Here is a 134434-nt window from a genome sequence, read left to right as displayed (position 1 = left end):
TGGTTAAAAAGAGAAAGTGAGGTTATGTCTCAAAATAGAAGTGACACTCTTATGAGACGAACGGAAATGGAAAATGTTATATATTCTTACGGGAATGGAGAGGGTATTAAATTTCCCGGATACTTCAATTGGTGGTATTACTAAATTTATAGTTAAAATAATAATTTCAAATTAATTAATAATTTCTAAGTCGGACATGCAAATATAAAACTTTTCTAATGCAATTTATTCTTAACGTAGTTTCGAATTACAGATGCGATTTAAAAATTTCTCTAAATACGCCCCCAAAATAAATAATACTACAATCTAAAGATAACTGGAACATGTTTCCTTCTTCTTTGCTACTCCAATTTATGTAATTAACTAATACGTCCACTTGAGCGATGCACGGCAAAAATTGAAATTAAATGACATATTTAAATAAGTAAATATAAATATTAAATAGAATTAAAATTTAAGTAAATCCAGAATATATACTCTCTCCGTCCCTGAATTGGCTTCCTCTTTGGGGACGACACGGGTTTTAATGAAAAGTTGTAAAGTGTATTGATAGTGGAGAAAAAATGATATAATTATTATTGAAAGTTGTGAAAAGTGTTATAATTAGTATTGAGAGTTGTGAAAAGTGAAAAGTAAGAATAAATAAAGTATTATTAGTGGTGGGGTAGGTGTCCAAAAATGGAAATAAAGAAAGAGGAAGTTATTTGGGGGACGTCCCAAAATGGAAAAAGATGAAGTTATTTTAGGGACGAATGGAGTATGTTTTAAAAATAAAATAAATTTGGTAGAAAAAAGAGAGATGATGGTAATATAATAAGAACAACCGTGATAAATAAGGAGAGAGAGAAAAAAATATAGAAGAGAGAAATCTTATAAAAGAATAAAAGTGCGAAGTGTATGTGATATAACAAGGAGATAGAAAATATGAAATGTATTTCATTTCATCTGTCCATAACAAATGTCTACTTTTAAAAAAAGAAATTCATTTTGTTTCTTTTTTTTTTCTTTTCAGTTTTTTATTCCAGGCCAATTTCTTTCTTTTTTTTTTATTTGATTATTTTTATATTTGTATTTTTTCCCTAAAAAAAAGAAAAAAGAAAGTGAGTTCCACTACTTTTTTATGTTTTTACCTTTTAATAATTTTTATCTATTTTTTTTTTATAAAATAAAAGTGAGATCCATTATTTTTTATCTTTTTATTCTTTATTTATATCCATTTAAATTTTCATGTCGAAAAAAATAGACACTTATTATGGGAGAAAGAAAATAATATATAATAAAAGGAAACAGAAATTTTGACGGGAGGAGATAATAATAATAAAAAAAAAATTAAACATAATAAATAGCGACAAGTGATAGTGCTAGCTAAAATATAAGAACTCAATCATTAGGTGTTCCAAAAGGGAAATGCTGAATGCACATAATATGTACGCACATAATTGGATATTTTTGTCATTTTATAAATCTCCATAAATTATGGAGTTAATACAATTTCAATTGAATTTCTAATTTACGTAATCATCCTTTGAGATAATTAAGGAATGTACAATTCAAATTTCAATCTTATATCTTTCCTTAATAATAAATTATTTATTTCCTTAAATTAAATTATGAATCAATTTTCATTATACAACTTTATTTATCAATGATTTACATCCTATAAATTAGCTCAAACTCAACTAGAAGAATCAAGTAATTAAAATTGCAGTCAAATTATTGTTTCATATTCTTATTTAATTAGTTAGTTATTTTTCTTCAATAACGTTACATGACTAATTAATGATTTAATATGTATTGATGAAAAATTTGATGAACTCATCAACTTAACATTCTAAATTCATATATTATATAGATTTAAATTCAAATTTATTATTATAATTATTATTTTGAAATATAAGAATAATTATGTTGAATGTTATGCTACGGATACCGCTATTGGGTAATGTAGCAAAGGATTAGAGTGATGTTTGAGAGGTAAAATGTTTGAATCCGTTAGTGATAAGTTCCAGTTTATAGCTCATTATTAGTGTCTTTCTTTTATTTTATTTTTCTTTTGTTGCTATTTTAATTTGTGTTTTATTTTTTTGTTGAAATTAGAATTAAAAAATATATAAATATAATTAATAGATGACTATAATAAATCCCTAAGCAAACTCAAATCGGACTCGCTACATCGAGCTGGACCGACGGGTTTGGTCCGGACCAGACCGATACGTGGTTCGGGTATGATTTTCCGGATCGAAAAATATTTGGGTCGGTCTAGGTCTTAACCCACTCCAACTCGCCAAACCCGGACCGACTCGTATCTTTAATAAAATAATTATTTAATTTATATATTTATAATAATATTAAGAAATAAATTAAATTTTATCTAATATAATAACTCATCTAATATCTGTAAGTAAATTAAGTAATCTGTGTAGTTTTGTACCGACCCGTACCTTTAACATTTCTTTTTATGAACTTGATGTGCTTGAATTATTATGTAATGGATTGATTTTAATTTATGTATTTTTGTTGTAATTATGGATTGAGAATATTTGAGACTAAGATATGTGTTTGTATGGAATTTTTTTAAGTTTTAAATCTGAAAATTGAGTGTAAAATAGGAAAAATAAAAATTTGAAATTGTTTGTAAAGAAACACAAATTAAAATTTAAATGCATATAAAGATAAATGTTGTCATATTTATTTAAATTACTTGGCACATATAAACTTACAACTCATCAATAACACCATTATTGAAATAATAATCTATATATAATACTCCCTCCGTCCCAACGAAAGCGGTGCTCTTCTTTTCGCCACGGAATTTAAGTAGAATAAGATTGTAGTGTAAAAATGTGTAAAGGTGTGTGAGGCCACATTGTTTGTAGTGTAAAATTATTACGAAAAAAGAAAATGCACCACTTTCGTTGGGACGATTTAAAAGGGAATACGCACCGCTTTCATTGGGACGGAGGGAGTATAAAAGATGAGTTTGTTTACCTCCAATTTTTCTCTCTCCTCATAAACTTTCCCTTCAAATTTTATATCTTTTTTTTAATTCTTTTTAAAAAATCATTAATTTCTATTATAAAAATAATGCTAATGGATGTTAAATTAAAGATTGTAAAAAGATCTTTAATTTGATATAAAAATTATAAAAAATAAAATTGAGATTATTAAGTTATGATTGATTAAAATATTAAAATTAATTTTTGTTCGCTCTCATTTATCTATAATGTTGAATATCGTACTCTATTTTCATTGTATTTTCGTTTATTGGTGACAAACATAAGCATATTTCATTTTTTTCCTTTTAAAAAAGTTTACATGATTTTTAGATATAATTATTTAAACTACAATAGTTTTTAATGCAATTAAGGAGGAGGAAATTTGTATTAATTTTGATATGAATTTGTAAATAAAATATTAGTTATATATTTTAAAATTAGAATTTAAAATATTATATATATTAATTTAATTATGTGTACAAATTATTTATTTATTTATATAACAATTTAATAATATACGATTTGGACTTTTACGAGCCAAAATTATTACTATATTAAATGACGGCTATTAATTTAGTTATATTGATGCTTTAGTGTAATCGTAACCCGTGCATCGCACGGGAGAGCGTACTAGTATTATAATAAACTAGAGAACTCAAAATAAAAAATAAAAATTATTATAATTGTGAAAATAGTCTAATATCATCATTTCATAAAATTATATTATAAGATAATAGATTAAATAAATATATAAAAAAAGATAAGTATCGAAAAGAAAAAACAAAATACAAATGAAAAAGGAAGGGAAAGAAAAAGAAAAACATAGTATTAAAGTGCATTGTATAACTATAAGATATAGAGGAAAGTTACAAAGTTGTCACATTACAATGGAATATTTACAAATATTTTTAAGATAATAATATGTGGATCCATTTTTATTGAATTGAATAATTATTTGCTTAAATTAATAAATATTAAAATAATTATAAGTTAATAAGTTAAAAAATTAAGAGCAACTAAATAAAAAATATAAAATATGAAGGAATAGCAAAAATGGTTAGAATAATTTCATACGTTAGTTACATTCTCTGATTATTTTATAAAAGTACAAGTTAATGAAAAAATCATAACAATTGTGAAATTAATGTAAACATAAAAAAAATACAAATAAATGACTATAATATAATCATACGTTGAGCACATCGATTGATAACTACTAAAAATACACTACAGGAAAATATATCATAGTAACAAATTGGTGAACTTAAAAAATAAAAAATAAAAACATAAAAAATCACTATAATAGCAAAAATAATGTCATACGCTAACACACCGATCAATTAGTAAATAAAATTATCCTATAGAACATTATATCACAATAAATTAGTGGACTTGAAATAAAAAGAATTTATATAAAATAGGAAAGAATAGCTAAAATGTTAGAATAATGTCATACGCTAACTACATTCTTTCATTATTTTATAAATGTAGTATATGTTAATGAATAAATCATAACAAATTAGTGAAATTAGAATAAAACTTATAAATATAAATGTATGGTTATAATTGTAGGAATAATGTCATACCTTGAGCACATCAATCCATATCTCAATAAAAATATGCTATAGGACAATATATTATAAATAAATTAGTAAATTCAAAATAATAAATTAAAAAATATATATGATTATGAAAATACATTGAGCACATCGATCAGTTACTCAATAAAATTATATCATAATAAATTTAATGAACTCAAAATTTAAAATATAAAATATGAAGGAATTATTATAATTGCAAAAATAAATTAATAAAAAAACAAAAAGAAAAAACAAAACAAAAATGAAAAAGGACATGGAAAGGAAAAACGAAACAAAAAGTATTATCCTATATTATAGTATAATGTATATTAAATTTTAGAGGAATATCGTGACATTTGTTAAAGTATATTTAAAAAAATAAATCGTAGTATTATTTTACCTATGAATTTTTATTCTTAAAAATAATATCAGTAAATATGATCATGATAAATCAAAATAATTGTATTGTAAATAAAAAAATCTAACAAAATCGTGTTTATATCTTTTCCTAAAATGAAGTGCCAATTTCTATGTATAGGATCTTGATTAGTGGCCACATCAATATTTTGTTTCCAAAATTGTTGCAATAAATAAAGGGAAAAATTTCTTTAGAAAATTTCCAATATTAATTAAGGGTAATTTAGTGATAATAATAATTCAAATTAGGAAATAAATTTTCAAGGGCATTATGTGCGCACATATTATGTGTGTTTAGCAGTACTCGTTCCAAAATACTTTCTCACACGTGATTTTATCGTTATTTGTGTACATTAATTTTGCTAGTCTTATTCACATGCATAATGTAAATTAATTAATACAAGAACATTATAAAAATAAATTATGATAAAGAACAGAGATTCTGGCTGCTAGTAGGGCTCCATGCATAAATGGAATAATTCCAAAATCTATCAGTAAACATTAATTATTTGGTAAAAAAAAATAACATGTTGGTGCATTAGATAACAAGGTATAATTTATCGCTTTTTATCCAAATAAAAATGCGGATTCTAATTAAATATCGGCCGTCCTTTAGATGTTTATAACTGTAGTTTATTCTTCAATTAATTTATTCTGGCCTATTAAATTGTTACAAAAATGTAAGATTGTCCAAATAAAAGTAAACTAAAATAAAATAAATCAAATATAGTGTATCGTATAACTTTTAATTTGGGCTTTAAAGATGGAACCTTGTGACATGTTAGTCACTTGGTAGGCAGGCAGTACTATTCCTCGAGAATATATGTGAGCTTTATACCCACTTTTGCAATTAATTAATAAGAAATCTGATTTATCTGTAAATAATAATAAAAAAGTTTGACTATGCATTGATATTTTAGTGACGGTCGAGACTCGAGCCCAATTATTGTAAATTGTGTACTGTGCAAAATTTGATGTTTCAATTTGCAATAATATTTATACAATCATTGTATATATACGCTGCGCTAAAATAAAAATAGATTTTTTTTTGTATAAAATAAGAACGAATCTCACCCCTTTATTTTCTAGATCTTATAGCTTGATTATATCCTAAAGATAAGCTTCAAAATAAACGCCCATAAGCTTAGAGGAGTTTTTTCTCATTTAAATTCATCAAATTCGGTTACCATATATTCATTAAATTCTTCCCATATCAAAACATATCTTTACATTCTCAAAAAAATTAAAACATATCTTTACACATTAAATCATTACCTACACGCAAAATACCTAGTAATTATTCATGTCTACATATTTATTTTCCAGATGTATGCCAAACAACACATACTTATTACTGGAATACAAATTCTTGCTTTTATAATAATTGTTGGAATTCGTTCAAACAATTAGTTCAATATTCTCTTATTTGTGGATAAAGAACTTTCAATTAGTAATATGTAATATGGGATAGGTATATATAATAATGTTCCTGAACAAAAACACTTTTTTTACGACATTATTTTATGAAATTATTAGTCCTAGACAAATTGTATGAATTACGTGTTGATACAGAACAAATTGAAAATTAAATTACATGAATCACACGTTGGTACAGCACAAATCGAAAATTGAAAATTATTAGTAACCCGATTCAGTTTTATATAAATTAATTCATGCAATGAACTATGTGATTCATGCCTGCGCGCTGTACACATTAATTGTATCCAAGGTCTGAATTTTCCTTCAGAACAACACGAACTGAAAATTAAATTGCATGAATCATCCATTGGTACAGCACGAATCGAAAATTATTAGTGACCCGATTCAGTTTTATATAAATTAATTCATGCAATGAACTATGTGATTCATGCTTGCTATACACATTAATTGTATCCAAGGTCTGGATTTTCCTTCAGAACAACAAGAACGGGAAATTGTATCCAAAATTCATGGTACTTTAAACTGCATACCACACACAAATTTTAAAAAAACACTCATTCGTTTTTAACTCACCCAACGGATTAGATGTCGTCCGAGCCATACCCAAAGTTCTCGAGTTTGGAATTTATAGTCGCTCTGAATTGCAGGCCGAATATCGACGACAAAGTTATCGATTTAGGGGGTTTTATCTCCCTTGAGTAATCAACCATATTAAACCAATATCTTTCTGTTCAGACGGCCTACAAGCCCTACACACACCTGGTCTCGAATGGAAGTATCAAATCGTTGTTGATAGCAACCATAAATCTCACAAACGAGAAGAGTGGTTTAGTTCAAAATGGCGATGAGAGAGAGAGAGATAGATAGAGTTTTTTGGTGGGGGACGAATGTGAATGAAAAATCAAAGTAATTGCATAGATATGTAATCATTCATGAGATATGAAAAATCTTATTTTCCATATTTAATTGGCTCCAATTCCGGAACCGTTTGGTGGGGGAAGTTACAATTTAAATGTCCATTTTATCCTTTACTAGTGGAAATGTCCGAATTGCATGCAAAATATTTATGAATTCCGAATGCACAATAAAAACAGATCTGGGTCATTAATTCATCAAGATCAATGGTCATATATTGCTCCTATTTTATACACTAAGGAGTGTTTTCACCCTAGCCTCCCCTATATATATATGCTAAAATAAAAACACCCCATAAAATATAAAAATATAAAATAAGAACGGTGTTTGGGCACGTTAAAAAGAAATGTACAAAAATCAGAGAGCAGCTCGCGACTCTGCAAAGCCCCAACCGTGATCCTTGGACTAAGGAGGAGCAACACCAACTGGAAAATAAATTGGATGAACTCCAGAAACAAGAAGAGTTAATGTGGAAACAGCGATCACGCGCCGATTGGATGGCGAACGGAGACAGAAATACCGGCTATTTCCACAAAGTGGCTGAAGGGAGGAAAAAACGCAATCACATAAAAGAGATTCAGCGGGAGGATGGGACTAAGACCAGCAAGAACAGTGAGATGGATGAGATTTTTCGGAATTACTTTCAAGATCTCTTTACTTCGGGATCTCATCATAACCCCGAGGAGGTCCTTCGTTCTATCGAGCCGGTTGTCACGGAGGATATGAACAGAGAGCTTACCTCCACCTTCTCTCAGATGGAGATTGTTCAAGCTCTAAAGCAAATGCCCCCTTTGAAGGCTCCCGGGCCTGATGGTATGCCTGCTCTCTTCTATACTTCCTTTTGGTCAGTTGCTAAAAATGATATTGTGCCCATGATTCTTGATATTCTTAACAATGGTGTCTCCCCTGGTCCTATTAACTCCACTTTCCTTTGTCTTATTCCCAAAAAGAAAAAGTGTATCCACCCTTCTGAGTTTCGCCCCATTAGTCTTTGTAATGTGGTTTACAAAATTATCTCTAAGGTCCTAACCAATCGTCTCAAGTCGTGTCTTCCTGCTATTATTAATGAGTGTCAATCTGCGTTTGTTCCGGGTCGTCAGATTACTGATAATGCTCTTCTTGCTTTTGAAATCTTTCACATGATGAAATTGAATAAGGCGAAAGCCCAAGGTGTGTTTGCGTTCAAATTAGATATGGCGAAAGCCTATGATCGTGTGGAATGGGACTTTTTGGACGCAATTATGAGACATTTGGGTTTTTCTCATATTTTTGTGGATTTGATTATGCGGTGTGTTCGCTCTGTGTCTTTCAGTGTTCTTGTCAATGGCTTTCCAGGTGATTCGTTCGAACCTAGTCGGGGATTGAGACAAGGAGATCCTTTATCTCCGTTTCTCTTTCTTTTCTGTGCTGAGGCCTTATCGGGGCTGCTTCGCAGAGCTGAATCTCAAAATTTATTGCATGGCGCTCGCCTTTGTAGAACGGCTCCGAGGGTTAGTCATCTTCTGTTCGCGGATGACTGTATCATCTTCGGCCGTGGGAATGCTGAGGAGGTTGGTGTTGTCAGCGATATTTTGCGTGATTACGAGAGAGTGTCTGGGCAGAAGGTTAATCTGGAAAAGTCGACTATTACTTTTAGTGGAGGTGTTCCTGAGAACGTTCAAGTTGTGTTGGCAGATCAGTTGGGAGTGAATAGAGGTGGGCAGCGATCTACATACCTCGGCATCCCAAGCACCATTGGACGCTCTAAGAGTGAGATATTTCAGATGTTGGTTGACAGGACTAGGAAGAAATCCAAAGATTGGAAACGACGTTTTCTGTCTGGAGCGGGAAAGATGGTTTTAATAAAAACGGTTCTCCAATCAATCCCTTCTTACTTGATGAGTTGTTTCATCATTCCTGAACAGATTTGTCAGAAACTTAACAGTGTGGCGGCGAGTTTTTTCTGGGGTCAAAAGCATGAAGAGAGACGTATTCACTGGAGGAGTTGGAAGAAACTCTGCATGGCTAAGAGTACTGGTGGTCTGGGCTTTAGAGATATTAGTCTCTTCAATCAGGCTATGTTAGCAAAACAAGCTTGGCGTCTCCTGCAAAATGATGATACAATTCTTGCTCGGTCTCTCAAGGCTCGATACTATCCGCGGAATGATCTGCTATTGGCTAGAAACTCTCATAACCCATCCTTTGTATGGAAAAGTATTCTAGTCGGCAGAGACTTATTAGCGGCTGGTATAGCTTGGACTTTGGGTAATGGGAACCGAATTCGAATCGGAGTGGATCCTTGGCTGCCGGGAAGGGGGGGTCAGTTTGTGGCTGCTAAAGTTGTGGAGGGAAAGGAAATTTTACTTGCAAAGGAGTTGCTTAATGAGGATGGCTGTACTTGGAACGAGACAAAGATGATGGAGGTTATGGAAAATGGCGACATCTGGAAAGTATTGACTCAACTTAGTGGAAGATCTAATGAGCCCGATAAACCATTCTGGCCAGGGGGCAAGTTTAACATGTATTCGGTTAAGAGTGGTTATCAGCTGGCGGTGAACTTAAGGTTGAGATCTGAGGCGACTTCGTCTGCTCCGTACGCTGGTTTATGGAGTTGGATTTGGGGGTTAGATGTTATACCTAAGGTTAGGCTTTTCATGTGGAAGTGTCTAGCCAATGCTCTCCCTACGAATCAAGCGCTCAGATATCGCTGCATTGATGTAGAAGCAATCTGTAGAAGATGTGGTGAACATGAGGAGACTATGGAACATGCGCTTCGTGATTGTGCTTGGGTGGAGGCCCTGTGGTCTGTCTCACCCCTTCGACTTCAGCCTTTATCAGGGATTTGCTCGATTCCAGCTTGGTTTGAGATGATCCGTAATTGTCCCCACCGTGAGATCTATTCTCAATTTGCGACGCTTGTCTGGACCATCTGGTATGCCAGAAATTTATTGGTTTTCCAATAGAAGGATCTGGATCACGTGGATTGCCTTGCAACTGCTACTCGAGCACAATGGGTGGTACCAGCGGTGGAGTCTTCACATCAGAAACAGGAACTTAAAGTGAGCTGCACTCGGGTGGGGCAGATGAAGCTCTCGACTGATGCATCGTTGGATGAAGGAGTCGGAATTGGTTTGGGTGTTGTGATGAAGGACGGGGATAACGGCGTCGTAAGCTGCCGTCTTGGGTTCAGAGCTGGTACTTACTCAGTCGTCGAAGCTGAAGCCTTAGCTATGCTTGAAAGCTTCCATCTGTGCAGGGAAAAAGGAATTACTGATGCTATCTTCGAAACGGACTGCCTAGCCTTATACTGGATGTTGACGAAGCGTGAAAATGATCTTTCATATATGGGAGTTACTTTACGTACGATTTACGATTTGATGAGCTCTTTCCGGCATGTGGTCTTCAGCTGGACTCCTCGCGAAGGTAATGAAACTGCAGATAGGCTTGCTTCTTATGCTCTCTGTAATGCTCTCCCTCTTGTCTCTTTTGGAGAGTTACCCCCTGCTGTAAACCATTCCTGATTTGGTTCAATGAAGTCCCTTTTGTTCTCAAAAAAAAAAAAAAAAAAAAAATATATATACGCTGCGCTAAAATAAAAATAGATTTTTTTTTGTATAAAATAAGAACGAATCTCACCCCTTTATTTTCTAGATCTTATAGCTTGATTATATCCTAAAGATAAGCTTCAAAATAAACGCCCATAAGCTTAGAGGAGTTTTTTCTCATTTAAATTCATCAAATTCGGTTACCATATATTCATTAAATTCTTCCCATATCAAAACATATCTTTACATTCTCAAAAAAATTAAAACATATCTTTACACATTAAATCATTACCTACACGCAAAATACCTAGTAATTATTCATGTCTACATATTTATTTTCCAGATGTATGCCAAACAACACATACTTATTACTGGAATACAAATTCTTGCTTTTATAATAATTGTTGGAATTCGTTCAAACAATTAGTTCAATATTCTCTTATTTGTGGATAAAGAACTTTCAATTAGTAATATGTAATATGGGATAGGTATATATAATAATGTTCCTGAACAAAAACACTTTTTTTACGACATTATTTTATGAAATTATTAGTCCTAGACAAATTGTATGAATTACGTGTTGATACAGAACAAATTGAAAATTAAATTACATGAATCACACGTTGGTACAGCACAAATCGAAAATTGAAAATTATTAGTAACCCGATTCAGTTTTATATAAATTAATTCATGCAATGAACTATGTGATTCATGCCTGCGCGCTGTACACATTAATTGTATCCAAGGTCTGAATTTTCCTTCAGAACAACACGAACTGAAAATTAAATTGCATGAATCATCCATTGGTACAGCACGAATCGAAAATTATTAGTGACCCGATTCAGTTTTATATAAATTAATTCATGCAATGAACTATGTGATTCATGCTTGCTATACACATTAATTGTATCCAAGGTCTGGATTTTCCTTCAGAACAACAAGAACGGGAAATTGTATCCAAAATTCATGGTACTTTAAACTGCATACCACACACAAATTTTAAAAAAACACTCATTCGTTTTTAACTCACCCAACGGATTAGATGTCGTCCGAGCCATACCCAAAGTTCTCGAGTTTGGAATTTATAGTCGCTCTGAATTGCAGGCCGAATATCGACGACAAAGTTATCGATTTAGGGGGTTTTATCTCCCTTGAGTAATCAACCATATTAAACCAATATCTTTCTGTTCAGACGGCCTACAAGCCCTACACACACCTGGTCTCGAATGGAAGTATCAAATCGTTGTTGATAGCAACCATAAATCTCACAAACGAGAAGAGTGGTTTAGTTCAAAATGGCGATGAGAGAGAGAGAGATAGATAGAGTTTTTTGGTGGGGGACGAATGTGAATGAAAAATCAAAGTAATTGCATAGATATGTAATCATTCATGAGATATGAAAAATCTTATTTTCCATATTTAATTGGCTCCAATTCCGGAACCGTTTGGTGGGGGAAGTTACAATTTAAATGTCCATTTTATCCTTTACTAGTGGAAATGTCCGAATTGCATGCAAAATATTTATGAATTCCGAATGCACAATAAAAACAGATCTGGGTCATTAATTCATCAAGATCAATGGTCATATATTGCTCCTATTTTATACACTAAGGAGTGTTTTCACCCTAGCCTCCCCTATATATATATGCTAAAATAAAAACACCCCATAAAATATAAAAATATAAAATAAGAACTATTTTTAGCACTTAGATTATTAAGATCTACGATTGATTCATCATCTTATTTGATGAATTTATGGTTTCTTTTCAAATCTCATAAGTAGCAAAAAAATTATTTTTTCGCAATTTCATACAGTTATACAGCAAATTCATACGTGTTCTATATAAAATTCATACATTTTAGCTAGTTCATATTTTACATATATATATATATATATATATATATATATATATATATATATAATGGCTATATTCTGGCTAGCCATAATATGGCAAAAAATTAAAAAATTCATGTATTTAATTTTTTGTATTTAAAATAAAAATAGGATCTAGTTAATTTTATTTTTTTATACATCGTACTTTTTTTAATATATTTTTTTATTTAAAAAATTATAATGTGTACAAAATAATAAAACTAGCAACATTCTATATTTATTTTGAACAAAATATTTAAATCCATTGAATTTAAAGATATTATGGTCACCCATATTATGGCCAAATAACATCACTCTCATCGTTAATCGTCGTTAATTAAGGCCAAGTATTTGACCAAGTTTATTGAGGCTTTGATTCTAGTTCATATGTCTATGTGTGGCTAGAATCTCTTTTCCCAGGGTTTAGGGAGTAAACATGATTTGAATTTCTAACTGTTTGATTCAATCAAGTGAGATTATTATTCCTTTTTATGTTCTTGTTTATATTGTTTGCTTTATTGCTTGATCACCAATTTAGCATAATCATAGGTTTTAATTTGATATCGAGAGATGATAATTATTACCTGAATTAAGAACATAGAACACATTTATTTTAATTCTAAAGGAAATTGATATTTGTGAGGGCGTTAATCCTAGGAGCTTTTAGGAGTTGTATGTTAGACGTGTGATCCGGAGACGGTAGCCTTGCATGTAATCAACGGTTTGTATGCCACAATAGTGGTATAGACTAGCTTTGAGATTGCCTTATGAATCATCTTGATGATTGACTTGAACTTGTTAGTTTTGAGAATCTGTTGAAACTTTTGCCTTGGAAAATTCTTCTCATATCTGTTGCTCTATTTCGCAGCTTGATTTATTTCTTTTCTGTTGATTTTTTATTTAGTTTAAAAACAAAAACTTATCTTTCCGGTTTTGCAGATAGAGGAATAATAATCTAGGATATGCATTGATTTAAATTAGTCTCTGTGGAATACGACCTTGCTTGCTACTGTATACAATTGCACCCGTGCACTTGCGGTGTGTTAAGAAATTAGCGAACACTGCTGAAACTAATGGAGAAATCATATCATAACATTCGGTCACAGTACCGGTAACTGTTACAGAAACTGTTCCAGATGTCACTCCTATAGTCGTTCATAAGTCTCTTGATCCCTCCATGAAGGTATTACTCCAAAGCATGTTCTTTAAGATGTTCTTTCCTAAGAATACGTCTATCTCCTGTTAGAGATCAGTTTTGCAGCTCCATAACATTTGCATCAATGTGGAGAGATGTTTGGAGTAAGGGGGAGTATGTTGTTATTTATGCCGATGTTGCTAGTGGTGACGCTGGTGCTTTTATTGTTTTTGATGAGGATGTCGAGGCTGATCCTTCGCCATTTATTGAGACAAAAGGGGGAGAAGATGTGAAGATGTTACTCTACAGGCTGAGCACTCATATACTCAGTGGGTTTAGCCATTTGAAAACATTTGAAAGTCCATTTAAAAGAATAATTCATACTATGAACAGTATAACATAGAAATATTTGAAAGCATTCCATGCATACTTAAAATAAATTTGTGGATCCATTACTCAGCCCTGCAATTGTTTTCAAAACCTTTTGCAGGTTGAGCGGCAGGTGGTGTCGTGCGAGGCTGAGGGAGGATGTTGCTGTAGTTTCATATAATAATTTCTGCTGCCATAATATTCACTTAGGTGGATATCTTTTGAGATTGACTCTTTAAATATTCTTAGCCTAATTATTATGAACTCTTTTAGCAATCGCATTTCTAGCAACCGAACCTCGTATATATGTATGTCTAGCATGAAGTGTTATCTTGTTGTCTCAGACCTCCGAACTTTTGATCCTGGTTGAGAAAATTTCTATCCTAATTGTTGTATTTATTATCCTTCAATTGCAGCACTCTTTTATTAACAATGTATTACCCGAACCTAAGAACATATCACCCATTTATTCTAACAAAGTCTAGCAATCCCATTAAGTAGCCGTTTCTTATTCTCCCGGGAGCCGGGCTGTTAGTACTTAGCCCAAATATTTTCAAATATTTTTCAGGTTGATGGCTGGTGTTGACGGAGAGAGCTGAGGCTAGGGTTCAACTCCGTGTTTTGACTTCCGTTGTAGTACTAGCCTTTATCTGTCTTTCGTTTTCTTGACTTAAGACCTTTATGTTATGACTCTAAACGATATCTTTTGTTAAGCCTAGACTTTTGACTCTCAAGTATTTTGATTAAGGAATGTTGGTTATCTGAAGCATGAAACTAAACTTGTGATCCAGAAGTTGTTATGTTTGTTGATTGATTCACATCACTTGAATATCTATCTTTCTTCATCCAACGGGGCTAAGCCCGATTGTTATCCCGTTTACTTGGATTTCACAAGGATTCTCCCTTGTTTATTTAGATGATTAGTCAGTTATAGTTATTATATCAAGAATTGGGGTGTGACAGAATGGTATCAGAGCAATCCCATTAAGTAGCTGTTTCTTATTCTCCCGGGAGCCGGGCTGTTACAATATATATATATATATATATATATATATAGGGGAGGGCTACAATGAAAACACTTCTTAAAATATAAATATAAACGTTTTTTAATGTATGAATTTTATCCAACAGGGTTACGAATTCATCCAACAGAGTTACGAATTGCGAAAAATAAATTTTTGTTACCTTTGGGATTCGAACTCAGGACCACGAATTCATCCAACATGGTTACGAATCAACCGTAGATCTTGATGATCTAAGGGCTGAAAATCATTTATATTTTATACACTTAAGAGTGTTTTTATTCTATCCCTCCCTATATATGTACACATATATATATATATATATATAAATATATATATATATATATGATAGAGTTCTATGGAGACCATCAAAATTTCAAAGAACGAAGACCAAATCTTGTGCGTCGATTCTGGACAATCTAACGGCTAACAATCGCGCTGATCAAGATTTCATGATTTTCGAATATTTTATGAAAGGAAGCTAGCTATGTAATTTCGGTTTAAGCATATCCGTTACTTCTTAAATTAGATACAATCAAATCATTTATTTATGGAAGATTCATTGGTGGGATATGGTTGTTACGTGAATAACGTTTATTTCCAACCTTCCGATAATTTCATTCTTCATCGTCAACTGCGGTTCATCACTACCGAAAGAATTGTCTGCTTTGAATTTATGCCATGGGATCTCAAGGTAAATTTGCTGAATCCATTTAAACATCTGAATACTCTGCACATAATATTATTCGATTTTATCGTTCTTTTTTTTTCCTTTGAACGTTGAGTATAGTGGATCTTAGAACAAGACGTGACTGACAACAGTATATTCAATGGAAACTCAAGGTACGTGCAGCAGAATTGGAACGAACGTGAATTATGTTCGTATAAAAAATAAATGAACATACTAATGTTCAACGATATGTTCATATAAAAACAAATGAATATACTAATGTTTGTCGATATGTTCGTATAAAAATAAATGAACATACTAATGTTCGTATAAAAACAAATGAACATACTAATGTTCATCGATATGTTCGTTGAAATAGATCAGGTCCTATAATGGTTATTGTATTTATTTTAAATTGTTATTTTATTTATATTAATAATAATAAATGTGTTATTGTATTTATTTTTAATGATTTTTGCTATGGTTGCACCTTAAAAATGGTCACCAACGCAAAGATTTTTATTTTAAATGTACATATTCTGAATTTATGTTGTTGTTCGTTTTCATTAATAGATAACTATGTATGTTTGTAAAAAAATATATGTTCATCTTTATGTTCGTCAAAAAATAATGTTCATCAATATAAAAAATAATGTGGTTAATTTAGAATGGAAATGGAGTGATTTACGGGATTGGAAGAACCGAAATAATTCACCAAATTCATTGAACAAAACATGACTGATTTACCCTTAAACGTTTAATTGAAGGCAATTTCATACTCCCTCCGTCCACCAAAAAAACTCCCATTTGGGGTTCGGCACAGAGACTAAGAAAGCTGAAAAAGGTGGTGTAAAAGACTAAAAGGGTAGTGTTTATGTATTGTGATTACTTTTACTAATCTTTCACTAGCTATTTGATAATAATAATAATAATAATAATAATGACAATAATAACAATAATAATAATAATAATAATAATAACAATAAGGATAATAATAATAACAATAATAACAATAATAATAATAATAATAATAATAATAATAATAATAATAATAATAATAATAATATAAGGATAACAATAACAATAATAATAATAATAACAATAATAATAATAATAATAATAATAATAATAACAATAATAAGGATAATAATAAAAATAATAACGATAATAATAATAATAAAAATAATAACGATAATAATAATAATAATAATAATAATAATAATGATAACAATAATAATAATAATAATAATAATAATAATAATAATAATAATAATAATAATAATAATAATAATAATAATAATAATAATAATAATAATAATAATAATAATAATAATAATAATAATAATAATAATAATAATAATAATAATAATAATAAGTAATGATAGAGTAAAGTGGGGCCAATAGGTAAAGGTGTACTAATTTTAAAAGCAAGGGAGGGTATAATTGTCCAAAAAGTAGAGTAGGAATTTTTTTGGTGGACAAATATTTAAGGGCAAGTAGGAGTTTTTTTGGTGGACGGAGGGAGTATTATTTAAATAAATGAAAATTAAAATCATGAATTAATTTGGTCCCTTGATTCAGATTAATCCAATGGACATGATGTGGTCTTTATTCTCCATCTAAGCAAGTGGTTGCCATAAAAGCTAACCATATATATATATAGATGTAATGGGGTATATATGTTGTTCGGTTGCAATGTAGACGGAATTAAGATTGTTCATTAGGTTAGATTGTAATGTTGGCTCAACTACTAATATTTTTAAATAATCTTATAATGTTGCATTAACTTATTATATATGTATTTTTCGGGCAACAGTTTTATTATGTGCTACAACATTATATAATCATACATTTGGATTTAAAATCAATTAATGATGTAGCAAAATATTTTTTGCATATCAAAGTTACTAATTAAGTTAATATTGAATATCTTAAATGGGTCACTATTAAATTCAAAATACAATAATATAAGAGGTATTGGCCAATAAATACATTAACTTTCCCAATTTTCTAGAATATAATACCACCTTTAGATTCTGCTCCATAATACACCACCTTTGTGATTCTTCTAATTTCTCACCCTGAATATTTCTGAAAATTCTAAAACTACCCCAAAATAATCAAGATTGCAGAATAACCCCAACATATTAAAATACCAAGACAAAATACCCCAATTATAAACTTTAAAACAGTTTAACATGTAATCAGGCCCAACATGCTTCCGTAACACTTCGAAATAAATCATAAATTTAAACCAACATTATACCTTTGTCGACTGGTCTTCTTCAGGAGTCAGTCTTGTTGCGTTTTACGGCTCGTCTGCCCACCCGGCACGCACCAACCACACACTCGCAAGAGATGGTTGCAACCCTTCTCCTTCACTAAGTGCCGACTCAATACTTTGTTGGAAAAAATAAAGAAAATATTTTTACTCAACCGGAATAGTTGGACAAAAACTAAGCGTTTATAGAGGAATTATATAATAATTAATTTATTTCATAAAAACTCCCCAAGGGAGGAGACTAACTTGTTTAGCTACTCATAGTAGCTAATACTTGTGTACATAAAATAAAAGGAACTAAAACTAAAACTAAAAAAAAACTTTGGAAACAAAATTTAAAAAAAATACAAAGATAATTTTTCTAGAGAGAGAAAGTGCTTTGTGAAAATGTGTTCTGATTTTCGGATGCCTTCTTCTCTCCAGAGCTTGTGTTTATATAGAGGTTTGAATCCCTCTATTATTGCTCGGTTGTTGGCCTCGGATTCTTTCTTCGTGGCCAGCTTTCTTGAATGTGACCTCCACCTTCTTTTGTCGGCCAATATTACCGACACTTGGTTAGTGTCATCACATGGTGCTGGACCCTTGCTTTATCGCTTTGTGATAATGCTGGTAGGGGCCGGCTACTTTTTTCTTCCACTCACGTTTATCCTGGAGCGTTTGGTGAGTGGTCCTCCTGTCATTCCACCCACTTTTGTCGTTTCTTTTGTGGGTGCGATCCTTGCTGTGAATCACATGATTCACTTTGCTTTGTCGGCCACCTTACTTTTTTGGTGCCCGAGGTGTCCTTCCCTTTGGAGTCTGATGCTCATCATGTTCATCAGACCGAAACCTCCTTCTGTCAGGCTTCGGGAAGAATCCTTTGCCGAATTCTGGCTCCTTCTGCGATGAACATTGATCGCAGACTTTCTCAATCCAATGGCCCAGATGAGCCATATTGCAAAATTTGCGACGAGTCTCCTGGCTCCCCGCTATCTTGTTTTCCCACAACATTTGCCGTTTCTTCTCGAAAGATTTTTCGGCAAAAGGGGTCGTAGTTCCTGTAATTGTGTTAACCAGGAACGTTCCCAGATCCGAACTTTGGTAAAACTTGAATCTGGACTTCATTTTGTCCATCTCTGTGAGACAGACCCATAGGCCCCATGCTCGTCTAGTGGAGATTTGGTCCTCCTTGTATGTTGAGACGATTGCGGCCTGGAAATCGGGAACTTTGATCCGGTTCAGGGCTCCCGTGTCAGGTCTCCAGAGCTTGATGAAGTGGAAAGCTTCACGGATTCCTTTTCCAACTGGCTCTGGCGCTGCACTGAAAAAGTACAATTCCAGAACATCTCCTCGTTTGAGGGACTCGTTGTTCTCCCATGCATCAAACACCGTTTTCTGGATCCATTTGGGTAGACCCTTGATCTCGGTAAAGGCTGGGGAGGTGGTATACACTGAGGCCAACGCCCCAAACTCATACCATTCCTTGACGTCGTTTGGATTGGCTCCTGGAGTCGTCCAAACCCGAGGATATTTTCCTGCCACATCAACCCGACAATTTCCCGGATTAATGCCCTTCCTTGTGAGAAGTTTCTCCCACCTGTCTTGATACATCTGCCAAGAAGGAGAAATTTCAATAAAATCAGTATCAACCTTAATTTGGCCTTTCATTGGCCTAAGATTGATCTCTTCCTCTTTTACCCCAGAGGTGGAGGGTTGACATGTTGATTCAGGGTGTGACCCCTTAACAACATCTTTTCCTCGAGGGTCCGGCTGTGAAACCATCGCCTCAGGACTTGTGCTAGGGGTACTTGAATCCCCTACTACAGGTAATTCGCCCTGTACGAAAGCATTGCTTTAATCCGATTATCTCGGATAACGCGCAAGAGCGGCTTGTTGAGTACTTCCTGAAGATTGAACATCTTCATGAAGCAAGCATCGATTTGGTTGGATACTTGGGCTTCGTCAGCCGCTTGTATCTTTCCCGCTTGTTTGGTGTGTAGAACACACTTTTGCCATTCTTGTTGTAGCAGCTCTAGACTTTCAAAGAGCTGCGCCTGTTTTGCCTCGATGGCCTCCACTTCAGGGAGCTCCATCCCTTGTAAGGAAATCTGCAAGAACATTCTGATCAGATTTTAAAATGACAATATCATAATCATAATATTGGCATTCTGCTTGCCATCTAAGCAATCTAGCCTTTTTAGGTTTAGATTCTATCTTTTTTGTTAAGAAAGCTTTAACGTTAGTGTTATCTACTTTCAAAACGAATTTTTTAGCAAGTAAGAAAAGCGGCCATTTTTTAAACGCCTTTCGCATTGCAAAGAATTCCTTCTCGTTGATGTGCCATCGCACAGCTTCATTGTCGGAGAAAAGACCGCTACAGTATCTGCAAGGTTCTTCTCCATAAGGGGTGATCTTTGTGAGCACAGCTGCCCACCAGAAATCACTCGCGTCGGTGTAGAGGACCAAGTCATCCTCATCTTGTGGTATTGAAAGTTTCGGGAGATTTTTACAAATCTCTTTCAACTTCTTCATACCCTCCCGATGCTCCTCCTTCCATATGAATGGAACATCTTTCTTCAGTAGTGGACTGAAGACTTTTCTCTGTTCTGCAAGGTTTTTGATAAACATCCTTGCAAAATTGACAACTCCGAGAAAACTTTGGAGCTGCTTCTTCTCCTTGAGATCTTCTGGAAAATTCTGGACTTTTTCTACAATATGGTCTTGTAGAATTATTCCAGATTCATCGATCTCAATTCCCAGAAACTCCATCTTCTGGGTGGCTATGACTGCCTTCTTTTCAGACAGCACTAGTCCTTCTTGTTGACAAACATCCGCAAAGATCTCCAGATGCCTGACATGTTCATGAATGTTTTTTGATGCAATAAGAATGTCATCAATATAAACAAACATAAACGAAGAATAATCTTTGAAGAGATTATCCATTTTATTTTGGAATATCTGAGGCGCGTTGGCTAGCCCCATTGGCATGACATTCCAGACATAATGTCCTTGTGGAGTTGAGAAGGCTGTAAACTTCTTACTCCCCTCCTCCATGCGAATCTGGTAGAAGCCTGATTTGCAATCGAACTTCGAGAATACCCTTGCACTTCTGATGCAGTTGATGAGGTGTTCTCTACTTGGGATGAAGTATCCGTCAAACTCAAGAATGTCATTAATTCCTTTATAATTAATGACCAATCTTGGCTTTCCTCGCTTGATCTCCCCATGATTTTTCACCAGAAATCCAGGACTGCTGTAAGGCGACTTCCCTGGTTCGATCAGCTTCAAATCAAGGTGTTCCTTGATTATGCTCCTCATATCCTGTTGATCTTGAGTGTTCATCAGGATAGGTCTGAACCTTACAAACTCATGCTCCTTTCCAGTTTTAACTTTCAAGGTAGCTTTGAGCTGGTTCTTGTCCCACCATGCCAAAGGATTCTCATGGTAACACTTCTGAATCCTCCTTTTGACGTCGGCAATGGACACCTGTTCTTCTTCCTTGATATCTTGGTGTGATATCAGGGAGACTTTGAGGATTTGAATTTCTTCCTCGGAGAGATCTGGGAATCCCTCTGTTCTACATTTGAGCAAAACTTCTCCGAATCTCCGTTGATCCTTCATTTGTGGTCTCCGGAGTCTGCCATCATCACCACGCTTGCTGCGGAATTACGATGAAAAGCTCCATTGAGCCTCTGCACAATGATCTTATGATCACAATTGGTTGTGAACACTAGCCTCCTGGCTTCATTGTCTTGTATATACCGCTTGAAGCTTTGCAGAAATTTATTTCCGAATAATATATCTGCTCCGGTATCATGGAAATAAATTGGTGGAGTCTTGACCTTGTACCAAGGTGTCTGTCCTGCTCCGCCAATCAATATTTCTGTTTGTTTTACTCCATTTGATAAGAGTAAAATCCTTTTGGAGAAATTCCTTCCTGCAATTCGAGGTAGATCTTCTTCCACTTCTGCTGGAAAGACTCCTCGTTTTGCTGTACAGATTCCTGCTCCTGAATCCACGTAAGCAACAAAATATTCTGCTTTGAATTTCTCATATAACATCCCTACAGAGATGTATATTGAGAATGGACTTGTCATTGGATCATCACTCTTTGGCGTCCAATTGTGATCTCCATTCCTCCTGATTTCCATGACCATGGTTTATATTTGTCAAGGAAATCTCGTCCTAAGATCAGGACGTCCGCTTCTTGTCCGGCTTGGCCTTCGGTCTGAATTTCAAAACCTCCAACCTCCAGAGTTCCGATGTATCGGTTGTCTCCTGGATTTGCCAAATAATACAACGAACTACAAGGAAACTTGTTCTCCTTGCTCGTTGTATCAAATCTTGTGGAAACTTTTCTCCATCCTTCGGGACATTTGAGCTTGACTCTCATGTCCAGAACTGGTGCTTCCTGAATTGCCCTTCTCTCATACGAATGAGAGAAACTTCTTGTTATAAGCCCTGAAGATAGCCTATTTCCTTGGAATGATAACCTTGGTGCTCCCAATCTGAGACTCTGGGTATGGCTGAGCAGCTGCTTGTCTCCAATATCGATGTCGATTTCTCCGATCTGAGGAATCTCCACTCGGTTTGGATTGACTGCCTTGGCAACCTCCTTGAATATTTCTGGAATTTCAATAAATTCTTTTCCCAGAAATAACTCCGTGTGATGGGAATTTGATAAGGCATACGAGACTTGATAAGTCAGTGAGTATGGCCTATTTCCTCCCGTCATAAGCTCCTTCTTTTTGTAGTCCTGATAGAGGGTCAGGGCTCGGCTGAAGGATGAGTCCTGTAGATTATAAGCGATCTGTGGGTAGAACTCGGTTATAATCCTCTTGGCATAGAGATTGCCCGAGAATGCTCCAAGAACTGATGCTCTAGCATCTCTGATTCTTTTGTCGCAAAGTGCGACGTCAATTGGTTGGTCTGTCCCTGGGGAGAGGGACGATTTGATTACCAATTGAATTGCTCCAATATGAATCCATTTCATCGTGCTTGCGACTTCTGGCTTCATTTTCTTAAGATCCTGCATAATATCTTCGGCTGGAACCAGCTGGATCTCCACCTGATTTCTTGTAATCTCAATTGGAAGCGCCATTTCTCGGTTTGTGACACCAAAATAGACATGATGCTTCCTCTTGGATGGAATCAAGCTATTTAAAACTCGATTCAATCTTCCATTGGAAAACCCTTGGTATGTCTGTACCTCTCCAGTTTCCCTATTAAGTTTCTTCACGAGTTTTTTCACCACTTCTTCTTGTGGAATCAGAAAATGGCAAGTGAATCCATTCTGATCCTCCTTCTGGATGTGGTGGACCTCGTGTTCTTCTTTAGTCTGACTCGTCTCCGGTTGATCCATCGGTCATCTCCGAATCTTCAGAACTAAAGACTTCTTCTTGCTCATATATGCTCTCATCAGAGGATATATCTTCAAACTGATACACGGGTATCAGATTCTGATAAAAGATAGCATCTTCGATATCCTGTGTGGATTCGAATCTTTTTATCCCTTTCTTCTCGTTGTCGGGGCAATTGGTAGAGATATGCCCCTTTGCACCGCACGACCAGCAGTTGCAATCCTTGAAACTTTCATTTGCTTTGGCCTGAGTACGCCTGAAAGTTTTTCTCGCTGGGATTCTCTTTTGATTTGAGAATTGGTTTCTTGATGGTCCGCTCCGTTGGCCTGATTTGTAGGAGCGTGCCTTCTGTCTGGTCCACATAGTTCTTGGCTTCCAAGAATTTTTCTAGACTTTCTTTCATAGGGTTGGTACCTATGTTTCTTTCGGCTCCTCCTTTGATATAGCAGTTCAGCACCAATCTCTGTTGGAAGATCAATGTTGTTGCACATCAATGGGGATTTCTTATTGAGTTTCCTCAATCTCTTGAGATTCCTCTGGTCCGCTGCCTTCTGGCACCATTCGGACAGCTTCTTGTGGACATAAGACATCCTTCTTGAAGCGCTATCAAGTGGATATCCTCCTGGTGATACATACTCATTGATGAGCATCTCCCTCCATGGACTTGGAAACTTTGGGAAAAAGAGGTCCATGGCCTTCTGATCTTCAACTACCCCCATATGGACATATAGGGTGTACAGGCGTAGAAATTCATCGAGAGCTTTTGGCTCTAGCACCATCAATCTTAGATTGTAAAGTGCCTGTTGATATTTCTTGCGCTTCTCCTCTGCGGATCCTTCGAAAAAACCCATTCCCAAGAAATGGATTTTAATTTGTTTAGTAGTCACTTCAATGATGTCATAAATTGACGTGCCACTAAACATTTCTTCCTTTGCTGGGATCTCAATTTTATCTCAGTATTGTTTTGCCATGCCTGCCAAACTTGCTTCGAAGATCTTGGCAAATTATTTTTTATCATAATCAATCGTGGCAACCACGACCCTTAATGATGAAGCCCATTCGTCGATGAGACCCTCCCAATCTTTGAAACTGGCTTCATCGAGGTTGAGAATCAATCCATATGGATGGATAGGTTCTAAGGTGACCTTTCCTACAGGAGTATCCCGCATCTGAGGCCTTCTCCGTCTGGTACGTTGGAACTGGCTTGTATCTTCTTGAGCTGGTCCCTTCTTTGACGGTTCTCCTTCTTGAGGCTCGGTTTTGGGCACCTCATCTCCTTGGTTCATCTTTAGATCAACCATATTGAGGTTAGCAAAAGATTCTGCTAACTCCTGTAGATCTTCTAATCCGATTCTGTCAAGGCTATTCATGATATTTGCCTTTCATGATTCGGATTATGTCTTTTGGCTGCAACTCCTTGGGTGCTGCCTCAAATAGAGGTAGATTCGTTGGGTCTTTGGACCATTGATTCCGAATTTTTCCGGAACATGGTTTTCGCCTTTCGATCTCCTCCACCTTTTTCTGGATATCACGCAAGAGGGTTAGGATTTCCTCTTGTTTGAGTGATATTTTGCTCATCTCCATTGGTAGCTCATACAGCTTGTTGCCGTAATATTCCACCGTCTTTTGAATCTCCCGCAATTTGACATTGTCGGAAGAGTCTGGCTCGATTTTATGGTAGCTTGGATAAGCTACTCCCGCCTTGTTTTTTGGTTCCATCAATCGTGTGACTGATGGGCCTCGTCTCTGTTTCGTTCTATCGCCGCTCTGGTTGCGGCGAATCTCATGAGGTTCTCGTGGTAGAATTGGATACTCGCGATAATCTCGCGAATAAGCTCGATATCTCCTTCTCGTCGTAAGTTGGTAACGAGGACTCGATTGTTCCATCTGAGATCGCCTAACAGACGACTGGTTTCTTCCTCCAAATGTTGAAGAGAATTCCTGTATCGTACACATCTCGGACACTCGTCCGGATCCATAATTTTCAATGGAGTCTCCTCCCATATGGGTTAATCATAAAATAAATTAAAAATAATATAATTCCTCTATAAAAACCCGCTCTGATACCATTTTCAACAAGGATCTTTTAAACTGTTTTTTGCTTAAAAGTACGTGGCATTGTCTCATAGTCCAGACCCAGATTACAGAGTAATCTATCGGGCACGAGGAAAGTTTCCAGCCGATATACCATTCAAGCTTTCTTTTAGGTATACAATGTCTTTAATCAAAGGTTTTAGGGGTCCAAATGCAATAATTTTTATAATGGGGTAATTTTTCGAATATCCATAATTTGGACATGGGAGATTTCAGAAGAATTTGAAAGGTGAGGTATTGTGAGGTAGAATTTAAAGGTGGTATTATAAACTAGAATTTGGTCATAGTTTAGGTATTTAGGGGCAAAAACCCCATAATATAATACTATATACTCCGAATTATTTAATATTATCTGACTGATATATAACTCGAAGAAAAAAAATATGCAAGCGCGCATATATATTTTTAAATTTTCCACATTTCATCATTGTTACTTAATTAAGGTAATAAATTTTAAAATCTTTGAATTTTCCCGTACTAGTATTTAATAAACCTTCCATTCACACAATTTTAATTAAGATTATTGGGATATAAATAAACCGAAAATATTTACTAATTTAAATGAAACCGGAAATTCGTGTTGCTCGAATGGATATACTTCCTCCGTCCCATATGGATAGGCTGGTTGGGATTTTCACAAAAATTAAGAAAAATCATTGGAAATGAAAATATATAAGTAAATTTCCTAGTATGTCCATATTTATTATTTAATGATGTATTAAAGTGGGAGTAAATTAAAAAATTAAATAGGAATATAATAGTAAATGAGTAAAAAAAATTCCTAGCAGAGGGTTACTGTTCAATCGTAAGCCACGAAAGTCGGATGCATCCCTCGGATCATCCAAACTCCATGCAGAGGGTTACTGATTCAATCGTAAGCCACGAAAGTCGGACGCATCCCCTGGATCATCCAAACTCCGTGCAGAGGGTTACTATTTAAATCGTAAGCCGCGAAAGTTAGCTGGGTGCCTATGACCAGCTAGGCTCCGCGCAGAGTATTCCAGCCTAAAGAGGGAAGCGGCAGAGGAATGCCTAGAAGGAAAACGTCAGAGGAATAGCTAGAAGGGAGGCGTCAGAGGAGCGCCTAGAAGAGAAGCGTCAGAGGAGCACCCAGAAGGAAGGCGCTAGAGGAATGGCTTGCAGGGAAACGTCAGAGGAGCGCCCAGAGATGAGGCATCAGAGGGATACTCAGAAAGGAAGGGTTAGAGAAACACATATAAGGAAGAGTCAGAACAACGAAGGAGCAAGCTAAGGCAGGGCATGCTGAGAAGAGGTCAGAGCCACGGAAGGCAGAGAAATCGCAACAATTCCAACAAATCATCTAGAGGAATCACATAGAAGGAATATAACTACCAACTTCGCCATAATCAAAGGAACCGTCCAGAAAAAAGCTAGCCAGAGGAATCACAAATACTTCAACAAAAAATTGAAACCCAAAGCTTATGCAAAGGAAACAAACAAATTACACCTCGGAGCACCAGGATACAGTTCACACCCAATTCAAAAAACAGAACAATAGCAACGAAACAATACGAAGGAGAAATGACAAAAGGAATCTATTAATAGATCAAGCCCGATAAAGTTGTACATTACTCAAGAGTAGTAAAACATTTACAAATAAACTTTTAATTATAAGTGTACAGAGGGAGGGAAGAGATAGCAAAGTCGGCTAGGAGGGAGGAGCAGGAGCAGTGGAGTCTGGAACCACAGGATCAGCTGCAGCGTCAGAAGCCTCGCCAGAGGGACCCCCTTCCTCGAACATCGGCAAGTTGTCCGAATCGCCCACCTCGCGTAAACGTTGTTCTATGTCCAACAGCTTCAATGCCTCTTTGGTATATTGCTTGTCATCCTTGTACAGGGCATATAGCTGATCCACAGCTGCGGAGGAGGAAGCGGGATCTTCAAAGGCGGAGGCCGCAAGGCCAGAGGTCAAAGGGGGCTCCATGCTGTACTGCTCGAATCCCCGAGAGCTAGTGACTCAACCCAAAACACCTAAGGGATTGACTCGCAATCGTACGAGGTCGTCCTAGTGTAATAAGCTAACCCAAGTCGTCTCTCAAGGAAGGCTAAACAGGGCTCTGATCATGCTACGCATAGAAAATAGGAAATAAACCTAAACACTCTAATCAGAAGGTTGGGTCTGACACTCTCTCTCCGATTAACTAATGCATAATTAAAATAAAGCATATAAATCTATCTAGGCGAAAGATAGGAAGCAGGCAAAGAAAACAATAAGACAACAAAAAGAACTAGGGTTCTAATCTAACAATCTAGAAAGCAATAATTAAATCCAAAATCATAAAGCCATAATTATCTAGGCAAGGGAAATAAACAAGCATACAAATCTATGGCAAACACTAATCATGATTTATCCTAAGGAACATGTAAACGAAAAACAACACAATTTCAACGGAGTATTACTCTAACAAATCAACCAACAATCTAACTATACTAACTAGGCAATAAGATTAACAAAGCATAAATCAATGCTAAATATCATTATCAAAACGTGTTCAATTATCTAGGAAAAGAGCAACCAAGAAAACTTGTAGAATTCGATAATTCAAAAGATAGAACTTACAATTGATTAAAGGAAACGATGATCTAGCGTAATCCGAGAGTTTCTAATGTGTTTCTCCCTACCAAAACTCTAAGAAATAAAGTAAAAATGGAGCTGGAGGCTGGATGGGTCGAGAATGGGGGCCAAACCCCTAAAAAAATGGGTTTTAAACCCTAAAAAACGTAATTGCCAGCTTGCGCAGACGGCCATGGCCATCCGGACGGCGGCCGCCGTGGGACGGCGGCGCCGTCTATGCCTTTCGCAGAATGGGCACGGCGGCCACCGTCCACTGCAATGCACATCGTTTTTGTTTTGGTCCGTTCTCCCTCGTTTCAAGTCGGATTTTAGATCCGTTTTCGCCTACGAACTCGTATCGAGACGAACTTCGATTCCTTTGCAGACCAATCAACTAAATTCTAACTTTATTTTTGTCCACATATCAATCAGGTTGAGCATAAAATCCTGAGACAACAAAATTAGCACAAAAGCTCAAATCAGTAACTCCTAAGTGAAAGAGACCAAAATAAAAGTCAATATAACACGTAAACACCCAGGAATTCATCACAAAATAGGGCTAAACAACCCCTCCACACTTGATCCTTTGCTTGTCCTCAAGCAAAGTCACGACACAAAATGATAGTTCACAAGAAAACTTCCTCACCATTCACATCTCCAGCCAATCTAAGTCTCTTAGTCATTTACATTACTCACGAGATGTTTATTGTTAAGATTTTAAGAAGCAACAACCACATGATACAATTCAATTCGATCAGACCCGATTCTCCGCTAGGGGTGAATTTCCTAATGTGATTGCTTTTATAATCAAATCCCATTTTCCTTGAAGATGATAAACAAATCAAACCAAATCTAATTTTATACTTCTTTTCAAGGTGATGTTATTCCATTATCAATAGATGGGCCAATTTTCGTGAGATCAACACTTTTGGAGGTAATCCAAAATGTTCTCACGTGGTTTTCCATGCTCATAACACTACCGTCAGAGGAGCAGAGACCCAGAGCTATAGAAAACATCACAACAAACCAACATTCAAACTCAAGGGATAAGATCGTAGGCTATCACAATGAAAACACTCCCTCTAGCATCTACCGGACAAATCACGTCAAGAATAGCTCATAAGGGTGTTGCATCCAAAACATTAAACAACTTACATCAAGTGAGGAATATGCATAGCCTGAGAGACAAAGATAGCAACCAAGCCAACACAATTCATGAAATTTACTTGTGAACAAATCATCAAAGTGTGCATTATTACTTGAAGCCAAGCAACAATCAAGATAAAGGAGACCATTTACCCCACACAAGAAAGCCCAAAAACACAACAAAAATGCACCCATAGGATCAACAAACACCCACCCACACTTAAAATCTAGCACTGTCCTCAGTGCTCGCAAAAAGAGGGGTGAAAGAGAAAAACTTCCCTGAATATCAATCCAAGTGACGAGCCCGTAGTTTCCCACGATGTCTGCCTATCTCTCATCCATAGAACAAACAATCTCCAACGCACTAACTTGCACCAAATAACAGAAAAAACAGAAACACAAACCTGAACAAAACGAAAGAAAAAAGAAAACAAAGGAAAGCAAGAAAAACATGGGTTGCCTCCCATGCAGCGCTAGTTTTTAAGTCGCCAGCCCGACTAAAAGGATCCCTTAACCAAAATCCGATTGAAGCGTCAGCTGCTTAAGTGCCTGTGTAAACACATCTTCTTGAATTGCAGCTGCGGGTCCTCCTAATGAGCGCTCCATGCTCATATCATGAGATGGCCTTCTATCCATACATCCAGCGAGATCGAGTGACACAACCTCATCAAGCTTCTCTTCCAGTAGCAAGGCACACAGAAAGCCTTGCTCTATATCATCTTCCTCTTGCAGCTTATCCAGAAATTCCTGCTCAATGTCAGCCTCATCCTGCAAGTTAGCAAGGAATTCCTCCACAATCTCGTCCTCCTCCTGTAACTTATAAAGAAAATCCTGCACAATACAGTCCTCATCCAAAATATCAAAAGTCTCAACATAAGAGCAGTTTTGCAATAAGGGAGTACGAGTAGGAGATTTCTTATCAAAAATAGAGAAAGTTACAGACCTCCCTGCCCCCGCCATACTCAAATTTCCAGTACTCACGTCAATACGAGTATGGGTGGTGGCCATAAAAGGTCGGCCAAGCAAAAGAAGATGCCCATTCTCTCCTCTAATCCCTTTTCCCACATCAAGGACAACAAAATCAGCCAAAACTCTAATCCCCCTCACAACAACCTCAACATCCTCAACAAGGCCCCGTGGGCTGCTAATAGAGCCGTCAGCTAGCTCTATCTTCATATTCGTGTATTTCAGCTCTTTATTACCCAATTTCTCAAAAATATCAAGCGGCATCAAATTGACTGCCGCGCCCAAATCAAGCATTCCCAAAACCTTTTCAACCCCACCTAAGCTAATATAAAAAATAAAGCTACCTGGATCTCCTTGCTTGGGTGGTGGTTGGTCTAGTACAACAGTGACAGGTGGCAGTGGCTCACTGGGGCATTGGGTAGCCTTGATTGTTTCCACGGTTTTGCTTCTCCATTTCCCCATGGTTATTGGGGCATTTTCCTTGACTACCGCCACGGCATGAGCTTGATGCGGCTGCTTGTCCTGGTTTGGGAACTTCCCAGTTGGCTGTTGTTGCTGCAGTTGATTCAAGGCTCCTGTTAGTTGCCCAACTGTAGTCTCGAGGCGCTTGATGGTGGCACTCTGAGCCTCTATCGCCTGTTTGCTAGCTTGCATGAAAGCTTGCATCTGATCTTCAAATAAGAGGCCTGGAGGTTGGTGCTGCTGAGGTGGGTAGAGTTGCTGCGGCTGCTGGAAATTCCCTTGTTGCATGGGGAACTGCTGCGGGGATAGGTACAATTGATGTTGGTTCTGATAACCCACAGGCTACTGGACTTGACAAAATTGAGAACTCTGCCCATGTCCTTGCATGTGACCTTGGTGTTGCCTACTCGAATACCCTTGTGCAGCAAAGACTTCAACTCCTCCTTCATAGGTACGCTCGTCCATCCTATGACACTCGTTGGCTCCATGGCCATACTCGCCGCATATGCTACAACTCTCGACATTAGGCTCACGGGTGCGAGGTGGTTCTACCCTACTCATCTTCAACTGCTGCACCTCTCTCATAATTTCTGCCACCTGCTTCTGCAGCTCATACTGGGGTGCCACTGCACTGGCCTCAGCCTTCCTTCCACGGACTGATTTCTGTTGTGAGCTCTCAGCTAGGGTCTTGAAAATCTCCTTAAGCTCGTCGGCGGTCTTCCTAGCGATGTTACCTCCTGCCGTGCTGTCCACCATGAATTGAGCAGTCTGTACCAGCCCATCATAGAAAAGTTGCATCAACATCACAGTGGTCAGTTGGTGCTGCGGGCACTGGCGGAGAAGTTCTTGAAATCTCTCCCAAGCCTCATGAAAAGGCTCGTCCGCTCCTTGGATGAAGTTCATGATTTGAGCTCTGATATCCTGTGTCTTGTGATTCGGGTAGTACTTCAGCATGAACTTCTCACACGCCTCCCCCCAAGTGGTTATGGAGTTGGGTGGCAGAGATAGCAGCCACATCCTCGCCAGATCCTTAAGTGCATACTGGAAACATTTAAGCTTCAGCTGATCTTCTGTGATCTCCAACAGTGGAAAAGTTTGCACTTGGGCGCAGAAGTCCCGGATAAACTGCAAGGCATCTTCATTCGGCAGCCCATAAAAGAGGGGGAGCATACTTGAATCATTGGGCTTCAGGTTGTAATTCCTGACTGCAGTGGGGAGCACAATAGCTGAGTTCGTGGCCTCTATGACAGGCCGGGTAAAATCCCCCCATGTACTGCAAATTTCTTCCTGCCATCTTCTAAACTCCAACGCTAGACAAAAAAGGCTCGGCACCCTCTCCTAGGCTTCAAGCACCTCGCGTGCACAGTGAGTGTTGTCAAGTAGAATGCCAAATTCCTGTTAAGACTTTAACTCCCTAGCAACACAACACTCAACAAAATAGATCAAACGCACCGGTGGGAGAAAGAAAATAACCGAACAAAAATAAAAATAAAATAAACACGGAAAACAAAGCAGCACAATCAAATGCCTAAAGTCTTCCTCGGCAACGGCGCCAAAATTTGACTCAACCCAAAACACCTAAGGGATTGACTCGCAATCGTACGAGGTCGTCCTAGTGTAATAAGCTAACCCAAGTCGTCTCTCAAGGAAGGCTAAACAGGGCTCTGATCATGCTACGCATAGAAAATAGGAAATAAACCTAAACACTCTAATCAGAAGGTTGGGTCTGACACTCTCTCTCCGATTAACTAATGCATAATTAAAATAAAGCATATAAATCTATCTAGGCGAAAGATAGGAAGCAGGCAAAGAAAACAATAAGACAACAAAAAGAACTAGGGTTCTAATCTAACAATCTAGAAAGCAATAATTAAATCCAAAATCATAAAGCCATAATTATCTAGGCAAGGGAAATAAACAAGCATACAAATCTATGGCAAACACTAATCATGATTTATCCTAAGGAACATGTAAACGAAAAACAACACAATTTCAACGGAGTATTACTCTAACAAATCAACCAACAATCTAACTATACTAACTAGGCAATAAGATTAACAAAGCATAAATCAATGCTAAATATCATTATCAAAACGTGTTCAATTATCTAGGAAAAGAGCAACCAAGAAAACTTGTAGAATTCGATAATTCAAAAGATAGAACTTACAATTGATTAAAGGAAACGATGATCTAGCGTAATCCGAGAGTTTCTAATGTGTTTCTCCCTACCAAAACTCTAAGAAATAAAGTAAAAATGGAGCTGGAGGCTGGATGGGTCGAGAATGGGGGCCAAAACCCTAAAAAAATGGGTTTTAAACCCTCAAAAACGTAACTGTCAGCTTGCGCAGACGGCCATGGCCGTCCGGACGGCGGCCGCCGTGCCCATTCTGCGGCGGCGCCGTCTATGCCTTTCGCAGAATGGGCACGGCGGCCGCCGCCTCACGGCAGCCACCGTCCACTGCAATGCGCAGCGTTTTTGTTTTGGTCCGTTCTCCCTCGTTTCAAGTCGGATTTTAGATCCTTTTTCGCCTACGAACTCGTATCGAGACGAACTTAGATTCCTTTGCAGACCAATCAACTAAATTCTAACTTTATTTTTGTCCACATATCAATCAAGTTGAGCGTAAAATCCTGAGACAACAAAATTAGCACAAAAGCTCAAATCAGTCAACTCCTAAGTGAAAGAGACCAAAATAAAAGTCAATATAACACGTAAACACCCAGAAATTCATCACAAAATAGGGCTAAACATCTAGTACCAGCTTGACCCCTCAGTTGGTCCACAAATTTTGCCAAGGAATTGCAGAAGGAGGGCCGGTACTTGAGAGTAGTCAGCACCGGGTCAGAGCAAACCCCAAAAGCAAACTGGGGAAGGGCTTTCTCCAGGACCGGATACCACCACGCAGGCTTCTCCGGAGATTCAGCAGTAATGCCCAGCAGGGAATTCAGATCCTCGTCCTTGATGTTATCCATCAAGGCCTCTAGATCCAGAGCAGCAGCCTGCTCCGCTGACGCCCCCAGCACTTCCGCCGTCTTCATCGCCGTTTCTTTGATTACATGGGCGAAAAGCTGGGAAAAGCGTTCCAGATATTCCGGTGTCTTCTGGAAGGCCGCCAGGGTACCCTCCAGCATCAAGTCTAGAAACTGCTGGCCCCGGGAAGAGATGAAGAATTCTAGGCGCTGGTCCCGAGCACCTAGCACGTAGCCTCGGTTCAGGGCACCTTCACAAGCCGAACTCCAGCCGCGCTTGGACTTTCTGTACTCTGCCTGGTACCGCATCCGGAACCAGACAAGGTTATCGTATCCTTCTCTTTTGGCCCTCTCCAGCTCAGAGGCCAGGGAGGCCTTCTCTACCTTCAGCTGATCGACCCGGGCCCGCAGCGCCGCGGCATCCGCCTCAGCCTGGCTGAAGCGCTCCACCATACCTGTGACCTCCTGGTCACGCTTCATTTGCTCTTCTCTCTCCTTCTTCAGGTCCTTCTCCAGTGCATCGTAATCATCGATGCACTGGATTGCCTCCCCAACTTGGGATTCCATCTGCAGAAACGCAAAAGGAAAATATCAGAGCAGAGAAATCAAAAGGTAAAATAACAAAATTGCTAAGGTAAGGACGAATGTAGGGTACCTGAATCCACAATTGGCCGAGGCTGCTGGCCAGTCTCGCCCGCCTCATCTTCCTGGTCACCTCCCGATCCTTGGGATGGATCTGGGTGAGTAACTTGCGAACGAGCTCTCGCCCCATCATGGACGAGACTGGTTTGGAACCAGAGGCCTCTGATGCCTCTGCGGTCAGGGCCAGGGGATTGCCCTCCTCAGCATCCACGGAGGTGGTCTCCGTTTCACCTACTGGCGGACCCTCCTCATCATCCACCAGCCTGCTCCCCTTTCGCAGGCTTTCCTTTCTTCTCTTCTCTGCAAGGGCCAACAGGGCACCCTTTCTCTTCTTCCTGGTGAATGCAGGAGTGGGGATATCTTGGACTTCTCCGGGAGCAGTGGCATCTTCAGAAATATCCACCATGGGGATGATGCCCCCAAAAGTGGCGGATCCACCCTCTACTCGGCCAGAGCCAGAGCCCGAGCCGCCGACCCTCTGGCTGTCCGAACTGAACAACCCCAGGACCTCCATATCCTTCCCCTTGCCCGGGGGGAAGCGCTGAATAAGGGTGATCGCCTCAGCAGCGTCTGACACCGTTCGGGAGGTGTCCGCCCCAGAGCCAGCGGGTTGCGCCGGCGCGTCTGCCCTGGAGCTGGTGTCACCGGAGCGTTGCCCCCCATTACCAGAGGGACGATTGGCTATAAGTGTGTCCCGGCATTTCTGTCTCCACGACATCCCTACAAACAAACAAAGTCATATTACTAAAATCAAGATAATTGCAATTTACACATACTTACTAACACTTGATTTTACCTATAGATGTGCGGGGAAACAGAGGAAATAGGTCATTGGCCGCTAAGGCCGAATTACTTTCAGTCAGCTCTTTACAGGGGAAGGGCTCCTCCCTATTAAGGATGTTGAGGAAACCTATTACCCCTAGATCAAAATCACTAGGGTTTCCAAGGGAATGAGGCTTATATTGGGTTCGAGTTCCATGCCACCTTAATTCTTGGGCACCATACTGACGCCAAGAACCCTCGGAGGTTACCACGAAGCAGTAAAATGACAGAAAGTCCTTGTCATGGGAGTTGAGGGAATTAAGGAAGGTGGTGGGATAGGTTTTGCGAGCGGCAAAACTGTACACAGGGCCGCCCTGCAATCTGAGGGATTGGGTTTGAAGAAACAATTTTGCGGTGTCTTGAACACCGTGAACTTTGCAGAGAATGTGAAAGCAAAATAACCTCCGAAGGGCGGAGGGGGCTATTTGGTAGAAGGGGGTGCGAAAATGATTACAAACCTCCACTAAGAGTGGAGGAGGAGGAAGCCTTAGGCCAGCTTCAACCTGGGCTCGCCAGATGGCCACAATATTTATTTGCATCCGGTGAAGGGGCTCTAGAGATTTTGATTGGAGTTCAAATCTTAGTCCAGGGGGGTTCTTACATTTTTCTACCATCTTATTTAAGCCCGCAATGTCTAGTTAGAATCGAGAACGGACTTAGGCATTTTGGGTGTGGGTGGAGGAGTTTCGGTAGAAGCCGATGAACCTTGGGGGTTTGGAAGGGTGGAAGGAGTTGGAAGGTCTGGAGGATTCTGGGAATGGGGAGAAGCCGGAGGAGAAGCCGGAGGAGAAGGGGAAAAAACAGGTGGGACGCCGGAGGTGGAAGCCATGGACGAAAGACTTTAGGGTTTCAAGCTTAATCAGAGCACCAACAAAATCAAAATAGACAACCTACACTAAATATAAGTACCGGGGAAGGAGGATATGCGATTTACCTAGGTTAAATTCTCTTTAAAGTCTGCGGAAGGGTCTGAAGGGGGAAAGTCGCGGGGAATACGCCGGAGTTGAAGATGGAGGATCGCCGGAAATTGAGAGAACAATCGAAAAGGTTCAAAGTGAGAACGAAAGAAGATGAAGGGTAAAAATTCGAAACTGCTAAGTATAACCTACGCGGGCAACAGCAACATAGCGGGATGGATGACACGTGGCATTGGGAAGAGGATCGACGGTCAAGGATTTCTACGAAAAGACGCAAAGATTAAAAAAGTAACCTCGAGATGCGGAAAAGCATACTGCAAAAGGGCAGGCATTTAATGCAGATGACGTCAGCCACGCGGGCGAACACTCTGACTAGTCACTCGGCTCCAGAGCGAACTAGTCAGACCAGAGGGGGGAGTAGCTGATGAGGAGTAATATATGCGGAGCAGAGGAATGAACTCGGACAGAGGAATCGCTAGGGTCAGAGGAACAGTCCTCGCCAGAGGAATGACTTTCGCTAGAGAAGTCACTATGGACAGAAGGGTGATTTGTCCACGCGCCAGAGCAGAGGAATCGCCCGCCTACGGGCAAAATTACTACTATGCCCTTGACCACGCGGGGAGCATGTCCTCAGAGATGAAATTACTATTTTACCCCTAACTTGTGTCCTATAAATACCCCATGCATCCCCTCATGTAAACTACGTGCTCTTTACTCAATACTACTGCAAACTTATTCTCTCAGCAATTCAACTGTTTCTCTCCATTTTTACGCTCGAATACTAGGTAAAACTCGTAACTTAGAATTAGGTGTTGATAAGATACATTATCAGTGTTGCTCGAATGGATATACTCCCTCCGTCCCATATGGATAGGCTGATTGGGATTTTCACAAAGATTAAGAAAAATCATTGGAAACGAAAATATTTAAGTAAATTTCCTAGTATGCCCATATTTATTATTTAATGATGTATTAAAGTGGGAGTAAATTAAAAAATTAAATAGGGATATAATAGTAAATGAGTAAAAAAACATTACTTTTTATGGAAACAAGCCTATATAAATAGGACATTCAAAAAAGGAAAACAAGCCTACGCATATGGAACGGGACGGAGGGAGGACTATTAGTTGAATATGATGTTGGGAACAGTATTATGACAAATTAAATTTCCACCAATATTAATAAGAGCCAATAATTAATTGAAGTTAAAACACGAACATGAGAAGTAAAATTTTCATAAGTTATAAAACTATTTTCTTTAAAGACTCGTTAAATGGACTCTATCCTGCAAATTATATAAAAATTCTGAAAAATCAATAATTGTGGAAAAGACGTAATAAAACATTTAATATCCAAAGTAGAAACTAACTTACTAGACTTCAGCATTAATCGAACTTAAACATTTGCAGCAAATAGTTCGAGTAAAAACTTTAAATATAATTACTCAAAAAGAAAAAAAGAAAAAGAAAAATTGAGGTCATCTATAAATAGGGGTGATGAACGGGTTGGGTAACCGTATCCAAAATTTAGCATTTATGTTATCCGTACCCAAACCCAAACGATATTCGGTTATCGGTTAAATGAGACGCGAGTTATATGAGTCGGTTAAATGGATAACCGAAATACCATTAAAAAAAATTAGCTATGTTAAATTGTAGCTATTTGGTAGAACTTATTTAATCAATTCATCTTCGTGATTCCTCGTGTGTGTGATGATGCGATGAACAAGTTAATGATTTCATTGAGTTGAGTTAATATTTTAATAGAGTTTAAAAGTTTATTATTGATTATTCTATTATACTTTGACTATTCATAAGTTTATTTAATTATTAGTTTTTAAATTGATACATTTCATTTCACGTAAAGTTGTAGTTATATTATAAATATCAAATTAAATATATTTATACTAATAAAATCATATTTTATAATTTTAAAATTAATTAAATCGGTTAAACGGGTATACCCAATCGGTTATCGGGTATATCCGATAACCAAAAAATCTCAATACTCATACCCATAATCGTATCATTTAACCAAATGTTGAGTATCAATTTTCCGATAACCGATGGGTTTCATTCGATTCGGATATAACCAATATCCAATATCCAAATAAGCAGCCCTATCTATAAGATGTTCACAAGAATTAGATCACTTATATTTATAAATTGAAAACATTTGTAACCGTGCTATTAGAGCATCCACAATGGTGGGTGCGATGGCCGGATCGAACCCGGCCTATCGCACCCACCAGCGATGCCGCACCCGGGTGCGAAGGAGGGGGCGAAGGAGGGAGGCGAAGCTACGCACTCGCCGATTTCGGGTGCGATGGAGGGGGCGTGTAAAACACGCGCCCCTTTTCGGCCGAAAAAAAAAAAATTAAAAACTAGCCGTTTTTTGGACCGTTTTTTTTTTTTCCGTTGCTGATTTTTTTTTTTTTTTTTTTTTTGTAATTTCTATACTCCCTCTATATATACATATACAACCTCATTCTCTTCTTCATCATCTATCATTCATCCATTCTCCTCATTCATCCATTCCCCTCATCTTCTAAATTATTTCAACAAATAACAATGGAAGGCGATTGGAGCAACTATTGGCGTGAACATCCTCAAAATCCATCCCCCGGCGAATCAAATGCTTCCAGGCAAGGATTCTCGCCGTTCACGCAAGAATCCAATGCCTTTCAAGCGGCGGGCACCAATTTGAACCCCCGGTTTGCCGCCGTTGCCGAGCCCGAGCCCGACGTGGAGGAGATTGCTTCTATGCCGGCGGCATCCAAACGTAGCAACTATTATCCGGCAGAAACGGTGCTAATTTGCCGTTTGTATTGCGAGCACACCCACGACTCTGTGGTGGGTGCCGATCAAAAAGGGGCGAAGTTTTGGGGCTCCATCTGCGCCGAGTACAACGCTAAAAGGCCCGAAGGATCTATTTCACGCGACGTCACGCAAATCAAATCTCACTTTCAACGGGTGTCGAAGGATACGAAGAGGTTTGAGGCCATGCACAAAAAATGCCACGATCAATGGAAATCAGGCATGAGTGATATTCAAATCCTGGAGCAAGCAGAGGCAATGTGGCTAGCCGAGTACCGTGTTCCGTTCCGGTATTCGCATGCATGGAAGATCTTGCGCGAGTCGAAGAAATTTTCAAGTCTTGGCGGGGATGTTCACTCCGATGTCCATTCGGACAAACGATCAAAGGGGTCCGACGGTCTTCCCACAACGACTTCTAGTGACGCCTCTATCTCCACCCGGCCCCAAGGCCAAAAGGCGGCCAAGAGAGACAAGCGGAAAGGCAAGAAAAAGGCCGAAGAGACGTCGGAGGATAACCAAAAAGCTCTCGGGTACATGGCGAATATGGTGAATGCAATGGAAACGTTCTCCCAAGTTCAACGTGACCTCGCCGATAGCATGTTGATGAGCCGGGACACCTCTCAAATGAATCCCGACGAATTGGCGTTTCATATGTGCAAGGTGGCGGAGATAAAAAAACGACACAACATCCCGTAGATTTTTAGGATTTTTTATTTTATGTTTGTTTTAATTTAAGTAATTTAGGATTTTAATTTCTTGTATTTCTTTTATTTCTAACAATGTAGGATTTGAATTTTAATTCAATGAAATTTTAATTTCTTAATTATTGTAAAATGGAAACTAGAATAAAACTAATTCAAAAATAAAATAAAATCTATTGCACCCATAGTGAGTGCAATACCATTGTGGGAGTGGGTGCAATAGAAGTGGGACCCATGGTATTGCACCCACTATGGGTGCAAGCATTGTGGATGCTCTTAGACATTCTATTTTTGAAAAAAGTAGAAGACAAGTCTAACTGTCTTGCCTACTTTCCATCATTAATTTCAGCCTAACCCCAATCTGATTTTATTAACGTACAAAGCTGCGAAAATTTAAAAAATTAACCTTCAATTTTCGCCCTTTAATTTTTACATCTTTTTTACTTTTCCGATATCAATATGGATAAATGGATAAGCACCCCCCACCCCCACCCCCACCACCCCTCCGTTACCCGCCAAAACTATTATAAAAGCCCCCATTCTGTTTCAGAATCCACCAGTACTTCTCTCCCACAATCCTGTACATACGCATGCATATATACATATATACATATATAGAGAGAGAAAATTGTATCTAGTGAGAGAGAGACATTGATAGATAGCGCTCAATGGAGGTCCGAGGCGAAGCTAAAAACACCGCTCCATCTTCTCTGGAGATACAGCAGCCGCCGCCGGCGGCGGCGGCGCCAATCAAAATAATATTTCTCGTGGCGTCGATAGCCGCCGGAGTGCAATTCGGGTGGGCCCTACAACTCTCCCTCCTGACTCCATATGTGCAGCTGCTGGGAATCCCCCATACGTGGGCGGCCTTCATCTGGCTGTGCGGCCCGATTTCCGGTCTGATTGTGCAGCCCATCGTCGGATACTACAGCGACAACTGCACCTCCCGCTTCGGACGGCGCCGCCCCTTCATCGCCGCCGGAGCGGCTCTTGTCGCTGTGGCGGTCTTCCTCATCGGGTTCGCCGCTGATTTGGGGCACGCCGGCGGCGATCCCTCCGGCAAGGGCCCTAAGCCTAGGGCCATCGCCGTTTTCGTCGTCGGATTCTGGATCCTCGATGTTGCTAATAACATGTTGCAGGTAGAAATTGAATTGTGCTTATGTTTTCACTAATTCAATTTCAATCTGGAGCATAGACTATATCGATCGCTGGCATTTATGTAAAATTTCCCCCTTTTTTAGGGTTTAATGATGATTGATGAGCATGGATTATGTCGTTAATGTAATCGGCGATGTTTTTGCAGGGGCCATGTAGGGCTTTGCTGGCGGATTTATCAGGCGGAGAAGCTCGGAGAATGAGCACATCAAACGCGCTCTTCTCCTTCTTCATGGCGGTCGGAAACGTCCTCGGCTACGCCGCCGGCTCCTACACCCACCTCTACAGGATTTTTCCCTTCTCCAAAACCCACGCCTGCGACGTCTACTGCGCCAATCTCAAGAGCTGCTTCTTCATCTCCATCGCCCTCCTACTAATCCTCACCGTCCTCGCCCTCACCTTCGTCCGTGAGGAGCCCGCCGCGGCGGCAACGGAGGCGGCGGAGCCGGTGAAGAAGGGCAAAATCCCGGTGTTTGGGGAATTATTCGGTGCGCTGAAGGACCTCCCTAAGCCCATGTGGATCCTGCTGCTGGTGACGTGTTTCAACTGGATTGCGTGGTTCCCCTTCCTGCTGTTCGACACCGATTGGATGGGGAAGGAGGTGTACGGCGGCAAGGTCGGCGAAGGCAAGCTGTACGACCGTGGCGTACGCGCCGGCGCGTTGGGGCTGATGCTGAACTCGGTGGTTTTAGGGGTGGCCTCGCTGGGGGTGCAGTTCTGCGCACGGGGGTTTGTGGGGGTGAAGAAGCTGTGGGGCGGCGCGAATTTCCTGCTGGCTGTCGGCTTGGCGATGACCGTGGTGATCACCAAAACGGCGGACCACACGCGGCGGTACGGCGCCGATGGGGTGCTGCAGACGCCGGAGCCGGGCGTGAAGATTGGAGCTTTGGCCCTCTTCGCCGTCCTCGGCATTCCTCTCTCGGTGAGTTTTTCATTTTCTTTCTTTAATTATTTTATTATTAATTTAGTTTGTGTTGTGTATGTGTGGATTTTTGGACTTCTTTGAACGATTGCATGTGTTTGAATCTGAATTGTTAATTTGTGGTGATTATTAATTTCCTGTTGATTGCTTATCTTTTGCATGAAATACGTAGATGTTAAGACTCTATATATAGCTCCCTCGCATATAATGATGAGAATGAAATTAGTAATTAGTGTAACCATTCTAATCAATTTTAATAGGGCAAAATATTATGTTGTATTTGAAGTGTAATCATTTAAATTCCTAATTCGATTATTTCTTTTCTTTTTTACTATAATTCCTTTCGTTTTCATTTTAAAAAATCACAGCTTTAGACATGGTCACATGGGTTATGAGTAACCTGAAATAATACAATCTATTATTTATTTACTTATCCGATCACGTGAATTAAGTTACCATTAGCGGTATGATGTTTTAGTCATTTGGATTAAATAGTACCCCAGTTACTTGATCACGTCATGGTATAATCTTTTTGGAAAGAATGCTTTTGTCACTTTACTAAAAAAATCTAGCTTTGTGATGACTAAAAGAATAAAACTTTATCTTGAAAAGTGACTGTTTATCTGCTTCAGAAATAATGTATCAGTATGTTTTGGTAATTAAATTAATTTAAATTTAAAGATTGCATTATGGTGAATTATCATGATACCTTCCGCCTTCGCTGTACTGCTAGACCAACACAACACACTTATATGTAGGGCTGTCGATCGGTTCGGGTTCGGTTACCCGTACCCGAATTTTCGGTTACCCGAACCCGAAATTGCCAAATTTCAATAACCGTTCCCGAACCGTTTTAGAAGTTCGGTTACCCAATACCCGCTTCGGTTAACCAATTGGGTTATTTGGGTATCCGAAATACCCATTTAAAAAATAAAATTCAAATAATTTTTGCTCTATCTACTCTAAAAGAAATTACAAATATATAATATATATGTAAATTTACAAATATATAATATATATTTACAAATATATAATATATTTGTAAATATATATATATATATAATATATTTGTAAATTTACCAGTATATATTATAAATTTACAAATTTATAATATATTTGTAAATATATAATATATTTGTAAATATATAATATATATGTAAATTTACAAGTATAATTTACAAATATATTATATAATATATATATATATATATATATATAATAATTTACAATATATATATATATATATTAAATAATTTACAAATATATTTATATATTAATTTACAAATATATAATATATTATATATGATATATTGATAATATATATATTAAATAATTAATAAAATAATTTTCGGTTATTCGGTTAACCTGATCGGTTTTTCGGGTTAACCGATAACCGAAATTTTCAAAAAAACAATAACCGAAACCGATCCATTACCCGAAATTTTCGATTATTGGATACCCAAACTCGAAAATTTTGGTTCGGTTAATTGGATACCCAAAATCCGATAACCATTTAGACAGCCCTACTTATATGGTAAAATTGGAATTAAATGTGATTCACCCGTCGTACGCGATGATTGCCATCTATTATTAAGAGAATAATGCACACCGATTGCTATGGTTTGATAAGAAACAATTTCAAGATAATGACCAAATTTGGCACATAGCCATAGATACCAAAAGGAATAAAGATTAGGTTATCTTGGTTGTTTTCTTTCCATATTGTCAAAGCATCCATATCTACTGTTTGGCTCATGCTAAGCCAATTTAATGTAAAGGATTAAGTCATACACAGAGAATCTGCAGAAAGTAAAAGCTATTTGCTTCTTTTGGGTGAGGAATAATAATTGTAGTTTTGGCATTATTTTAACATTATAATGAAGAAACAGACCATGACCAAATCTGGTATTAAAGATTAGGTTACATTTGTTATAATTGAGAAATTGGCTGAGCCATATCTCTAGTTGGGTAGAATTATTGTAAAATTCCGTTTGTAATGATGCTTGTGTGAGTTGACAAGATTTCATGGAGTTTTGTTTTTTGGGGGTGAAAAATATTGCATTTTGCTTTGCTTCTTGGAAGGGTGGCAGGTTGGTTGAGATGTTGACTTTCGGTAAAAGAGTAATGCAAATTTATTGGAAAACACACACTAAAATGAGTGGGAGAGCCATTTTCTTAGTTACTTTTTATTTGGTCCTTTAGAAATCATGATTAGAGTTAATTTTTGGATGCTTTGAAAGTTGGTTGTTGAGTAATACAGTTAGATCATGATAGTGATCTTTCATCCTAATATACGATAAGTTTTGAAAAAAATCCCTTCATTTCATAGCTGGATGATCCAACATTCAATGTGGGTGTGGGTGTGGGTGTGTGTGTGGGGGGGGGGGGGGGGGGGGGTAGGTCATTTTGTGATGATGAATGTGTGACATGGCAAGAGTTCATTCTATGATGTTTAGGGATGGAGATGAAAAAAAAAAATTGGATTTTGCTTTGTTTTGTATTAGGTTGGCATAGATTCTTGACTTTTGAAGTCACATGACTTTGTTCCACTTTAGTCTTTCTTTTTTCTTTTAAAGATACGAGAAAGAAAATTGCTAATTTTTTTTATCGTCTAATGACATACTGTTCTTGATTAGGTAACTTACAGCATCCCATTTGCTTTGGCATCTATATTTTCCAGCAACTCTGGTTCAGGACAAGGTAAATAATGAAAATATTCTTATCAATTATTTTCCTCCAATTTCTTTGTTCTAAACTATAATCATATTTGCAGGTCTATCACTTGGAGTTCTAAACCTTGCAATAGTTATTCCACAGGTAATATTTTAATCACTTTTGTCCAATAACGCATCAACACAAATTCTCCACTCTGTCTTCCTAGTTGACTTGTGTGTGAATTAAGATGGATCCCACAATCCTACCAAAGAAAAGAGCGAAAAAAAGAATAGATAATATATCATGCCATCATATCAAAAGAGCATGGTATAAAGTTTGAGCACATTTTGTAGTGGAATGAGTTAGTGTGGATTGATTCTGTTTTAATATTTTTGGATTTTTTCCTTTGCTGCAGATGTTGGTTTCTGTCACAAGTGGGCCGTGGGACGACCTCTTCGGTGGCGGAAACCTGCCAGCGTTCGTGGTCGGGGCGGTGGCCGCCGCCATCAGCGGTATTTTGGCCCTCACGATGCTTCCGTCGCCGCCTGCTGAGGCGGTGGCGACCAAGGCTATGACTGCCGGAGGATTTCACTAGAAACCGTGTCTTAAAATTTTAGCCCTCTTTGGGCTTTTTGCGGGCTTGTAATGGTTGCCCTTTAGCTTTTATATCAAGAACTTTGACCAGCAGATTATTACACGCTAAGCGTGATTAAAGTTGTACCTTTTTTTTTTCAGTAATGAAGATGTGTGACGCCTAATTAAATCTTGTCAAATTTACAATTGTTTCTCCTTCCTAATATATACTAGTGTATTACCCGTCGAAATTCGACGGGTACATATTTTCTTGTAATTTATATATTTTATGTTATTCTTATGATAATTATACAAAATAATTTTTTATGTAAATTATTTATATAATTAATTAAATTAAATTAGTAATACATTTTAAATTATATTAATGTCAACAACTTTTAGCAATTAAATTATTAATTTTGTTGAGATCATAAAAATACCCATTAGTTTTCATATGAAATTTTATAAAAAGTTGACGTGTAAGAAAAAAAAAGAGTAGAAATACATATAAATTTGACATAGGTATCATATAATTCCGAACTTCTAAAAGCATAACTAATTATGAAAATAATATCGCCTGATATTTAAAAGATCATAACTGATTTATCGAACATCGTATCATTTGGAGTTTTAAGACCAACCAAGTTGTGGGCATCAGCTCGTCGCAAACTTGACAGATCACCTCTAACTTCTGAGCATCATCTTGTTTGAAACTTGAAAGAGAATCATCTCGTCTAAAACTTGAAAGAACATCATCTCGTCTGGAGTTTTGAGCATCATCTCATCTAGAGTTTGAGAGACCGTCATCAAATATGAAATTATATTCAACCATGACTCCAATTGTCAACTATCTAACAAACATAACTCTAACAATTTAGATATTTTATTTATATATGTAATTTTATTAGTTCAAACTCTAGAGAGAAAGGAAAGAGAAGAGTTCTTAAAGCAGTAAAAGAGAGAGCGTGTGCTTTATTTCATCATCGTAGGTATTTATAGGCATTATAGTTGGGCCGGGGTAAATTAGTAAATTCGTTTGGTCATCTATTCCGCATGCTCGCCATTAAACTAATTAAGGCTATTATTAGATTATAACTTGTCAGGTCGTTGTCCCCTAATTATTGAGCTGGATTCTGTCCTCATCATCCCGCTCTGACTCTAATGACTTAGCTCTGCTCTGGAAGCTCTGCTATGGCAACTCTGCTCTGGAAGCTTTACTCTGGCAACTCAAAATGGTATTATATGGACCCCAATCAACTGTAATTTACATATTCCGTCGAAAGGCTTATAACATATCTTTCACAAGTCAGAAACAAATTTTATTCAAATACGAAGCACTAAAATTACACAGCAAAAGGTTTGCTTTGCTCCCTAAACACAGCAAAAGAAGAACAAAAGTACCTTGTGTTGGCTGAAAAAACACGATGCAGCGTAAATCATTATTAACTAAGGAATTTATAGCTAAAAATCTAGGTATGCAATTAAAACTTATAAATATCGGAAAAGCGAGGATTAAGAATGTAGGTATGCAATTAACTAAGGCCTAATCTGGCGATTTGGCTCTGGCTCTGACTCTAACGACTTAGCTCTGACTCTGGATCTGGCTCTGACTTTAATGACTTAGCTCTGGAATCTCTGCTCTGGCAACTTGGCTCTGGCCCTCTGCTCTGGAAGCTCTGCTCTGGTTTGCTCTGGCTCTGGCAGCTCTGCTCTGGAAGCTCTGCTATGTCAACTCTGCTCTGACAGCTCTCCTCTGGAAGCTTTGCTCTGGCAACTCTGCTCTGGTAACTCTGGCTCTGGCATCTCTGCTCTGGCAGCTCTGCTCTGGCATCTCTACTCTGGCAACTTGGCTCTGGCCCTCTGCTCTGGAAGCTCTGCTCTGGCAACTCTGCTAAAAATCTAGGTTATAAGTTTCCATTGTTAAAATTCTTTCCAAAATTTGTTTTTTCTAAAATAATAATCATTCTATATTTAAAATAGTGAAACGTGTTATTAAATTAGGAAACTAATTTAATACTTACCAAAGGTGTGTAGGAAGAATCACGGCAGATTCAGAAATGAAGGTATCAAAACAGAGAAGTCGTCGGTGGGGTGGGGGTCGACGGCACGGTGGACGAACTCCAGGGCTCAGCGGCGACTATTTCGCCGGAGTCTAGAAGAAGGAACGTCAACGGGTTATAGGAAAAAGAAATCTTAGGGCTCTTGTATTAATTGCTTCGAATGGAGAATTCTCATGGGTTTAAGAAGTGGAAACAGAATCGAACTAATTAAGGAATGGAAGAGGGAGTCAGAGATGAGGCGGAGCAACGCCGCCCTTAGGACGGCGGCGACGCCGGAATTTAGAGGGAGAAAGAGGCGGGCAGTTTTAGGGGGGAATTAGGGCTCGATTTGAGTGTGCAATCGACTTTAGAGAGAGAAAAGGATTGAGAGAAGAGAGAGACAGTGAAGGGGGAGACGACGCCGACCAGATTCAGGGACGACGGCGATGGGGTGAGGAAGAGGGAGGCGTGACTTTTGTTTTAAAAGTGAGAATGAGAATATATAGATTGGATTCTCAAATGCCACGTTGGAGATTGAGATTGAAAAGAAAGAATTTGAGGCCTGTCACGTAGGCTAAGGTCTAATCGTATTATAGAATAGATTATTATTATTATTATTATTATTATTATTATTATTATTATTATTATTATTATTATTATTATTATTATTATAGTAATGGACGAACAGAAACAAATAAAGTTTGCAGAAATGAAAAATATATTTTTCTTCCCTATATAAATAAAATGTATGGATTTATTTTATAAAAAATAAAAATAAAATTTTAATTATTTTGATAGACATAAAATAAGTTTTTGTTTTAAATTAATCAGTTTACAGAATTTGTGCCTTATTATGCAAACATGTAAATCAATGACCGGACCCATTTATAATTTACATATACGTGCATGTCTCAATTCAAACTTAATTTAAAATTAATTTTATTGAAAATTAAGAATATAAATATTACATATATATATATATATATATATATACACACACACACAATATAATATATTGCAACATATACATATAATATGTACGGTATTGAGAAATATAAAATTAATAACAAATATACATCTAATCACTAGCATTCAATTAAAATAATTTATCATATATAGATTATAATTTTTTTCTTATTAGACATATAAATCTAATTTTTATCTAGAAAAAATAAATAATAAAATTTATTAATTTAGATTATATGTAATGTTAATATTATATATATATACATTTATTATTAATTATATTTATTATGATTAATGAATCTTTATATAGAATGTAATAGTTAATTAATTAATAAATGATGAAGATTATATATGGTAAATTTTGAAATGGTGAGATTTGAGATATGCCACATAAGTTAAGGCTTAATCCTATTATATAATAGATGGTCCAATAATACAGTCAGTTTATCTCAGTTCAGATATAATATCCCAGCATTTCCTATGTTCCACAATCAAATTTGTTATTTTAATTATATTTACTGTAAAAACAATTATAGTATAATGGATAATAATTAACATTTATAAAAAAAATTGAAATTTAATATATATTAGATTTCATCAATCATAATACTAAATTATTAACTAATAAAATAAAATTAAATATTAAAAATAATCATATACACTTGTTGAGTATAATAAATCTTACACACAGGAAATTGAAATTGAAGAAATAAAATGAAGAAATATCTAAATAATAAAAGTAATACACAATGAAATACTCAAAAATGAGACGTTGACGTTGTCATACTGGATCTTAAGAGCCTGCATCGCAATGGGGCACTGGGGTCGTTCGATCCAGGCTCCAAAATAAAAGTCAGCACGAATTGGGGTGGTATATCGGGCGCATGCTTGCACGCGCACCTTTTTTTCAAAAAAAATAATAGAAAATTAAAATAAAATTTTGAAAAAGTTTGATTTATTTTTTTGAATCTAATTAAAAAGATTGAAATTTTATTTTAATTATTGTATTTGATTTTAATTAATGTAATATGAAAATTTTAAATTTTAATGAAATGTTAGATTTGAAAATTAAAGAGTTAAAATTAAATAAAATGGAAATGAGAAAATTAGAGCCCCTTTTAAAGCTAATGCATTGGAGAGTTGAGGCTTTAAGATGGGGACTACCTCTTAAAGCCTCTTTTTGGAGTCTTCCATTGGAGATGCTCCAAGTGAGTTTCTCTTTATTATGTCAAGGACGTCGATTAATTATTTTCCTAATTAACCATATTTTACAATAAGCCTAGTTACCGCTCAGACTCAACTCATTGGATTCTTTCCTTTTTAGTTAAGGTGCATGTTCAGGTGAATTTGGCAATGGTAAAATGATGCTTCCTTCATCTCAGCTTTTAGGATCCAATTGAGATTGACACGGGTTCTAATAAAGTGGTTGGGTGTATTGTGAGTGAAATAAAGGTTCCACCTTTTATGTAGGTGTTAGAAACTTAGAATAATTAAAGTGGAGTAAGGGTTCCACCTAATTTTACTAAAAATAAAAATAAATACACAAATGTGGAACATCCAAAAATGAAAATATGAATAGTAAAAGCTGGAATGAGCAGCGGTGATGGAGAGAGAGAGAAAAATCGGCGTCGACCGAGATCGGAGAAGCGGAGACGGCGGATGCGCCGCCGCCGGGGTCGGTGGCGCTACTGCTGGCCTCGTCGTGGGCGATAGAGTTGGCGGTGGCCGTGGGAGCATGTGGCAGCGCCGCTTGGAAGAGAGAGAGCCAGAGAAAGAGAGAGCATGTAGAGAGAGAGAGGAGAGAATGAGAGGAGACTAGGGTTTGCCCATTTATATAGAGGGATAATTTAGTCATTTAACACAAAAAGTGGATATTTTTTAAAGTTTTTATTTGAGTGGGTAAAATTTATTTTTCCTATATAAAAGTGGGTATATATTCTTGTATATTAACTCCTTACTGAAGAGTATTCAGTATCAGTCGTCAACCTAAGCCTTGCTAAACTCTTTTAACTAAAAAAGATTGTGTCAATTTATTTTCGTTTGAAAATTAGCCTATAGGTGTATCCCCCCCCCATACACCTATTCGAGACCCCAAGGGACCTAACACAATTGAATAGTCAATGCATGGTTATGAATTCAAGTTTTAAACCTTGAAGTTACAACTAGAAATAGTGCTAGTCGTGAATTCAAGCTTTAAAATTCGAATTCACAACCAAGACCATTTCTAGTTGTGAATTCAGGCTTTAAAAATTGAATTTTTTTTTTTTTTTTCTAGTGGTTGGGGTGGTTGCCTGTTGTCCAAGAGGTCACAGGTTCGAATACTCTCGGCCACAATAACCACTAGGTGGAGTGTGTGTGTGGTTTGTATTATTTATAATGTAATTTCATCAAAAAAAAAAAATTGAATTCTTAGTCCTAGTGTTGGTTGTAGAGGGTAAAATGATAAATGTGGCTAATTTTATGTCACAGCCCGCCCTAACTAAGGATAGTTAAGCCGAGTGATCTACGACTAGGGATGGGGTTAAAGAAGAAGGGGAAGAAAAGGGGCGTCATTTATAGCCGTAAAACTTACTCATCTTAATAAAACTCGTCATTTTCATTCATGAATACTCAATTGAAAATAGTCTATGAAAGACAGCATAAAACTTAATTAATATCATTAATCAAGTTATACATCATATGAAACCATTCTCTTAAGACTCAAAGTATGACATAACATACTATAACATCAACAACATCTTGCAGCGGAAAGTAGCTAGACATATGTATGAAGACATATTCTAGACAGGTTAACTATTTATTAACAACCCTGGAGACTCCGCTCATTGCAGCACCATCATCACATCAGCTCAACCTGCACATTTAGAAAACATATGCAGGGCTGAGTACAAAAGCACTCAGTGGGCACGTATGCCTAGGTATAAAAATACATGCTTCAAAACTGTAAATTGTCGTGCCATCATAAACAGTACAGCAAGGGAGTTTTTCGCTAAAAAGGCCCAAGCTTACTAAATTCATTTGTGATTCTTAAAGTTCGACTGCAGTCTAAGTTCTCTTGTAATCTATCATATCTGGAACTGTGTGCCGGAGAGGTGGCCACCTCTCACGGTCACTTGACCGGCCAACCCGCTAGATGACTCACGGTCACTGGTGTACACTAGTCCTGGCAGGATAGCTATCAACTGCTCAGGACCCGAATTCGATTGCATCATTGGCAAAGCCAAAGCAGATAGATATCATACTAAAATTTAAACATTTTATGGCAAGACAATACTTGAAATAACTTTAACTCAAAGATCTTGTCATGAAATAACTTGCTTGAATGTAACATTTAAACTCATTTGATATATATGAAACTGAAATTAACAGTTAGATCATCTCATGCATTCATTCGTATAAGAGGCCTACGATACGTAGGGGATCTCTATATACGTATAGTAAAAGTAATGCCCACCTGATTGCAGTGTTTTGTTACTTAAGACAATGATTCTCTTTCCTTAGCGCGATAGGTTACTCAGACGCTTTTGTTTATTTGAACCTTTGATAACACGAAAACATGTGTTCGAGTGAATAATAGAAAAGATAACAACAAATGCAGTGAATCACTATTCACTCATTTCTCTAACTACCCATATTTCCTTAAACGACTATATCTAACTCATATACAATCGTTCTTCCTTTATCAAAATATTTCATGTACCTTTGAGGATGTAGGAAATTCCATTTTATATTATTCATTTATTTATCTATTATAAATAAAGAATAATTCTATAAACATAAAACGTTTTCCTTTTCCCCATTTAATAATGCCAATCACCAATATATATATATACACATCAATAGCTCATTTATAATCTAAAAGTGATATTTTATCAACAATAAAACTTTAAAATCCTTAATAGGAATTATTTTGAATCATTTCCATCTCAACAAAACTGTATAGATTCAACTTCAACTAATAAACTGCTTTTACTCCGAACTCGTATGGAGTCGAATTTTATATCAATAGAAACCTCTTTGAGTCTAGTTTAATTGAAAAAAAAGTATGTTGAAAAACTCCAAGTAGTTTAAGAGATATAGCGATTTTCCCATCGCCTACCAGATTCGGCAGTTTCTACCAACTGAAAGTCCAGATTTTTTGAAAAATAGCAAACGTTACCTGAATGAGCTCAAATTTTATATGTAGATAGCTAACACATATATCTTCATAGAATAAAAATTTGAGAGCTAAATATCAACATATGGTTACTGAAATAATTAACCTAATCATCTGCCTCACGACAGTTTCAGCAGATACTGGCAGTAGACTTCTCAAATTTTAAAAGAGTAGTAAACGAAGTTCAAATAACATGAAACTTTGTACAAATATTCACCACACTCCCATCTATACCCCAGAAATTTCCCATAATATAATAGAAACGGGAATGCATCGAAATAAGGGCGTCAACTTACCCTTGTCCAAGTGAGCACTAATGGAAGTTGTTCGTCGGGGGTTTTCTGGTCGTCGTTCCGCGATGGTGTTTAGCCGCGAAGGTCTACGACTTAGTCTTCCTCGTGCGAGGTAGATCAGGCTACACAACGGTGTTTTCTCAATCCTTTTTCGTCGTAAGGATAGTGAGAAACGAAAGCCGTAAGTTGGCCGGTGGCTAAGTCGGGAATTCGACGTTGGCCTCCGAAGGATATTGCGGCCTTTGGTCAGGAAAATATAGAGAAGGCTTCGGCCTTTCGATTGTTGGGTTTGGTAGCCTGAAGATGGAGGAACGAGTACACGTTCTCGGTTCAGAGCCTAGTGGCCGGTCGGCGAAGAAATAGCCTGGCGAAGGGAGCTCACTTGAGCTCTTGCAAGTAAGAAATTTTAAAATTTTCCTAAACTCTCTCTTGCCTCACACCTCTTGCTGCACTTCTTCCTTCTGCAGAACTCTCCTCAATTTATAGAGGAGTTTCTGCAGACAACAGAATCAAAATGGTGGAAATTTTTGGTACCGGGAGTTGCAACTTTTGAAAATTTGATTGTTGAAATTTGTATCTTTTGACAAAATAAAGACACAAATTTGATAACGGAGTTCGGCCAATTATGCCTACGTCTCCGGAGCTGCTGCAGATCTATTTAACAAGGGAGAAAAATATACAGTGTTTACAACACTCACAACACTCAACTCACAACCCGTTATTCCCCATGAAAATTTCTATCTAATTTTCACTATTCACGAATTTCACTATTCGCGACGACTGTCACTATTCACTTGAACAGTACTTCACTATTCACCTTTTCTCCCAACCCTTCACCTGCTCCTCTCTTTCTCTAGATTGCAGATGAATCTTTTTTTTTTCTTTGGTTTTGGGTGTATTTACAAATGCTGCTTCGAGGATTATTTATAGGGAATTGAGGTGGTAGGTGGCTGCAGTGTGAAAAGAAATGTTGCCATTGTTGAATGGCTTGCCGCAACTTTTTGACAATTGTGGGAGCTGCTTTTTGACTAACATGTAGGAATTGTTGTGTTGGATGAAAAATCGAGAAATACGTGTAGTGCCGTGATCTAGTTTCTCCTAGTTCCTGTAATAATTCTCCAATTCTTGTTTAATAAATACTCGTCGTATTTATATAAATTAAATCCTCAATCTTGAGATTTAATACGTGAAAGTCGGAATTAATTCGCGACTTAATACCTTAACACATATAACGCGAAATAATAAAATTATTATGCATATGATCTCAAATTATAATTCTAACAATTCGATTTAAATAACACGATTTATGAAATCGATTATAAATCTAAAATTTCTAATACTATTGAATCAATCAACTGGTAATGCAAAGTTTCAATGTGTAGCTAAACCAATAATTTAATTATTGGTTTGATTCATGATTGAATATTAAATCGCAGCTCTGTATCTCTTATACAGACTTTTGCTGAAATAATATTATCTGAACAAAATAATCACAATAAATAATTAAAAAAAAATTTTATAACTAATGCACATATTTAATCTAATATGTATTTAAAAGAGCGGGGCATTACATTTTATTTCTTTTTCATAGTTTCAAAGTGACCATTTTCAAAGTCCATTGGACGTAGAAATCTACATTCATGAATATATATTAAGAAGGAAAAAGACGAAGAAAATGTTGGGCTCAAATCTATGTCATTTTCTATTCCATAAAGATTTAGGCATCACAGACGATCATCATGTTCATTATTAATATAAAAAAATATAGTCACAACTCACGCATGTACAAATAAATCCGGTCAAAGTTGAAGATATAAATTTATAAGAGCTGAGTAGAAAGGGCAGCAATTAGACGCCCAGAAATTGAAAACGATCAAATTAATTGAAGATGACAAAACAAATTTGAAGGAGAATAATGAGTTTATAGCTAGTGAGGCCCTCCGGCACTCAAACCCTGGTTTTTCAAGGCGCCGGCAAGAGGCGACGAAACCCTTATAAGCATACTTTATTTACCTAAAAATTAACCACTATTTTTATGTAGTGGGACCCTTTATCCACTAAACACACATCCACCGTTATTTTATGAAACTCGTGCCGAACTCACGTTGTATACTCTTTGTGAACGAAAGTAGTGTTATTTTAGTGGATATATTTTGTTGGGGATGGATCCAATAATTATGGAGTAGGATGTTGGGTACGTCCGAATTGGAGGGCACTAGAAACCTAAAACAACAAACGCGATAACTCTTCTAGGAACACCAGTGGGGATGTTGATGAAAGGGCCTCCAACGCTCTAGCCAGTCAAGCGATAGGAAGTAATTGTTGATAAAAAAAAGTTCATGGAAAAGTTGACAATTGGGGTATAGTTCATGAGTTTTGGCGTAATTAACCCTAAAAAAAACTATTCAATGTTGTTGATATAGCAATAGATCAACATTGAAATCTACATTCAGGAACATATATTAAGAAGGAAAAAAAAATGTTGGGCTGAAAATCACGGTCATTTCTTTAGGGATGAGTCATTACATAAAGATTTAGGCATCACAGACGATCATCATGTTCATTATTGATATAAAAAAATATAGTCACAGCTCACGCATAGCGTGTACAAATTAATTAATTCGGTCAAAGTTGAAGATATAATTAAGAGCGAGCTAGGTAGAGAGGGCAATAATTAGACGCCCAAAAATTGAAAATTAAACGACCAAATTAATTGAAGGGGACTAAAACAAATGAATTTGAAGATGGATAATGAGTTGGTAGCTAGTGAGGCCCTCCGGCAGTCAAACCCTGATTTTCCATGGCGTCGGCAGGCGGCGACGGGAGCATGGTGAGGGCCAAAACACCACTGACGGCGGCTGAGACGGCCCCAACAACAAAGGCGGGTAGGTTTCCGCCGCCGAAGAGGGCGTCCCAGGGGCCACTTAAGACGGAAACAAACATCTGCATGCACCAAATTAATTAGTTATTAACGTATAAAAAAATGTAGAGGCCTTAATTAATTATAAATGTACCTGCGGAACAACTATTGCAAGGTTTAGAAGTCCAAGTGATAGGCCTGCAGTAAATGAATATGATCCGATTATATATATGTAGATTATTAATTAGGGAATATAGATATGGGATATTTGCCTTGTCCTGAACCGGAGTCGCTGGAAAAAATGGAGGCCATAGCAAATGGAATGCTGAAGGTGACGGAGAGAGGAATGCCGAGGAATGCAAAGACGGCCAAAGCTCCAATCTTGACGCCGGATTCGGGGGGCTGGAGAGCGCCGTCGGGGCCATAGTGGCGCGAGTTTTGTGCGGCCTTGGTGACGATGACGGTCAAGGCCATGCCGATGGCAAGGATGAAATTGGCGCCGCCCCAGATCTTCTTGACCCCGACGTAGCCCTTAGCCAAGAACTGCACACCGAGCGAGGCGAAGCCCAAAACGACAGAGTTGATCATGAGGCCCAAGGCGCCGGCGCGCACGCCCTGGTCGTAGAGAGTGCCCTCGCCGACTTTGCCGCCGTAGACCTCCCTCCCCATCCAGTCCGTGTCGAAGAGAAGGAATGGGAACCACGCCACCCAGTTGAATGCCGTGACCAGCATCACGATCCACATCGGCCTCGGGAGCTCCTTGAGTGCACCGAATAATTCCCCGAACACCGGGATCTGGCCCTTCTTCGCCGGATCTGGCTCCGCCGCCTCCTGAGGGGTCTCGCGGACAAACACCAGGGCCAGGATGGTGATGATTAGCAGGATGGCGATGGCGATCATGAAGCACACCTTCAGATTCGCACAGTAGACGTCGCACGCCTCCGTTTTCGAGAAGGGCAAGATTTTGTAGAGGTGAGTGTAGGAGCCGGCCGCGTACCCGAGGACGTTCCCCACCGCCATGAAGAAGGAGAAGAGCGCGTTTGATGTGCTCATTCTCCGAGCTTCTCCGCCTGATAAATCCGCCAGCAAAGCCCTACATGGCCCCTGCACCATTCCTATTTCTCAATTCACTTTTAATCACAACTAACTATATTTTAGCTTTAACATTAATAAAATTGCCATACAAATAATTTTAGTATATAGATTGGATTATTATTTCTTAATCTCGTACCTGCAACGTGTTATTCGCAACATCGAGGATCCAGAACCCGACCACGAACACGGCGGTGGCCCTTGGCTTCGGAGCCTTGCCGGTAGGATCGCCGCTGGCGACACCGATGTCGGCGGCGAAACCGATGAGGAAGACGGCTATCGCAACGAGGATCGCTCCGCCAGCGATGAAGGGGCGGCGGCGCCCAAAGCGGGAGGTGCAGTTGTCGCTGTAGTAGCCGGCGATGGGCTGCACCAGCAAACCGGAGATGGGGCCGCACAGCCACACGAAGGCAGCCCACGTGTGGGGAACTCCCAGCAGCTGCACGTATGGGGTTAGCAGGGACAGCTGTAGGGCCCACCCGAATTGCACTCCCGCCGCTATCGCCGCCACCACAATTACTACTTTCATCGGCGCCTTCGCCTGCCCCGATTGCTGTATCTCTAGAGAAGATGGACCCACGTTTTCATCTTGAACCGTCATTCTGCTATCTCACTCTCTCTCACCAGATGCTATCGACTAGTATATATTTTATAAGTGCTATATATGCATATCACACGTGTGCAATGGATTGGATTGGATTGGATTGGATTGCAGGAGAAAACTAGTACAGGACTGGGAAAGTGAAACGGAATGGGGGCATTTATAACTGTTAACCATATCGAAAAAGGATAGAAGAGGTCAAATAAAATGGAAGGTAAATATTATTTCAATTTCCGATTCTACGGTTAGAAAACAAGAGTATGGCTAGGATGAAATTAATGAGTGAAAGTAGGCAAAGTCAGCAGTTACACTTGTCCGTTTCTTTCTTTCATTTATTGATTTATCGGTATAATTATCCAAAACAAAAAAATATTTGCTACCTTGTGTGTTATATAGAGGAAAGGAAATTATATGCGTATAATCCAAAATCTATTAAAAAGGTATATTTTAATTTGAAAATGATTTTAGATTAATTTCAAATCAATTGTAATGATAATTGTGTCATTACAAATAATTTTTATTGTCAAGTTTACTAGGAGTTAATGTCAGCAATTAATAATGGTTAAATATGAATTGATAGTAAATTTCTTTTTATTTTTTCTTATAATGTTATTCTTTTACAAAATCATGTTATTCCGTTAACGAAAATATATTTAATACATATCTTAAATTAATGATAGTGATTAGAGCTTTAATGTTATACTCCCTTCATCCACAAAAAATACTCCATTTTTACCATTTTGGAAGGTTCACAAAAATTAGTCTCTTTCCACTTTTGGCAGCTTTCTATCACTTGGTGGGCCCTTATCTCCACTCACAATACATGTAATTATCATTATTAATACTATCTTTTTAGTGGAACATTTTCTTCTCTTACAATAAACTCAACCATTTTCATTAAAACTCGTGTCGTCCTCATCTAGGACAATTTTTGTGGACGGAGGAAGTATGCAAGAAAAATGTTTAAAATGAACAAGTTTACATTTGAAGATGTGAAAACAAATTATATATATATATATATAGGGAGAGGTTCAAGAAAGAACCATAAATAAAAGAAGACCGGAGAACCATTTTCAGTCATTCGATCATCAAGATCTACGGTGGATGCATCATCTCGTTGGATGAATGCAGATCCTGGGTTCAAATCCTGAAGGGAGCATTTTTATTTTTATTTTTTTAGTGCATTAATTTTAACAGCGAATGCATTAATTTTTACAGTGGATGCATTAGATTTGATGGTTCTCCCGTTCTCACAAATAATGTAGTTCTCTCTAGAACCACACCCTATATATATATATATATATATATATATATATAGGGAGAGGTTCAAATAAGAACCACTAAATAAAATTAGAACAGAGAACCATTTTAAACCATTCGATCATCAAGATCTACGGTGGATGCATCATCTTGGTAGATGAATGCAGATCCTGGGTTCGAATCCTGAAGGGAGCAAAAAAATTATTAATGGATGCATTAAATTTAATAGCGAATGCATTAATTCATATAGTAGATGCATTGATTTAATGGTTCTTATGTTCTCACGATAAGTGTGGTTCTCACTATAACTGCACCCTATATATATATATATATATATATATATATATATATATATATATATATATATATATATATAGGGGGCCGCTCCAATAGGACCCCCTACTTTTAATGAGATCTAGGGCACGATCTGGTGCGTTTATTGTTTCAATCCTATGGCTAGATTTTTTCCTGATTTTGTTTATTATTTAATTACATAAAGGTTAAATTTGTAATTGGCGATTTTTCCATATCTTTTGTTGATTCTTTTCATATCTTAAACGTATTGAATATCTGATTTTTTTTTATTTATGCTAATTTTTATTTGATACATATCTTTGATGTTTTTAATTAATTATATTTAATCTGCTTTTTCAATTTATCGTTCTTAGTTTAGTTTATTATTAGGCAGTTTTGCGTTTCTTCATAAATTATTATTTTGCGATCTGAACTTTTTTTGCTCATATACTTGTTCATGGAGAACACCGGTAAGTTTTTTATTTTGTTATTTTTGCATAATTGTTTTTGATCGTTTGGAAGTTTAATAATTTTTGTAGTTTTTGTTTCTTGATTTCTCTTTGATTTGCAATTTATTTCACACACCTATCGTTTCTCTCCTATCAGTTTATGTAGTGTTTGTATCTATAATTTTTTTTTTGCAGAACCTGATTCTGGCGAAAGAGAGGACGCACGTACAATTCCTCAAGATAAAAGCAATGGTAAAGCAAATTTAATCGAAGCTTTGTTATTTGCTAACAGTATGCTTTTATTCATTATATTTTGGATATTATGCATCCAAAAATTTACATTAGTTTATAATGTTTTAGTATATTGTATTTGTTCAATTTATTTTTTACCATGATTTTTAATTAATTATATTTAATCTGCTTTTTCAATTTACATATCTTTGATGTTTTTAATTAATTATATTTAATTTACTTTTTCAATTTATCGTTCTAGTTTAGTTTATTATTAGGCAGTTTTGCGTTTCTTCATAAATTGTTATTTTGCAATCTGAAATCTTTTTGCTCATATACCTATTCATGGAGAACACCGGTAATTTTTTTATTTTGTTATTTGTGCATAATTGTTTTTGATCGTTTGGATGTTTAATATTTTTTGTAGTTTTTGTTTCTTGATTTCTCTTTGATTTGCAATTTATTTTCTCACACCTATCGTTCCTCTCCTATCAGTTTATGCAGTCTTTGTATCTGTAATTTTTTTTTTTGCAGAACCTGATTATGGCGAAGGAGAGGGCGCACGTACAATTCCTCAAGATAAAAGCAAGGGTAAAGCAAAATTAATCGAAGGTTTGTTATTTGTCAACAGTATGCTTCTATTCATTATATTGTGGATATTATGCATCCACTAATTTACATTAGTTTATAATGTTTTAGTATATTGTATTTGTTCAATTTATTTTTTACCATGATTTTGTATTTGTTCAGTATTGTTTTTGCACAGAAAACCCTAATATTTATGATGTCTTTTTTTTCCATTATCAACTTCTTAATTTCCAATACAGAAGATTATTTTTTTGCGAAAATAGTTAGCCATATTTGTTCTCTTGTTATGTAAAACTGTGTATTGTTCAATACGTTTGTTAATACTATTCTGTAACTTTTAAATGTAGTGCCTGTTAATGATTCCGATGATGATTCGCATGAAGATTTGTTTTTTCCTGAATGCGATGATTCTCTGAAACCCCGGGTTGGTCTAGTATTTCCTACTTTGGAAGTTGCAGAGGAATTTTATGATAATTATGCTAGGGATTGTGGATTTGAAACTAGAAAAGGCGCAATCAGACGAACGAAGGATGGAACGATTCGCAAGAGGTGGATGTATTGCAATCGTGAAGGTTTGAGGGAAAAGCCTGACCCCTTAGCTGTCCATACAAATAAAAAACGCAATCGATCATCATTTAGAGTTGAATGTATGGCCAGAATTATTTTTCATGTGGCATCAGGTGGATATTATAAGATTGTCACATTCAATGAAGGTCACACTCATACTATGATCCCTGAAATTAGTCGTCAATTCATGATGACCAATAGGAAAGTTGGTGATGTTCAGCAAATGATTATCCAATCTGCCGTAAAAGCAAATATTGGTCCAATGAAAAGTTTTCGATTTTACAAGGAGCTTGTTGGAAAGTATGACGATGTTGGATGCACTAGCAGAGACTTCAGGAATTATACTCGCGATTTGAAGGGTTATACTAAGGGCTCTGATGCAGATATGTTGATTCAAGAATTTAAGAAGAAACAACAATATTGTGATTCATTTAAGTTCTATTACGAGCTTCATGAAGGGATGAATAGGATACGTTGTTTGTTTTGGGCCGATGATGTATCCATCAGAAACTACAACTTGTTTGGTGAAGCCGTTTCGTTTGATGCTACATACAACACGAACAGGTTTTTTTTAAACGAACTGTGTTATATTCCTTTTCTTTTTGTCTTATATGTATATTATGTTGGATTAAACTGTCACTAATAATGTTTAAGTTTGTTTTATTTAAATTACTTTAAAGTTTATTATATTTTAATAAACATTACTTTTTTATTGATTTATTTATTAATTTTTAATGTACTTGTTGGTTTTCCTATTTTTTTTAATAATTTTTTTTCTAATATTAGTGATTAGTTATTAATAATTTATATTATACCAATGACGTGACAAATATAAATTTTAAAACTAAATTTGTCAAATACCTTGACGTTATTCCCCATCATTGTTTGGGACCCATCGTATATTATAGATAATATACCAAAGATTTTTTTTGTAAACAGATTTATAATTTGTAATGAATATTCACAAATTCGTATTGAATATGGTATAATTTTTTGTTGAACGTGTATAAAGCAAATAAGAAAATTAACATAATTATGTGTCTAATTAAAATTTATATTTGTTGGTATTTTTAATATTTTTTTATATGCATCTACACAGGTACAAAATGATATTCGCGCCATTCACTGGAAAAGACAATCACGGCAGATGTGTCTCGTTTGGAGCTGCTCTCATGTTTCGCGAAGATGAAAATGCTTATGCTTGGGTTTTGGAAAGATTTAAGGAGTGCATGGGTTCTGCTCCTACAATGTTGATCACTGATCAAGATCCGGCATTGAGGAAGGCAGTTGCATCTGTTTGGCCTGATACAAAACACAGATTTTGTATGTGGCATATAACCATGAAGGTTAAAGAAAAGTTGCCAAATAGTTTGATGGACAATTCTGATTTGAGGGCCAAACTCGACAATATAATATGGACCGACAATGATGAGCCGACTGTTTTCGAGGAGAAGTGGAGAGATTTTATTGAGGAATACAACTTATCCGAAAACAGATGGTTTAATGACATGTATGAGGATCGTGCATTATGGATTCCTGCGTATTTCAGAGATATACGTATGAGTGGGTTATTTCGCACTACGTCTTTATCGGAGAGCGAAAATAGTTTTTTTCGGCAGTACTTGAACAAGAATTCAGATCTCTTGATGTTATATATGAATTTCAACAGCGCAATGGACTATCAACGTCATACATACCATAAGGTTACATATGATGATGAGACTTGTGCGCCAGTTTTGAAAACTAATGTTGCTTTGGAGACTCATGCATCTACTCTTTACACAAGCGCTGTATTCAAGGAGGTACAGGATGAGATTGAAGCATCTAAGGACACTTGCATGATGTTTGGTGTCTCATATAATGGTGAAGATTGCATATATTCCGTTGATGATTTACATGATGGAAAATTCAAAGTTGTTTATGAGGCTGGTGAAGACTATTTATCGTGTTCCTGTAAGCTGTTCATCTCTTATGCCGTCACATCTTCGTGGTATTACGCTACCGTAAAGCCTCAAAAATACCAGAGAAATACATTCTTCCTCGCTGGTGTAAGTTGAGCAGATTGTCCCCACAGTACGCTGCTCTTTATTTAGCAGAACCTTCGTCACAAATAAACTCAACTTTTGGGAACCAACGCTTATTTGTATTATTGACAGAGACTCTTGGTTATGTAAATGGTAATGAAGAGTTGACGAATCGTTTGTTTCTGAAACTAACTGAAGTACGTGACGAGTTCAAGGAGCTTTGCAGGCCTGACCAAGGTTCGTCATCGCAGCTGAATAATTTTGAACAATTTTATGGTTCATCTATTCCTGAGGTACCTTCTGTTCTACCACCATTGGCATCGAAAACTAAAGGTAGCGGAGCAGGTGGGCGTAGGAAATCACATGCAGAGAAGGCCATGTTATTAGCTCAGAAACCCTTGCGCCTTTGCAGGAAATGCAACCGTAAGTGTCACCATGATTCGAGGAATTGTCCTGGCAAAGATGGAGATGTGGATGTATAAAATTATACTTCACTTTTGTGAAAACCATAATTTAATTTGCTTTTATGTTGAGGGTTAAAAAAAATCATGTGGATTGTTTGCCATACTACCCTTGTTTTGTTTATTATTTTAACTACTATTCCTGTTATTAAACATTTTTCGTATTCTTTGCTATTTAGTTACAAATTTATGTTATTAAGTTAGTAGTATTCACCGTTTCTGGATTATTATTATTCTTTATCTTATATGCAATTACAATAATTTATAATTCCTTCAGTTTTGTCTTTGTAATTCGTACAGGAAAATTTACATTCAATTTATTTTTCTTAAAATTTATGCGGGCATGTTTCTTCTTATTCACTTTGGCTTGTATCATGAAATTGCTCAATAATTAGATTAATATACGTTTTTGTAATTCCTTCCTATTTTCTTTGTTTATTATTATTAGTTTATGAAAAACTAAAGTCACAATATACCGTCCTTATTATTTCTCCAATTGGTATTTTATATTTTTGTTTGTCATGAAGGTACAGGTAAATTCACATCAATTACATGAAAACAATATTCATTACTAATTATTACATATTTATTAGATTTTGATAAATATTCACTACGAATATAGTAATATTTTTACATATTAATCAAATCATAAAATTGCTAATCTGATAACAAATAATCTTATCTAAATAACTCTTTTCCATCCACATGCTCGAATATTGAGTATCAAAAGCAAATTCAATATCAAAATGACAATCCGTAGACAACTTCTAATTAGTGCATATTAATAAGTCATCTGATAACAAAGATTCTTAAATAAATAGTTCTTTTCCATTCATATTTTAAAATAGTGAGTATCAAAACCAAATTCAACATCAAAGTGGCAGTCTGTAAACAAAGTGTAAACAAAGAATAATCAGTGCAATTTAATGAGTCATTGCACACTTAATTGAAAAATAAAATTTCTCGAAAACCAGAATCATAATAGAATCAATTAAGCAACAGGTTGTCGGCGTCGAACTCTGGCTTTTTACTTAAGTCCTAATAAACTCTTGATGCTTGAACCACAATATTCCCTTTCACTTTATTGCCATCCCAATTGATCATTGCCGCACCATAACGTACACGCATTATCCGCAACTGTCTTTGCGGTGTCGATAAGAACTGACACTTCCAACTAGCACTCGCGTCGCCCATAAACATCTCCAAATGCCTCAGTAGATACAAGCCAGTATCTATAGTGTTATGTGGATCTGCCCATTTCATCTTCACAACATGCATCTTTGAATTCATCACTATCTTTGCTTTCTGCTCTTCATTATTGTATTTTAGTAAATCCGACAAAAGTTTTTTCTGCAATACAGATACATAATAATAAGTTTAATCAAACATAAACATGATTTTGAATAGACATAAAAATAATGTTAGAAACTTACAAAAGTATTGCACACTTCCTCATATATGTCATTTTCTTCATTAGCAGTAATGTCCAGTGCACTATCCAACACAAACACACGTCCCTTCCGAAGATCCACACACACGGCATAGTATAAACCTTTTCTGTATACTGGGAAAAAGTACTGTAATATGAAAATAATTAAGAACCCGATATTGATAATACATAATAATACCACAACTCACAATATGTAGTAAATAATGATAAATTATTCATTAAGAATTTTACACTATTTATCACAAAATGCGTACTGTTTATATAATATAAATTAAATATGAAAATACAATAATTTATAACAATTTACCATATCTATGAGGTTTATTTTGTTTTGGTGGTACTCTTGTATCTCCATGGTCATCAAAATAAAGAATGTGGATCTCTGATTGTCGTATGATATTCCATTGGCTTCAATACAGTCCATCTACAATACAATACAATACATATATTAATTAAAAATATTTACAAATATATACAATCAATCTTAATTAATATACACGTAAAGAAACATATGAATTAAAATACTTACATATAAATTGGTACTGGCAAAAAATCGCAATGGAGACAAATCTGATCGAAAATTTTCTCTATCGTTCAGTATAATTGCCCACGCGTTCACAATATCATTCGCTATTGGGGAACCCGTCCTCATTGATAGCATGTTAAAACGATTAACCTCTGTATCTTTGAATCCGAACAATACCTCCTTCCTATTGAATAACCAAAAATAAATACAAAAAATATATGATCCTAAAAATGACTCAACCTATTAATTATAACAGTTTTGGGTTTTGTCATTGTACCAATCACGCGTGTCTTTGTACATAGCGTATATACCCAACTCCTTCTCACATTTGGTTAGATTCTTCGTTGTTGAAATTTCCCTTTGACAAAATGGTGATCGAAATTTTGCTCCTTTCGCCAACATTGTCCTCTTTGAAGTGATGGTATTACGTGTTGTTCCAGTCATGATCTTCAACAAATAATTACAATCAAAATACACATAAAAATAAAATATAAATTTCGAATATATTTTCAATATATTATTTATAAAAAAGAAGTCATCGGTATTTTATATACAATGCACCCTAAAGTATAACACTAACATCATAATATACAGAACTTATATTCCACTATATAAAATAAAAATTATAGAATAATAGAATCACTCAATTAATTTATGAAATTCTCGAGTAAATTTGTACAAGTTTTTTAATAAACAATGTATAGCACTTAATGAATAAACAATTACAGGTATATTTATAAATATGTACCTGTTTATTTATAAACAATGTCCAACACTTATCAAAATTAATAATTACTTATTAGCAAAAAAAAATCTCTAAAATAATACAACTATTTTATTTACGTGGTACATAAACTATATTAATATGTAATGTCCACAATTAAGTCACCCAACACATAGAATTACGCATCTATATCTCAGTTAATTCATGCTAGGCATATTTTTTTGCAAGGCGCATGCATGGTAGGCATATTATGAACACAAATCAAGCAATATACACCCAACTAATATATATATAATATTGTGCCAAAAAATATACCCACATTTGAGTTAACTGGTATTAGTGGAAAACGATCACCACCTGAACTTGTCTTCTTTTGAAGTACCTGATATTATATAGTTAATTTAATTATACAACCAAATCGAACTACTTGTTCTTCCTTTTACGAAGATTCATTTTTTTTACCACTGCATCAGTCCCTCTAGCCGTCTAATCATCTTTCGGCACTCCCACGTTCTTACCAGAGCTTGCTTCTTTCCCCTACAAATAAATCAACAGTCAACTTGAAGTTAAAACATTCATTTTGATTTCTTATGTATTTAATTAGGTGATAAAACATACAATATTTATTATATTAAAAGAAATTTTACCTTTCCAACATCGCCCAAAGCCAAAGGGGATCCTATACTTGCTGCCGGCTTTCCCCTGATTCTAACTCCGTATGCACTAATATAAGTTAAAGGCTCATTGCCTTTGTTATTCTTAACCTATTAAATAAGTAAAAAAATTCACAAGTAAAACATATCGATCAATAGTATTAATATATTTCCAACAACCTTGTTTTCAGTTGTTGTTTCGTTGACCTTAGTTAATGAACAGTGCACCAAGATAACACCAGTCAACGAAAAAAACAAATACACAAAATTCATATTGAAATGAATAAGACACAAATTATATAGAACAATAAAGAATATTCGATTAAATAGACTTACAACTTTCACAACAAACATTTATTTATTTGTTTATTTCACATACCTCAACAGCTTTTTGCATATCACTATCCTTATTCAATCCCAGATCCGCCGAGCTTGTATCCTAAATGTAAATTAATAATTATTATTGTACTTCAAAAAGTAGTTAGTAAATAATACATATGACTTAAATACCAATTTTTTTTGTCCACTCGCTCATATAGTTATTTGCAAAAATTATCCTAAAAGGTATATTATAGATAATATACCTTGTCCCTTAGAGGTTTTTCTTTGATCTTCGACACATCCACATTATTTGCATGGACATCCTATATACATAGTAACATACGTTAAGCAAGAAGCATCGTTACAAATAAAAATTTTAAATCTAAATTCCTCAAATACCTTGACGTTATTCCCTGTCATTATCTGGTATCCATCGTTCCGCTCAATTCCAGCCACCTCCAAAGATTCCTAAAAATTTAATCTAAACTAGTTAATCACAAATAAACCAAAAAAAAAGTAATACAACATACAATGTGGACAAAAGATGAAATAATACCTTCTGTTGATATGTGTTATCATGTTCCTTTGTCGGGTCTAGAGAAGTGAAGTGCAAATCAAACGTGGGAATATCAAAAGCACACTCGAAGTGCTTTGTCTTCGAAGTATCAGACTCGGCAGATGCTTTGTCCACAAGATCAACTAATTCGCTTTCGAATATTGGATCATCATACAGAAATATGTTAGCCGGATCTTGAGATTTTTCTACTGGATTGATATTCATCTCAACTCCCAACATATCAGAAGCAGGCATACCGGTATCCTTAAGGGACATGTCATTCGAATCAAGTGGCTGATCTTGATTTTTATCCACCCCAATGTTTGTCTCATCTTGAGCTTTACTCAATTCATTGATATCAGAAGCTGGCATACCGGTATCCTTAAGGGACATGTCATTCGAATCAAGTGGCTGATCTTGATTTTCATCCACCCCAATGTTTGTCTCATCTTGAGCTTTACTCAATTCATTGATATTGATCTCGATTCCCAACATCTTACAAGCTGTTATGACGTTATCCTTAAACGTCTGGTCATTCAAATCCAAAGTCGTTGCCGTGCTCACCATTCTTTTAAAATTCTCAATCCTAGATGCGTTCTCTACTGCTATTGCTACTGCTTCTTGCATGATTCTCAGTCCCAGATTGATATGTTGTCCATATCCATCTGTACTTGATTTCTTCGGCTGTTCATCTGCCAAATTCCTCCCATCCGTTTCATGCTGAATCTGATATTCATCAGGAAGCTTAATCGGTGTTCTAAGTCTTCCACCACCAAAGTAACTGTTAACCAATTCTTTCTTTTGCCTTTTCAACAAAGTGGACGTAGTCCAATTTGAAATGATAGGAAATTCTCTCCTTGATGGTGATGATCCGAAAACCTGTATGCGATCGACGTAAAGGCACTATAAATTTAAAAAAAGAAATATGTTAGATACCATTTTCATTAAATAACAAACCAACAAAACAAAATTAAAAAAAAATAAACTACAACAATATGTACCGTCAAGAACAAGGCTGGTCCTGCAAAAACTTTCTTTTTATTTTTGTCCCATGAAAGTCTCTGATCACATGCACTGTCCAGAACATAGGCCCCCCAATTCCACTCTCTTAGTTTGTCCATATCATGAAGACAATTCAGAATGTAAGGATGCACTGTCCCACTGGTCATGCTCTCAATCAAACAACATGCCATGGCAATTATGAAATGTCTTTTGAACCATATATCTGCATCAACCCTTTCTATCATCACGTCCAACACATGTGTGATCTTTATGTCATCCTTAGTTGAATCTTCAAAGAATGCCAACCACTCATCATACAGAGGACTTCTATGTTTTCTCTTGAATATCTCAATTTCCTTTTTGCCTTTTGGAAAACCATAAACTCTATACACGTCATCTTCATCAACCCTTATACCTTGATTACCACCCACCACAATTGAACAGCTCTTGCAGTCGAAATGCTCGACTACCCAGAAAGCTAGTTTTCCAGGTAATTTTCTGACACCTAACTGCAATACGGACCCAAATCCCATGTCACGTACTGCTTGTTTTTGAGCTTCATTCATCAAGCTAATTTTCTTGAACAGTGATGCTGGCGAAGTCCGTGTTCTCAGACCTGGAACAGATGCCATAATCTGTCTGACCTTTTTTTTCTTCGGAAAGTTTTCCTTCACTCCTCTTCGTTTGCACCGTACATCCATGAGGTTCGCGATTTGAACCCTTGGATGCACAACCTCAAAATCATCGTCATCTGAACTCTCGCTTTCTTCATTTTTGTCCTCTGAATTTTGGCACACACATGAACAAATATCATGCTTATATATGTAAAACAAATGACGAGATTTCAGTAAACAACGCATCTAGGAATTAATGCATAATTACATTAGCATGATGAACATTTAAATTATTTAAGTGAACTAAATAATTTATCGAAATGAATACCAACTGAAAACAAGTGCACAAGAAATTCAACATATTACTTATTTTACATAATCTTATTTAATAAGACAAAGATATAACATAACCAAATTACACAAAACACTAACAATTTATGCCAATTGATTCCATTCATTCACACTTTTTACAAAAGCTAACTCAATTTTTTATTTGTTCTTAATATTTATTAAAATTAAACTGCGATTATTATTAAAAAAGAAAAAGAAAAAACCTAGAAAGAACCCTTGTAAGCACAGGAAAAGCAGACTAAGGGCCGAGCCTCATTAAAACCTTTTTGCAGAAAACCCAGTGGGAAAAACCGCAAAAAGGAAAAAGAGTACCCGTCTAAACGACAAAAAACATAAAAAGGGGAGAGCGGAAGGGAGAGTTTCCAGAACTCCGGCCTAACCATCGTCCCCAAACAAACCCGGCTCTCCCCCAGAGAAAACGCAAAGGCAAAAGCAAACGAGAAAGGACTACCCAGCCTGTAAGAAGCCTTCGCCGAGAGCTCAAACGAGAGCTCACAGGAGAAACACCCAACCACGAGGAGCCCTGCAGTCGGGTAAGAGCCGTCGCCGGGATCACCCATGAAGGCAACACACCACCAACACCAGAAAGCCTCAGCCGCGACAGACCTCCAGCTGCGTCAAACAGCAGCAGTGCAGCACCGAGGGCCGAGCGGTGGTACAGGGAACAGCCGCTGCCAACATCGAACACAGCCAGCTGCGACAATTAAAAAAGAAGCAGAACTCCACGAGCGCACAGCACCCAGCAAAGACCGCAAAAAACAAGAACCGAAAGACAAAACAGAAGCCCAAAACCAAAACACCCCGCAGAAGCTCAGCTCTTGATGCGAATCGCACTATGCGTCGCCATATCCAAGTTGATCGCCAACTTTATTTCCGCAATGGCAAAAGGCCACCACCCCTCATTGCGATCATGATTTGCCATGATGTCCGCTGCTCTGTTTCCCTCACGATAAATGTGCGACACCTGCAGATTGAAGTTTGACAACTTCACAATGGTTTGCTTCCAAAGGCCCATGAAGCGCCAAGGAACGTCCATGCTTCTTGCCTGAAGAAGCCGAACCACATATTCAGAATCGGCTTCCACCCATAAGGAAAACCAGCCACGATTATGAGCAATCGAGATTGCGTGGATCACCGCCAGGAGCTCAGCTTCGAAGGCAAAACCGCGCCCACCCTTAAAGTGAAAACAGCCACGAACCCAGCCCCAACTGTCTCTAAAAACACCCCCAGTAGCAATACTACCCGGCGCCCCATGAGCCGAACCATCCGTATTGACCTTCATCCAACTAACAGCAGGAGGCCACCAGTGAACCTCAATCATCGTCGGCGGAGGCTTGGCTCTAGTGGCCACATTAATCGAACGCAAAATGAGATAATCCGACCAGGTATTATTAGAATTCCCTAGCTTTTTGAAGTGCTGATCCACCTCTCTAAAGCTCACTTTGATAAAGCTCTTAAGCATTATGGTGTTAAACTCCAAATCATCAAAAATAGCATGATTACGACAATCCCATATTTTCCACAGAATATTAACGATGCCCACCTTCCAAAACGTTTTAATCAACGAGCTGCAATCCAAGGACCAGGCGCTAACCATGAAGCTGTGAATATCAACACATTGCTTTAAATCTTCTTGTTTAAACCAATGTAGGAACTCTCCCCAAATAGGCTTAATCATCTCACAATCCCAAAACAAGTGATTGATCGACTCATCCGCAGTCTTACACAAGGCACAACGGTTTGGGCCCTGAATTCCCCGGCGGATGAGATTATCCACCGTCGGCAAACGTTGGTGAATAACGCGCCAACACACAATCGAGCGTCTCTCAGGAATGAAATGCTCCCAAATCCATTTACCCCAAAGAACTTTAGGAAAATCCTGGCTCATATGCGAGTAAGCTGTAGCAGAAGTGACCTCTCCACTCACCGAATGCCTCCAGAAACGAGTGTCCTCATCACCATCAATAGGAAGAAGAAGAATGTCAATGACAATATCAGGGTAGTTGATGATGAAATCTTCAGAGAAGTGCCAGATTCCATCAAAAAAGTACTCATCCACAGCCTGAGTAAGAAAATCCACCATGTAGCAGGGTATCTTTAGCTTGTCAATCAATTTGTAACCAAGCCAATCGTCGCACCAAAACATTGTAGCCGCACCCATCCCAATAATAGAAAAAGAATCATCAACTAACTGACTCACATGATCACGAATACTAGTCCAAAAAGGAGAGGAGCTAATATTACTTTTTGCATGACCAAAATAATTGAGGTACCTCGTACGCAAGGTGGCCGCCATAAGGTCTCTACCTTTCACCAGACGCCAAGCTAATTTCATCAGAAAACTATCATTCATAGCAGAGAAGGAGCGCACCCCTAAACCTCCCTCCACACGAGAACTGCAAACTCTAGACCATCTGACCGTACAAACCGGTTTCGTGTCAATACTCCCCGACCAAATGAAATTGCGACAGCATCTATCCAAACTGTATATCAGTGATTTTGGCCATCGATAAATCATCATTGAGTGCGTGACAGAGCTCTGAATGACCGAGCGAACTAAACAAATGCGACCAGCCATAGACAAATGAAGACCTTTCCAACGGGCAAATTTCTGAACAATACGATCATGTATAGCCTCAAAGTAAGAGGCCCTGATTCTGCCAACAAACAACGGAACCCCCAAGTAAACAACCGGCAGCTCTCCCAAGGCGAAACCCAGACATCTCGAGACACCATGTCGCAACCTCGGTTGAACTTTTTTAGAGAAAAAAATACGAGATTTATCCGGACTGCAGATCTGTCCAGCAAGATCACCATACAACTCCAGAATCTCTTTAATTTTACGAGCATTTTTCACCGAGGCTTTGCAAAAAATTAAGATATCGTCCGCATAGAGCAAGTGAGTAGGGAAATGATTAGTGCGGCTGTAGTCCATAGGAACAAGGTGCCCAGACCGCACACAATTCGAGAACAGATGACTGAGAACGTCTTCCGCTATACCAAAAAGGATCGGAGATAGGGGATCGCCTTGCCGCACTCCACGAGAACAAGCGAAGTACCCACTGAGCTGTCCATTGTAAAGAATGGAAATACGAGCCGAAGTGAAGATAATCGAAATCCACTGAATGAATCTCTCATGAAAACCATTTACCCGAAGCACCTGCAAAATAAAGTTCCAGTTCATCGTATCAAAAGCTTTCCGGATGTCAATCTTGCAAGCCATGTTCGAACGACGCCCAGTTCTGTTCATACAGCTAAAACCCTTCGAGCCCATCACAATACAATCATGAATAGAACGGCCACTAATAAACCCAAACTGATTCTGAGAAATGCCTCGCGAAGCAATATCGCCCAACCTCGTAGCTAAGATCTTCGAGATGATCTTAAAAAAGAAGTTTGAGAGAATGATCGGACGAAGATCAGCAACAGTGTCCACCGCCTCCTTCTTCGGAATGAGAATCAGCGTACTCGCATTACACCCAGCCGGCAGATAACTCTTTAAGAAAAAAGCCCTAATAGCAACAACAATGTCAGTTTTAATGATACTCCAACAATTCTGATAGAAAGAGCCAGTAAACCCATCCGGACCAGGAGCACTGTTAGAATCCATTCCAAAAACCGCAGCTGCGATCTCCTCATCATCTGGGATACGAGTGAGTGTGTCATTCTGCTCCTCCGTAACCCACTCATCAATAATAGCCTCCAGCATAACTCTGTCTACATTTCGCTGCCCATCCTCTCGAAAAAGATTCGAGAAAAAGTCGATGATGTGGTCTTCAATGATACTCTGATCATAAACCATATTGCCTCCAATCTTAAGATGTTCAATCCTTTGCGCTCTTTTACGAAACTTGAGCAAACGATGGAAAAAGGACGAATTACGATCACCATCATTCAGCCAATTCGCCCTGCTCTTTTGTTGAAGAAGAATAGACTTCCTATTAAGAAGAGTTCCCAGGGAAGCCTGCGCAGCGACTTCTTCATCAAACAGGTTATCAGTGTACCCCGTACTGGATATTTGATTTTGCAGCTCGCTTAACCGTCTCTGCCCCTCCTCAATTTGAGTATCGACATTACCAAACACCGTTTTATTCCAAGTCCGAATATCAGAACGAAGACGTCGGAGTTTAAACATAACTCGAAAAATCTGGCAGTTAGTATCAACACTTTGCCCCCAAGAAGAAGTGACCAAATCTTGAAAATTTGGATGAGTAACCCACATGTTGAGGAATTTGAACGAACGCTTTCCCTGAACAGAATCAGCACGGCAAAACAAGATCAACGGAGAATGATCCGACGTCAGACGGGGAAGAGCATGAGTCACAATGCTTGACCACATCGACTCAAATCCCTGTGAGAAAAGAGATCTGTCAAGAATGGATTCAACATGCCGCGGAAGCAGGCGTCTTCCAGACCAGGTAAACCGCACACCCGAAGTGGGGGACTCAATGAAACCCGAGGCATCAATAAAAGAACAGAACTCCCGACACGATCTTCTGTTAGTAACGGCCGAGCTCAATCTCTCATTAGCTCCCTTAACCGCGTTAAAATCACCAATAACAACCGTATTACCATCAGTGAAATGAAGGAGATCCGCCCAGAGCTGGCGATGAGCGATCTGGTCATTAGCCCCGTGCACCACCGCCACTCTAAAATGCCGCGACATCCAAACGCAATCTGCAACAACCACCTGACTGGACGAAAAAATAATGCTAGACACCACATCAGGATGAGCAAGAAACCAGATATTAGACCTCCGAGGAAGTCTGCAATTTTGATGACGTGGGACCATATTAATCGATCTCCAAAAACTCTGACGAATTTTATGAAATCTCGACTTCGGTTCAATTAAACCAAGAATCAAAGGGGAATAAGAGCAGCAGTGCTCTTTAAGGAGTTGTTTAGAATCATCCGACAACCCTCGGATGTTCCAAACAAGAATATTCATGGTAAATAAGAATTTCTCGTGGCCTGGGCATCTCCCAGCTCCACTTCATCGCTCCATCGTTTGTTGGCAACATTATCCATAATACGCATTGCTTTAGAGTCACTATAATCCACCACATAATCACGCGGCGTATGTCCTGCATCCACGGATTTTCTCAACCTACTTTTGATGTTTTCCTCTTGTTGGAGCAAAGCGCGATTATGGTTACGCACCGCCTGATCCTGTTTAGAATGTCGCCCTCTCTTCTTTTGCAGCAAATTTTCAGTGCCGACCGAGACACTTTCTTTGAATCTCTGGACCTTCATGTCGTTTTCAATTGCCAGAGCCTTCATGTCCTTCGCAGCAGAAGTAGTCTTTCCGGAAAACATCGGTTTAGCAGCATCGTCAGTTCTCATGCCATCTCCACCAGTGTGCCTCAACTCTACGTTAGAGCTTGATTCGTTTCCATCCTCATCAGTTTTCTCTCTCTCCACAAGGCCTTCTCTCCCAGTCAACTCAGGGCTTTTGTTATTACCAAAAACAGCTTTATTGCTCTGTCCAGGCTCGTTCTCCTTTCTAGGCATCTCATCAGCCCTAGCAGTGCCAACCCTCACTGAATCCAGTTCAGCACGCCCATCAGATTTCGAATTATCAACAAAACTCAAATTATGCTCCTGTATGCTTACAGTCTCCATGCCAGAATCAGCTTTCTCTTTGTGCTCACCGAGGTTGCAGTTTCTCTTGGCCTCAGAGCCCTCTTTCATTCCTTTCTCATCATCAACCACAGTATCAGTTCTTATAGCAGCAATCATCTCAGGAGTGCTGTCATTCCGCTGTGTAGCTCCAATAAAACCGTCAGTCTCTTCTGTTTCCAAATTTTCTAACACATTGAAAGTATTATTGCTTATCGGCGTCTTCCTACAAACCATCTCAGGCAAGTCCGGCCCCGAAGCCTCTTTTCTATGGTTCGTATCCTCATTAGAAAACTCATCCTCAATCGTTCCATCTGAGATAACCAAGTTATTTTCCTGTCCTGAGCGAGCCTTATCTTTCCCAACAATTTTCCATTCTGGTTCTTTTGGCTTGTTCTCCACCGGTTGTTTGTCCACCTTCTTCCCCTTACGACAGCGGTCTACCGTATGCCCTATTATTTTACATTTAGTGCAGAAGAGCGGAAGATACTCATAGCTGAGATCTATATTGAATTTGTAATCACCACCATCTATCACCATGCTCTCCGGAAGCGGTTGCGCCAGATCGATTTCAATAAGTATTCTAGCGTAGTGTGCCACCTCGTCATCAATCGAGTTTCCATCAATTTGAAGCGGTTGTCCCAGCCATCGTCCTATCCCTGACAGGACCTCTGGATGCCAAAATTCCACAGGCAAGTAATAAACTCGCACCCAAACGTTTGCTAGAGAAGAAGATTCCTTGTAAGGGTTGAAATACCTTACCCATTCCCTGAGGCGTAAGGACCCTGAGGAAAGGTCCCAGATCATCTGTGACTTGGCAGTCAGTTTGTCTTCATTCGTTTGAAATTTCAACGTAAAATATCCCTTTCCCATAGGCATTAAATTCCAGGGGTGCTTCATTCCCCAGCGGGATTGGAGTTCGTTCTTCAACTCACGTGTGGTTCGTGGCTTCTCACCTTTATTCATCATAAACCGACCGATCAGAGCAAACCTAAATTTATTTGCTTGGAAATTTTGAATGTCTTTAGGGACTTTGAGAACACCAATCTCATTGTCTCTATAAGGGCGCAAGGCTTGGAACTTGTGCGCCGGGATGTCAGGTTTCTTCGTACGAGTAGGTGCGGTGATCGTCGCATACGACGATCCAGCCTTGAGAGTATCTTGTCCGGCATGTTTCAGCGGCACAGAAAACTGCCCATCATGAGAAGTGGTGGACTTAGAGTTTGCAGCCATGTTAGGGTTTATTGCAGTCTTGGAAATATTGGATTCGCGAACAGCGACTCTGGTGTTAAAGTTGCTTGAGACCGGAGGGAGGTTGAGGCCACTCCGGTCCGCCGACGTCGGAAGAGAATGGCCGGTAGTCATGAACGGAGGCAGCAGCGCGATCAAATCTCAGAGTTAGGGTTAGGGTTTGAGAGAGAGAGAGGCGACGTCATGCTTTTTCCACTTTGTTCTTAATATTTATAGCCACATATATTAGTTGAAGAAACAAACGAAATAATTGAAATTATAGTAAATTCTAAAAAACTTTCACAGTATATATATATATATAACAAATTTTAAACAATTTACAACAACAAAATGTTAAAAATGAACCACAATATAATATTTTACACAAAATTTACGTTCACTCAACATTCTTTTTCCTTTATTTTTTTTCCGTTCAGCTGCCTTGGAACACTCACCTATTGAACAATACAAAATAATAAGCGAATATTAAATCAATCGCAATGAATAATGCATAAATCTATATATTTAAAGACAAACTATATACCTTCAATCATTTGATCTGGATTCTTGTTTTTATATTGTTGCACTGTACGCGATTTCTTTACTTTGGCAGAGTCGGGATCTACACATTTTCAATTAAGTACAAATGAATTATATTCAATTGTCACTTAATAAAACACCACAAATTCCACAAAAATTACCTAAAATTATTTTTCCTTTTCCCTTATTTGTATCTTGTTGAATTGTACGTGGTCCCTTCACTTGGCCAGAAATCGGTTCTAGAAAATAAAAATAAATAAAATGTTATCAACAAAAATGGGTATACAAACATATTTCACAAGTCATTCCAATCAACAAATAATATAGGTTTCTATAGATTTTCCTGACACCAACTAAAATAATATAAAAAAATATGAACTGTACAAATACTCCTTCAACTATTTACCTCGAATAACTATACCAGGAAGTGAAATTCTCTTTTGCTTCTTTTTGACAGGGGAATCACCTGTTCCCTCAACATAACCTACTTTAAGTTCATACTTAAACATTCAATAGATTCCAAAATATCATATAAAAACCTATTGATAACAAAATACATAAATGGCTACTGTTACCTTTCTGATTCTTTTTCTTTTTGGATTGAGCAGCCATTCTTAGTACCTTAACTCAAAACATGAAATAAAAATATAATTAGCATAGTTCAATGTCTAACACGTGCAAATACACAAAAAAAAAAAAAAAAAAAACAAATATTTCACTTTCAAACCATTGAAAATAATATAAGTAAAAAAAACACATGACTTCAATGATTTCTTGTGTTTGTGTTCATAATTAGTATATAGTACAAAAAAACCTATTTTTACTCGAAAAGGGGGGTGGGGGGACCATCAAACAGATCACATTCCAAAACACACAACAAATTGACATATCGAAAAAAACAAGACACGTGCTTGACAAAAAAGTATCAGAGTAATCCAACTTCACACCAAAAATTAATATAAGTTCCTATTTCCTTTACTGTGCAACAAATCAATTTATTCTTTCTTCTCCTTTTCGTTTAATGCTTACACCATTATATACCTTCATGTAACTTTCTCTCCTTAATTTGTAGTGTAAACAGACCACTGTGATGTTGAATAGTTCATTCACCAAATAAGAAAAAAAAAAAAAAAAAACCAAAACGAAAAGTGAAAACACCAAATCACAAACTAAAATTCTTCGGCTGAAATTTAAATCACCAAATCGTGTTGAACAACATATAAACTATAAAGAACTTAATAAATGGATCATAAATAATATGAAATCAGCACGAAACAACCAAAAAAACTCGCCTTTTTTTGTGTAAAACACCTTCTTTCACAAGTTGTTCACCAGGGTGGGCTATCCTTCAACAAATCGAGGTCAATCTCACAAATATAGATCACCACAGTAAAAACCCTAGATCTATTTTCAGAACTGCAGACGGTAATTTTCAGAAGCCGATTTTTGACTATTCCAGTTCACTTACCGCGTGAATAAAGTGAAAATTGGAGGTAAATTGGATCATTAAATTTCAGCGCCGGGAATCGTGGAAATTAGTTGGCACGCGCTTTTAGAAGTGGAAGCAAATTACACAATTCTCCCCAAAATGAGTGTGAACGTGTTTTGTATCAGGCAAATTAATAAACTGAATAAAGAAAGCATAAAATACAACTAAAATAATCCTAAAAAATGTAGACGGTTGGATATATAAGATCCAATGGTTTAGATTGTATCCTAGTCCTAACACTTAAGGGGGGGTCTCACTGGAGCGCGCCCCTATATATATATATATATATATATATATATATATATAGGAAATGGTTCCAATAAAAATAGTCATATATTGTGAAAGTGAGAATTGATATGAATAAGCTAATATATTGTGTTAAATAAGCTACTGGTAATGAGTGAATAACCATTCAAATATGGGATCGAATCCTAGAGGAGGCGGAAATTTCATCAATTAATTAAATTGCGACTATTCAACATTATATAATGTCTTATTCATTATTCTCATTTCTCACGAAAATAGTCGTTCTCATCATAATCTAACCATATGTATTGATGAGGATGGTATTATAGTCCACCATACTCCATACACATTGAAGTAGGCCATGTTGGTCCCAAGCGAGAAACTACATATTCTTTATAAGAAATGAGAAATAAAATTAGACTCAATCGCATACGCTTTGACAAACTTTTCTAATGGGTCACCACTCCTAGTAATGCTTTAAGTCAAACACGGTTAACCTTGAAGTTTCTTTTGAGTAGTCACCAATATAGAATATGTGTATTATTGATATAACTAGCACTATTAATTCATTTAAATTCTTCTTCAATATATAATATCAATCATGAATTTTAGATCGTTAAAAATAAAATTTTGGTCTTTAAAAATAAAAAAAATAGCAAAAAATACTACCAAAACTAATATTTATAATGAACAAATTTTCGATCGTTAAACTAACACGAATTTTCGGTTGTTAATTTTTAGAATGACCATGCAAATAACTACTGATCAAATCGGTTGTTAAGCGTGTTAACGACCATTTTTTCAGTTTTGAAGACCAAATTTTTCATTGTTAAAGCTACATTTTCTGGCAGTGTTACAACTTTAATCGAAAATCAGGACCACATGTACAGTAATTTTATGTCTCCCTCTATAAATTGAAAAAAAAAAAAAAACTGAACAACTAGTTGTAGTTCTAGGAAATATATACTCTTTATAAGATATGAGAAATCTATAACAAAATCTTGGTGATGAGGAGAAAAATATGCATTCCTTGAAGACCAGAAGATTAAGGCATAAATTCAACGATAACAACATTGTTAGCAGCCGAACATCCCCGTTTTAGCCCTGCGGCCTTCAGCCTTGTTTCAGCCCTGTTTCAGCTCTGCAGCCCTGCAGGCCCAATGCTTAAGCCTTGATTTTTCGGGATTTGGATCTATTTTGAAGAACTATCAAATTCTAGATAAAGAAGGAGATTATCATGGAAAAGAGGATAAATATGAAGAATTATAATTCTATTATAAGCTAAATAGAGTTCTATTATTCCTACTAGAATACTTAGGGGGGTGTATTCGTTGTGGATTTCCACAGACTTTACAAAGTCCATTGAATTTAAATTCCATGGAATTCACATAGATGCCAGACGACTTTCAAAGAATTCGTGGTTGGATTTCACCCCGATTTTTACTGATTTTTGAAGATTTTACGGGATAATTTTGGAATTGAATTCCATGAAACCAGCGCCCGCGGAGAACCAGCGCCCGCTAGAAGAGACCCAGCGCCCGCGGAGTCCCAGCACCCGCAGGAAACCCAGCGACCGCTGAGTTCCAGCGAGCGCTGGAAACATCAAATATGAGTAAGTTACCCCTCCAACTTCATGTTTAAATCACTGATTGTGTTCATTTACCTCCAAGTGAGCAAGTTGTCAGGCTTCATGAATTATGCATAAAAAGGTGAACTTACATATCGCAAAACTAGCCGATATAACAGCATAAAATCAAGAGAAGGAAGAAATACCTGGACCATATATACCAGAAGGAATTTGCAGCAGTTTCTTGACAGGCTCTTTCCGCAGGCAATCCATCCACTCTCCATCAACTGCTTCCCACAGTCTATTCTGTTTACACTCCATCAAATTCACACACAAGAAACATACTTGAAGCAAACAAATTTGCCAACTTTAATTTAATTTAACAAGCAGTAAATTTACCTTGAAGAAATTGACGACGTGAGCGTCTAAGAAGAATCGGTAACGGGCAAGGAAGCCTATTATGCCATGGATCCACTCCAGAGTTTCTGTTGTCGTCTTGCACGAGTATTTGCGCCCGCCGGTGCCAGTGCCGGTGCCGCTGCCGCCTCCTCCAGCCATGCCGCAACGCCGTCACCCAGCGGCAGCTATTTTTGCTGAGAATTTCTGATTTCCACAACGCTAAACACAACTACTGTTCTAATTGAATATTTTTTAAGCCCAACAGAATACAAATCTAGTTACCGCTGGGAACCCAGCGCTCGCGCACACCCAGCGCTCGCTGGACACTCTCAACGATTGCCGAGTTCTAGCGCTCGCTGGCTTCTTGGCCGCGGGCGCTGGAACTGTCACAGCCCACAATCCCTAAGGATGGCTTAGCCGGGGTTATGACTCGGGAAGGGGATTAAGAAGCGGGGAAAGAAAGGGGCATTTATTTAATAATCAAACATTTTACTAAAAGAGACATTTATTTATATAACACTAGGATCATAACTGATCACTTGGGCAATTACAAGACGTTCGTTCGGGAAAGTCCGTCAAAGTGGATTACCCAACAAAAGAGTATCATACTTGAAATAAAACATTAGCATAATCAGAGTATCTTGCAGCGGACATACGTGTGAGTTATACATATGAAGATGTATACTCAAGGTTACATTACTGTTCTATGTCAAAAGGTACATCCGCTCAACTCCACTCCATTCCATCACCCGCTCAACCTGCACATTAGGGAAAATAACATGCAGGGCTGAGTAAAAATACTCAGTGAACATATGCCGGAAACATAACAATTTATATCATTTATTGTACTGCCAACAGTAACACACAGGGTTTTACTTGAAGGACCCGTGCTTACTAAACATTTTCTTTCATTTCATAAAGTTGGATGCGCATCCCATTTTCAGTCTATATGATCCATATCTGTTCCTTTAACGCGCCGGGAAGGAGGCCTCCTTCCACGGACGCCAAGACCGGTCGCAAGTGACACACAGTCTCCATGAGTGTACACGTTAACCCTTACTAGCAAACCTTCGTCTAGCGTAGGGTCCGAATTCGATTTCCTTTAATAGTTGGCGAACCAACACAGATAGGATACATACATAAAACATAAACATTTTTGGCAGACAATCATTTCATAAACATTTCCTTTCCTTTCATAAGAACCATTCATCTTTTAATCATTTCCATAAACATTTCATTTCATAAGAACCATTCACCATTTGAAATAATACAGTCATATCATGTCATTCATTTCATTTCGTATAAGAGGCCTGTATGCAGGGGATCTCTATATACGTGTTTTAAGAAAGCCCACCTTATTCGTTCCCACAACGGGCGTAGTGTTACTTCCCTCTTTAGCTATCACTTCCCGTCTGGACCTTTATTGACGAAGAATCGATAAGTTCGAGAAGAAGTCGTGAATGAAAGGAAAATAGGTCTCTAAACTAAACTATCTCCTTTAATGATTTTAGGGTTCTAGCATCCATATTAATCTTGTCTCATCAAAACCTTAAACTCAAAACATTTATCACATAACTAACATTTAGGTTCGAAACTATTTATTCGAACATCAACATGCGCATCAATCATAACTCGTTCTACTCACGCCATCAAGTCAAATATCCCGTCATTTAAAAATAAATCATATGATATCACATAGACAAATTATATCATCATAGATCATGCTTTCTCATACTTAAAACAATTTAATCCTTTTCAAATAATCCATATTAATAAGCCATTTGAAAAGAATTCATTAAATAAGAGTTTAACTCAAAATATTTTATTTTAAAAGTCCATTAAAAAAAATAATCAAATAAAAGACCCTATTTATTTAATTAATTTAAAGGTTAATATATAATTAAATTAATCAAGCTCAATTTAAATTAATAATTAAGAGCTCAAATAATTTAAATGGATATAAGCCCAAATTAATTAGATAAACTAAGTCCATCATATTTTTCTTTGAATAAGGCCCAAACAATTAAATTAAAAGATCCATCAGATTTTATTTGTAAATGGCTGAGCCCAATCAACAATTAAATCTCAGCCCAAAACAAAATTGAGGTCCAAGCCCACTTCTCATGCTAACCCTAAATAAACACACACTAAAACACACACACTCAGCCACAACTTCACAAACACACACACTCCACAGACGCACCCTCTCTCTCTCTCTCTATCGGTGCTCTGCCGCCGCCGCCCCGACGGCGGTGCCCGCCGGACGGAGGCCGGCGTCGGCCCCTCTCCTCTCTCCCTGAACTCATTCCCCCTCTCTTCTCCTCTATCTCTCTCGCTCTCTCGGCCGCTGGACCCAGGCGCAGCAGACGCCACCACCGCGGTGCGCCGCCATCGCCGGGCCGCCGCCTGCTCCCTCATTCTCGCGGCAGATCCGCCGCGACCTGAAGACCACGGCGCCGCCGCTCATCTCGCCATCTCCCTTTCTCCCTCGTTCTCACCTTCTCTCTAATTCTCACTGACTCACACACACACACGCACGCAGACACGGCGTAAGCCGCGCCGCCGCGTCGTCCTCCCCTTCGCCGGTGGATAGACGGCCTGGAGCCGCCGCCTCCATCGTCCGTTGAATTTAAAGGTAAGCCCTAATTCCCTATTCTCCTTTTCTTTTTTTTTCCTTCCCTCATCTTTTTCCCTTTTCTAAATTAAAAACTGAAATCCCTCTCTCTCCTTTTCCCCTGTGGCAGAACGAAACCACGGCTCCGCCGCCTTCCGTCGACCATCGGCAGCCACCGCGGCTGCCGTCCCCTGACCTCGACTCATACACACAGCAGGGGTTCAAGCCTCAAAACAGTCACACACAGCATATAGGATTTATCACAATTTCAAATACTGTAAATTTCAGTTCATATGTAACCTATCTTGTAACTGTAAATTTGTGAATTTGTTACTCATTTTCTACATATATCAAAGCATTTGTAATCCTTTGTTAATGAACGTATGATGGTGTGGTGGTGCTGAGGTATAAGTAATTGTTTGCTTTGGTGGTTCTCAGCAAAACTTGAACGAAATACAGCAGCTCAAAATAAAGGAGCTCAGTTTAGGAAGAACACCTTAATTGATAGTGTAAATTGTTGTCTCTTCAGTGGCTGTGCGAAATTGGGGCTGCATATGTGAGAAATGGTGAAGTGGTGGGGTTGGCTTTAAAGAAGAAATGAGATTGGTGGATGAAAAATGGCCGTGTATCCTTAAGCTTACTTAACTGTCACGACCGCACTTGCTAAGGATAGCAAATTCGGGGAAACCGCGACTAAGGGAGGGGATTTAGGAGCGGGAGTTAGAAAGGGGCATATTCGGTTTCTTGATGACTCGATTTGTATAAGGAAATCAATCGAAATATCTAGATATCAATGAAGGCCACAAGGGGACCGTACATAATATTATTCAAAGGGGTACTCAACGAGTTTGAGTACATTATTAAATAGTACATATTGTTTTGACAGATAACATAATGTCTTAGTAAAATCAGTGTTTGACATAATATCTTAACATAATCAGTGTTCGCAGCGGAATAATAATTTGAATATATGTATGAAGACATATACTCTACTCTGAGGTACTCATCCTAGATTGACAGAAGCTCCGCTTGCACACTACATCCTCGATCACAGCTCAACCTGCACATTTAAAAATACATGCAGGGCTAAGTACAAAAGTACTTAGTGGACACTTGCCGAAATTTACATACATGCATAATATTTTATTGTCAAGCCTTTCAACAGTAGTAAGATACGAGGGTTTTCCTTTAAAGACTCGTATTTACCAAACATAATATCATTTCTTTCATCAATAACCCGCGCAGGTATTTTATATCATTAATCACCATATCAGTAACTCGTGCCGAGAGGGAGGCCTCCCTCTACGGACACTATGATCGGCCAACCCGCTAGATGACTCACGATCACAAGGTGTACACTAATTCCGAAGGGATTTGCGGTCCCATCCAGAATCCGAATTCGATTAACATCAGATAGGCAATTAATAATAAAACATAAAGCATTTAGGCATTGACAATATCATTTAAATTCATAAGCATAAAGTCTTAACAATTCTAATATATAATTTTAGTTTATACGTAGAAAGCCTACCTGAATAGCAGACTCACAGTTTAGCTCTAACTCTGGTGCTTGACCTTTAATCCGAGAAAATAAAATAAGATTCTAATTCTCGAAAAATCTCAATAAATGAGGATGCGTGAAATGATTATGCATGACTCATATTCCTTTAATTAAATTATGAGATGTTAATCCTATTTAAGGAATTAAAGCTCGTCTTATGAGGTCGGATTATTAATCTTTAATAATCTACTCATCTTAAAATAATCTAATTTACTTACTAATTAATGATTAGTAAGTCTTAAAAATTTATCACTAATTAAAATAATTAGGATTAAATAATGGGGCCTAAATTAATAAATCTCATTGGGCTTAACTAATAAATTTCATTGGACTTAATCAATTAAATCGTAGGAGCCCAAGTAATATAAATAATGTGAACTAGAAAGAATTAATCTTAGTCCAATAGACACTTTAATCGGCCCAAACCCGGCTCAAATCCGGCTCCCTTTTCTTTCAAAATCAATCACTAACACACTCTTTTTTAATTAATCAACAAATCACTCCACTACCTCTTCCTTTATCAAAATTAAACGCCACTCAACATCATCTCTCTCAATCTTTTATTAAAGCAAGATTATTCCTATCTCTCACAATGTCACGACCGCACTTGCTAAGGATAGCAAATTCGGGAAAACCGCGACTAAGGGAGGGAATTTAGGAGCGGGATTTAGAAAGGGGCATATTCGGTTTCTTGATGACTTGACTTGTATAAAGAAATCAATCGAAATATCTAGATATCAATGAAGGCCACAAGGGGACCGTACATAATATTATTCAAAGGGGTACTCAACGAGTTTGAGTACATTATTAAATAGTACATATTGTTTTGACAGATAACATAATGTCTTAGTAAAATCAGTGTTTGCAGCGGAATAATAATTTGAATATATGTATGAAGACATATACTCTACTCTGAGGTACTCATCCTAGATTGACAGAAGCTCCGCTTGCACACTACATCCTCGATCACAGCTCAACCTGCACATTTATAAATACATGCAGGGCTAAGTACAGGAGTACTTAGTGGACACTTGCCGAAATTTACATACATGCATAATATTTTATTGTCAAGCCTTTCAATAGTAGTAAGATACGAGGGTTTTCCTTTAAAGACTCGTATTTACCAAACATAATATCATTTCTTTCATCAATAACCCGCACAGGTATTTTATATCATTAATTACCATATCAGTAACTCGTGCCGAGAGGGAGGCCTCCCTCTACGGACACTATGATCGGCCAACCCGCTAGATGACTCACGATCACAAAGTGTACACTAATTCTGAAGGGATTTGCGGTCCCATCCAGAATCCGAATTCGATTAACATCAGATAGGCAATTAATAATAAAACATAAAGCATTTAGGCATTGACAATATCATTTAAATTCATAAGCATAAAGTCTTAACAATTCTAATATATAATTTTAGTTTATACATAGAAAGCCTACCTGAATAGCAGACTCACGGTTTAGCTCTAACTCTGGTGCTTGACCTTTAATCCGAGAAAATAAAATAAGATTCTAATTCTCGAAAAATCTCAATAAATGAGGATGCGTGAAATGATTATGCATGACTCATATTCCTTTAATTAAATTATGAGATGCTAATCCTATTTAAGGAATTAAAGCTCGTCTTATGAGGTCGGATTATTAATCTTTAATAATCTACTCATTTTAAAATAATCTAATTCACTTACTAATTAATAATTAGTAAGTCTTAAAATTTTCTCTAATTAACTTAATAAAATAATTATGACGACCCAATTAAAAATAAAATAATCAAGGCCCAAAAGGAATTTAATTTGAGCCCAAATGAATAAATTCAAAGCCCAATGCATTAATAATATTAGGCCCAACATCAATTAAATTCTAAAGCCCAACAAATGAGGCCCAAGATAATAAAATCATGAAGCCCAATAAGTGAGCCCATCATCACCCTTAAAATAATTAGTAAATTTTAATATTAATCTTATCTCGTCAAAACCTTAGACTCAAAACATTATCACATACTATCATTTAGGTTCGAAACTATTTATTCGAACATCAACATGCGCATTAATCTTAACTCGTTCTATTTATGCCATCAAGTCAAATATTCCGTCATTTAAAAACAAATCCTATAATATTACATAGATAAATTATATCATCATAGATCATGCTTTCTTATTTTTTTTTTTTAAAATCGTTTAATCATTTTCAAATAATCCATATTAATAAGTCATTTGAAAAGAATTAATTTAAATGAGAGTTTAACTCGAAATATTTCATTTTATAATCCATTTATAAATACTTGAAATAAAGAACTCCATTTAAATAATTAATTTAAAGGTCAATATATAATTAAATTAATCAAGCTCAATTTAAATTAATTATTAAGAGCTCAAATAATTTAAATAGATATAAGCCCAAATTAATTAGATAAATTAAGTCTATCATGTTTTTCTTTGAATAAGGCCCAAACAATTTAATTAAAATAGGTCCAAATCCTTTAATTAAAAGAAGCCATCAGATTTTATTTGTAAAGGGCCGAGCCCAAACATTTAAATCGAAGCCCATCTGTTAATTAAATAAGGGCCCAAACAATTTAATTAAAATCGACCCAAGTCTCGGCCCAAACAATTAATAAAATCGGCCCAAGAGGGAGCCCAATATTTTCGGCCCAAACCCGGCTCAAACCCGGCCCAAACCCGGCTGAAACCCTAACCTAAATATACACACACAATAAAACACACTCAACACACACACATCAAATGCGCCTCTCTCTCTATCTCTATCTCTCGACTCTCTCTCTCCCTACTCTCTCTGCTCTCTCTCTTTACTCTCTCTGCTCTCTCTCTTCGTTCGGCTGAGGGCGGCGCCGCCTCCGGCGCGCCGCCTCGCCGTCGCCTCCTCCCCTCCTCTCCTTCGGCCACCGCGACCAGCCACCAGGTGTCGCCACCCTCGACTCCCTCGCTCCCTCGGCCGCTGGAACCAGGCGCAGCAGCGCAAGCACGCCGCCGCTCCGTCGCCTCCGCCTCTCCTCCATGGCAGATCCGCCGCCGCCGTTCAACGCCACGACCACCCCTTGTTCTCCCTCTAACCTCAAGAAACGAACACTGTTCATCATCTCTCTCTCTTGCTCGATCCAGCCGTCGCCGCCACGGATTTCGCCGGAGGAGCAGCGGCGATAGGCCGCGCCACCCTCGGCTCTCTCGCCTCTCTCTCTGGATCGACGGGTAGCCTAAGGTAAGCCCTAATTTCTTCCTTTTCTATTTTCCCCCTTTTTTTCCATTTTCTAAATTAAAAATCTGAAATACTCATCTCTTTTTTTTCTTTTTGGCAGATCGGAGACCACCTCGGCTCCGTCGCCGACCGTCGACCGCCGGCAGCCACCGCGGCTGCCGTCCCCTCTGATTTCGACTCACACACACAGTAGGTTCAAGCCACAATTTAGTTCACAAAATAGCATAGGATTTTGAGCAGAAATCAAATACTGTAAATGCTTATTGAAATCTGAAATTCTTTTCTTGAAACTGAACTAGTCTATAAATTTCAGTTCATATGTGCATATGTAAACATGTTGTGAAATATCTGAACAGCCGTATGAATTGGTATGAATTGGTGGTTCCCTGAGGGTGATGATACCTTGAGTAGGTGGATAATAGTCTCTGCAGATATTGTATATCACAAAAATTAGAAATCAATTTGGGAAGAGAATGGAAAGATGCAGAAATTTCTTTGTTGCATTACCTTAAAATTGGCTGTGAAATTGGGCTGCAGTAGTTGAAAATGGTGGTGTGAGAATGGTGAAAATGGCTGTGGTTTTAAAGAAAAATGGGGGTGGTTTGGATGGATGAGGATTGTGGAATTTTTTTCAACTTACAGGTATGAATACCTTCAGCCTGCATGTATGACTGAAGAATTTCTTCAGCATGCGCTCAAAATTCTTCAGCATGCTTAGGATTCAGCATGCTTAGGATTATACATGTAATAAAATATCTAAGAGATTAATATATTAATTATATGGTTCCAAACTCATTTAAATACATTAAGACATATAAGCCTAATTCTTATTGAAGCATAAAATCCATTTGAGCTTGCTTCTAACATAAATTAAATTACTCATGGGCTTAAGTAAACAATCGATAAAAGATTCATATTTAACACTTCAGTGTTAAATTCTCCACAATAAATTAATGGACTCAAAATATATTTTGAGTGCATCATCTATTGAAAATAAATCATCACATATATAAATTATCAAATTCATATAAGTTCGTATTTTATTAATGGATGCTGAACTCTAATTACCATAATACATCCTTAAATCAGTAATTAAAAGTATATAATCCTTAATAAAAAGTCGGGTCATTACATACTATCCCCCTTAAAAGAAATTTCGTCCCGAAATTTGCATACCTATGTGAAAAGTTCTGGGTATTTTTCTTTCATCTGGTCCTCAAGTTCCCACGTTGCTTCTTCCGGTCCATGGTGTCTCCACAGTATTTTGACTGACGCGATCGATTTATTCCTTAACTCTTGCACCTTTCGGTCCAAAATGGCTTCAGGTTTTTCCTCGTACGTCAAGTCTGGGTTAAGAATCATTTCATCTTGGTGAATCACGTGTTTGGGGTCAAACACGTACCGTCTCAGCTGTGACACGTGAAACACATTGTGGACGTTTCCAAAGCTAGGTGGCAGTGCCAACCTATACGCTACGGGACCTATTCTTTCAAGGATCTCATAAGGTCCTACAAAACGGGGTCTCAACTTACCCTTAACACCGAATCTAACGATCCCTTTCGAGGGTGATATTTTAAGGAAAACCTTGTCTCCAATCTGAAATTGTAGTTCAGTTCGTCGGGTATCAGCATAAGACTTCTGTCTGTCCTGAGCCTCTTTAATTCTTGCTCTAATCTGGCGGATGGTCTCGATCATCTCGCTTACTGCATCTGGCCCAAGGATTTTTCTTTCACCCACTTCATCCCAGTAAAGTGGTGATCTACACTTCCTTCCATACAGCGCCTCATAAGGTGCCATATCAATGGTTGCCTGGTAACTATTGTTGTAGGCGAATTCGATTAACGGCAGCACTGATTCCCAACTTCCTCCTCGGTCTAGCACCACTGTCCTCAACATATCTTCAAGGGTCTGAATTGTCCTTTCTGATTGTCCATCTGTTTGAGGGTGAAAGGCGGTGCTAAAGTTTAATCTCGTTCCCAACTCTTTCTGTAAACTGATCCAAAATCTAGAAGTAAATTTTGAATCTCTATCTGAAGTAATGGATATTGGTATTCCATGTAGCCGTACAATCTCACGAATGTACAGTTGGGCTAGTTTCTCCGATCCATGGGTAATTGGAATCGGTATAAAATGAGCGCTCTTTGTGAGACGGTCTACTATTACCCAAATAGCTGTGTTGCCCCTATTTGTCTTGGGTAAACCCGTCACGAAATCCATCGCTATGTGCTCCCACTTCCATTCTGGGATTTCCAATGGCTGTAATTTCCCATATGGTCGTTGATGTAAAGCTTTCACTTGCTGGCATGCAAGGCAACGCTCTACAAACGAGGCTATATCTCGTTTCATCCCGTCCCACCAAAACTTCTGTTTTAGATCTTGGTACATTTTGGTACTTCCGGGATGAGCGGTATAGGGCGTGTCATGAGCTTCACTCATGATCTCGTTTCTCAGTTCCTCGTTATGGGGAACACACAATCTTCCTTCAAAAAGAACTGCGTTATCCGTTGCCTCTTGGTAGCCTCCTGGCGTGCCTGTTCGGATCTTGAGACGAACTTTTTCCAAGCTCTCATCCGCTCTCTGGGCACTGACGATCCTTTCTCTGAGGTCTGGGACGGCTACTAGAGTTGCAATAATTGCTCTTGTCGTTGCCGGTGGCTGAACCACTTCTATCTTCAATTTGTCAAAATCCCTTACAAGCGTGTCCTCTTGAGTGAGAAGAAGTCCTAACTCGGATTGAGTTTTACGACTTAAAGCATCAGCTACTACATTAGCTTTTCCCGGGTGGTAGTTGATACCGCAGTCGTAATCCTTTACGAGTTCGAGCCATCTCCTCTGTCTCATATTCAAGTCTTTCTGCTCGAAAAAATACTTAAGGCTTTTGTGATCAGTGAAGATTTCACATCTAACTCCGTATAGATGGTGTCTCCAAATTTTCAAAGCATGCACAATTGCTGCTAGTTCCAGATCATGAGTGGGGTAGTTCAATTCATGTGGCCTTAGTTGTCGCGAGGCGTAGGCAATGACCTTTCCTTCTTGCATCAACACACAACCTAGCCCATTTTTGGACGCGTCCGTGAAGATCACGTATTCTTTATCGGCTGCTGGAACTGCTAGCACTGGTGCAGTTGTCAATTTCTTCTTCAGCTCTTGGAAGCTGGCTTCACACTCCTCGTTCCACTTATACTTGATTCCTTTGCGAAGTAATTGCGTCATTGGTCTCGCTATTTTAGAGAATCCTTCGATGAATCTCCGGTAGTATCCTGCCAAACCTAAGAAACTCCGGATTTCATTAGGTGTGGTTGGTGATTTCCACTCGCGCACTGCTTGCACCTTGGCGGGGTCCACCTTGATTCCATCTGCTGATACGATGTGCCCTAGAAACATTACTTCTTTCAACCAAAATTCGCACTTGCTGAATTTGGCGAACAACTTCTCCGTCTTTAATGTCTCCAGGATGATTCTTAAATGATTTTCATGTTCTTGGTCATTCTTAGAATAGATGAGGATATCATCTATAAATACTAAGACAAATTTGTCTAAGTATGGATGGAAAACTCGATTCATGAGGTCCATGAATACTGCCGGTGCATTGGTTAGACCAAATGGCATGACAACGAATTCATAGTGACCATATCTTGTGCGGAAAGCGGTCTTAGATATATCCTCTGGTCTGATCTTCAGTTGATGATACCCAGACCTTAAATCTATTTTTGAGAATACACTGGCTCCTTTGAGTTGATCGAACAAATCATCTATCCTTGGGAGAGGGTATTTGTTTTTAAGCGTCAATTTGTTCAACTCTCGATAATCAATGCACATCCTCATGGTTTCATCTTTCTTCTTGACAAAGAGTACAGGCGCTCCCCAAGGCGAGACACTGGGTCTGATGAAACCCAAGTCCAAGAGTTCCTGTAGTTGCACCTTTAATTCTTGTAGTTCCTTTGGGGCCATCCTGTACGGTGCCTTTGATACTGGGGCAGATCCAGGTTCTAGATCAATGGTGAAATCTAGTTGCCTGTCTGGAGGTAGTCCTGGCAATATTTCAGGAAAAACTTCTGGAAAGTCTCGTACTATTGCCACATCTTCCACCTTCTTGTCTTCACTAGCTTCCCCGTTTAGGTAGACGAGATAAGCTGTGCTTCCTTCCTTCATCATCTCTTTTCTGGCTTGTAATGCGGATATCACTGGTACTCTTTTCTTCATACCTATGCCGTGAAATTCCGTCGGTTCCTTTCCAGGTGGTCGAATAGAAATTTTTCGTTCACTACAAAGGATGGTGGCGTGATTCTCAGCTAGCCAGTCCATTCCTAAGATTATATCTACATCCCACATGAGCAGAATATTAAGATTGTTCGCTACCATCTAAAGTTCTCCTATTTCAAATTCTACGTTCGAGCAAACATGTGTGGTGGTAGATCTTCCTCCTGAGGGTGTAGTGATTCTTAAGGCACACTTAGCTCGTTCTGATTCGATTTCTAAGGTATCTACGCAAGGGGCAGATATAAAAGAATGCGAGGCACCAGTATCGAACAGAATCATTATGGAAAAACCTTTAAGCTTGCCCATACCTGCCAGGTTTCCTTGGTTTTTCTCGGGCTGGTTTTGGGTGAGAGCAAAGGCTCTCGCCTGCTGCGGCAATGGTTGTTGCCGCCTCTGTTGTTGTTGGCGCTGTTGGTGCTTGTGTTGGTATTGCTGCTGGTATGGCTGTTGTTGGCGGGGCTGGTATTGGTATTGCTGCTGGTATGGCTGTTGTTGGCGGGGCTGGTGTTGCCCTTGAACTGCTTGCAGGGGCTGGGCATAAGTGGCCCTGATTGCCGCGCCCTGCTGTTTGTTGGGGCATTGTGAGGAGTAGTGGCCCTTCTGGCCACACGTGTAGCAACTGTTAGTTCCAGCCTTACAGACACCACGATGTGGTTTGTGGCATTTTGGACAAAGGGGAACTTCATTTTGTCTTTGGCTGCCTCCAGCTGGGGCAGGACCCTGTTGCTTCCCTTGTCCTTGTTGCTGATATTGTCCAAACGGCGCATTTCCTTGCCATGGCCTCTTGTTAGTCTGGTTTTCATTTCCTCTATGGTCGTTCCAGTTGCGCTTCCCTTTAAAGTTCTGAGGGCGTGCAGGTGGGTTGGCTGGCGCTGGGGTCTGTGATGGAGCCAACCTTTCTACTGGCATCGCAGCTTCGATGTCCAGTGCCCTGTTCAAAGACTCAGTGTATGAGAGTCCACCATGACTAGCTAGAGTCATCCGAATCTCGTGCCTCAGACCAGCACAAAATTTCTCCGCCATTTTCTCATCAGTATCCACCTGTTGTGGAGCATAACGCGATAGATCGCAGAACTCTCTGTCATACTCGGTCACCGTCTTCTTCCCTTGTTTCAGGCTATAAAACTCAGCCTCCTTCTTCTTTCTGTAGCTCTTGGGAATATACTTATCATATAATCCCGTCTTAAAGTCTTCCCAAGTGTATGCTGCCCATTGTTCGGGAGTCAGAGTCTTTCGGCGGGCTTCCCACCAAAAGTCAGCCGATCCGGCTAGTTGGAAAGACATACACGAGAGTCGCTCCTCTTCCGTGCAGTGTAGGAAAGTGAAGATACGCTCCAAGGCGCGTATCCAAGCTTCGGCCTCGGCTGGGTCGCCTGTCCCAGTAAATGTGGGCGGATTCTGTCGAAGAAACAGTTCTTCAGTCCTTCTAGCAGGGGGTGGAGGGGGTGGGGTAGGTTCCCTGTCGTTTCGCCGCCCTTCAGGTATTTCATCGCGATTTCCATCATTGTTAACGTTTCTCCTAGGGGGGCGACCTCGTTTAGGCGGCATTCTGCAAATTACAAACACCCTTTTTAATACATTCTATACAGGAATCTCTAAGGCAATTAATAAAGAACTGTTTGTTAAATTTAACTTATCATAACTCCAAAACTAATATATTAACAGGAACCGTTGCATACACAAGTCACATTATTCAAAGTTACTACATTCTTAACTGACTCGTGAAAAATAAAACCCGTAGAGAAACATAAAACATACACGGGATCGTCGTAGAAAACCCATGCTAGGGTCATTTATATCTCATGGAAAATTGTCTCATCGAGGGCTTTTACATTGTCAACCCAAAATGTAAGTAAAGTCTATCCAGTACTCCCTATGATGTACCGGCTTACTAGTTAAGCAATCACAAAAGGGTTTTTTTTTATTCACGGAACGTCCTAGAGACCAACATTTCCGTACTAATGCTAGCTAGAAAAAAAATAAAAACATAGTCATTGGAACGAATTATCGTTTCCGGAGTACATCCACAAGCTAAAACTATCAAATTTGTGAACTCTGAGTCGCGGTACGACTGTTCCTCGGTGACGCCAGGGGGTCCTCTTCTGGATCCTCCTCGGGGTCCTCCTCCTCATCTTTGCCCGGCTCCCAGCTGGGCAACGGAGTCTCTCCCTGGCCCTCGCCTGTCTCCTGCATGATCTGGGCTGAGCGGAAGATATCGTCCACAATTTCACGGATCGGATCGTCTCTGGTGCTGATCCTGGCCGTGGCACGAGGCTTGATTGGAGCTGGAGTTGGCACGGGCTCGGGATGAGTACTCCTCATCGTACCATACTGTGCTGTATCGTCATTCTCCTACATAGGGTATTTGCCCCTATCTAGAAACTCCCTCATGTTGGCCATGACCCTGTCGACATCTGCCATGGCAGCCTCAAACCTTGCGTCTATCGTAGGTATCAGTGGTGGTGGAGGAGTAGTAGCTCGGATCGCTGAGTCAGGAGGCGATGGGAAATCTCTACGAGCCCGTGGACGAGAAGGGCCTGCCTCGTCATCGTGCCTACCACGACGCCCTAGAACTGAGGCTCGTGGTGGAGGATCTCGGGGCAAGGCCAGCGAGGGCTCGGGAGCAGTAGTGGGTGCTTCCGCTGGCAAAGGCGTCCCCACCTGTACGTAGTCTCCCGGAAGGATGTAGGGCCCTAGAGGGGCGCGGCCCCACAAGGTGAAACAGATCTGAAGCTCCGCAATAAAGCTAGGGAAATCTCCCATGAGGTCGTGGTAATCTTCTCGGCGAAAGATATAGTGGGCAGAGATCTGCCTAGCCCATCCCTGCCACCCGGAAGGTAACAGTAAGATCAACCTCTGGATACCGTCATACCCTGATACTCCATGTGCACTCGCCTCGACCCAGTGTCTGTGAAAACCTGCGAGGAACTGTCCGAGGTTATCCCCGTGACATGGAGCATAGGTGCGGTAGGACCGCTCGACCTCCTCTGGATTAGCCCATGGGGGTAGTGGTCGTCGTCGGGTGAAAACAGTTCTCGCCATCTAACAAAGGAAATTCTATCGTCAAAAGTAGCACACGACAAGTAACTTAAGGCGATAAGGTTCTAAATATCTAAAATCGGAAAACAAGTTTGGTTCAATAACCATAACGTGCAAAAACACCTCATCATCTAAATCTAGCATTTACACAAGCCATACAGGTTCTTAATACTTAATCACAGATTATCAATTCGACTATCATATAGTTCTAGTGTCGTTGTTTACCGAACTTAGGGCTTGTTATGTGATGATGATATTTTCTTAAATCTAGCAACGAGCACTAAAAGTTTCAACAAAATAAGTTCAAAAGGCCAAGTTAATTCGAGATCTCATCGTAGAAAAACACTCGAATTTTTAAGCTATGCCCATGCCATCAACGTACTATTGGCGTTCGTTACGCTGCTCAATCTTCATGCTCGTGGTTTCATCATGCGACCCTTCGTGTGATTCTTCTTTCTCTATTTCGACCGTCCTTGTCGATGTCATCGTAACATGAAGAAAAAGTTAAGGCATCTCCCTAAGTTCTCTTCTATGTTCCGTCGTGAGAGTGAGCATATATAACTTAACAGTTCTAAGTTCTTGTGATTCATACCATAGTCATACTTATTCATGCTTTATACATTTCAAGAAATTAACTTAATTAAAACTTGAAAGTACTTACCATAACCTCCGTTGAGCGTGACGAGATGTAGTGCCAAGCTTTTGTCAACTAGTTCAAAGTGTATTTATTTACTTAATCTAGACTCAACTTAGAAGGAATGAGTAGTACTCAGAGCAAAAGAAATGCTCTGATACCATTCTGTCACGACCGCACTTGCTAAGGATAGCAAATTCGGGAAAACCGCGACTAAGGGAGGGAATTTAGGAGCGGGATTTAGAAAGGGGCATATTCGGTTTCTTGATGACTTGACTTGTATAAAGAAATCAATCGAAATATCTAGATATCAATGAAGGCCACAAGGGGACCGTACATAATATTATTCAAAGGGGTACTCAACGAGTTTGAGTACATTATTAAATAGTACATATTGTTTTGACAGATAACATAATGTCTTAGTAAAATCAGTGTTTGCAGCGGAATAATAATTTGAATATATGTATGAAGACATATACTCTACTCTGAGGTACTCATCCTAGATTGACAGAAGCTCCGCTTGCACACTACATCCTCGATCACAGCTCAACCTGCACATTTATAAATACATGCAGGGCTAAGTACAGGAGTACTTAGTGGACACTTGCCGAAATTTACATACATGCATAATATTTTATTGTCAAGCCTTTCAATAGTAGTAAGATACGAGGGTTTTCCTTTAAAGACTCGTATTTACCAAACATAATATCATTTCTTTCATCAATAACCCGCACATGTATTTTATATCATTAATTACCATATCAGTAACTCGTGCCGAGAGGGAGGCCTCCCTCTACGGACACTATGATCGGCCAACCTGCTAGATGACTCACGATCACAAAGTGTACACTAATTCTGAAGGGATTTGCGGTCCCATCCAGAATCCGAATTCGATTAACATCAGATAGGCAATTAATAATAAAACATAAAGCATTTAGGCATTGACAATATCATTTAAATTCATAAGCATAAAGTCTTAACAATTCTAATATATAATTTTAGTTTATACATAGAAAGCCTACCTGAATAGCAGACTCACGGTTTAGCTCTAACTCTGGTGCTTGACCTTTAATCCGAGAAAATAAAATAAGATTCTAATTCTCGAAAAATCTCAATAAATGAGGATGCGTGAAATGATTATGCATGACTCATATTCCTTTAATTAAATTATGAGATGCTAATCCTATTTAAGGAATTAAAGCTCGTCTTATGAGGTCGGATTATTAATCTTTAATAATCTACTCATTTTAAAATAATCTAATTCACTTACTAATTAATAATTAGTAAGTCTTAAAATTTTCTCTAATTAACTTAATAAAATAATTATGACGACCCAATTAAAAATAAAATAATCAAGGCCCAAAAGGAATTTAATTTGAGCCCAAATGAATAAATTCAAAGCCCAATGCATTAATAATATTAGGCCCAACATCAATTAAATTCTAAAGCCCAACAAATGAGGCCCAAGATAATAAAATCATGAAGCCCAATAAGTGAGCCCATCATCACCCTTAAAATAATTAGTAAATTTTAATATTAATCTTATCTCGTCAAAACCTTAGACTCAAAACATTATCACATACTATCATTTAGGTTCGAAACTATTTATTCGAACATCAACATGCGCATTAATCTTAACTCGTTCTATTTATGCCATCAAGTCAAATATTCCGTCATTTAAAAACAAATCCTATAATATTACATAGATAAATTATATCATCATAGATCATGCTTTCTTATTTTTTTTTTTAAAATCGTTTAATCATTTTCAAATAATCCATATTAATAAGTCATTTGAAAAGAATTAATTTAAATGAGAGTTTAACTCGAAATATTTCATTTTATAATCCATTTATAAATACTTGAAATAAAGAACTCCATTTAAATAATTAATTTAAAGGTCAATATATAATTAAATTAATCAAGCTCAATTTAAATTAATTATTAAGAGCTCAAATAATTTAAATAGATATAAGCCCAAATTAATTAGATAAATTAAGTCTATCATGTTTTTCTTTGAATAAGGCCCAAACAATTTAATTAAAATAGGTCCAAATCCTTTAATTAAAAGAAGCCATCAGATTTTATTTGTAAAGGGCCGAGCCCAAACATTTAAATCGAAGCCCATCTGTTAATTAAATAAGGGCCCAAACAATTTAATTAAAATCGACCCAAGTCTCGGCCCAAACAATTAATAAAATCGGCCCAAGAGGGAGCCCAATATTTTCGGCCCAAACCCGGCTCAAACCCGGCCCAAACCCGGCTGAAACCCTAACCTAAATATACACACACAATAAAACACACTCAACACACACACATCAAATGCGCCTCTCTCTCTATCTCTATCTCTCGACTCTCTCTCTCCCTACTCTCTCTGCTCTCTCTCTTTACTCTCTCTGCTCTCTCTCTTCGTTCGGCTGAGGGCGGCGCCGCCTCCGGCGCGCCGCCTCGCCGTCGCCTCCTCCCCTCCTCTCCTTCGGCCACCGCGACCAGCCACCAGGTGTCGCCACCCTCGACTCCCTCGCTCCCTCGGCCGCTGGAACCAGGCGCAGCAGCGCAAGCACGCCGCCGCTCCGTCGCCTCCGTTCAACGCCACGGCCACCCCTTGTTCTCCCTCTAACCTCAAGAAACGAACACTGTTCATCATCTCTCTCTCTTGCTCGATCCAGCCGTCGCCGCCACGGATTTCGCCGGAGGAGCAGCGGCGATAGGCCGCGCCACCCTCGGCTCTCTCGCCTCTCTCTCTGGATCGACGGGTAGCCTAAGGTAAGCCCTAATTTCTTCCTTTTCTATTTTCCCCCTTTTTTTCCATTTTCTAAATTAAAAATCTGAAATACTCATCTCTTTTTTTTCTTTTTGGCAGATCGGAGACCACCTCGGCTCCGTCGCCGACCGTCGACCGCCGGCAGCCACCGCGGCTGCCGTCCCCTCTGATTTCGACTCACACACACAGTAGGTTCAAGCCACAATTTAGTTCACAAAATAGCATAGGATTTTGAGCAGAAATCAAATACTGTAAATGCTTATTGAAATCTGAAATTCTTTTCTTGAAACTGAACTAGTCTATAAATTTCAGTTCATATGTGCATATGTAAACATGTTGTGAAATATCTGAACAGCCGTATGAATTGGTATGAATTGGTGGTTCCCTGAGGGTGATGATACCTTGAGTAGGTGGATAATAGTCTCTGCAGATATTGTATATCACAAAAATTAGAAATCAATTTGGGAAGAGAATGGAAAGATGCAGAAATTTCTTTGTTGCATTACCTTAAAATTGGCTGTGAAATTGGGCTGCAGTAGTTGAAAATGGTGGTGTGAGAATGGTGAAAATGGCTGTGGTTTTAAAGAAAAATGGGGTGGTTTGGATGGATGAGGATTGTGGAATTTTTTTCAACTTACAGGTATGAATACCTTCAGCCTGCATGTATGACTGAAGAATTTCTTCAGCATGCGCTCAAAATTCTTCAGCATGCTTAGGATTCAGCATGCTTAGGATTATACATGTAATAAAATATCTAAGAGATTAATATATTAATTATATGGTTCCAAACTCATTTAAATACATTAAGACATATAAGCCTAATTCTTATTGAAGCATAAAATCCATTTGAGCTTGCTTCTAACATAAATTAAATTACTCATGGGCTTAAGTAAACAATCGATAAAAGATTCATATTTAACACTTCAGTGTTAAATTCTCCACAATAAATTAATGGACTCAAAATATATTTTGAGTGCATCATCTATTGAAAATAAATCATCACATATATAAATTATCAAATTCATATAAGTTCGTATTTTATTAATGGATGCTGAACTCTAATTACCATAATACATCCTTAAATCAGTAATTAAAAGTATATAATCCTTAATAAAAAGTCGGGTCATTACACACAATTCAATAAAACCGAATCTCTCTCCTTTTTTTCTTAAAAGCAGAACCCACATCCCTCTCATTCTCACAATTTAGAAAAATGCTGCTCACATCTCTCTCTCTTCTCACAATTTAGAAAAAAAAACTGCTCATCATCTCTCTCTCAATTATCAAGAAACGAACACTGTTCATCATCTCTCTCTCTCGCTCGATCCAGCCATCTCCTTCCCGCGTCCTGGCCGTTCCGGTCGCCAGCGAGGCCGGCGTGAGGCAGGTGCGACCACGCCGCCTGTTCCCTCTTCTCCTCTATCTCTCTCTCTCATCCTCACACGCTCGCCGCCTCCCATCTGCCCTCTCTTTCCATCACGTTTCCGGCAGCGGACGAGCGCTTGCTGCTGCTGCTCCGTTCTCGCAGTGGCTAGCGGCGCTTGGCCTTCGGCAGCGCCACCCCGTGCGACGGCGTCTCGCATCGCTTCGGCTCACGCCGCCTCGCCTCCTACCAGCCAACAGCCGTCCGCCTTGGGCCTCCGCCTGCTTTAGCTACGAGCGGTCAGTGGGCTGCTGCTGTTCGCCTGAGGTCGACGGATCTGGCCTTCAGTCGTTCGTCTCGCTCGGAGTTCCCGCCGCCGTTGGCTTGCCCGGAGTCGCGGCCTGGAGTTGCTGCAGGCTGCTGCTGCTCGCCCGGAGTCGCGGCTGCTGCTGTTCGTGGAGCACCAAGGCGAGCTTCTCGCCTGAAACCGCCGCTGCCTCTTCGGTGTTCGGCCTCTCTTTTCCTGCTCCATCGAGCTCCGACAGGAAGCAGGGTTCTGCCTCGTCGTCCTCCATGGTTCGCCGTCATCTGTGAGTTGCCAGCTAGCGCGATGTAGCCGTTCTGTTTTGTCGACGAAGTTCTCGCCGTCGTTGTTTCGATCCTGGTGTCCAGCCCGTTCGAAGCTAAGTCTAAACTACTCTACCGTAACCTTGGTTTTCTTTAAAAATTTGTTCAAGTGATATAGTAGAGCTATATACTAAGTTCATTGATGTGTGCATATGATTCATTCCATCTCTTAAACATTTCATAATCAACGTGTGAGGTCCGTGGTTCTGCTTAAAAGTATGATACTTACATGCCTCTTGCTGTGGATCTAAATTTTAATGTTATAGCATGATGACAACATGTGTGGTTTGATTCTATAGAAGTAACTAGTTATGCTACTCCCTTCGTATGATGCATTTCAATCTAATGAATATGATTTCTGTGGGTGTGCATCATGTAACAGGAGGAAGTAAATTGAAAAGAAACAGAATACCTTAATGTTTGCTTTGGTTGAAGGTTGCAGTTGAATGAAGCAAGAATTAACTGATACTTGAAAATTTCTTTGGCAGAGAATGATGAAAACGTTTAAGTATGGAATGGGTATGAGATGAGGATTAATAGCTGCTGAAATCTGAAACCACATGAAGGTGTTCGGGTGTGAAAATTTTGCAAATATGCTGCTGGAGCTGGAGTCAAAGAAGAATATTTCAAAGGCGTGGAGCTGGAGTCAAAAATATGGCTGAGCATGCGCTTAAGGGATAGCTGCAGATTTCTTTCACACACATACACTATTCCCCTTTTTTTTTTAAGTGTTGGTAGATAGATAGAAAAATAGGGGTTTGTAAAGTGAAGTATAAACAGAAGCAATAATTCTTGTCTTGGAATTTCTATATCTGTAATATTGTATTGCATTTTTTTTTTTAAATAAAATCCAACTACCGGGTTTTGTTAATATCGCGTGTTTATGAAACTACTCGATATCTGCTTCCTTTCTTAGCTAGAATAAATTCTAAATTAAATCCGTAGATTTAATTCTTCATAAATCGGAATAAATTCACGACTCAAGAAATAATAATAAAAATAGAAAAATAATTCTATTGTGATTAATAAATAACATGACTTAACTAAGTCAGTTATGAATCTGAAATAAATAATTATTGGCTTACTCAATAATTCTCATCGCGGTTTTATTTACGCGAAGCTACTGACTTGGAAATAAAATAATAATCCTGCTTAATTAGAATATAATCCAGTGTCATAAGTTGAATTTAAATAATAAATAATTACTGGGTTTAAATATAATAAAAGAGCGGGTTGTTACATACTACCCCTCTTAACAAAAATTTCGTCCCGAAATTTGCATACCTATGTGAAAAGTTCTGGGTATTTTTCTTTCATCTGGTCCTCAAGTTCCCACGTTGCTTCTTCCGGTCCATGGTGTCTCCACAGTATTTTGACTGACGCGATCGATTTATTCCTCAACTCTTGCACCTTTCGGTCCAAAATGGCTTCAGGTTTTTCTTCGTACGTCAAATCTGGGTTAAGAATCATTTCATCTTGGTGAATCACGTGTTTGGGGTCAAACACGTACCGTCTCAGCTGTGACACGTGGAACACATTGTGGACGTTTCCAAAGCTAGGTGGCAGTGCCAACCTATACGCTACGGGACCTATTCTTTCAAGGATCTCATAAGGTCCTACAAAACGAGGTCTCAACTTACCCTTAACACCGAATCTAACGATCCCTTTCGAGGGTGATATTTTAAGGAAAACCTTGTCTCCAATCTGAAATTGTAGTTCAGTTCGTCGGGTATCAGCATAAGACTTCTGTCTGTCCTGAGCCTCTTTAATTCTTGCTCTAATCTGGCGGATGGTCTCAATCATCTCGCTTACTGCATCTGGCCCAAGGATTTTTCTTTCACCCACTTCATCCCAGTAAAGTGGTGATCTACACTTCCTTCCATACAGCGCCTCATAAGGTGCCATATCAATGGTTGCCTGGTAACTATTGTTGTAGGCGAATTCGATCAATGGCAGCACTGATTCCCAACTTCCTCCTCGGTCTAGCACCACTGTCCTCAACATATCTTCAAGGGTCTGAATTGTCCTTTCTGATTGTCCATCTGTTTGAGGGTGAAAGGCGGTGCTAAAGTTTAATCTCGTTCCCAACTCTTTCTGCAAACTGATCCAAAATCTAGAAGTAAATTTTGAATCTCTATCTGAAGTAATGGATATTGGTATTCCATGTAGCCGTACAATCTCACGAATGTACAGTTGGGCTAGTTTCTCCGATCCATGGGTAATTGGAATCGGTATAAAATGAGCGCTCTTCGTGAGACGGTCTACTATTACCCAAATAGCTGTGTTGCCCTTATTTGTCTTGGGTAAACCCGTCACGAAATCCATCGCTATGTGCTCCCACTTCCATTCTGGGATTTCCAATGGCTGTAATTTCCCATATGGTCGTTGATGTAAAGCTTTCACTTGTTGGCATGCAAGGCAACGCTCTACAAACGAGGCTATATCTCGTTTCATCCCGTCCCACCAAAATTTCTGTTTTAGATCTTGGTACATTTTGGTACTTCCGGGATGAGCGGTATAGGGCGTGTCATGAGCTTCACTCATGATCTCGTTTCTGAGTTCCTCGTTATGGGGAACACACAATCTTCCTTCAAAAAGAACTGCGTTATCCGTTGCCTCTTGGTAGTCTCCTGGCGTGCCTGTTCGGATCTTGAGACGAACTTTTTCCAAGCTCTCATCCGTTCTCTGGGCACTGACGATCCTTTCTCTGAGGTCTGGGACGGCTACTAGAGTTGCAATAATTGCTCTTGTCGTTGCCGGTGGCTGAACCACTTCTATCTTCAATTTGTCAAAATCCCTTACAAGCGTGTCTTCTTGAGTGAGAAGAAGTCCTAACTCGGATTGAGTTTTACGACTTAAAGCATCAGCTACTACATTAGCTTTTCCCGGGTGGTAGTTGATACCGCAATCGTAATCCTTCACGAGCTCGAGCCATCTTCTCTGTCTCATGTTCAAGTCTTTCTGCTCGAAAAAATACTTAAGGCTTTTGTGATCAGTGAAGATTTCACATCTAACTCCGTATAGATGGTGTCTCCAAATTTTCAAAGCATGCACAATTGCTGCTAGTTCCAGATCATGAGTGGGGTAGTTCAATTCATGTGGCCTTAGTTGTCGCGAGGCGTAGGCAATGACCTTTCCTTCTTGCATCAACACACAACCTAGCCCATTTTTGGACGCGTCTGTGAAGATCACGTATTCTTTATCGGCTGCTGGAACTGCTAGCACTGGCGCAGTTGTCAATTTCCTCTTCAGCTCTTGGAAGCTGGCTTCACACACTTCGTCCCATTTGTACTTGATTCCTTTACGAAGTAATTGCGTCATTGGTCTCGCTATTTTAGAGAATCCTTCGATGAATCTCCGGTAGTATCCTGCCAAACCTAAGAAACTCCGGATTTCATTAGGTGTGGTTGGTGATTTCCACTCGCGCACTGCTTGCACCTTAGCGGGGTCCACCTTGATTCCATCTGCTGATACGATGTGCCCTAGAAACATTACTTCTTTCAACCAAAATTCGCACTTGCTGAATTTGGCGAACAACTTCTCCGTCTTTAATGTCTCCAGGATGATTCTTAAATGATTTTCATGCTCTTGGTCATTCTTAGAATAGATGAGGATATCATCTATAAACACTAAGACAAATTTGTCTAAGTATGGATGGAAAACTCGATTCATGAGGTCCATGAATACTGCCGGTGCATTGGTTAGACCAAATGGCATGACAACGAATTCATAGTGACCATATCTTGTGCGGAAAGCGGTCTTAGATATATCCTCTGGTCTGATCTTCAGTTGATGATAACCAGACCTTAAATCTATTTTTGAGAATACACTGGCTCCTTTGAGTTGATCGAACAAATCATCTATCCTTGGAAGAGGGTATTTGTTTTTAAGCGTCAGTTTGTTCAACTCTCGATAATCAATGCACATTCTCATGGTTCCATCTTTCTTCTTGACAAAGAGTACAGGCGCTCCCCAAGGCGAGACACTGGGCCTGATGAAACCCAAGTCCAAGAGTTCCTGTAGTTGCACCTTCAATTCTTGTAGTTCCTTTGGGGCCATCCTGTATGGTGCCTTTGATACTGGGGCAGATCCAGGTTCTAGATCAATGGTGAAATCTAGTTGTCTGTCTGGAGGTAGTCCCGGCAATATTTCAGGAAAAACTTCTGGAAAGTCTCGTACTATTGCCACATCTTCCACCCTCTTGTCTTCACTAGCTTCCCCGTTTAGGTAGACGAGATAAGCTGTGCTTGCTTCCTTCATCATCTCTTTTCTGGCTTGTAATGCGGATATCACTGGTACTCTTTTCTTCATACCTATGCCGTGAAATTCCGTCGGTTCCTTTCCAGGTGGTCGAAGAGAAATTTTTCGTTCACTACAAAGGATGGTGGCGTGATTCTCAGCTAGCCAGTCCATTCCTAAGATCATATCTACGTCCCACATGAGCAGAATATTAAGATTGTTCGCTACCATCTTAAGTTCTCCTATTTCAAATTCTACGTTCGAGCAAACATGTGTGGTGGTAGATCTTCCTCCTGAGGGTGTAGTGATTCTTAAGGCACACTTAGCTCGTTCTGATTCGATTTCTAAGGTATCTACGCAAGGGGCAGATATAAAAGAATGCGAGGCACCAGTATCGAACAGAATCATTATGGAAAAACCTTTAAGCTTGCCCATACCTGCCAGGTTTCCTTGGTTTTTCTCGGGCTGGTTTTGGGTGAGAGCAAAGGCTCTCGCCTGCTGCGGCAATGGTTGCTGCCGCCTCTGTTGCTGTTGGCGCTGTTGGTGCTTGTGTTGGTATTGCTGCTGGTATGGCTGTTGTTGGCGGGGCTGGTATTGGTATTGCTGCTGGTATGGCTGTTGTTGGCGGGGCTGGTGTTGCCCTTGAACTGCTTGCAGGGGCTGGACATAAGTGGCCCTGATTGCCGCGCCCTGCTGTTTGTTGGGGCATTGTGAGGAGTAGTGGCCCTTCTGGCCACACGTGTAGCAACTGTCAGTTCCAGCCTTACAGACACCACGATGTGGTTTGTGGCATTTTGGACAAAGGGGAACTTCATCTTGTCTTTGGCTGCCTCCAGCCGGGGCAGGACCCTGTTGCTTCCCTTGTCCTTGTTGCTGATATTGTCCAAACGGCGCATTTCCTTGCCATGGCCTCTTGTTAGTCTGGTTTTCATTTCCTCTATGGTCGTTCCAGTTGCGCTTCCCTTTAAAGTTCTGAGGGCGTGCAGGTGGGTTGGCTGGCGCTGGGGTCTGTGATGGAGCCAACCTTTCTACTGGCATCGCAGCTTCGATGTCCAGTGCCCTGTTCAAAGACTCAGTGTATGAGAGTCCACCATGACTAGCTAGAGTCATCCGAATCTCGTGCCTCAGACCGGCACAAAATTTCTCCGCCATTTTCTCATCAGTATCAACCTGTTGCGGAGCATAACGCGATAGATCGCAGAACTCTCTGTCATACTCTGTCACCGTCTTCTTCCCTTGTTTCAGGCTATAGAACTCAGCCTCCTTCTTCTTTCTGTAGCTTTTGGGAATATACTTATCATATAATCCCGTCTTAAAGTCTTCCCAAGTGTATGCTGCCCATTGTTCGGGAGTCAGAGTCTTTCGGCGGGCTTCCCACCAAAAGTCAGCCGATCCGGCTAGTTGGAAAGACATACACGAGAGTCGCTCCTCTTCTGTGCAGTGTAGGAAGGTGAAGATACGCTCCAAGGCGCGTATCCAAGCTTCGGCCTCGGCTGGGTCGCCTGTCCCAGTAAATGTAGGCGGATTCTGTCGAAGAAACAGTTCTTCAGTCCTTCTAGCAGGGGGTGGAGGGGGTGGGGTAGGTTCCCTATCGTTTCGCCGCCCTTCTGGTATTTCATCGCGATTTCCATCATTGTTAACGTTTCTCCTAGGGGGGCGACCTCGTTTAGGCGGCATTCTGCAAATTACAAACACCCTTTTTAATACATTCTATACAGGAGTCTCTAAGGTAATTAATAAAGAACTGTTTGTCAAATTTAACTTATCATAACTCCAAAACTAAAATATAACAGGAACCGTTGCATGCACAAGTCACATTATTCAAAGTTACTATATTCTTAACTGACTCGTGAAGAATAAAACCCGTAGAGAAACATAGAACATATACGAGATCGTCGCAGAAAACCCATGCTAGGGTCATTTTTTTATCTCATGGAATATTGCCTCATCGAGGGCTTTTACATCGTCAACCCAAAATGTAAGTAAAGTCTATCTAGTACTCCCTATGATGTATCGGCTTACTAGTTAAGTAATCACAAAAAGGTTTTTATTCGCGGAACGTCCTAGAGACCAACATTTCCGTACTAATGCTAGCTAGAAACAACATAAATAAAATCATAGTCATTGGAACGAATTATCGTTTCCGGAGTACATTCACAAGCTAAAACTATCAAATCTATGAACTCTGAGTCGCGGTACGACTGTTCCTTGGTGACGCCAGGGGGTCCTCTTCTGGATCCTCCTCGGGGTCCTCCTCCTCATCCTCCTCGGGGTCCTTCTCCTCATCCTCCTCGGGGTCTTCCTCCTCATCCTCGCCCGGCTCCCAGCTGGGCAACGGAGTCTCTCCCTGGCCCTCGCCTGTCTCCTGCATGATCTGGGCTGAGCGGAAGATATCGTCCACAAACTCACGGATCGGATCGTCTCTGGTGCTGATCCTGGCCGTGGCACGAGGCTTGATCGGAGCTGGAATTGGCACGGGTTCAGGACGAGTAATCCTTATCGTACCATACTGTGCTGTATCGTCATCCTCCTGCATAGGGTATTTGCCCCTATCTAGAAACTTCCTCATGTTGGCCATGACTCTGTCGACATCTGCCATGGCAGCCTCAAACCTTGTGTCTATCGTAGGTATCAGTGGTGGTGGAGTAGCAGTAGCTCGGATCGCTGAGTCAGGAGGCGATGGGAAATCCCTACGAGCCCGTGGACGAGAAGGGCCTGCCTCGTCATCGTGCCTACCACGGCGCCCTAGAACTGAGGCACGTGGTGGAGAATCTCGTGGCAAGGCCATCGGAGACTCAGGGGCAGTAGCGGGTGTCTCCGCTGGCAAAGGCGTCCCTACTTGTACGTAGTCTCCCGGAAGAATGTAGGGCCCTAGAGGGGCGCGGCCCCACAAAGTGAAACAGGTCTGAAGCTCCGCAATAAAGCTAGGGAAGTCTCCCATGAGGTCGTGGTAATCTTCTCGGCGAAAGATGTAGTGGGCAGAGATCTGCCTAGCCCATCCCTGCCACTCGGAAGGTAACAGTAAGATCAACCTCTGGATACCGTCATACCCTGATACTCCATGTGCACTCGCCTCGACCCAGTGTCTGTGAAAACCTGCGAGGAACTGTCCGAGGTTATCCCCGTGACATGGAGCATAGGTGCGGTAGGACCGCTCGACCTCCTCTGGACTAGCCCATGGGGGCAGTGGTCGTCGTCGGGTGAAAACAGTCCTTGCCATCTAACAAAGGAAGTTCTATCGTCAAAAGTAGCACACGACAAGTAACTTAAGGCGATAAGGTTCTAAATATCTAAAATCGGAAAACAAGTTCGGTTCAATAACCATAACGTGCAAAAATACCTCATCATCTAAATCTAGCATTTACACAAGCCATACAGGTTCTTAATACTTAATCGCAGATTACCAATTCGACTATCATATAGTTCTAGTGTCGTTGTTTACCGAACTTAGGGCTTGTTATGCGATGATGATATACTTTTAGATCTAGCAACGAGCAATAAAAGTTTCAACAAAATATATTCAAAAGGCCAAGCCAAATTCGAGATCTCATCGTAGAAAAACACTCGAATATTTTAAGCTATGCCCATGCCATCAACGTACTATTGGCGTTCGTTACGCTGCTCAATCTTCATGCTCGTGGTTTCATCATGCGACCCTTCGTGTGATTCTTCTTTCTCTATTTCGACCATCATTGTCGATGTCATCGTAACATGAAGAAAAAGTTAAGGCATCTCCCTAAGTTCTCTTCTATGTTCCGTCGTGAGAGTGAGCATATATAACTTAACACTTCTAAGTTCTTGTGATTCATACAATAGTCATACCTATTCATGCTTCATACATTTCAAGAAATTAACTTAATTAAAACTTGAAAGTACTTACCATAACCTCCGTTGAGCGTGACGAGATGTAGTGCCAAGCTTTTGTCAACTAGTTCAAAAGTGTATTAACTTACTTAATCTAGACTCAACTTAGAAGGAATGAGTAGTACTCAGAGCAAAAGGAATGCTCTGATACCATTCTGTCACGACCGCACTTGCTAAGGATAGCAAATTTGGGGAAACCGCGACTAAGGGAGGGGATTTAGGAGCGGGAGTTAGAAAGGGGCATATTCGGTTTCTTGATGACTCGATTTGTATAAGGAAATCAATCGAAATATCTAGATATCAATGAAGGCCACAAGGGGACCGTACATAATATTATTCAAAGGGGTACTCAACGAGTTTGAGTACATTATTAAATAGTACATATTGTTTTGACAGATAACATAATGTCTTAGTAAAATCAGTGTTTGACATAATATCTTAACATAATCAGTGTTCGCAGCGGAATAATAATTTGAATATATGTATGAAGACATATACTCTACTCTGAGGTACTCATCCTAGATTGACAGAAGCTCCGCTTGCACACTACATCCTCGATCACAGCTCAACCTGCACATTTAAAAATACATGCAGGGCTAAGTACAAAAGTACTTAGTGGACACTTGCCGAAATTTACATACATGCATAATATTTTATTGTCAAGCCTTTCAACAGTAGTAAGATACGAGGGTTTTCCTTTAAAGACTCGTATTTACCAAACATAATATCATTTCTTTCATCAATAACCCGCGCAGGTATTTTATATCATTAATCACCATATCAGTAACTCGTGCCGAGAGGGAGGCCTCCCTCTACGGACACTATGATCGGCCAACCCGCTAGATGACTCACGATCACAAGGTGTACACTAATTCCGAAGGGATTTGCGGTCCCATCCAGAATCCGAATTCGATTAACATCAGATAGGCAATTAATAATAAAACATAAAGCATTTAGGCATTGACAATATCATTTAAATTCATAAGCATAAAGTCTTAACAATTCTAATATATAATTTTAGTTTATACGTAGAAAGCCTACCTGAATAGCAGACTCACAGTTTAGCTCTAACTCTGGTGCTTGACCTTTAATCCGAGAAAATAAAATAAGATTCTAATTCTCGAAAAATCTCAATAAATGAGGATGCGTGAAATGATTATGCATGACTCATATTCCTTTAATTAAATTATGAGATGTTAATCCTATTTAAGGAATTAAAGCTCGTCTTATGAGGTCGGATTATTAATCTTTAATAATCTAATTTACTTACTAATTAATGATTAGTAAGTCTTAAAAATTTATCACTAATTAAAATAATTAGGATTAAATAATGGGGCCTAAATTAATAAATCTCATTGGGCTTAACTAATAAATTTCATTGGACTTAATCAATTAAATCGTAGGAGCCCAAGTAATATAAATAATGTGAACTAGAAAGAATTAATCTTAGTCCAATAGACACTTTAATCGGCCCAAACCCGGCTCAAATCCGGCTCCCTTTTCTTTCAAAATCAATCACTAACACACTCTTTTTTAATTAATCAACAAATCACTCCACTACCTCTTCCTTTATCAAAATTAAACGCCACTCAACATCATCTCTCTCAATCTTTTATTAAAGCAAGATTATTCCTATCTCTCACAATTCAATAAAACCGAATCTCTCTCCTTTTTTTCTTAAAAGCAGAACCCACATCCCTCTCATTCTCACAATTTAGAAAAATGCTGCTCACATCTCTCTCTCTTCTCACAATTTAGAAAAAAAAACTGCTCATCATCTCTCTCTCAATTATCAAGAAACGAACACTGTTCATCATCTCTCTCTCTCGCTCGATCCAGCCATCTCCTTCCCGCGTCCTGGCCGTTCCGGTCGCCAGCGAGGCCGGCGTGAGGCAGGTGCGACCACGCCGCCTGTTCCCTCTTCTCCTCTATCTCTCTCTCTCATCCTCACACGCTCGCCGCCTCCCATCTGCCCTCTCTTTCCATCACGTTTCCGGCAGCGGACGAGCGCTTGCTGCTGCTGCTCCGTTCTCGCAGTGGCTAGCGGCGCTTGGCCTTCGGCAGCGCCACCCCGTGCGACGGCGTCTCGCATCGCTTCGGCTCACGCCGCCTCACCTCCTACCAGCCAACAGCCGTCCGCCTTGGGCCTCCGCCTGCTTTAGCTACGAGCGGTCAGTGGGCTGCTGCTGTTCGCCTGAGGTCGACGGATCTGGCCTTCAGTCGTTCGTCTCGCTCGGAGTTCCCGCCGCCGTTGGCTTGCCCGGAGTCGCGGCCTGGAGTTGCTGCAGGCTGCTGCTGCTCGCCCGGAGTCGCGGCTGCTGCTGTTCGTGGAGCACCAAGGCGAGCTTCTCGCCTGAAACTGCCGCTGCCTCTTCGGTGTTCGGCCTCTCTTTTCCTGCTCCGTCGAGCTCCGACAGGAAGCAGGGTTCTGCCTCGTCGTCCTCCATGGTTCGCCGTCATCTGTGAGTTGCCAGCTAGCGCGATGTAGCCGTTCTATTTTGTCGACGAAGTTCTCGCCGTCGTCGTTTCGATCCTGGTGTCCAGCCCGTTCGAAGCTAAGTCTAAACTACTCTACCGTAACCTTGGTTTTCTTTAAAAATTTGTTCAAGTGATATAGTAGAGCTATATACTAAGTCCATTGATGTGTGCATATGATTCATTCCATCTCTTAAACATTTCATAATCAACGTGTGAGGTCCGTGGTTCTGCTTAAAAGTATGATACTTACATGCCTCTTGCTGTGGATCTAAATTTTAATGTTATAGCATGATGACAACATGTGTGGTTTGATTCTATAGAAGTAACTAGTTATGCTACTCCCTTCGTATGATGCATTTCAATCTAATGAATATGATTTCTGTGGGTGTGCATCATGTAACAGGAGGAAGTAAATTGAAAAGAAACAGAATACCTTAATGTTTGCTTTGGTTGAAGGTTGCAGTTGAATGAAGCAAGAATTAACTGATACTTGAAAATTTCTTTGGCAGAGAATGATGAAAACGTTTAAGTATGGAATGGGTATGAGATGAGGATTAATAGCTGCTGAAATCTGAAACCACATGAAGGTGTTCGGGTGTGAAAATTTTGCAAATATGCTGCTGGAGCTGGAGTCAAAGAAGAATATTTCAAAGGCGTGGAGCTGGAGTCAAAAATATGGCTGAGCATGCGCTTAAGGGATAGCTGCAGATTTCTTTCACACACATACACTATTCCCTTTTTTTTTTTAAGTGTTGGTAGATAGATAGAAAAATAGGGGTTTGTAAAGTGAAGTATAAACAGAAGCAATAATTCTTGTCTTGGAATTTCTATATCTGTAATATTGTATTGCATTTTTTTTTTTTAAATAAAATCCAACTACCGGGTTTTGTTAATATCGCGTGTTTATGAAACTACTCGATATCTGCTTCCTTTCTTAGCTAGAATAAATTCTAAATTAAATCCGTAGATTTAATTCTTCATAAATCGGAATAAATTCACGACTCAAGAAATAATAATAAAAATAGAAAAATAATTCTATTGTGATTAATAAATAACATGACTTAACTAAGTCAGTTATGAATCTGAAATAAATAATTATTGGCTTACTCAATAATTCTCATCGCGGTTTTATTTACGCGAAGCTACTGACTTGGAAATAAAATAATAATCCTGCTTAATTAGAATATAATCCAGTGTCATAAGTTGAATTTAAATAATAAATAATTACTGGGTTTAAATATAATAAAAGAGCGGGTTGTTACATTAACTAAAATATCTAAAGATTAATGAAATATCTAGATATTTACACCTTAATCAACTCATAATATAAATAGGCCCAATTTCATAGAATCCCTTGTTACAAATAAGTCCATCATTCGTTTGAGCTTGCAATCAAAGTAGAATAATTAAATAAACTCTTGAGCCCAATTCAATAATTATGTAGTCCGAAACTCATATAAATACGTTAATACATATAAGCCAAATTCCTCATTTGAAGTATAAAATCTAATTGAGCTTGTCATTTAAATAAAATAAATGATCACATAGGCTCACTTTAACAATCAATAGAAATTCATATTTAACACTTAAATGTTAAATCCTTAACAATAAATTAAAGACTCAGTATTTTATGAGCGCATCATTCATCTAAAATAAGAATAAATCATCACGTATATAAATCATCAAATTCATATAAGTCTGTATTTTATTAATGGATGTCGAACCCTAATTATCATAATAAATCCTTAAATCAGTCATTAGAAGAATTTAATCCTCAATTAAAAGTCGGGTCATTACAGGAACTCAGCGCTCGCTTAAAACTTCATGGATTTCAATTCTCGTGGTTCTTGGCCGGATTTCGTCGTGTGTATTTTTTGGATGAAATCCATGAAAGTCATTCCGGATTTTAAGTCAATGGAATAACGAATACACCTAGATTTGTATGGATTTTAAAAAGTCTTGAACGAATACACCCAGATTTATATGGACTTTTAAAAGTCTTGAACGAATACACTCAGATTTCTGTAGACTTTTAAAAGTCTTGAACGAATACACCCAGACTTTTAAAATCTATAGAAATCCATCAAATTCCAGAACGAATACACCCCCTTAGTATTTTGCCTATAAATAGAGGCTTATATTTATTATTCAAGCAACTGAAAATCAATTATCTGTGTACAATGTAATCTCTCCACAAAATATAGTGAAAAACACCCAGAACCTCGTGGATGTAGATCTTTACGACCGAACCACGTAAATCCCTGTGTTCTTTTAGTTTTCCATTATAGTTGATTTTTTTGGGAACAATAATTGGCGCTGTCTGTGGGAAGTCGAAACCCGAGCTAGACGTTGACGATTTTGCTGGGAGTTTTAATGGATGACCGATATCACTATAACAATGGTTGAGCCGTTCCGATTTCACTGTTGCTGTCAAGCACAAAGAGTAAGAGTCCTCCTGGAAGCCAAGGTTCAAATCTTTATCTCGTGATTATTTCATCTCATTGTGCCTTTTGTTTTACGAAGATAAATGTTGCTTGTTATGATCTCACTTTTGAGATTGAAAAAGGCTGAAGTGGCACTTTAATATTGTTTGATAATGGTTTAGGGGAACTCTCCCACTATTTTGTGGGATTAAAGTTCAGAGGCCACTTATTTAATTTTCTCCTCATGATATATCGGCCTGGGTTAATAGGCTCGGCTATCTTTTTTTTCATCTTGTACTTCGTCGAGCCTGCGCCATCTGTGGCTCCCGTAATTTTTTAACTAAGATTTCCGTGAACAACATATTTTTATCCAATATTAGCTCGGTGATATCCAACGGCTGAATTCAATTTGAGACTTTCCGTAAATAGACCCTTACTAAATTTCTCGACTGTTGTTAATTAGTGTACAACCTTTTTTTTTCTAGGGTCTTTCATATTTTACTAACGTTATGCTTGAGAATTTCTATAGAACAGGTAGGTAAAACAAGCAGTAGGCGCACAGGTACAACAAGTAGTACAAAATCGAACATCAAAAAGCAAGATGATATGTGGAGAAAAGCATAGTAGTACAAAATTGAACATCAGAAAGCAAGCTGATATGTGGAGAAAAGCATAGTAGTACAAAATCGAACATCAGAAAGCAGGCTGATATGTGGAGAAAAGCAAACAAACACGAAAGCGAAAATGGTACCTTTTATACCCCAATATTTATTTATCATTAAATCTATGGAGGCAGCACCCTACTCTAGCCAAAACCTTTTAGTTATAGGAAATTCTAGCCATACAAATAAAAATATGGAAATAATAGCATTTTTGACTGAAATACCCTTTTAGTGTGTAACAGTATAAAATACTCTATCACACACATTTTATAAGCGAAAAAGTGTGTAACAGTGTAAAATACACTGTTACACACTTTTTCGCAATCACACACTTTTACGTAATTACACATTTTTGAGAAAAAGTGTGTAACATTGTAAAATACACTATTACACGATTTTTGAAAAAGTGTGTAACAGTGTATTTTACACTGTTACACACTTTTTTGCAATTACACACTTTTACGTTATTACACACTTTTCCGAAAAAGTGTGTAACAGTATTAAGGGTATAATTGTACATTTACATTAAAAAAGGCTAGTTTTTCCATATTTTTATTTGGGTGGACATTTTTTCCTTTTCTTATCCAAGAAGTGCTAATTGAGCCCATTAATTTAATCTATGTAGCCCATGTCCAAGAACCATTAACACCTTAATATATAATCTATGCGATATATATCTATAAAATCCTTGAAGAATTACATGGGCAACATGAATAAAGTTTGCTAATCATTCATTATATACGTTTTGGAAATTACGAATAAAATCAATGTCTGAAGTCCGATGACTATACCATGTTTATGTACATAATGTCTGGCACATTCCTGCGAAATTTCATATCGATCGAAGGTCTTCTGCTATATTTAGAAAATTTTACAAATTCACTGCACAGAGCTCAAAATCATCCCTGTTCTAGACCCACGATTCTAATGCCATAACTTGAGTTCGGATGTCAATAACTTTCTAAAATTTTTCACACGTGTAATTCAAAGCGTCGAGAATGTCCATGCAAATTCTCATGCTTTTCTAGAACGATTGGCTATTTTAAAACGATTATACAAAATCATCGCGTTGAAACTAGAAACCATCAGACATAGAATCTGAATATCTTTTAGCTCAAGTAGAATTTAAAAACGAGGCTTCACATGAAGAAACTAAATTTGTACTTATATCTTGCTAAGAAGTTATGGCACGACTCTTGTTTAAATAGGTAAAATGCCTTATCGAATTGCAACCCCGCTGATGAGGAGTAATATGTGCAGAGCAGAGAAGTGACATAAGCCAGAGGAGCGGACTTCGTCAGAGAAACGGGCTTCCTCAGAGAAGTCAGGGAAATGAGCCTTATCAGAGAAACGGTTTGCACCAGAGAAGCTATTCTCGCCAGAGAGATGGTCTTCGCCAGAGGAATCATCGGAAGAGCGGAAATATCTCCCGATTAAGGACGGAATTACCATTATGCCCCCGACCATGCAAGACGCGTGCTCCAGCGATGAAATTACTTTTTTACCCTTAACGTGTACTCTATAAATAGCCATGAGCTCGTACCTTGTAGATCTATGCTTTCAATACTTTTACTACTGCAACAATCTTTCCTCGTGCTCTCAGCAATCTAGTAATCTTCTCTCACTTTTACGATCAATCTCTAGGTAAAATTCACCAAACAAACGATCACCGTTCATTTATGCTTTACCACCCGCCTTTTGGGGTTTCCAGTTTTTACTAATCCCCTTGCTTCAAATTTTTCATAAGTACAACTAAATAAACAAAGGAAAAACAGAGCGAAAAAAAAAAGAACTGTAAGCAGACTTGCGAAAACATACAGAAAAACACGACGAAAGATATAAAAATAACAAGGGTAACCCACTAAAACTATGGCGGTCCAGGTATGAAAGTCTTAAATTTATCATCGCATGTGAGCATAACTGAAGAATACTAGATTTCATCGTCCTAGGAAAATCATGATAATTCTTGATTACATAAACAAAATATTATTCTGAGAAACCACACAAATTATGCATATATGCTAAAACACGAATTAAGTTGAATTTTTCCTATCATGTCATGACCAGGACAAAGTTGCGATATTTTTATCTGCTTCTAATCATCGGTAATATGTTCGCATGGATAACTTACATATCATCCAAAAAAAGGGAGGGGATATACATATATATATAGGGGTGGGCTACCGTGAGAGCACATCTTAAAATAAGAAATAAGAGCAATTTTTAATGTATGAATTTTATGTAGAACACGTATGAATTCGCTGTATAAAATTATGAATTGTGAAAAATAAATTTTTGCTACCTTTGGGATTCGAACTCAGGACCATAAATCCATCCAACATGATTACAAATCAACCGTAGATCTTGATGATCTAAGGGCTGAAAATGATTCTTATTTTATATATTAAGAAATGCTCTTATTTTAGCTCTTCCCTACATATATATATATATATAGGGTCCTGTGGTTCTAGAGAGAACTACATTATTTGTGTGTCACGACCGGACTTAACTAAGGATAGGTAAGCCGGGAAACCGTGACTAGGGAAGGGAAATTAGGAGAGGGGACAGAAAGGGGTGATAAATAATTATAAATGAATTAAATTAAGATTTAGACATCATATGAGAATAAGTCACACATATATATAGATAATAACGAGTAATCGTTCATGAGTATCCGATTTAAGTGTTTATACAATAACTTGATTTGACAATCCAACATAATAGGATAAACTGCATCATAACTGAGTGTTCGCAGCGGAAATGAGAACGTGATACATGTATGAAGACATGTATCGCCAAGAGTTTATTTAGTAAATATGACAAAGCTTCGTACGACACCCCATCATCACTCATCACTGCTCAACCTGCACATTTAGAAATACATGCAGGGCTGAGTACAAAGTACTCAGTAGACATATGCCGAAAATCATATACATACATAATAACTGTAAATTGTCATGCCATTTCAATAGTATAACCAAGGGTTTTTACTTAAAAAGGCCCTAAGCATACTAAATTCATTTGTGATTCTAAAGTTCGTCTGATCAGACTAAGTTCTTTTGTAATCTATCATATCTGAATCTGTGTGCCGGAGAGGTGGCCACCTCTCACGGTCACTTGACCGGCCAACCCGCTAGATGACTCACGGTCACTGGTGTACACTAGCCAAGGCAGGATAGCTATCAACTGCTCAAGACCCGAATTCGATTACATGATAACTGGCAAAGCCATATCAGATAGATATCATACTGAAATTAAAACATTTTTGTCACAGCCCGCCCTAACTATGGATAGTTAGGCCGAGTGATCCACGACTAGGGATGGGGTTAAAGAAGAAGGGGAAGAAAAGGGGCGTCATTTATAGCCGTAAAACTTACTCATCTTAATAAAACTCGTCATTTTTATTCATTAATACTCAATTGAAAACAGTCTATGAAAGACAGCATAAAACTTAATTAATATCATTAATCAAGTTATACATCGTATGAAACCATTCTCTTAAGACTCAAAGTATGACATAACATACTATAACATCAACAACATCTTGCAGCGGAAAGTAGCTAGACATATGTATGAAGACATATTCTAGACAGGTTAACTATTTATTAACAACCCTGGAGACTCCGCTCATTGCAGCACCATCATCACATCAGCTCAACCTGCACATTTAGAAAACATATGCAGGGCTGAGTACAAAAGCACTCAGTGGGCACGTATGCCTAGGTATAAAAATACATGCTTCAAAACTGTAAATTGTCATGCCATCATAAACAGTACAGCAAGGGAGTTTTTCGCTAAAAAGGCCCAAGCTTACTAAGTTCATTTGTGATTCTTAAAGTTCGTCTGATCAGACTAAGTTCTTTTGTAATCTATCATATCTGAAACTGTGTGCCGGAGAGGTGGTCACCTCTCACGGTCACTTGACCGGCCAACCCGCTAGATGACTCACGGTCACTGGTGTACACTAGTCAAGGCAGGATAGCTATCAACTGCTTAGGACCCGAATTCGATTGCATCATTGGCAAAGCCAAAGCAGATAGATATCATACTAAAATTGAAACATTTTATGGCAAGACAATACTTGAAATAACTTTAACTCAAAGATTTTGTCATGAAATAACTTGCTTGAACGTAACATTTAAACTCATTTGATATATATGAAACTGAAATTAACAGTTAGATCATTTCATGCATTCATTCGTATAAGAGGCCTACGACACGCAGGGGATCTCTATATACGTATAGTAAAAGTAATGCCCACCTCGTTGTGTCTTTGTATCAATGAGTAACGTCACTCTCTCCCTCACGTCGTTACTTCCCAAAAGGACCTTCATCGTTATGAAGAATTGGTGAGAAGTGATAAAAGAAATCTCGATTAATAATCTAATCTCTTTTATGAAACATTAGTATCTCTAATGTTCATCTCTCTTGATTGTTAATCAATATAACAATTATTATCTCTCGTCATTACTCATTAATTATAACATCCTTATGTTATAATTAGCAGCGCTTCAATTAAAAGAAATATTTAACACATCGAAAAGTCCACTTTCTTAGCAGATCTATTCGCTCTCATCTCGTCTAATTAACCGATTAGAAAGTTAAACTTTCCATTAGGCATGTATTTGAGTCACGGGTCAACAAGAATTGACTATGCTCAAATTCTAATTTCACTAAAAATTTCGGCATGACCTATTCATATATAATGTCAGCCACGAGATTTCAACGCGTGAATCTCACTACGTGAACTCGTCTCTCGACTCAAAACTTAACATCTTGACATCTTTTCAACGCAAACCAAACAATTCAAAATCATCAAAACTCTTTATCAATAAACTATCATTTATACTCGACACCAATTGTTCGAGTGTCAGATACCAACATTTATGTGCGTTAATCATAACTCTCACAACTCACACCATTTAGTCATATCGTATCATCCATCAAAACAAATATAATCAAGTTGTTTTCTAGAAAGTTTTGCTGTTTTTGTGTCATCTTTAAAAATTCATAACAACCAACTCAATCATCATAAACTCTCATACCAATTGATCTCAAAAACTCCATGAAGTGTAGTTCACTCTAAAAATGGTAGTTAACCAAAAAGGTTAAAGGTTTTTGGAGATATTGCTCTTTTAGTGCAGGCTGTCAAAGATTGACAGTTTCTGCCAATTTTGTTTAGGCCATTAGAAACCAAGGCAAACCTTAATAAAATTCCATCAAATTTAATCAGCCAAAACTAAAGGTATCCTTGAAGATTTGGTTAAAATTTCACAAGAGAAAACGTTCATATGATCTGCCAAATAAACAATGAAACTCATACACTTTTACTGTTGGACAAATATGACAGCAGAACAGGGCATTTTTGAAATAATAAACTGCTCTGTTTCAGAGGTCATAAAAATTGAAATCTTATTTTTTTAGAAAAGTATTGAAGTCTAGTTTCGTTTAAAAAAAACGGTGATGCAAAATCCTTCATGGATTAATAGATATAAACGTTTTTGTGAAGTCTACCAATAGTTGACAGATTCTGTCAAGGATTTTTCAAAATATCTTTAAAATAGCAAACATCATCCAAAAGACATGAAATTTTGCAGCAACGAAATACACATATCATAGATAAACATACTAAAATTTCAGAGCCATCAAGCAATGAAAACTCATCGAAACATAAGCTTGAAACTGCTGTAAAATTTTGACAGAATTCCAGTTTTAATTTCGTTCAACAATTATCATCCATAAATTGTAAATCAATTAGCATGCTCATGTGATATCGTAGAACACATATACGCAATAATATTCATTATGCAACGTCTCTAACTTCACGAATTTAAATAATCATACTCTAAAAATTTATACAATTTTCGTGCTTGGAAAAATACGAATTTAATATATATCGATTCTAGCATACCCCTAAGCACAAATATCAAGTCAAAACGATCAAACAAAAATCGAAAGACAAGCTAATATGTGAAAAACGGGGCTGCCCTCATGGGTTTCATAGCTACGGTTCGTTCCGTTCTTACTCCCTTCATTAAACATGCTCAACATCTACCCAAGAACAACATACTAAAATTTCACGACGATCCGACGTCGTTTCAAAATAAAGTCGAGAATCGACGTTTTTCGACGTCAACGAAAATCGAAAATAAAACCATCAAAACGTAGGTAGAGATCTTACCTACTTAGATACATGATCGAAAAGATGATCGGCGCTCGTCTCGGTGCTCAAATCGGAGGTCAAAAGCTCCGTCCAAGCTTAAATGGAAAATGGCGTGTGTAGTGTGTGTTTTAGGTGTTGTGTGTGTGAATATGTGAGTTGTGTGTGTGGTGTGGGCTGATATAGCGTGAGTTAGTGAGGGGAAAGGGGTTTTGGGAGGTTTGGGGGTGGTTAGGGGTAGGGTAGGTTAGATATTTAGGATATTAACCCGTTAGTCGTTAAATATCTCGTCTCGTCTCGTTTTAACAACTAACAACCCATACTCTTTGTTACTCGCCCTCTCAACCTCTACTCACTTTCATTACACTCGTAATTCTATATAAATATAGAAAACGCAAGCTCGTTCTCGAAATTCTGATAAACGAGTTCGGTTCGTTTATCGAGAAATCCCGATTTACTATTCACTCGTCGTCCAAAAATAAAAACTTTCATTATTGGACTCGTATCGAAAAACTAAGAATATTTCTCGACGACGTGCACGTAAGATTTTGAAAGTCGACAAAAAGACGAAATAGCAGTATTTTACTATTCATCGTCAAAAAGTCAAAATTTTCAAAAACGTCTTAACGGACTCAGATCTCACTTCCGAGTTCACCGTTCTCATTCAAATAATTATCTCGAATTATTCGAATACTCAAACTCAATTTCGGATATAAAATCTCACATCATCCAAACATCATCAAAAGAACATCTCAACATCTTAAAAATAACAAGGGAACTTCATATAACTCCTCATCTCTTTACAAAGTAAATCAAACAAGGGATCTATACCCTAATTACTCAAACTTAAGCAATTAAACACGTCATCAAAAGCCCGGGTGTTACAATTTTATGGCAAGACAATACTTGAAATAACTTCAATTCAAAGATTTTGTCATGAAATAACTTGCTTGAACGTAACAGTTAAACTCATTTGATATATATGAAAGTAATGCCTACCTGATTGCAGTGTTTTGCTACTTAAGACAATGATTCTCTTTCCTTAGCGCGATAGGTTACTCAGGCGCTTTTGTTTATTTGAACCTTTGATAACACGAAACATGTGTTCGAGTGAATAATAGAAAAGATAACAACAAATGCAGTGAATCACTTATTCACTCATTTCTCTAACTACCCATATTTCCTTAAACGACTGTATCTAACTCATATACAATCGTTCTTCTTTTATCGAAATACTTCATGTACCTTTGAGGATGTAGGAAAGCCCATTTTATATTATTCATTTATTTATCCATTATAAATAAAGAATAATTTATAAAATATTTTCCTTTTCCCCATTTAATAATGCCAATCAATATATATATATATATATTGCTACTATTAAAAGAACTAATAAGTCATTAATAAATTCTAAACATTAATTCCTGATGAAAATTTCATTGTGAGATTTTAGGAACATTTGTAAATATATTTTAAAATAATAAAAGGAGTTAACTATAAAAAGAAATTTTCGAGAAGATCTAATAATTTTAATATTTTAACCATTTAATAATTAATAAATCTTTAATATTTCATTTATCAACTATTCCATCTAATATAATTCTACCAACAAGTTCTCATGAAATCTTTCTCAAAATATTTATATATCTCAATAGCTCATTTATAAACTAAAAGTGATATTTTATCAACAATAAAACTTTAAAATCCTTAATAGGAATTATTTTGAATCATTTCAATCTCAACAAAACTGTATAGATTCAACTTCAACTAATAAACTGCTTTTACTCCGAACTCGTATGGAGTCGAATTTTATATCAATAGAAACCTCTTTGAGTCTAGTTTAATTGAAAAAAAAGTATGTTGAAAAACTCCAAGTAGTTTAAGAGATATAGCGATTTTCCCATCGCCTACCAGATTCGGCAGTTTCTGCTAACTGAAAGTCCAGATTTTTGAAAAATATCAAAAGTTACTGGAATGACCTCAAATTTTATATGCATATAGCTAACACATATATCTTCATACAATAAAAATTTGAGAGCTAAATATCAACATATGGTTACTGAAATAATTAACCTAATCATCTGCCTCATGACAGTTTTAGCAGATACGGGCAGTAGACTTCTCGAATTTTAAAAGGGTAGTAAACGAAGTTCAAATGATATGAAACTTTGTACGAATATTTACCACACTCCCATATATACCCCAGAAATTTCTCATAATATAATAGAAACGGGAATGCATCGAAATAAGGGCGTCAACTTACCCTTGTCCAAGTGAGCACTAATGGAAGTTGTTCGCCGGGGTTTTTTTCTGGTCGTCGTTCCGCGATGGGGTTTAGCCGCGAAGGTCTACGACTTAGTTTTCCTCGTGCGAGATAGATCAGGCTACACAACGGTGGTTTCTCGATCCTTTTTCGTCGTAAGGATAGTGAGAAACGAAGGCCGTAAGTTGGCCGGTGGCTAAGTCGGGAATTCGACGTTGGCCTCCGAAGGATATTGTGGCCTTTGGTCGGGAAAATATAGAGAAGGTTTCGGCCTTTCGATTGTTGGGTTTGGTAGCCTAAAGATGGAGGAACGAGTACACGTTCTCGGTTCAGAGCCTAGTGGCCGGTCGACGAAGAAAAGGCCCGGCGAAGGGAGCTCACTTGAGCTCTTGCAAGTAAAAAAAAACAAATCTCCTAAACTCTCTCTTGCCTCACACCTCTCGCTGCACTTCTTCCTTCTGCAGAACTCTCCTCAATTTATAGAGGAGTTTCTGCAGACAACAGAATCAAAATGGTGGAAATTTTGGTACCTGGAGTTGCAACTTTTGAAGATTTGATCGTTGAAATTTGCATCCTTTGACAATTGTGATCTTGCCGTGAAATTTCTTTCTCGGCGTGCTGAAGCTTTTGAAAATTGTGGATATTGGCGTGATTTTCTTCTGCCGCTTTTGAAAACTTTGCTCTCGGCGTGATCATCTGCTCCTGAAATTGGGGCTTTTTGGATTGCATGGAAGATATTGCAACTTTGAAAAAATTGTTGCAGTAATGATGCGTTGAGGGGAAATTACAGACTTCAAGATTGAAGAAGAAGGCAGCCTTCAGCTGAAAATTCTATCTACCTCTCGCTACTGTTTTCACTTACCAAAAAAAAACCCAGCCAAAGATGAACAATGTAAAATGTAAATTGACAGCAGCCAACACTGCGTAAATCTCATGCAAATACCATAACAAACTTTTAACTAATCTTTTCACATAAGTCCCTCTAGTAGAACTTATTTATTGACTAGTCCTTCAGTTATAGAAGTAGCACAAGTAAGGTCACTCACTCTGCAATGATTTTAAGAGGCAAATAGTGTTATGTGTACTGTGGTCAATAGTGAAGTGTTGTGTGGGATAAAACAATAAGGAAGATGGGTGTGGAGTGAATAGTATCGATGTTTATGTGAGTTAGAATAAGGAAGTAAGTGTGGCTTGGTATCGGGTGTTGGTTTTTGTAATGAATCTCTGATTTTTGCTAATTAAATACTTGTCGTATTTATATAAATTAAATCCTAAATCTTGAGATTTAATACGTGAAAGTCGGAATTAATTCGCGACTTAATACCTTAACTCATATAACGCGAAATAATAAAATTATTATGCATATGATCTCAAGTTATAATTCTAGCAATTTGATTTAAATAACACGATTTATAAAATCGGTTATAAATCTAAATTTTCTAATAATATTGATTAAATCAATAAACTGGTAAAACAAAGTCTCAAACGTATAGTTAAACCAATAAATTTAATTATTGGTTTCATTCATGACTGAATATTAAATCGCAGCTCTGTATCTCTTATACAGACTTTTGCTGAAATAATATTATCTGAACAAAATAATCACCATAAATAATTAAAAGAATTTTATAACTAATGCACATATTTAATCTAATATGTATTTAAAAGAGCGGGGCATTACATACTACCCCCCTTAAAATAAATTTCGTCCCGAAATTTGCATACCTTCGTTAAACAACTCTGGATATTTTTCTTTCGTCTTGTCTTCGAGCTCCCACGTAGCTTCTTCTTGTCCATGGTGCCTCCAAAGAACTTTCACTGAGGTGATTGATTTATTTCGGAGTTGTTGCACCTTTTTATCTAAAATCGCTTCGGGTCTTTCTTCATAGCTCAGGTCTGGATTAAGGATCATCTCATTTTGGTGTATCACGTGCTTTGGATCGAAAACGTACTTCCTAAGTTGTGATACGTGGAAAACATTATGGACATTTCCTAGGCTTGGCGGTAATGCCAGCCTGTAAGCCACTGGGCCTATTCTTTCTAGGATCTCATAGGGTCCTATAAATCGGGGTCTAAGTTTCCCTTTAACTCCGAACCTAATGATCCCTTTTGATGGAGAAACTTTCAGAAAGACTTTTTCTCCATTCTCAAATTGTAAGTCAGTTCGGCGTTTATCAGCATATGACTTTTGTCTATCCTGGGCCTCCTTAATCCTCTGTCGGATTTGGCGAACGATTTCAATCATTTCACCTATTGTGTCTGGCCCTAGGATTTTTCTCTCGCCCACTTCATCCCAATAAAGTGGCGATCTACACTTTCTCCCATACAGTGCTTCGTAGGGTGCCATAGCGATAGTCGCTTGGTGACTATTATTATATGCAAACTCGATGAGTGGCAAAATGTGCTCCCAGTTTTCACCCTGGTCTAGCACTACTGTCCTCAGCATATCCTCCAATGTTTGAATCGTTCTTTCAGACTGACCATCTGTCTGTGGGTGAAAAGCTGTACTAAAATTCAATCTTGTGCCCAGTTCTTTTTGTAAACTGATCCAGAATCTGGATGTGAACTTGGAATCTCTGTCCGATGTAATTGACTTTGGCACTCCGTGCAAACGCACAATTTCTCTAACATAAAGTTGAGCTAACTTGTCGGATCCATGGGTGATTGGGATTGGTATAAAGTGCGCACACTTCGTAAGTCTGTCCACAATGACCCATATAGCCGTGTTACCTCGCTTGGATCTTGGCAATCCTGTGACGAAGTCCATTGCTATATCATCCCATTTCCATTCTGGTATCTCCAAGGGTTGTAGTTCCCCGTAAGGCCTTTGGTGTAAGGCTTTCACTTGCTGGCAAGCAAGACATCGTTCAACAAACGAGGCTACATCTCGTTTCATTCCTTCCCACCAGAAATTCTCTTTTAGATCTTGATACATCTTAGTATTTCCCGGGTGGGCAGTATAAGGGGTATCATGGGCTTCGCTCAAGATTTTATTCTTAAGTTCTTCATCTTGAGGAATGCATATCCTTCCTTCAAAGAGTATGGCATTGTCTGGTGCTTCTTGGAAATCTTTGAGATCTCCTAATCTTATCTTTTCTCGTAATTTTTCCATCTTCTCATCCTTTCTTTGTGCTTCTACCACCATTTTTCTTAAACTAGGTATTGTCTCAACAATGCCTGCTATAGTTCCAGGTGGTTTAATCACTTCTATCTTCATCTTGTCAAATTCTTTTATAAGCTCAACTTCTCTCGTGAGAAGATGTCCTAATTTTGACGAGACTTTTCGGCTTAATGCGTCGGCTACTACATTAGCCTTGCCTGGGTGGTAGTTAATACCACAGTCATAGTCCTTTACTAATTCGAGCCATCTCCTTTGTCTCATGTTTAGATCTTTTTGCTCGAAAAAGTACTTCAGACTTTTGTGATCAGTAAAAATCTCACACCTAACTCCATATAGGTGATGTCTCCAGATTTTTAATGCATGTACTACTGCAGCTAGTTCCAGATCATGAGTCGGATAATTCAACTCATGAGGTCTAAGTTGTCGTGATGCATATGCTATTACCTTGCCATCTTGCATCAACACGCAACCTAGTCCATTTTTGGACGCATCCGTGTAGATTACATATTCTTTGTCTGGTTCGGGGACTGCTAAAACCGGCGCAGTAGTTAGCATCTTCTTGAGTTTTTGGAAACTCTCCTCACACTCGTCCGTCCAAGTATATTTGATCCCCTTCTTGAGCAGTTGCGTCATTGGCCTTGCTATTTTCGAAAATCCTTCAATAAACCTTCGATAATAGCCAGCCAATCCTAAGAAACTCCTGATCTCGTTTGGATTTGTTGGCGACTTCCATTCTTGTACTGCTTCCACTTTAGCAGGATCTACCTTGATTCCTTCTGATGATACGATGTGTCCTAGAAATGTGACTTCTCTCAGCCAAAACTCGCATTTGCTGAATTTGGCGTAGAGTCGTTCATTCCTTAGCGTTTGTAGAGTGGTCCTCAAATGCTCTTTATGTTTTTCTTCATTTTTGGAGTAGATGAGGACGTCATCTATGAACACTAAGACGAACTTGTCCAAGTAGGGGTGAAAAACCCTATTCATGAGATCCATGAATACAGCTGGTGCATTTGTTAGCCCGAATGGCACAACTACGAACTCGTAGTGGCCATACCTTGTTCGAAAAGCTGTTTTGGGTATATCTTCTTGTCTGACCTTCAGTTGATGATAGCCAGATCTCAAGTCGATTTTTGAAAATACACTCGCACCCCTAAGTTGGTCAAACAAATCATCTATCCTTGGCAAAGGATATTTGTTCTTGAGTGTTAGCTTGTTCAGCTCTCTATAGTCAATGCACATTCTCAAGGTGCCATCTTTCTTTTTGACAAACAAAACTGGTGCTCCCCATGGGGATACACTAGGTCTGATGAAACCTAGGTCCAGTAGTTCTTGCAATTGAATTTTTAGTTCCTCCAATTCTTTTGGAGCCATCCTATACGGTGCCTTTGATACTGGCGCCGCTCCCGGTTCTAAGTCTATGGTAAATTCTACTTGCCTATTAGGTGGCAATCCTGGCAAGTCTTCTGGAAACACATCACGGAATTCTCGTACGATATCCACATCTTCAATTGCTCTTTTTGTCTCAGCTTTCCCGTTTAGGTACACGAGGAATGCCTGAGAGTCCTTCTTATTCATCATCTTTCTTGCTTGTAGGGTGGATATAATTGGTATTCTCCTACCCATTCTTATCCCGTGAAATTCCCAAGCATTTTTTTCTGGAAATTTGAAAGAGATCTTCCGCTCCTTGCATAAGATTGTAGCGTAGTTTTCAGCTAGCCAATCCATTCCTAGGATTATATCTACGTCCGACATCGGTATAACATATACGTTGTTTGCTATGACCTCTAGTGATCCTATGTTCAATTCTAAGTTCGAGCAAACATGCGTTACTGTCATTGTTCCTCCTATTGGTGAAGAGATACTCATGTCCTGATTAGATCTTTCTATTTTGAGTCCTAGGGTGTCCACACATGCACTTGCAATGAAAGAATGTGAAGCACCCGTATCAAACAGAAGTACAACAGGTGTGTTGAGTAGCATGCCCATACCTGCCAGGTTTCCCTGGTTTTTCTCGGGCTGGTTCTGTTTGATAGCATAGGCTCTTGCGTGATACGGTTGCATCTTTTGTTGCTGCTGACGTGGCTGTGGTTGTGGCAGCTGTGGTTGATGTGATTGTTGAGGCTGCGGCAATTGCAGATGACGTGGCTGGGGTAGCGCTTGGATAGCTCTCAGATGTGGGGCTTGGAATGGTGGGTTTGGCCTTAAGCTCATCCCGTGTTGCTTATTTGGGCAACGATTTGCATAATGCCCCTTCTGGTTACAGATGTAACAACTATCACTGCCAGCCTTGCAGATTCCACCATGGTTTTTGTTGCACTTTGGGTAGTGTGAAGTTTTCTGTTGGTTGTTCCCCGCCTGATTAGGAGCAACTTGCCTTCCAAAGCCCTGTTGCTGGGGTGGTTGTCCCTGCCATGGTTTCTTCTCAGTTTGGCCATTGTAATTGCCTTCCCATTTTCGTTTCCCTTTGTAGTTCTGGGATTGGGCTTGTGGGGGTGGTGGCATAGGTGTTGCCACTGGTCTTTCCCATGGCATTGCTGCCTCAATGTCTAGAGCTCTACTGAGGGATTCAGTATACGACAACCCTCCATGACTAGCCAAAGCCATCCTGATTTCATGCCTCAGACCGGCACAAAATTTTTCAGCCATTTTCTCGTCTGTATCAACTAGTTCTGGGGCATATCTGGACATATCGCAAAACATCCTATCATACTGTGTAACCGCCATCCTCCCCTGTTTCAGGTTATAGAATTCCATCTCTTTCTTCTTTCGGTAACTTTTGGGTATATATTTATCATATATCCCAATCTTGAACTGCTCCCAGGTGAGGTTTTCTAGTTGATCAGCTGTCATTGTCTTCATTCTGGCTTCCCACCAGAAGTCAGCCGATCCCGTCAGTTGGAAAGATACACAGGTTAAACGTTCCTGGTCGGTGCAGCGCAGAAAGTTGAAGATGCGTTCGATTGCACGCACCCAAGTTTCAGCCTCAGCTGGATCTCCTGTACCGCTGAATACAGGTGGGTTTTGACGTAAAAACAATTCCTCTATTCTACGTTCTGGCCGTATTGGTTGTGGAGCTATTTCTGGTTCTGGCCCTGGTTCTGGACCTCTTTCATCATTTTGTGGGATTCTTCTCCCACCTCTTGGACGTCCTCTCTTTGGTGGCATTCTGATAAGTCAATATAATATGTTTATTAGTACATGGTAGATGTATTCTAACACTCGTTCATTGCTTCTTCAATTCCTTGTACTAGCTATATCGTATGCAAAACTTTTAAATCAACGAAATATAATAAGTACTTAACACACGAATTTACTGAAGGCGTGAATTTATATATAAGTACTTAAAGATTCTGCCTCCTAGAGGCCTCTTCGAATAATATGGAGTTATAGAACGGTCCATAGGTAGTTACCGTTCCTGTAGTAACAACTTCCTAGATAGATGAATATTACAACCCACGAGTTCGAGATACATCATACAAGCAAATACAACTGCCCTAGACTATCGATCCATGGGAGCTAGCAGACTTGCTCTTCTCCGGATCCTCTTCTGGGTCTTCCTCCGGATCCTCTTCTGGGTCTTCCTCCGGATCCTCTTCGGAGTCGATATCCAGGTAGTAGTCCTCTGTTTCCTCACCCTCTGCCCCGAGCTGAACACGACCACCGAGAAGTCGGATTTTCACCACATCCTTGCAGGGCGTTCCTGCATCGGAGGTCGTAGCACCCTTCTTAAGGGAAAGAGGCTGAGCAGGTAGTGGCTTCCAACTCGCCTTGCCTGGAGTTTTCTTCCTACTTCCCCCAGTGTCATCGTGGGCTGGAGCTTTCCCCTTTTCAGCAGTCTTGAGTGCCTGGCGCAAGATCTCACCTTCATCGTTGTCAGTGCATGCCAGGGCTTTGCCCTTATCAATAAGTTCGCGTGCTTGACGCAAGACTTCTTCTAATTGTTTCATGGCCGCACTGTAAATGGGGTCCTCTTCCCCTGGTGGAGGTGGCTGTATCGGGGGTGTACCGACTGGTGGTTGGGGTGGTGGCGTCTCTTTCCTTTGGGTTTTTGGACGTGATGTCCCGGCCTCGAAGTCGTTTCGGCATCGACGACCGAGAACAGACAGTTGTGGGGAAACACTCTGCACTGGGATGGGTGGATCTGCTGTTATAGGAGCTTGAGTAGGCATAAGTGGGGTCCTTTCTTCCGGACGAACTCCAACAGGAGCAAGGTCTCCTGGCCTCATATATGGTCCCCTGAATGCTCTGCCAAAGGCATCATAGGTGTAGTGAATTGCTGCGATGAATCGTGGAAAATCGCCTTCTGGATCAAACGACTCTTCTGCAGTGTGTACGTAGTCACCTGCGAGCTCTGTAGCCCATCCCTGCCAGTCTGGTGGAAGTAATAAGATCAAGCGCATGATCCCGTCATAACCAGTGGCTCCATGGGGATGTGCAGCTTTCCACAGTCGATAATAATGGGCGAGGAACTCTCCTAGGTCATCTCTCCAACAACGTGTGTAGGTTCGGTATTCCCTGAGGATACTTTCAGGACTTGGTCGCCTCGTCATTTGCTTTCTAGCGGTGCGTCGTGTTCTTGCCATCTTTGAAAGAATGACGTTCTATAATTAAACTCATAATAAGTTATTATAGCAGTAGGTTTCTAATTACTCTCATGTATTAACAACACAAGTCGTGATCATATCATAAGTAATATTGGTCTTAATCTCTGACTTATGCATAATTAATAATTCACAAGTCCTAGATCGTGCAGTCATAATCCCAATACTTACATATGTATTGAAATTTTAAGGGTTGAAAGAGATTCAACTCATTGCACAAATAGTAAATCATTCAATGCACTTTTGTCACTACGAGCTATATAATAAATAAATTTATTGGGTAAGGCAATAGTTGATATGTTTGAACAATTCGAACTATGCCCGTATCATCATGAGTGACACGCTCCGTCATGTCTCTATCTTTATACATCCTCGAGTGACGCCTGATTTTCTTTCTTCTATTGTGTTTTTCATTTCAACTGTAATGAATGATAACTAAACTCATGTATATGTTTTGCTTCTATGTTCTTTGTAAGAGTGATCAAACATTTCTAACGCATCTAAGTTCATCAAGGAATCTACTCAATCATATAGCATGAGATTTAAGCACTTGTACAAACATTTGAAAATACAACTTTCTCAACATTTAATAAATATTTACCTCTGTTTCTCTGTTGAGCAGGATGTTGTGATGAGGTGCTGAGCTTTTGTCAACTGACCTTTCTAACACTAGTATTCAGTAAAGAATAAATTTTGGGATAACTCTTGGGTTCAGAGCAAACGAACTGCTCTGATACCATTCTGTCACGACCGGACTTAACTAAGGATAGGTAAGCCGGGAAACCGTGACTAGGGAAGGGAAATTAGGAGAGGGGACAGAAAGGGGTGATAAATAATTATAAATGAATTAAATTAAGATTTAGACATCATATGAGAATAAGTCACACATATATATAGATAATAACGAGTAATCGTTCATGAGTATCCGATTTAAGTGTTTATACAATAACTTGATTTGACAATCCAACATAATAGGATAAACTGCATCATAACTGAGTGTTCGCAGCGGAAATGAGAACGTGATACATGTATGAAGACATGTATCGCCAAGAGTTTATTTAGTAAATATGACAAAGCTTCGTACGACACCCCATCATCACTCATCACTGCTCAACCTGCACATTTAGAAATACATGCAGGGCTGAGTACAAAGTACTCAGTAGACATATGCCGAAAATCATATACATACATAATAACTGTAAATTGTCATGCCATTTCAATAGTATAACCAAGGGTTTTTACTTAAAAAGGCCCTAAGCATACTAAATTCATTTGTGATTCTAAAGTTCGTCTGATCAGACTAAGTTCTTTTGTAATCTATCATATCTGAATCTGTGTGCCGGAGAGGTGGCCACCTCTCACGGTCACTTGACCGGCCAACCCGCTAGATGACTCACGGTCACTGGTGTACACTAGCCAAGGCAGGATAGCTATCAACTGCTCAAGACCCGAATTCGATTACATGATAACTGGCAAAGCCATATCAGATAGATATCATACTGAAATTAAAACATTTTATGGCAAGACAATACTTGAAATAACTTCAATTCAAAGATTTTGTCATGAAATAACTTGCTTGAACGTAACAGTTAAACTCATTTGATATATATGAAAGTAATGCCTACCTGATTGCAGTGTTTTGCTACTTAAGACAATGATTCTCTTTCCTTAGCGCGATAGGTTACTCAGGCGCTTTTGTTTATTTGAACCTTTGATAACACGAAACATGTGTTCGAGTGAATAATAGAAAAGATAACAACAAATGCAGTGAATCACTTATTCACTCATTTCTCTAACTACCCATATTTCCTTAAACGACTGTATCTAACTCATATACAATCGTTCTTCTTTTATCGAAATACTTCATGTACCTTTGAGGATGTAGGAAAGCCCATTTTATATTATTCATTTATTTATCCATTATAAATAAAGAATAATTTATAAAATATTTTCCTTTTCCCCATTTAATAATGCCAATCAATATATATATATATATATATTGCTACTATTAAAAGAACTAATAAGTCATTAATAAATTCTAAACATTAATTCCTGATGAAAATTTCATTGTGAGATTTTAGGAACATTTGTAAATATATTTTAAAATAATAAAAGGAGTTAACTATAAAAAGAAATTTTCGAGAAGATCTAATAATTTTAATATTTTAACCATTTAATAATTAATAAATCTTTAATATTTCATTTATCAACTATTCCATCTAATATAATTCTACCAACAAGTTCTCATGAAATCTTTCTCAAAATATTTATATATCTCAATAGCTCATTTATAAACTAAAAGTGATATTTTATCAACAATAAAACTTTAAAATCCTTAATAGGAATTATTTTGAATCATTTCAATCTCAACAAAACTGTATAGATTCAACTTCAACTAATAAACTGCTTTTACTCCGAACTCGTATGGAGTCGAATTTTATATCAATAGAAACCTCTTTGAGTCTAGTTTAATTGAAAAAAAAGTATGTTGAAAAACTCCAAGTAGTTTAAGAGATATAGCGATTTTCCCATCGCCTACCAGATTCGGCAGTTTCTGCTAACTGAAAGTCCAGATTTTTGAAAAATATCAAAAGTTACTGGAATGACCTCAAATTTTATATGCATATAGCTAACACATATATCTTCATACAATAAAAATTTGAGAGCTAAATATCAACATATGGTTACTGAAATAATTAACCTAATCATCTGCCTCATGACAGTTTTAGCAGATACGGGCAGTAGACTTCTCGAATTTTAAAAGGGTAGTAAACGAAGTTCAAATGATATGAAACTTTGTACGAATATTTACCACACTCCCATATATACCCCAGAAATTTCTCATAATATAATAGAAACGGGAATGCATCGAAATAAGGGCGTCAACTTACCCTTGTCCAAGTGAGCACTAATGGAAGTTGTTCGCCGGGGTTTTTTTCTGGTCGTCGTTCCGCGATGGGGTTTAGCCGCGAAGGTCTACGACTTAGTTTTCCTCGTGCGAGATAGATCAGGCTACACAACGGTGGTTTCTCGATCCTTTTTCGTCGTAAGGATAGTGAGAAACGAAGGCCGTAAGTTGGCCGGTGGCTAAGTCGGGAATTCGACGTTGGCCTCCGAAGGATATTGTGGCCTTTGGTCGGGAAAATATAGAGAAGGTTTCGGCCTTTCGATTGTTGGGTTTGGTAGCCTAAAAATGGAGGAACGAGTACACGTTCTCGGTTCAGAGCCTAGTGGCCGGTCGACGAAGAAAAGGCCCGGCGAAGGGAGCTCACTTGAGCTCTTGCAAGTAAAAAAAAACAAATCTCCTAAACTCTCTCTTGCCTCACACCTCTCGCTGCACTTCTTCCTTCTGCAGAACTCTCCTCAATTTATAGAGGAGTTTCTGCAGACAACAGAATCAAAATGGTGGAAATTTTGGTACCTGGAGTTGCAACTTTTGAAGATTTGATCGTTGAAATTTGCATCCTTTGACAATTGTGATCTTGCCGTGAAATTTCTTTCTCGGCGTGCTGAAGCTTTTGAAAATTGTGGATATTGGCGTGATTTTCTTCTGCCGCTTTTGAAAACTTTGCTCTCGGCGTGATCATCTGCTCCTGAAATTGGGGCTTTTTGGATTGCATGGAAGATATTGCAACTTTGAAAAAATTGTTGCAGTAATGATGCGTTGAGGGGAAATTACAGACTTCAAGATTGAAGAAGAAGGCAGCCTTCAGCTGAAAATTCTATCTACCTCTCGCTACTGTTTTCACTTACCAAAAAAAAACCCAGCCAAAGATGAACAATGTAAAATGTAAATTGACAGCAGCCAACACTGCGTAAATCTCATGCAAATACCATAACAAACTTTTAACTAATCTTTTCACATAAGTCCCTCTAGTAGAACTTATTTATTGACTAGTCCTTCAGTTATAGAAGTAGCACAAGTAAGGTCACTCACTCTGCAATGATTTTAAGAGGCAAATAGTGTTATGTGTACTGTGGTCAATAGTGAAGTGTTGTGTGGGATAAAACAATAAGGAAGATGGGTGTGGAGTGAATAGTATCGATGTTTATGTGAGTTAGAATAAGGAAGTAAGTGTGGCTTGGTATCGGGTGTTGGTTTTTGTAATGAATCTCTGATTTTTGCTAATTAAATACTTGTCGTATTTATATAAATTAAATCCTAAATCTTGAGATTTAATACGTGAAAGTCGGAATTAATTCGCGACTTAATACCTTAACTCATATAACGCGAAATAATAAAATTATTATGCATATGATCTCAAGTTATAATTCTAGCAATTTGATTTAAATAACACGATTTATAAAATCGGTTATAAATCTAAATTTTCTAATAATATTGATTAAATCAATAAACTGGTAAAACAAAGTCTCAAACGTATAGTTAAACCAAT

At 38.3% G+C, this 134434-nt stretch overlaps 6 protein-coding genes and 3 long non-coding RNA genes across 9 annotated transcripts; 4 read left to right on the top strand and 5 right to left on the bottom strand.

The window, feature by feature from the left end:
* The first annotated feature begins 40201 nt into the window (after positions 1 to 40201).
* On the top strand, positions 40202 to 45162 carry LOC131010089 (sucrose transport protein-like). Its single transcript, XM_057937478.1, has 5 exons — positions 40202 to 40811; positions 40976 to 41749; positions 44386 to 44449; positions 44523 to 44566; positions 44820 to 45162. Exons 1-5 carry the CDS (start codon positions 40341 to 40343, stop codon positions 44997 to 44999), a joined length of 1533 nt encoding a protein of 510 aa, XP_057793461.1. The 5' UTR covers positions 40202 to 40340; the 3' UTR covers positions 45000 to 45162.
* A 9802-nt stretch (positions 45163 to 54964) lies between these two features.
* LOC131010088 (sucrose transport protein-like) lies at positions 54965 to 57118 on the bottom strand. The gene is made up of 4 exons (XM_057937477.1): positions 56523 to 57118; positions 55564 to 56395; positions 55446 to 55489; positions 54965 to 55374 (listed from the first exon to the last, which is right to left on the bottom strand). The coding sequence occupies exons 1-4, from the start codon at positions 56982 to 56984 to the stop codon at positions 55195 to 55197; spliced, it is 1518 nt and encodes a 505-aa protein (XP_057793460.1). The 5' UTR covers positions 56985 to 57118; the 3' UTR covers positions 54965 to 55194.
* A 1877-nt stretch (positions 57119 to 58995) lies between these two features.
* Positions 58996 to 62879, top strand: LOC131009696 (protein FAR1-RELATED SEQUENCE 5-like). Its single transcript, XM_057937107.1, has 7 exons — positions 58996 to 59008; positions 59183 to 59278; positions 59753 to 59830; positions 60154 to 60378; positions 60487 to 60937; positions 61473 to 62419; positions 62530 to 62879. The coding sequence occupies exons 1-7, from the start codon at positions 58996 to 58998 to the stop codon at positions 62877 to 62879; spliced, it is 2160 nt and encodes a 719-aa protein (XP_057793090.1).
* A 799-nt stretch (positions 62880 to 63678) lies between these two features.
* LOC131010087 (uncharacterized) lies at positions 63679 to 65259 on the bottom strand. The gene is made up of 5 exons (XM_057937476.1): positions 65112 to 65259; positions 64838 to 65018; positions 64616 to 64732; positions 64292 to 64435; positions 63679 to 64208 (listed from the first exon to the last, which is right to left on the bottom strand). Exons 1-5 carry the CDS (start codon positions 65234 to 65236, stop codon positions 63897 to 63899), a joined length of 879 nt encoding a protein of 292 aa, XP_057793459.1. The 5' UTR covers positions 65237 to 65259; the 3' UTR covers positions 63679 to 63896.
* A 785-nt stretch (positions 65260 to 66044) lies between these two features.
* LOC131009695 (uncharacterized) lies at positions 66045 to 69615 on the bottom strand. Its single transcript, XM_057937106.1, has 8 exons — positions 69507 to 69615; positions 68090 to 68871; positions 67089 to 67991; positions 66932 to 67000; positions 66796 to 66855; positions 66591 to 66650; positions 66206 to 66322; positions 66045 to 66095 (listed from the first exon to the last, which is right to left on the bottom strand). Exons 1-8 carry the CDS (start codon positions 69613 to 69615, stop codon positions 66045 to 66047), a joined length of 2151 nt encoding a protein of 716 aa, XP_057793089.1.
* A 6643-nt stretch (positions 69616 to 76258) lies between these two features.
* On the bottom strand, positions 76259 to 77114 carry LOC131009693 (uncharacterized). The gene is made up of 5 exons (XM_057937105.1): positions 77020 to 77114; positions 76851 to 76928; positions 76606 to 76683; positions 76449 to 76526; positions 76259 to 76359 (listed from the first exon to the last, which is right to left on the bottom strand). Exons 1-5 carry the CDS (start codon positions 77054 to 77056, stop codon positions 76259 to 76261), a joined length of 372 nt encoding a protein of 123 aa, XP_057793088.1. The 5' UTR covers positions 77057 to 77114.
* A 9959-nt stretch (positions 77115 to 87073) lies between these two features.
* On the top strand, positions 87074 to 87867 carry LOC131010086 (uncharacterized). The gene is made up of 2 exons (XR_009096476.1): positions 87074 to 87545; positions 87643 to 87867. It is a non-coding gene; the product is annotated as an uncharacterized LOC131010086 (long non-coding RNA).
* A 10191-nt stretch (positions 87868 to 98058) lies between these two features.
* Positions 98059 to 98563, top strand: LOC131010085 (uncharacterized). The gene is made up of 2 exons (XR_009096475.1): positions 98059 to 98241; positions 98339 to 98563. It is a non-coding gene; the product is annotated as an uncharacterized LOC131010085 (long non-coding RNA).
* Positions 98564 to 117328: 18765 nt separating this feature from the next.
* LOC131010084 (uncharacterized) lies at positions 117329 to 120366 on the bottom strand. Its single transcript, XR_009096474.1, has 2 exons — positions 120077 to 120366; positions 117329 to 117554 (listed from the first exon to the last, which is right to left on the bottom strand). It is a non-coding gene; the product is annotated as an uncharacterized LOC131010084 (long non-coding RNA).
* Between the last annotated feature and the right edge of the window lie 14068 nt (positions 120367 to 134434).

The sequence above is a fragment of the Salvia miltiorrhiza genome, chromosome 2, assembly GCF_028751815.1.
Source record: "Salvia miltiorrhiza cultivar Shanhuang (shh) chromosome 2, IMPLAD_Smil_shh, whole genome shotgun sequence".
Classification (NCBI taxonomy): Eukaryota; Viridiplantae; Streptophyta; class Magnoliopsida; order Lamiales; family Lamiaceae; genus Salvia; species Salvia miltiorrhiza.
Note: the sequence above shows the minus strand (reverse complement) of the source record. Positions and strands in the feature narration are given on the sequence as shown.

Coding starts and splice junctions, on each gene's coding strand:
- LOC131010089 (XM_057937478.1), top strand. CDS start 40,341: ATGGAGGTCCGAGGCGAAGCTAAAAACACCGCTCCATCTTCTCTGGAG. Junction 44,450..44,522: donor CAACTCTGGTTCAGGACAAG/GTAAATAATGAA, acceptor TCATATTTGCAG/GTCTATCACTTGGAGTTCTA. Junction 44,567..44,819: donor TTGCAATAGTTATTCCACAG/GTAATATTTTAA, acceptor CCTTTGCTGCAG/ATGTTGGTTTCTGTCACAAG.
- LOC131009696 (XM_057937107.1), top strand. Junction 59,279..59,752: donor AGCTTTGTTATTTGCTAACA/GTATGCTTTTAT, acceptor TTTTTTTTGCAG/AACCTGATTATGGCGAAGGA. Junction 60,938..61,472: donor GCTACATACAACACGAACAG/GTTTTTTTTAAA, acceptor GCATCTACACAG/GTACAAAATGATATTCGCGC.
- LOC131010088 (XM_057937477.1), bottom strand. CDS start 56,984: ATGACGGTTCAAGATGAAAACGTGGGTCCATCTTCTCTAGAGATACAG. Junction 56,396..56,522: donor TTGCGAATAACACGTTGCAG/GTACGAGATTAA, acceptor GGAATGGTGCAG/GGGCCATGTAGGGCTTTGCT. Junction 55,375..55,445: donor TTGCAATAGTTGTTCCGCAG/GTACATTTATAA, acceptor TGGTGCATGCAG/ATGTTTGTTTCCGTCTTAAG.
- LOC131009693 (XM_057937105.1), bottom strand. CDS start 77,056: ATGGCTGCTCAATCCAAAAAGAAAAAGAATCAGAAAG. Junction 76,929..77,019: donor AAAGAAAAAGAATCAGAAAG/GTAACAGTAGCC, acceptor AACTTAAAGTAG/GTTATGTTGAGGGAACAGGT. Junction 76,527..76,605: donor AAAAGGAAAAATAATTTTAG/GTAATTTTTGTG, acceptor GAAAATGTGTAG/ATCCCGACTCTGCCAAAGTA.
- LOC131009695 (XM_057937106.1), bottom strand. CDS start 69,615: ATGGGTGATCCCGGCGACGGCTCTTACCCGACTGCAGGGCTCCTCGTG. Junction 67,001..67,088: donor ATAACACATATCAACAGAAG/GTATTATTTCAT, acceptor TTAAATTTTTAG/GAATCTTTGGAGGTGGCTGG. Junction 66,323..66,590: donor ATATGCAAAAAGCTGTTGAG/GTATGTGAAATA, acceptor CTTATTTAATAG/GTTAAGAATAACAAAGGCAA.
- LOC131010087 (XM_057937476.1), bottom strand. CDS start 65,236: ATGTTGGCGAAAGGAGCAAAATTTCGATCACCATTTTGTCAAAGGGAA. Junction 65,019..65,111: donor TACAAAGACACGCGTGATTG/GTACAATGACAA, acceptor GTTATTCAATAG/GAAGGAGGTATTGTTCGGAT. Junction 64,209..64,291: donor AGGAAGTGTGCAATACTTTT/GTAAGTTTCTAA, acceptor TCTGTATTGCAG/AAAAAACTTTTGTCGGATTT.